Raw genomic sequence first — 121,896 nt, forward strand, 5'->3', positions numbered from 1 at the left:
AAAGAAATAGTTGAGAACCACTGTACTAGACAGAACACTGTGCAAAATGGTTCTTTTACACTCTATTACGCAAATTAATTACATCTCAGTATAATTAATCACTTGAGCCTAGACACCGTAACGTTTGTCAATACAATCGACTTTGCCAAATAATTATGTCAAATAAAAATGATGTATGGTCTATTATTGATCGATATATCTAATAAAGCCATAATTATCATTTACATAAGCGATTGCTGCAGATGGTGTAAACGCTTATCTAAGTCCATTTTTGATTATTTTTAGAAAAGAGGGGGTTCAAAATATATATCGTCATATCTGATTACGTCACTGGGCCATCATAAAATGTGCATATTCATATATTCAACCTAAATTACCGCGTTTTGCAGTGTAATAAAGCTGTCTTTTTAGCTTTAAAAGTAATAAAGTAACGTAATAAATTTAATCAAAGAGCTATAACGACAACAGACTACAGACAAATAATATTGAATTTCAACGTGGCTGTGCGTGCTCGTCATTTGTCTTTTTCAACCTCAAATCATTTATCGATCATAAATTTTAAGCCGAGTATTTGAATGTAATATTTTAGTCGGCAAGAATTATCTACTATTGAGGCTTTTAACACCTAGTTTGCTTTTCATTTAAAACACTAGTCTCACATTTCGTACTCTAATCTAACACTTGGCCCGAAGTTCTAAAATCATTCCAAATAAATGAACAGTATTAGTAAAACCACACTAAATATAAAGTAACTCTCCATAACAACAATCTCACTTGATATGCTTACCAGTATGCACTATATATCAACACACTAACCCGAAATCTTTAATTAAAGCAAATAAATATTCCAAAACATTTCATAAGACAAACGATTACATCGATTAAACTATGTTTAATCCCGAACAATTTGCCCTCAATATAATATCTGTCTCAATTTATATGCTTACACAAACCATTTGCCTAACATTTTATTTCCATCCTAACCCAGGACATATCATTAATTTCAATTTATATGCTTACTCTGACCATTCGCGTGAAGTTTTATATCTAACCTATAATATACCATGAATTCCACTTCATATGCTTACTTTAACCCTTTTTCCTAAAGTTTTATATCTATCACAACCAAGAACATACCACGAATCACGATCCATATGCTTACTCTAATGTTCCGACAAAGATTTATACGTATTCTAAACAAGAACATGCCATGAATTCAACTTTAAATGCTTACCAGTATGCACTATATACCAACGCACTAGGTACAAAGGTTGCTATGAATTAACTAATCCGAAATCTTTAAAGCGAATTAAAACGTCAACAAAAGACGTATATCATAAGACAAACGCTTACATCGACTGACCGATGTTTTATCCCGATAAATGTAATTACAATTGAAATCAATCTAATATGTTAAATGAATTGGATCTCAAATATTTTGAATTGATTTTTTTTATCTGGAAACACCAGATAAGGCTTAAATAAAAAAATTTCAAGCTTGGCCCTCGTCCCCGAAAGGGGGCACGGAACGGTTCTCTGTGGTCAAGATTTTATTTCAAGCTGGACACTCGGCTCCCAAAGGGGCCACGAAACAGATTTTTTTAAGCTGTGCCCTAGAACCTCAGAGGCCACGGAACAGTTATCTGTGGGTGAATATTTTTTCAAGCTGGGCCCAGGGGCCCAAAGAGGCCACGGAACGGTTCTCTGTGGGTCCCGATTATTTTCAAGCTGTGCCCTAGAACCCCAAACGGGCCACAGAACAGTTCTCTGTGGATGAATATGTTTTTCAAGCTGAACCCTCGGCCCCCAAAGGGGACACGAAACAATTCTCTGTGGGTCCCGATTATTTTCAAGCTGTGCCCTAGAACCTCAAAAGGACCGAGGTACGGTTCTCTGTGGGTTAAAAATTTTTTCAAGCTGGGCCCAGGGCCCCAAAGAGGCGCGGAAACCGTTTTCTGTTGGTCCCAATTGTTGTAAACTGCTTGCCTGAATCAGTCTAATTTTGATCAGTCGAACGATACAGAAATACACTTGTGTTAGTGTTCAGCAGGACACTAAATTGCATAGTATGGTATTTCCATTCCTACTACAGCAATACGACTGTAATTCGGTGCTTTGCCAACTGCTATAAATCATATTCTAACTATACATACCGCCTAAAGTTTTATATCTACCTATCTATATCTAATACTGAATATACCATGAATCGGCTTCCTTTGCTTTACCCAATAGTTTTGGATCTCTCCATTCTCGCTATGCATGAAGGTCTGTTTCCTTAGTATGTTCACTTTATGAAAGGTCATTTTTCCCTGGACTCGATGTCTATTTTAAATCTTAACAGGCCATGAGTCATCCCACTTTATATTCTAACTCTAACCATTTGCCTCACGTTTTATATCTACCCTAACCTAGAATATACCATGAATTCCACTTCATATGCTTACTTTAACACTTTTTCCTAAAGTTTTATATCTATCCCAACCAAGAACATACCACGAATCACAATTCATATGCTTACTCTAATGTTCCGACAAAGTTTTATATGTATCCTAACCCAGAACATGCCATGAATTCCACTTTGAATGCTTACCAGTATGCACTATATACCAACGAACTATGTACAAAGGTTGCTATAAATTGACTAATCCGAAATCTTTAAAGCGAATTAAAACGTCAAAACAAGACGTATATCATAAGACAAACGCTTACATCGACTGACCGATGTTTTATCCTGATAAATGTAATTACAATTGAAATCAATCTAATATGTTAAATGAATTGGATCTCAAATATTTTGAATTGATTTTTTCATCTGGAAACGCCAGATATGGCTTAAACAAAGTTTTCTCAAGCTGGGCCCTCGGCCCGAAAGGGACCACGGAACGGTTCTCTGTGGTCAAGATTTTATTTCATACTGTACACTCGGCTCCCAAAGGGGCCACAAAACAGATTTTTTTAAGCTGTGCCCTAGAACCTCAAAGAGGCCACGGAACAGTTATATGTGGGTGAATCTTTTTAATATGGGCCCAGAGTCCCAAAGGGGCCATGGAACGGTTCTCTGTGGGTGAATATTTTTTTAATCTGGGCCCAGAGTCCCAAAGGGGCCACAGAACAGTTCTCTGTGGGTGAATATTTTTTCAAGCTGGGCCCAAAGGGGCCACGGAACGGTTCTCTGTGGGTGAATATGTTTTTCAAGCTGAACCCTCGGCCCCCAAAGGGGACACGGAACAATTCTCTGTGGGTCCCGATTATTTTCAAGCTGTGCCCTAAAACCTCAATAGGACCATGGTACGGTTCTCTGTGGGTCAAGATTTTTTTCAAGCTGGGCCCAGGGCCCCAAAAGGACCACGGGACGGTTATCTTTGGGTGAAGATATTTTCAAATCGGGCCCAGGGGCCACGGAACGGTTCTCTGTGGGTTCAGAATTTTTCCAAGCTGTGCCCTAGCACCTCAAAGAGGCCATGGAACGGTTCTCTGTAGGTCAAGATTTTTTTCAAGCTGGGCCCAGGGCCCCAAAGGGGCGCCGAAACTGTTTACTCTGTAGGTCACGATTTTTTTTTTCTGGGTCCCAATTGCTTGCTTGAATCAGTCTGATTTTGATCAGTCAAACAATACAGAAATACATTTGTGTTAGTGTTCAGCAGGACACTGAATCGCTAAGTATGGTATTTTCATTCCTGCTACAGCATCCTTGCATTATACGCATGCGGATCCAATAGCACAAAGGCATTGAGGAAGGATTGGGAGTTGGTCTCGCGTAACCTCTACTGATAGTTATCTATTGTCGGCTTTTCACTTATAATCTATTCTTGTGTTTCATGAAATTAAAAAAATAGGTAACTTCAATACAGAACGCAAAACTTCCGAAATCTATAATTCATAATTTAATTAAGCGGAAACTTCGTTAACAAGCGCTCACAAAATATTTAATGAATTCACTCACGGTAACGCGATCCGGGTTTATACCGGTCGGGAATATTTACTGTGGTTTCGTACGAAACTTGCTTGATCTAGTTTCATTTTACCAAACGGTGGTAATTGTTAGACGTATGGACTTCGCCTTTAACCTGAAGCTACAACAAGGCAAAAAAAGTAGTTCGCAAAATTTAGCGATAACAAATGTTTAGCGGTTTCAGATTTATAAGCCTACTGTTTGGCCACAGCTAGGGTTGCCAACCGTCCTTTATTTCAAAGGACAATCTTTCAATTAAGCTTTTCGGTCCTTGTCCTTTATTCTTTCCAACGTCGTTTTGCCCGATATTTATATTACTGTGTTTGATATTGTTCCGTTCTTAAAAAATCGCATCCGTTTATGTATTTGCAAGCTTTTAATTACTTTTTTTTAGTTTCGCTTTGGTCAGGCTGAAATAGCCAAAGAAATAACAATTTCATTAACATTGTTTGGGTCAATGTTAAATGAACATTAAATGGCAAACACATAAAGATTGTTTTAATATATCTTTTTAGCTTGTATATAATTTTTATTTCATTGTTTTATATTGTTCTTTCCTGCAAGTTACAAAATAAATGATGACGGTAATCCATGTCCTTTATTGAAACTTTTCATAGTTGGCAACCCTAGCCACAGCACAACTTAGCATTTTTTGTGCGAAACTTGCTTGATCTAGTTTCATTTTGCCGAACGGTGGTACCTGTTAGACTTATAAGCTTTGTCTTTAAATCCGAAGTTAAAACACGGAAAACAAGTAGTTAACACTACGACACAAGTGGTTTTACATTATATATGAATATTATACTGTTGGGCCGCAACAGAAAATAGCATTTTTTATACTTATTGGACACGAAATAGACCTGTGAGTCGTTTTGTTATTATGTTGCTATTTTTCTTCTTGATATTTTCCTTCATGTCGTTATGAAAAAATCGCTCTTCTCTTTAACTACTGGACCAATTGTTTTGAAATTTTCAGTGTTTAAAATTGTAGTTTTCGCCAGAAGGCTATTTATTAGTTTTACATGTCCATAGCATAGACCGTGTTTCCCGGAAAATAGGACAGGTCTTATTTCAATTTTTGGTTTCGAAAAATAACACAAGGGCTTATTTTGGGGAGAGGGTGTCACTTACTTTCGTCATTCAGTCGTTTATTCTCTCACACGTTTTAGATAAATTCATCATTTAAAATCATTTTCAAAATTCAAGCTGGGTCTTATTTTCGGGGATACACGGTAATTGATCATAGCTCTCTTGTTTTATATGACGCTTACTTATGTCTTTTGCATTGATCAAGGCGCTGTAGAACAGCCACTATTAGTAATATTATTATGAAATAAATTTTGGTTTCGTGCGAACCTTGCTTGATCTAGTTCGGTTTTACCAAACGGCGGCGGTAGTTGTTAGACGCCAACTAATAGTCTTAGAGCAGCACAAACCAAAGAATGACTTTCAAATCACAAAACACCACGCTATTAAAGGACGAACAGTATACGTCAGCAAGGTCAAATGGCGTGACTGTTTAATTCATTTCTAGATTTTAAGACACAAATCACCACAAGTATCTCACACGAAAAGTCTTACAAGAATTAACAACAACAAAAGCTTAGCGGTTTTAAATTATAAACATACCGATACTAAAGGACGAACAGTATACGTCAGCAGGGTCAAATGACGTGACTGTTTAATTCATTTCTAGATTTTAGAACACAAATCACCACAAGTATCTCACACGAAAAGTCTTACAAGAATTAACAACAACAAAAGAGTAGCGGTTTTAACTTATAAACATGCCGATGGGCCACACCACAAAATACATACGAACCACGCAGAAAGCTTGACCTCCCGTGCTTACTCTAAAGCAGTGGTTCTCAAACTTTTTAAGCCGCGTCCCCTTTTTAGTATTTCCTAAGTCTCGCGCCCCACCTCAAAAATAACTAGCTAACAATGAGCTACAAATAACAGATAGTAAGACGAAAGTATGTCTCATTCAAAAAAAAATACGTGGATGAAACGTAAATATCCAAAATAAGGCGGGCAAGATCAAATCCAACAAATGTTTTTATGTTAAATTAGCTTACCGTCCCTCAAAAAATTAACTACACCCCCCCTTGTGGATCGCGCCCCGCCGTTTGAGAACCACTGCTCTAAACTTCCCAGAAGTTTCACGTTATTTCAACCCAGAACATACGAAAAATCTCATTCCTGGACATCTGTGTCTGTAATCAGCTATTGATATAATATGTATTTACTGCGACGCTTATTCACGTCGTTCGCTCTGAACTAAGCTCTATACAACCAGCCACAAGCATCTCAGCCGATGTAAATATGAAAGACATTGTCCTCATGACTATTATAACTTTATGCCTGAATAACGCGACCAACAAGCTGAAAATTGCAGTACAAAAAGCCATACTGGCGAGAAAGTAATACAAATAACTTTAACAATGGTCGACACATGAGCTTCACTAACACACAGGGGGGCTAGCTTATTGTTAGCTAATTATTTATGAAATGGAGCGCGAGACTTGGGCCCGGTTTGAAAAGTTTGAGAACCACTGTTTCAAGCAAGAGTACCTTACATCCCATAATGCGAACTTCTAAATTTACTGAAAATTAATATATCTCCTCTCAAATTTTCACTCATTTCTGATTAGCTATGCAATCTACATGTACAGTAACTTGCTTTGAGCAAAACTGACGCATAAAGAAAAACAACATGGTTGCTTGCTGTACATTTGTACCTAAAAACCAGCAGTTTCATATAAAATCTTTGTTTGAATTTATAACAATAGTACGGACGCCTGGGGGCATCGTCACGAATATACCAAATAAGCTATTGTCAGAATTTCTAAAAATATTCCGATACGCAGAAAATCTTAAAATACAAGGGGGAAATATTTTGTCTGTCAAATCTTGTCATGTGTGATAAATCAACCTAGCTTCTATATGTTTGATTCTAATCGCTCAATTCTTGAACGCGATGGTTAAGTGGTTAAACATGAATTCCGGCAACTGTCAAATCTATGTGATAAATCAACATGCGCGCCAATATGCTCAATTCGTGGGATTAGTGGTTACACCGTTAGTCCTGACTAACATTAACCTACCCCCCCCCCCCACCCCTCTCCCCTAATCAAGCAATCAAGCCCACACCTAACACATGGTGTATTAAATTAGGAGCACATATCGCGTACACATATATGATTTAACCCCCTCCTGCCCAGACCCCACCCCCCTAACTATGCCCCCACCTAACCCAGGTTGTATTAAATTGGGTAGCACATATCGGGTACTCATATTGGGTTCAAATCCCCTCTAATTAAGCCCCCACCTTATCAAGGGTGTTATAAATTGGATAGTACATATCGGGTTTAAATAACTTCATGGACATCCTGTATTCACTCTTTTATTTATTCAATTGCCGTCTAACCATATGCGTGACATCAAATGATTGACGTACACTTGGTAAAAAACTGTAAATTTGATACAGATTGGATGATAATAAACCTTATCATACCAGCTCGTCCAAAAATATATCGCACAACCGACCAATTGACCAGATACTTTTTCGATGCAAAGGTGAAGGAAAAACGAACGAAAAGCACTGTTTTCATAGCTTGTACTTTCAACTTATACTCGCAATCTATCTAGTCTGTGAAATGGGACCTCCTGAAGTATGCGCATCATGATGGCGCACAACCTGAACTCAGGTTATGTACCGTGTTAGGGTTCAGGTTATGCGACATCTTGGTGCGCATACTTCAGGAGCTTTAATCCGTCTATTTGGCTTCGTTTCGCGTACGATAAACACAGTGTTTTTAAATACAACCTTTTTTGTTTATTACGACTTTTACAAAGTATGAACTTACAGCCTTCGTTACACAAAGGCACGCCTAAAGCAATTACCAACATTTTACGATTATTGTTCCGATTTATACTCGGTACTACAATTCTGGAAGAAATTGTATGAATATACAGGGTGTCCATAAAGTCCCTTTACAATTTCAATTTTGTTATAAAGTCAGTACTCAATATATCTTAACTAGATTTGTTGTTTTCCAATCAGTAATTGTCTAAGTGTTTTTACTTCATTTCATCCATGTGTGAGGGCACAGGAGTGATGTAGGAGCTAACAAACAATATATGTATCAATAAATTACCTATGCAATTTTAAATTTTTCCGGGACTTTGTGGACACCCTTTATTATTATATATCTTCGATAAATAACGGGTAAACATAATATTTCGAAACTTAAAATAAAATGAAAAACACTCTGAATTTCGCACCACCAGCAAATCTCGCCTCTCAGTAACCATTTCTGTTTCTATTCTCAGAAAACGCGAAATAGCTAGCAAGCTCATATACAAATAGCAGTCTAACCATAAATTGTCAAAAATTTCAATTGAACAACCATTATAGCGGAAACGATGTGGCTTTACAACGCTATGTCTGTTGTCAACGTAATTGATCATCGAGTGAGACAGAGCACGTTGCTAAGCGTTAATGCTCTACTATTCTGATAAATTTAACGAAGGCTATTAGTGCTAACACGAAATCTGTTTGTCTGTGGGATTGCTGATGTCATAACACGCACTCTTATATTGGCGGTGGGAATTTACCATGAGTTTGTGTCAGTATGTTCCCCAGCATTTTATTTTAGGTGGGGGAATTTCCAAATTTAGAGGGAGGCAGATATTTTGATATTAGTGATAAAACTATTTGCACTTTGAAAAAATGTCTTATGTATTTGACTTGATCATCTTCACTGACATATGAGCCACTTTCTGAATATTCAAACACATTAAAGCCATGGTGTCACACCTGCAAAATAGGGGACATTTTTTAGGGGTGTAGGGAATCACTGGTTTGTGTGTTGCAACTAAAGCGATTTTACGTGGATCTTAAACAAATAAGCGCAATAAATTAATAATATAAAGGAAATAACAAATAAATGAATGAAATAATAAATAAATAAAAATAACGAATAAATATCTAACGCAACACCATAAATCTATATAGTTTTAGTATCTCTCCAGTAGTCACTCGTATCTTTGCTCGGGAATGAGTTTACTTCTGAGCTCTCAGTACTTTTGAAAGAGGAGGATATTTAATATTTTGGATCGAGACGGTGTTCATAATACATGTAATCTAATTTGTAAGCGCCAAATAAAAAAAAAACATACTCAAAATATGCACGAAAAAGGTTGCAATGGTATAGTAAGGGGGAATTTTTTTTGGTTCCAAGGGTCGGGAAAAAAAAACTTATCTGCACAAATATGACTGAAACAACCCTATCTGCTGAAATAGTACGTCGTCGTGCGGATGAATATTTGTATTGTTCATTAAAACAGACAGTTCCCACACGTCTAAAATCGTAACGTCTTTTTCATTCAGAAATTCATGTTTTAAAATTTGTTCCATGCGGTAAAATAGCCATCGGGCCGAAACACCTCCAATTGTGTGAATACCTTTCATAAAAACTCTAGATTTCGGGGATCTAGCAAGCAATCGCCGTATTGCTTTTTTAATAACAAGTATTCGTTCTAAAAATATGTCGGCACTTGTGGAAAAAAAATGTGCTCCGAGAGAAATAATGACCACAGATTTCTCTTTTTCCGATATCGCATCTAAAGAGTCAGAAATGTAAGGTCTTGCAGTTGGCGGTCCATCGCTGTGAAGTGGAGGTCCATGGCTCCTGTAATAAGAGATGTGATTCGGCGTTAGATTAATAACTTGCGTAACGATAAAATAAATCACAAATATATTAACGCCGCCAGTATTGGCCCCTGGTTCAAAAGCCTTGCCCACCCCTGCTCTACACTACTTACCTATAATGCAGTGAAACGTTGTAATGCTCTGATATCGCATCTCTTGATATAGACCAACTATTCTTAATTCCAAGATACTCTTTAAAATGGTGTTTTTTGAAGCATATATACCATTTACGTATGACTGAATCTCCAAAGAAATAAACATCGCATCCTTCCAGACATTTGAACAAGGCCTCTAGTTCAATGGGCATGTTTTCACAACGCATTGAATGCCAGTTTTTATTTTGTAACCATCCAGAAATAAGTGGATCGACTTGTTTCATAGTGTTCTTGAATGTATCGTAACAATTTTCTTTTGATAAAAAATTAATTTTCTTTTTCTTAATTTTTTTCAAAACTTTGAATTTTATTCCTGATAGAGATATTTCAGCTCCATATTGATTGGTTTCTTTATAATATTTTTTCATAAAATTCAATGGAATTTCTCCTTTTTTCATGTCTGTTCCCTTCAAATGAATCTTTTGCTGAGATATTATAGGATTGCATTCTCTTGATGGTGGCTTGATACAAAACCATGGCTCTCCGTTGGTAGGGTTTGTGTAATTGCATAGTTCGTTATCCCTGTAATATGAAATAAGTTTTAATATTTTAGTTTTGCGTCATTTGTGGCAAAATGGAGAGAGGGAGAGAGATTTATTTCCACAAAACAATGTTAAAAAAGAACAATAGTTCAGATTTTTATAGAAATACAGTGCAGTAAATATTTAAACATTGAATCGTGTTGGTCAGTATGCAAGACGTTTGCAGGTCACCGAGGACAATAAATATATTTCTTTCGTCAACCAATCATTGGGATGAATATATGGCAACAGTCATTCTTTGAATAGCCTTGTCGATAGAGAGCTCATTGGGCTGCCAGTTGGTAAGGATCGTCGCAATCGCTCAAGTTCTTCGATTTAGAATAGTAAGGATTAAGGAAGCCTCTTGTCGTAGTCGAATGCAGTGTTTTTCAACCTTTTTCGAGCCAAGGCACACTTTTTTCACTGAGAAAATCCCGCGGCACACCCCCAGCTCAAAATGTGGGGAAAAGACCTAATATTCACAATTTATTTTAGTGTTATATTGTTAATATAAGCTTTTTTAACTTTGAAGAAAGATGTTGGATTGGACATCTTGAATAGTAATCAAATAAAACAAGGAAAAAAAGGCAAATCGCCACCTACTGCTGCCACATTCTGCGCTACACCGCATAGACACACAACTTGGAGAATTTCCCACGGCACCCCTGACATTATTTTACGGCACACCGGTGTGCCGCGGCAACCCGGTTGAAAAACACGAGTCTAATGGTACCGAAATAGGATTTAGCTAATTTTGATAAAAAACCTATCTTGATAAAAAAAAACACTAATTTTGCTGTTTTATCAAAAAATATCGCATGAAATTTGTTGGGATTGCGATCAAGTTGAGTTTTACATCTACATTCTACATGGATGGCCCGCCAGTCTAGATGGGCAAAATTTTTGGCCCCCAGTCCAAAAACCTTGGCCACCTCTGGTTTAAAATTTAGACCCATTGATTGATATTGGTGGGGAAGTCGGTACAGTACCGGTACGGACAATTATATCACAAAAAGGCGGAATTTGATAATAATTTTGTTTACGAAAAAAGAGAAATCATATATTTTCAACTTTTTATCTCCATTAATCTCATTATATCTCGAGCGAGCTGAAAGTGATTCGCGGGAAGTCGGTACCGGCACAAAAGTAGGCTATTGCTGACTTCAGTAAGCCAACGGTGCGAATCGTTAATAAATGACAGGTCATAACAATCTCATTTCAAATACCGATGCTATTATTCCTTGTTTCTTTAGTTGTGGACTCATTGCTGATAACAGCATGGAGTAACTTTAGTACGCCGTTGATGCGAAGCATTGAGATATGATTGGGCCGCATATTTCTAATGACATGTGCCGCTTTTGGCATTTCTCTATTTTCGAGTTAAGCCGAGGGCTGATGCTGAACAGTTATTAGAAAGCTGATTACCGTTTGGCCTATATGTGGTCTGTGATTGACATCGTTCCGAGCACTTGTAGTAATAAGCTTGTCGTCGTACGTCGATAATTATGTGCGAGCGGATTCTGGGCTCCTCCACCATCAAGTCCATGCATATGAAACTTTTATAAACTCTTATTCATATGCCTGACATGAACTTACAATGGACGAGAGGCCGTAGTTCACCATCTGATTGAATTGTTTTCTTCGCCCGAGAAAAATTCTCATCCTATCCTGTAGTCCAGATTTAAATATAATAAAGAGTACTCACACAGGCTCATCAAATCCTACCGCGCATCTTGAATGCTCGGCTGGGGAGCTTGAATTCATATATTCGCTGGTCACGTATATATTAACTCCCATTTTAGTTTGATGATTTAACATAAATAAATATAAAAGTTCGCTAGAAAACCTCAGTTTTGCTTTCAGTTCGAAGTCACCTTCACTGACAAGTGGGCATGTTACGTCATAAAGTCCATTGTGATTGTCTGTTATTTTGCAGGGAATTAGGATATCATCAGCTGGCTTGCGATAAAGAATAACTTGAAAGAGGTCACCTCCGTACTGTTTTGTTTGATTCCAATAATTCTTTGACGTAATTACGGCTTCTAAGAGGTCACCGACGAAGTACGGCATCTTTTGTATCGTAATAAAAGAATTATTGGGTGATGTTGTCTCGTTCACGGCAGGGAAATATGGAATCTTGTCAATGGCTATCACGGCGGTTTGAAAATCTGGTAAGTAATTTAACCATTTTCCATAAGTATGATTCCATTTCTTTCTTGATTTTTCAATGCTATTTAAAGTTATTTTCCTGCTGCTAAAGTGTTGTATTTTCGGTACCGCGGCGGTGAAATTTGTCGTGTAAATATACAAAAAATATCCAAGTATCCCAACATTTAAAACCGAGACAACGACAAACTTTGAAGGATTCTGTTGTATCGTATCTTTCGCTAATCGCATCGTTTGTTTCACTGATTGTTCCATGCTGACCAGACTAGAATAATCCATAACTATTGAATTGATCTATATACTGGATGGTTATGTGAAGTTTAATTCGTAGCGGACACACACTCGAATTTTCAAGGTTATTGCCTGCTACACATGCCATTACCTCGTTCATTCACCACACCACTGAAGTTATAGATGAGCGTATCCTATTACTGTATTTTAACTGTAATAGCATTTATAAAACTTTAGATGAGAGTAAGCGTATAAACTAGGATTTATAGTATGTTCTTGGTTAGAATATACATAAAACTTTAGGAAAGAAGGTTAAAGTAAGCACATGAAATAGGATTCATAGTAGCCTATGTTCTGGGTATAAAACGTTAGACTAGTGGTTAGAGTAAGAAAGGACAAATGGGTAGAGTAAGCATATGAAATGGAATTCATGGTATGTTCTGGGTTATATAAAACTGAGTAAGCATATGAAGTGATTGGTATTCGTAGTATATTTCAGGTTAGGATATATTCAATACTTGAGGCAGATGGTTAGCGAAAACTTATGAAATAGTAGTCGTAGCATGTTCTTGGTTATAATATATATAAAATTTTAGCAAATGGTTAAACTAATCATATGAACTATGTTCAGGATATATAAAAGGAAAATATAAAGTGGTATTCATGGTATGTTCTGAGTTAGGATAGATATAAAACTTTGGGCAAATGGTTCGAGTGAGCATATGAAGTGGGATTCATGGTATGTTCTGGGTTAGGATAGATACAAAAACTTGGGGCAATTAGTGAGAGTAAGCATAGGAAGTAGGATTCATAGTATGTCATGTGTGAGGATAGTTATAAATCTTCAGGCAAATGGTTAGAGTAAGCATATGAAGTGGGATTCATGGTATGTTCTAGGTTAGGATAGATATGAGTGTTGAGTCGAATGTTTAGACCAAGTTAGAAGTTTTCAACCTTCTTGTTGATGCAGAAGCCCAATGAGACATTTTGTAGGCTCAAGGAAACCCGTGCAATATTTTAATCGCCATTAACTTGTCTGAATTGTATTAACTATAAATATATATTAAAGCAAACGCAATACTGGTGAAACAAAATTTACTTTAAAGTGTAGCAAGTTTAATAATACTGGCAAACCTAATAAGTATTTGGGTATATCAAAACACTATATACATATCGATATAAACTCTTATATTATTTGAATGGAACTCCACATAGCACCGGAGTGTACTGCCAAAACCTTACGGTGCTGCGGAATCCCGGTTGCAAAGAACGGGACTAGGCATATGGGCAAGGTCGTTCTTAGACCAGGGCTACTCAACTGGCGGACCGCGGTCCGAATCCGGACATTTCGGGTATTCGACTCGGACCGCGCATAATTCTTTATTTTGGATCATTAGCCCAACTTTTGGAGTTTCCTTTTATCATATCACTTTTATAGATTTAAAATATATATGAAAAGAACTATAACGCCATAACAAACAATCTTGATTAGCTAATAATCCTTAGTCGGCCAAGGAATTGCGTGTTTGAGGATGCCAAAATGTAATGTCTGGAGAGTCCGGACCCAAATATTTTTGAAGTTTTGTATGCGGACCTTCGGTAAAAATAGTTAAGTAGCCCTGCCTTAGATCACTGCAACATATGCGACAGCAGCTGGACCAGACTTCGATAGGCCGGGCACTGATTGTAGTTATATGAATGGCTTGAGTAAGCAATTCAGATAAAACTGACAGATCGTGCAAATAAATTTCTTAAAGCTCACATCAATCTGGAAGCTATGACTTGTCACAAATACACTTCCTTCTGTCTTAGAAACAATATTAATCTTGCTGAAATTGTTCTCAAAACTCGACACGTTTAGCTTCTATGGTTTCTAACCGATCACGTACTAAGCATTGAAGTATGAATTGCCTTGGGTGTATTACTATGTCCTGGGGCATTTAGTCGTTCATCTTCGACATATAGTTGATCGCAGATAAAAAATTATCATTGCTATATTTGTTAGACTTAGTATTTGGTTGAATTTCGGTTAGTATTTCTACCGAGACTGGGCGTCGAGCAATCTGCCACACATATCGCTGTGCTATAGTCAAGGCCGGTCATTTCATTATTGGGTCATATTACGTATTGCCTGGAGAAGAGTGGATGCTTTCATGGGCGTCTGTAAATCGGCTACTTGCAGGTCGGTTGGCAAACGGCTTGATGATTGGAGCCTTGTGGCATCTTGTACTACGGTGATCATCCTTTCAGTAAGTGACTAAACAAGGTGTTCGAGCGTTGTATGTTGTGTTGCGTACTTTATACCAGGGCTACTCAATTATTTTTACCGAAGATCCGCATTCAAAACTTCACAATTATTTGGGTCCGGTGTTTCCAGAAATTATATTTCGGCATCCTTAAACACGCACTTCCCCGACCGGCTAATGATTATATCAGCTAATCGAAATTGTATATTATGGTGTTATAGTTCTTTTGATATATATTCAAAACAATTAAAGTTATTTTATAAAATGAAACTTTAACTGTGAGGCTAATGATCCAAAATAAAGAATTAGGTGCGATCCGAATCTAATACTCGAAAGATCCGGATTCGGACCGCGGTCCGCCAGTTTAGTAGCCCTGCTTTATACTATCTATTGAGTCGTAAGACATTCCACACTTGCCACACGATTTATTCGCCATTTTATGCTCCGGTACATAATTATCTTCCCTACGGGATCCGAACCAGCTTACTAATTCTGTAGATCAGCAAAATATGTTGCTGCGCTCGCCACCGCATCTCTGATTACCCTTCGTGGAATCGCAGGTTCGAATCCCATGCGGGGATGATCATGTGCGAGAGGATTGCTGGACTCGTCGCTGCCGTAGGTTGGTTCACGTAACCGCTGGTCGGTTACGGCTTCCTCCACCACCATGCTTCTGAAAACAAATACCTGGCTAACTAATCCCATACCCGACCTGGACTGGTAACCGGACGAGAGGCCGTGGTTCGCCATATGATTAAGCCGTCTCATCGGCTTTCTTCTCCCCTGGGGTAAATATGTAAATCGTATCCTATCCTTATTTCTATGTGGCCAATGTCCGCATTTGTTCATGCACCTTCTTGCTTGCAAAATTATCCTACGATGCAGGTCAAAGACTGAAATTCGCCAATAACGCGTGTTTTCGGGGCTGATTGTTTTTGTCATCATGTATTATAATGTAATAACGAAACAAAATAAATATCATCTAGACTAGAATCTAGATCAGCTTCACGTTGCATTAAACAAACTTGTATGCGTAAAATTGCAATTTCACCGCTTGGTGTCGTAGTTAAACCAAAAAATGAACACAATTTTGGTGCCGCCAACTTTGAAATTTGAAAGACATTTTTTTATATTAAAAGCATTAGTATATTCTGCCATTTAAAATTCAATGATTTAAAATAGATGGAGCCCTTGAAAGGTCACTCATAATCGATGACAGGAACTGCTCTGAGTCATCTCAGTCCACCATGCCTATCTTTTTCGAAATCATCACTTTTGAGACCTACGCGAAAACAGCTGATTTGAAGGACAACGCACATAGGTAGTTGGAATTGAATGATATGCTCTGTGTTGGTTCGATTCATGGCCAAATTTGCTGATTTGTGAATGAGGTTTTCTCACTAAAGCTACAAAAAGTCCGCGTCTTCTCCCGGGATTTCAAATAAAAAAACTCATCTTATTCGGAGGTGATATCAAATCTCGTTTGTTTCTCAAATCAAGTTTTGTCAACGTTCCTGAATTTCCGCCCCGTGTGTTGTCTTGCGTTTGGACCTTTCCCCGACCTTTGATCCCCGAAAAATTCTTCCTATACTTTACCATTGCATTACTAACTCCTAAAAATACAGAGTGATCATTGAATTATCTGATTTATATTCAAATTTCCAAAACACAACTGAAAACTAACGAACAGAGTTTAAAAACGCGAAAACGAGGTAATGATTACGACCACGCCTGGAAATCTGTCTGAGTGGAAAAAGGGTCTGAGCGGATGCGAAAAGGGAGCATTGTTACTTCACTTTTTGCATCTTGCTGATTGGCCAATGTCACGAAGTAAACCAGGAAGTCGATGCTCGGGGAAAGGTCTATTGTAATTTGTTAATACCATGAGTCCATGACGAAATTCAAACAAAATATCCACCTATTTTCAATTACACTAATTTGCCAGTAAAATTTCCGATTTTTCACTGACCTTAAGTAATCAATAATGGTTTCCTGGTGGGAAATAAAAACATTTAATCGTGACCTTCTAAGACAATCAATGATTCTAGCCTGCCCATCAAATTTTGACCGCAAAAAGGACGCCTTTAAGTGAGATTATCAACGCCATGTCTAGACTTACGCTCACATCTGAAAATTGTCTCAGTCCAATATCTGACCAAATGTAGTGAATCGTACTTATTGCTAAAATAAACTGTAACAAGATTTATACATTTCATAAATATTAATCAAACCTTTATGGGTGGCAGAATTCCGCACGGTATGACGCGCTAAGTTTTGATTATAAGTTAAGTTTTTTTGCTTGGCATCTTTCGACTGTGTACTTCACATAATTAAAAACCGAAACGGGCTTTTCGGCCCGATTTGTGCATGAGTTACGAATACAGACCCCGGTTCCAGTTGGACAAATTAAATATTCCAACATTGGGAAAAAATTAAAATGCTCAATTAATTATATATGTTGGTATTTAAATCATCAATAATAGAAGTCCCGTAAAGTTTAGCACGATATGACACACATTTTAATGATGAATCAAGACGCCCTTTTCGATGTATTTTTGCTGGATTTATGATTTCGGCTATACATATAAAAAAAAATATATAGACATCGGTTTGAATTGAAAAAAAATTAAATATTCCAGCATTGGGAAAAAGTTAAAAATGCTTAATTAATTATTTATGTTTTATAACATCAATGATGCCTCGTTAGATTTATTATAAAAACCTGGAAAAACGCTCGGTGAAGTTTTGTTGTTCCTCATAAGCCAGATGTCGATTGGATATCTACTTACTTGTGAGTTTCCTTCACTTCTGAATTGGGATATTTTGGCCTACTTCAAAAAATATTTTCATAAGTATGCAAAAAAAGCAAAGTCCTCAACTATTCATATCGCCTTTACGAAAGATTATCTACGCCATGTCTAGACTTCTATTTTGGAGAATTTATCAAAGTTCAATATCTGACCAAATGGTAAATCGAAAATATAAATTTTAGTTGAGCTGTGTGACATAGGGATAAGATTTACATTTTATAAACAAACTATTATAAAAGCCTTTATGGGTGGTAAAATTTAGCACGGTATGACACACCTTTTATTATTAAACCAAAACACGCTTTTTGATCGGTTTTGTGCACGGTTTACATCGACAATGAAATGGAAACTTCACTTTGAGTTGGGTAAATGAATGTTTACTAAAAATGTCAGATTTAGATAAATATTTCCCTTTATCAAATTGATTCAAAAAGTATATAAAACAGAATGATAAACCTCTCGTTGGATTCGTTGATGTCAGAGTCACACTCCTAAATTCAAATGTATAATAGACTTACGGGCTGCAGCTGAAATGTCAGATACCCAGTGGTAAGCTTCGGAGGAATTTGAGGGCCGCCCCCCCCCCCCCCTCCAATTTTTTGAAATGAAAAAATAAAATCTTTTTCTGTATCATAAATAGCAATTTTTCGTAGCTTGAAACGCCTTTTAGGCCCTTAGGACGTGAAAACCCTCCGACCGGACGCGCCAGCTGATACGGTTTAATACTTGGCAATTAGAACCCCCCACCCTCCGTTTGAAAGTTTCTGACTGTGATGATAAGCGAACCTTTGTTCTTGTTTTATTTCGTTTCGGACGTTTGAATACTGCAGTAAATGGATAATGTGTATCGCAGCTGACGATTGCCCTTATATTTTGTGTTTCGAACGTTGTTTATTCGATTTATATAAAGTTTGGTATGTTAGAGTAGCTTACGGAGTTACTGCTGTGTCCCTGACACTGACTAATGAACTATACAAGAATCCAACTTGATAGAAACATCAGTTAAATGAAAACAAACAATAACACCGCTTAGCAAGCAATCTTATAACAGTGTACCGAATCACTAATATCACACGAGGCTCTACAAGAATGATGTAATAGGGAAGCACTTAACGCCAAGTAGTGGAAACATAAAATATATGAAAAGTCAATACACAACAGTTACATACATACATTTCCTGAACTGAGGGAACCCGTTGTTAGTAAGTTATAAAAAAGAGAACCCGTTCCTAAATCGTTGAATCTCATCGTTGATATTACGGGGTGTTTATATACTTAATCTCTTTATAATTTCAATGGTGCTCCCGAAGTATGCGAACCAAGATGGCGGACATCGGAACGTAACATGGGTAACAGGTTAGGGTCAGGCGATAATTTTTTTCCAATTTTCCTTATTTTAGTCCTATTATCAGTTCGAAGACTAGCCAAGAGCCTCCCGTAGTATTTATACCTAAAATTATGGCCTAACCCTAACCTAGTACACATATTACATTCCGATGTCCGCCATCTTGGTTCGCATACTTCGGGAGCCCCATTTCAATTTTGTTATGAAATCAGTTCCCAATATATATTAACCAGGTTTGTTGTTTTAGAATCAGTAACTGTCTAGCTATTTTTACTTCACTTAATACCTCTGCGAGGGCCAAAACAATATATGGTATCGATAAATTCTCTTTGCAATTTTAAAAAAATTTAAGATTCAATGGACACCCTATATAATGAATCGAAAAAGACTACAGATTTTGAATTTCGATCACAGTTTCTAAAAGCTATTTGATTGGTGGGATTTTGTTTACTACAAATAATGTTTCGTCATGCTCTCTTGATACTGTAAACATATTAAGCTTTGGTGTGAAAGTTTAAAACATCGATGTTAAAGCGCGAGTAATGGCGGACTTGGCGGTGGAACGAATCTCAAGACGAATAGATTTTGAATGGTTTTATAAAATGGATTATTATGGTGGAATCAATTTGTTTGTGTGTTGCGAGTTTTTATGCGGAACAACGGTCTAAACTTTTAAACAACAATCGAGTGCATTTGTACGTGACGAATGAGCGCTGGAATCTATGTATAGGTTGTTTTGGCGGCAGAGATGTCAGCACGCAGAGGTTTACGTGAGAATTGAAAAATCCAAACGCTACAGCGGTGGTTCTTAAACTGTGGGTCGTCTGAAGATTTTCCGGGGTCGCCTAATTTCTTTCAAACTTGTGCACACAATTGACTATAATTTGAAAGTTGGAAAGTAAAATTTTCGATTTTCAGCAATAACTCGACCATTTATTGTCCAAACGTCGCCAAAATTGCTCCGTAAAACTTTCATGCGGTACCTTCCCAGCTGGTCGGAAGGTACTGTTATTAGTAAATGTGATTGATTTACAGTGGTACGAGCGCCAATAATATTTCCCTTTTTCTAACTTTTTTGATCATGTTACATCCGAATGAGTAGTTGATAGGATTTTTTGCCAGGCTGCGAAAAAGTATGTTGGTTCGTTAATTGGTACCAGTGTAGACGCTTGGTTATCGAATATACAAAGTAAAGTTGCTTTATTTGGCGATTGGCTTTTAATCATGTGTTCTATGAATATGGTATTGATTGCCAGGCGGTGTCTTGGCAGACTACTCACACTATAGGTATTGATCAGTTGCGAAAGCGCTTTATTAATTCGCGCACGTGTCTAAAATCTACGAGCAGACTACGTGTTTTGTCCACATCGCCTCGTCATTAAAGTAAACATTTTGGTATTGCAATATTACGTATTTGTACATTTCATATATAATTTCAAAGCGTTCCGAGCAGTCAAACACAAAACCACAACAAGTTCTAGCTTAATAAAAAGCACTTGAAAGATGGGATTCCGTACACTTTTTTTTCCTATTTTACTTTCATGCTCTGTTTTAATAATTAATAATAATTATGGAGCAATCTGTAATATGTTAATATTGAACTGCAAATAATAAAGACACTGTTAGAATATACTAAATAGGATTTTGAATTTATGTATATTTAGAGGCAATCTTACTATTTCCGAAGTATCGTACGCGTCCTTACAATATACCACATTTTATCAACTCCGTGTGTTTCGTCAAAGAACCGTTATAATTCTGATCTAAGAGATTTTTGCACCGTAGTTTTCATACGATGCCATGTGTTATCAAATCTTAGGTTTCCCCGTTTTCCTGGCGCATTGCCGGACTCGTTCATAAATTTTTTGGGCCAATGTTCACCGTCAACTTGCAGTCAATATACAGGTACATTGTAAATAAACTTATAAATAATTTGGGAACCACTGCTCAACAGGAATAAATTGTGATTTATTGGTAATAAAGTCAAGTTATTTCAATGCGTCGTGATTTACATCGGAGAAAGTGAGTGTGACACCAGCTCGAAAAGTTTAGGTAGCTCTGCATTTTATTGGTAATAAAGTCAAGTTGTTTTCAATGCGTCGTGATTTACATTGGAGAAAGTAAATGTGACACCAGCTCGAAAAGTTTAGGAAGCTCTGCCTACCCTATCAGATCCCGGCAAAGTCTCATAAAAATACGGAGCGACTGCTAAACCTAGAAAACTTGATTTAGTCGGAAAGTAAATAGTTTAGGAAAAAACAAATACGCAATTGCAAACTAAAAATCTCACGAATCGTACAAACGGAAACCATTATCGCATTAAACAGAAAGTTGGATACAGTTACTAATAAGAATTGGCTGAATAAATTTCACCGAACCAGCATGATTTGTGTTTAAATCATAGATAAAAGCATAGATTATCTTTGGCACACGTATGATAAATCGTCAATTGAAAATCTTTGAATTGTAAGGGTGTATCATGTCGTAACCTTTGAACTTTAACCCCGCAGATTACAGGTTGGTTGAGCACCAGGAATGTGCAATTGAAATGTAAAAAGGAAAAGCATAGCCCTCGAACTTCAATTCCACTGTCTACTGGTTGGTTATGTACATGAAAAAATAGCTGAAATGTTGTTCTAACTGTTAAATCCCATCCATTTTCAGCGTCAAAAGAAATCTTTAGCAAAATTTGGAGTAATATAAAATATATATATTTTTTAATGTAAATCAAGAGTTTCAATGACTAAACTAATCTTCGTGTCTATTTATGAGCTTGTCAAGTTGGTCCCAAATCTATGTTCAATTTAAACCGTACAATATTTTTTACTATAGCGACCCCCCCTAGGAACACTGTTGTAAACGATCATACAGAACTTGAACTACAAGTGTATTGACCATCAACATCACTTCGGCTAATTTTACTGATTTCTGTGTACATAACTTAAGTGACTTTTACTCGATACTTTGTCAAAGATTTGCTGCGGCAAAAATAATCCAGTGAAAACCAATTATTGACGGAGAAGAGAGGGCGACTAGGGTGTGTTCCGTCTGTGCAATATCGAATTCGTATTCCAAGTTTTTGTTTAAATATTTACCGATGTTGGTTGCAAGTCTCTAAACCCCGAGTCGGCTGTCAATTTCAAGTCCGAAATGGACCCTTATGTATCTTTTTCAGTATGTCAAGTTGAACTTTCAATCATTGGTTCAACTCCACCCACACATTTTCTCTGAGAGCTACTCAGTGATGGGATGCGCGGAGTTCTCAAGAGTCCATGCGAACCCGTTTTTTAAATACCAGGATATTAGCGACCGTTTCTGTTTTTACTCCAGTCGGATGTTGAACGGCCGCAGATGAATAAAAAAGCATTATATTATTTGACATTTTGAAAGTTTCGCATTAGATTAGATTTTATGTAAAGCGTGTCGCAAATTACTGTAGCTGATATACATATATACATACTTTCTGAAATGAGGGAACTGTTCTTAAAGTTTTGAATTCTGCCACTGCTTGTAACTCTTAAATCCCTCATGACCCTTGACCCCTGCTAAAGGATCATCCAACATTTAAACTGCAAGGTTTTGACCACCAACAAACACCACTTCGGTTAATTTTACTGACTTACATAACTTTTACTCGGTTCCATTACATTTGAACCCACGTACATTTGAACCCATGGCAATTGCACCTGTATGCTATTGCACCTATGGCATTTTTTTTGTTTTTCGGATAGTTGAACCCACACTAACCCTAACCCATGGGTTTTAGCACCCGCATATAGATTGAACCCGTGGATATACACATGGGTTCAAATGTACGTGGGTTCAAATGTACGGTCACCCTTTTACTCGAAACTTAGTCGAATACCTGCTTAGGCGAAAATTATTCATTAGCAAACAAGAAACAGCGGAGAGAAGATGATATCTGCGATTCGTCCGTGTTTTTAATTTAAAAACCGACACCTTCCTTTCAAACGAACTCTGGCTTACACCCCCAACAACAGACTATATCTAATTTGTGTCAGCGTTGTTTGCAAAATGAAACACAAATGTTGAAATGGATCCGACACTTTAATAAATGTTTTATAACTATGCAAACCCAGGGCATGTTACAAAATCCGATTTACCTACGGAAAGAGTCTTGAGCAACGGTGGGGAAGGTTTTCGGATCTGGGACCAGAAATTTGCCCATCTAGACTGGCGGGCCATGTAATTGTGACGCCTGAGTTACATTTTATGAACAACATTTACGGTGCAAATGCAATTTACAGTTGCAGTTACAAGCAAAAGTGGAAAACAAAAAGCCTCGTGACGAAACTAAATTAAATCACAATTAAATTTCAACAAATCATTTTTAACTAAAACATCAAAATTTGGCTTTAGTTTGATTGTGGCAGCATCAGGCGGGCCAGATTGAATTACCCAACTGACCGGATTTTGCCCGCGGGTCTAGTCAGCGTTAAATAAACTTTTCCGTCGTTCGCAGTGATTACCGCAACCGCCTATTCACCATTTTTCACTTTCATCGACTCGTGCGTTTAAGTGCTACTTCCGACATTATGTTGGTAATGTTGACACAGTGCGGTGGGCTGATGCCCCCCATTACATATGTAATTACTCAAGATAAATTGTGAGGTGTCCCCATACTTAGTCAAAACTTGAAAAAGATTTTTTGCCAGACGTTTTCATATAGAAAAACAAGATTCTGTAGACACTGGTAAACCACTATTTTTGATAGCATAGAAATATTTTTCGTTTGACACTCGGTGGTTGAAGTTTTTGAATTTACAAAGTATTTCAGAAAGAGCGGAATCGCCTCATTGTTCACAAAGGTGGGCTGGTTCGCCTCATTTACTTCTGAAGTTTGTGTAAAGATTTCAATGCTATTATAGTTCAACTAATTACCTTAAATAATTTTCTCAAGCATCAACTAACAGATTAACTAATCTATTCTTATACTCGACTGGTATCTTGATGAGAGACTGTGATATGACATGCAGGTGTCGGCAACTATTTGTCGCTCGCGGGCCAAAATTAAAGGTTGCCAATCTTGGCGGGCCGCACATATTTTTAGAAAGTTAAAAACCGAACAGATGGCCGATGAATCACATTTTTTTCGTATATAGATCAGATGTCGAAATTTGGAAGACTGCGACAACTCAACTTCAGTCGTCTTACTGAAAGAATTTGGGCCGCGGCCCGTAGGTTGCCGATCCCTGACATAACGGGTGACCACCAAAAAACGGAACTTATACAATATGTTCCAAATGACATGGGTTCCGTTTGTTATGGGTCGCCCTGCATGATCAATTCGTCCTATCAACTTTCATTTCCCCCCGAGACTAATATGAATATCTTATTCTATCATTTAATAATACCTAGGTCAAACAAGGCAGATCAGACATCTTTCTGAACGGCAGAATAATCGTCTCAAACGGAAAACTATAAAGCAATCGGAAACCGCCGACTTATCGTTTCGATTCCTTCGCTCTGAATCAATAGCGACACCGCGTGTCTCGTCACTAATTTTCTAATACCTCGCTAATTATACGACATAATTCATCCAAAATCAATAGGCTTCTGGTCCGGGATATGATGACTGCCTATGCAAAATTAACATACGAAGTTAATACGCGTAACATACGAAGGTCAAACAAACAGACAAATACCTATCAACATACTTATCGATCGAGATCGATAAGTAATTATCATTTTTTGTTGGTTTACCGAATCCGTGTCGTTTCCTATTGCAATCAACCTTCCCCGTCACTTATATCATGAATTTGATCAAAGTATTTTCCTAGTTTCAATTTCGTATTTTTAGGAAATTGTAGGGCGGGGATTCAAATATTACGTCATTGCGACGTCATATAACAAGCCACATCGAGCAAGCATCGCATTCCTGGTTTTTCCTAATGTGTTTTTCCACACACATATAGATCATTCGATAACGATATAAGTGTTCGGAAGTTTATTTCTCTGTCTGGATTTCCTGTGGATTACCACAGAATTTTCAAACCAAAAATGTTAATTTTTATTGATCGCGCGTATATTCGTTGAATCTTATTATTACCCTGTTGCAAATTACTTCCTAAAGGGATTGTGGCATGGGTTGTTATTTTATGCTTAAGATAACATTTTTTGATTTTTAAAGTAGACCTCACACAGAAAAACCGCTTGTCAACGAAAAACGTATAGCGAAGTTCTATCTAAATTAATTATACACGATAGTACCAAGTTATAAACAAAATTCTAACCCATGGGTTTTGGAGCAGTGGGGCACAAAAACATTTCCAGCTAAGCCGCAAACATAATGAAAATTACTGGAGTTATTGGGAAATTTAGCCAATTTGTGTCACTGTAGTTAAATTTTGATTGTAGGATAGCAATGAATGATGATCTTTTCGTTACTGAGTGAGTGGTAATTTTCATTCTAATTCCTAAAGTGCAAGTGTCTATTTATTAGAGAGTTTCTTGTAGTTTTTCCCTGGAATGAAAAATGTTAATGGGCCACCACATTTCTTCTGCAAAGAAAATGGGCCGCGAAAGAAAAAAGATTGAGGACCGCTGCTCTAGTCTCATATGAACAAAGTTTCAATCTGAAAATTTTTCTTGTACGGTGCCTCCGTTTTTAAAAAAGTCCTGTAGAATCAGCTACTGATATCTCGCGATATCTAATAGCTACTGTATTTGGAAAGACCGGGCCAACAAGTTAATTAATTATCGATTTTAATCAGTGAGTATGTTGTTAGGTATTTGTCTGTCTGTTTGTTTGTCTGTTAGATGCACGCGATATCTCACGAAAGCGAGATTGAATCTGCTCCAGATTATACATGTGCATTCATCATATATCATATACCAAAAACCTATTGATTTTGTATGAATTATGTCGTATAATTAGCGAGTTATTAATTAATTAGTGATGGGTCCATGATTAGTCACTATGGAGTAAGAGCGCTGTCCCTAACTTTCGATCGATAATTCTTCGGTCTCTGACCGATATTCTAGTTGCACCCTTGTACAAAAAGTGGGAATGTAATTTGTATAGGGTTCTGCTATGCGGAAACGAGTCACCAGAACTTCATAATTAGCTTCCCAGTCTTTATAGTTGTCCTAAATATTTTTTTCATATTGAAATACAATTATGCGCACATTTTATCGATAATTTTCCAGAAGTGGAACCGATGGAGGTTTAAAATTATCAATTTTTTCCGTACAGCGTGTCAGCTGGACAGTTGGTCGTATTCCTATAATTCTAAATCCAACGATCCACTCCTTCGTTAATATACTCACCTTTATTTGAATTTGGCATTCACTGCTATGAGCAATCAAAACAAACTAATTTGACAGAGTTATTTAGATTCAAATCTCTGGAGTTGTATAATAATAAGGCTGTCAAAAGTTTACCTTTTCCAAAGAAGTGTGCGTTGACAATTAGTTTCAATCACAAAAGGTACAGGCAATATAACGTTTTGGTATTATATTTGTATATTATCATTCGGAGGCCAATTTTAAAATTCTTTTCATTTTAATTAGGCATTTACCGCAATTGGGCAATCAAAACAAACCAATTCAACAAAAATTTTTAGATTAGGTGCTCTGAAGTTGTTTGAGGCTATCAAAAAATTTCACTTTCCCAAATAAGTTTTTGAAGTATGTGGCCCCAAGATAATCAAGTATAAATGTTGATCCTCACACTCGGACTATGCTAAGCTTTCCATGAATAGCAGTTGGATAACCATCAAATACGCAAATTTAGTTTCAATCGCAAAACGGGCAGCAGGCGAGTGCCTTCTTAAGGGGTGGAACGTAGGTGTGTCTAGAGATTAGAGTCATTTGGTGTGAATATTTTCAGCTCACAATATTCTGTCAGATATAGGAGAAGCAAGGGCAGAAGTATGTGTATCAATATGGAGGTAACTAATTTTGTTCGCCTATTTTACATCAAGTTGTGTAAAGGGACTGAAACCTACGGGCAGGGAGTATATTTACTTGGCTAACACAGATAAATGTTGATATACTATGCTAAGCTTTCCATAAATAAGTTTGCCATTTAGAATCCCATCAAATACGCAAATTTAGTTTCAATCACAAAAGGGACAGGCGATATAACGTTCTCCTAATATATTCGTATATTATAGATTGAGGAAGTTAAAACGGTACCAAAGAGGACCAAGCATAAGTGTTGATATCCATAATAGGACCATGCTGAACAATGAATAATTAAGGTCGCTGATTGAAACACCATCCAAACACGCAGTAAAGAATCAAAACCAAATAATTTACCGAACCCTCCAGATTCAAATCGCCAAAGTTGTTTCCCAATTAGGCCACACAGTACTGGTGCTCGAACATTTACACATATATTTAGAAATTGTGTTTCGCTTCGAATCGGTCAGGAGCAGAAATGCTCACAATCGGACATGTCCTTGAATCAATATCTAACAAAACACGCAAATTTAGTTTTGATCGCAATACAGTTTCGACAATAACCAGCCTAGGTGGAAATACAGGATGGCCGCTAGAAAAACAGTAAAGTTATCAAACATTTTGTCAGTCCTCAAGTCGGACTTTCACTTTTGAAAAGATATTCACTCTCCTTTCAAAGTCTGAAAGCTGTTTCCTGCCTTCGCCCATGACATGGGTGTCAAAATAGAACCTAAAAGGTATCAGCCCAAAACGACCAAGAACTTAAAAGAAATAAAAACGTAACGAAAAAAAATGAATAAGCACTCATTTTATTCGTGATCTCATCCAACCATCAAATTTTCTGCTTTTCTAGCGACCACCATGCAGTGATGGGCCACTAGTGTTAACCATAATTCGTGTTTTAGTGACGTTACTCTCCACTGGACTATGCCAATCCGTGAATAAAAGAGATTACCAATTGCAAATGCCCATATAGTATGCGATATTATTGTTTTCACATAAGAAGGCCGTTAATAAATTTGTTGAAGCATCGAAACAGCGCTGAAGATAATAATCTTTTAACCTGAAACGTCACGGCCTTGAAAACTCAGGCCATGCCATACCAGTGATAAACTATTGTCGACATCAGTTCTGAAACTTACGCAAATCGCTATTCCCAAATAAGTGAGCAATCAGTGTTTCCACAAATACGTTAATTGCTTTTGTACGTTTCCTTTTTCGCCTCGACTGCGTAATTAGTCTCGGATTACTGACTTAATTTGTTGACCTCAAGATTCCAAAATTGAATATCCTTTTATGTAGTAATGGGAGTTCAAATTTTTCACTATTCTCCTTATACTATACTATTGCAAAATTTTCAACGCTTATTTAAGAGTATTTTGGAGAGTTGGCACTTACAAACTGGCTCACATGTTCAAAACTATATTTTTCATTCGCAACATTAAACCACGTGCTGATTACAGGTATTAATAGATAATATCAGGCTAGTCTATCGCAGCTTTTCCAGTATCAATTTTTAATTATTGCAACCAAACTGAAGATCCTCAGAAGACATTATGGCAATTAGGTTATTTGATTCACAACTATTTCATCGAACACAACTGAAAACTTACAAATAACGCGCAAAACCACGTAAACAAGGCAATGTTTACAACCGTGCTTGAATATCTGTCTGATCGACCGCACTGATTGTAATTGTTATGTTGTTGTTGACTTATTGCTGATCATTTTTACAGAAATAAACAATAAAATCGATTCTCGGGGAAACATCCATTGATACGTGCTTCAGTTCAGAGAAGCTGCGGCTGAAATATCAGGATCTTTGCGATTAATCTCGTCCTCGCGATCGTTGACTGCCGCGAACAAGGCTTACGACAAGATGTCACTGAGACCAAAGATCGTTGTAAACAGTCACGATTGAATTAAATGATTTGTTGGTCGCCTTGCCATTCGTTTTCAAGTCCTTGCAAATATCCATGAGCGACCAGGCATGGTTCGAAATATAACTCATGCTTAACAACTGATTTTGGTCAGTATCACCTCCTTATGAGTTCATTGACCAAAGTTCATAAAATCTAACGACTACAAATTAATTTACTTGTTCTACACTAGCACCAGCATGGCGTATTGGTGAATAGAACTATAGTATACAAAGATGCAATAAGTTGATGTTGTTCTAATCGGTTTCTAAGAGCGAAGCTGCTTTGTTGCTCGCTTGTCCAGGGCTGGAGAGTGCGAGTTCGAGTAACTTATCTGTGAAATACGAATAGAAATATAATGACCAATTTCAATATTAATAGCACGTTGGAGATTGGGGGTTGATTCTCGGATCGTTCGATAAGTTTAGAGAAGGAAATTTTCAGATTATGCGAGTGTCAATCTATCTTCATTTAGTGAGAGAGAGTGACAGGGCCCGCTACAAGTTACAAAATCCCAAAGTCTTTGCAATAGCAAATGGCCTTGATAAAAGTGGAAGTAGTAGCGCTAGGAATAGTTAACCGATTTCAGGTAATTGAAGTGCAGATAAAACGTTTCGTTCTTTCACCACGTAAAGGTAAATCTGGTAATTGTGTGCGTTATTGTTTATAATGCGAATCTTCGCTGTAATTAAGTACAAAATGTGGCTCTTGGTCTCTGACTGGTTGGCCACCCCTGTAGTAGAGCAACCATGGAACTATCTCGATACGTGAATAATTTCGAGTGACACCAAGATAAGATCACGCATAATTACTCTGGAACATTCGGGACGTAAGAAACTTAAAGTTGTGACTTATTACGCCAAACGTCACACTACGGTTTAGCGGTTAATTTCGCCCGGTTAACGCTTAAAGTGTTTTCCCTTAAATTCCCGGCCCTGGAAAATAGCTTATTTGGACAACAGAGCTCTTTACTTTATAAAAAGTACAACCTTGACAAAAGAACTCAATTATAACTATTCCCACATTAAAGTGTAACTAAGCCCATTGAGAGAGTTTCTTTAATATTTACATTTTTCCGATTTTATTTGATATTTCATGAATATAATTCCAACTCAAATAATATGAATTTGTATAACTGATAATATCTAGACGTATAGCGTTTCATTATTGATAACACTTTCTTAATACGCGATTCACACATGGCCGACACACACATTCGATACTTCCATACTTTGGACAAAAAACTTTGTATTTAATCATTTTCGAATTAGTTTTTGGTTACATATCCAATTCCTAATATTTACTATGTGGGCTGAACTGGCACTGGCAATACCGATATCGAGGTTCCGGAATTTCTAATTGCCAAGTTTGACCGAAACAGCTAGCGTGTCCGCGATATGTGTGTTTTCAACCGTCTTGACTCTTGAGGGTCTGAAAAGCGTTCCAAGATACGAAAAAATGCTCGGTATAATACATAAAAAAGGTGCTCCCGAAGTATGCGAACCAAGATGGCGGACATCGGAACGTAACATGGGTAACAGGTTAGGATTAGGCGATAATTTTTTTCCAATTTTCCTTATTTTAGTCCTATTATCAGTTCGAAGACTATCCAAGAGTCTCCCGTAGTATTTATACCTAAAATTATGGCCTAACCCTAACCTAGTACACATATTACATTCCGATGTCCGCCATCTTGGTTCGCATACTTCGGGAGCCCCCAGAAAAATCGTCCGAATCGTAATTGTGAAAAAAAAAATTGATAGGGGATTTTACCACAAAAGATTGGGAACCACTGTGTTAACCTATATACATAGATTGGGAGGATCAAATTTTTCATGTCTCTGAGGTAGGCCGGATAATACCCGCTTGAAATCACTAAGATTTTGTTAGTCCTCTAATTCCTTATTTTGAAATAGCCTTTCCTCGTTCGACGTTTCGTTTTTTACGTTATATAAGGCAATTTATGCTAAAAGATTATTAAAACTATTCTTAGACATTGCTACTGTTTCGGCACCTTAATAATCACCCATGATAAATGTTCTTTTAATGTGTACACTCTGACAACCCCTTCTTTTGTGACGTTACATCAATGCCGTCATAGGTGTCACCCACAAAACCAAAAAGATTAGGTAATATATGATTAGGGTTTATTACACTTTTGTACCTCAACAAAAACACACATATATACTGAAATTGGCCATCTAAATGATATGAGTAATAATGACGGTATTACCCCGCCCTTAACCCAATGTCAACACTAGCTCGTTTCTAATCCTGTCCGCATCGCTCTCGGTAGCGCATTGATAGGGTAATAATATGTTCGCTCTGTAAATGAAAAACTATTGTTTGGTACAGCTGAAAGCCATTCGTAACCGCGGGTCATTAAGTCTCGAGTTCACTAAATCAGTGTTTCCCAACCTTTGAGTCGCCCGAAAATTTTTCCGGGTTCCTTTGCTTTTTCAACATAAAACTAAAGGTTGTATAAGAATACCTGAGTTACTAGTTTTATCTTATGTGGAAATTATTACAGGATAAAACGCAGCTTTCTTACTTTGAGTTAATTCCTATAGGTAAATACATGTTATACAAAAATGATTGTTTCATATTAGTCATTCAATTACTCTTGGGTCGCGAATTTTTATAAACCTAATTTTTTAAGAAAAATTTGGGTCTCTCGGAAAAAGCTTGTGAGCCACAGCACTAAATCACCGAATCTAAGTCACGCGTGAGGTTAGTTGATGACGACTCGAAATTGGAAATAATCGAGAGTGTGGAGGAAATTCGAGTTTCTAAAAAACGGTAACTGGAGTACGTCGAACCTTTTCAAGTTACCCCCTCCCTGACTAATATGTGAACACTCTCTAATAAAAATATATAGTTCAGGCCCAGGGATAACCTGTGTAGAGGTCCCTCTTGTCAATTCCCACAACCCACAATTGTTTCAGGTTTATAACTCAGTTACTGGGGTAGTTGGGGAGGAGGGGGGGGATAACTAAAAAAGGTCTCTCGAGCATTCCCGAAACTTGTTATTGTTGTTTGCATGTATCGTTAGATTTATGTAAAGCGTGTCATGTTAATATAGCTTACGTACATTTCCTAAAAGTAGAGAATATTCTCGATACAAAAGAGAACTAGCTTCACACATTTCGAATCCCAGCACCGCTCCCTACCCTTTATATTGTAGAGCAGGGTTCACCAAACTACACTCGCTGGCCTGATCCGGCCCTTGGCGACCTTTCATTTGGCCCGCAATAACACGAAAAAATGGATAAAATTTCTATATCTGTTTTGCTATGATGTTCTTGATCTATATTCTGCGACATTGAATTCAATATTCAAGTCTCCAGAAATGTAGAATTTATATTGTTGAATAAATTGAATGGATTTCCCAACTTTTGTGAATTTATTGCATTGCATTGACAAAAAAATTTGTCCGGCCCGTATTCAACACAGTTTGAGTCATACGTGGCCCGCGGTCAAAAAGTTTGGTAACCCCTGTGTAGTGAAACCGCACAAGAGGAATGCGCATATGTGGCGCGTAAATTCCTGAGACTAGATTGATTGCCCGTTCCTAATTTGTCCTTGAGACTACCAGACGGATGAATTATAGGCTTTGGACAAAAATAGCGCAAAAGGGTACTATAAGAAATAAAAGTAAAATCACCTATATTTACGTGTTATTGACTTTAAATTGTGGTATAAAAGTAACGGTCTGTTCTTATATAGCTCTTAAATCGTCGATTATAAAGCTTGTGTATTAACACTGGAATTATTAGAAGTTTTTCTGTGGATTTTTTATAGTGTTAGTCAATGGCAAAATATCCATTTTGAGAGAAAAAAATGACGCTGATCGGGATAAGTCTTTAAATGGAAACGATTCATCGTATAAAAGCGGAGAAATGGCATTTAATAAAGCAGTAATGAAATGGCTAGGAATATGGATGGATATATGGTCCCGATTGTAACTTGAATGACCTTATCTGTAGAGCGTTATATTGGGTTGGTATATAGATGGCAGATTTGTTCATCACTCGAAACATTCTCCATCAGAAGTTTTAAAATGTTTTAGATTCATAAATCATTTTAGCCAATGGTTGAGTACTTAGTGTATTCATGATGTATGGTTTAAGATTCCAGACAGAAGGAATTCTATTGTTTGGTGAGGTCGGGCAAACGTTAGTAGCGACGCGGGGATAGCGGATAAATATTCAGGCAATTATCGAAAACTTTTCCGGCGTTAGTCTAGAAAGTTGACGAGTGTATGTAATGGTAACGAGGAATGGTTTAAAACGAGCGTCGCTGCGTTGAATCTTTTGCCGTTTTTCCCGGTGCTTTTATTACTGTAACTGCTTTTATTACAGGGTGGGCTATCATAAGCTTTACATATTTGCATACAATTTGATAAAAAACACAATAACAAAGTTGTCCTCGTGAACTATATTTCTACGAACATCAGAACGTAGGGAGTATGTTATTCGAGTCAAACATTTATTGCTTTGTCTGATTAGACCGCAAATATACTTCTGTTTGTTGTTTTGATTGTAATCGATGTTTGGTTGCTGTGTAGCGGATACCGCTATCGTTCAGCTGTAGATATCATGTGAGCTTATAGATTAGAACAGTTAAATAGATTTTGCGAGAAGGGCCACATTACGTAGGTCACTCATTAGTCGTCTAACCCAAACTAGGGGTCACGAGTCCGCTGGGTGTCACGAACAGAACTTTAGGGGTCGCAAAGTGTATACCAATTTTACATAAAGTAGTATATCTATTTTACTCTCAATTTTGAGACCAATTATTGAAATTAGTGCAAAGCATAAATCTCACGATCTCGAGAGAATACATAGGATCAGAAAAGCGGGGCGATTGCACAACAACGCCGACGTAACAGGGGTCGCAGAAAATATTTAAATATTGGGAGGGGTCGCAAGCTTAGAAGTTTTGAAAGACCTGGTCCAACACGTCATGTCAGTTTATGAATATGAATGTTCATCTATTGTCGACACACATTGCAGAACACTCGACAGAACAGGACGGGTGACCATAAGCTCTATATATTTGCATATAATTCATTAACGACAAACGCAATAAGAAAGTTGTCCCGGTGAACTATTTTTCCACGAACGTAGGGAGTATGTTATTCGAGTTAAATATTCATTGCTTTGTCTACTTTGACCACAAATATACTTCAGTTTGTTGTTTTGATTGTAATCGATGTTTGGTTGCTGTGTAGCGGATGTCGCTGTCGTTCAAGTGTACATATCATGTGATCTTATTGGTTAGATCGGTTAAAAAGGTTTTGCGAGTCGGGCCGCATCTCATAGGTCAGAGGTGTGCAACCTGCGGCCAGCGGGTCAAATGCAGCCCACAAGGAAACTTACGCACAATAAATATTCACTGTGTTTTTCACTGTATCTTAACTTTAGCCATAAACTCTAGCACTGAATGTTGGAGAAATACAAAGTACTCGGTGAAATGGATTTATTCTCATGGATACTTTGGATTACAATAACTGGACTGAAGACTTCCCGGGCGCAAATGTGTAAGTAGATTACAGATTGATGGTCATATATTGCTTTTTACCGTGTATAAGCAAACTGAAAAGTCACTGTGAGTAGAGCAGGGTGGGCACGTTTTTTGGACCAGGGGTCATAAATTTTGGGCCACGTGAGTATGACAAAAGAGTTATATTTTGAGAACAATATTCACACTTTTAGAAAAAACAAAAGTGGAAACAATGAGTCTCGCGTAAAATCTAAATTTGGTTGTGGCTAGGGCTGGGCATTTCGAATCGAATATTCGAATCGAATCGAATAGTAAATTATTCGAATTGGTTCAGAGCTAAATTTCGAATCGCCGCCATCTTGTTTTCTTCTTTTCGCCAATGGTCGAGGTGAATTCCCCAATTTTTTTTTCATTGAAGTCAAATTTTTTCAACGCAATTCTGAAGTATGACTTTTTTCTGTAGTGAGTTATTGATAAAACGTGTTTTTTAATATGTGTGAACGCTCAGTACTCTATCTGTGTGATGTATTCTATGTCTTCAGTAATTCATTTGTCAAGAGGACCAATTACTATAAGAAGTCGTCTACAATTATATATTTCCAAGTATCCGAGATTCGATTCGAAAAAATTATTCGATTCGATTCTGAAATCACAAGGTATTCGAAAATGCCCAGCCCTAGTTGTGGCAGCATCAGGGGGGCCAGATTGAACTACGCAACGGGTCGTAGTTGGCCCGCGGGCCATAGTTTGCTCATGTCAGTTATAGAGACATCAGAGGTGGGGCCGCAAACGTATTTCCGAACCTAAACGGTGTATCCATGCACCCCGACCACACTAATTTCGCTGCCAAATCTGAAGAAAGTCGACCGGGATCTTCTGCACAAAGTACACGCTTTTAAACAACAAATCAGTAATTTTTTAATTAGGGTTAAGAATGCTAGAACTAACCCGAACTAGATAACTACTAATTTTGAGCATTAGTGGGGGCGTTTCATTTAGTTGGAACTTTGTACAAAAGATACGCCGATTCAACTACAGAATTTGATATTTCAGTTTCACCTAATCCGTACATGGAGTTTACAAATTATAAATCAATACACAGTGTGTTATTTGTGATCCCAATAAACCTCGTGAGCAAACATAATGTCTTACGAGGAATCGTGAAAACTTTTAGGCGCCGTATGCTATGTTGACTTCATATTTGAATACATGGTATAATCAGTATTATTAAGTATTGTTTACCTTTCGCCGACGCGGGAATGACCATACACGGCTAGTTGTCATTTAATAATTAAACTTTCAAATTATTTTCGATTTCAAATAAACTGAGACTCTTTCTGATGTATTTCACTTGTGCAACAAAACCTCACGCTAGTGGTTCCCAACTATTAAGGGGCCAATGGTCCCCCAAGAGGGCCACAGGGCAGTTGGAGGGAACACAATGCTAGGCACAAAACAGATTTTGCTTTTTCTCGTACACGAAAACTCCGCGTTCACATTCCTTGATAAGGTTATTTCACAGGGTGTTTTCACTTTCTTGAGCATAAATTGTTTGAACATAATAGGATTTGAAATCTACCAAACAGTATAACGCTATAAATACTACTGTTATGACAAACAGGGAAAAATGAGTGCTGAACGCCCCCGGACGGGAGCTACTAGCCATATAAGGTTAGGGACCATTGCCTCACGCAAACGACCAAGCCAATGATTCTCAACTCTTCTTCCGTCGCCTAATTTAGTTACACAAAAAAAAAATTTGTCTCATTATTTTTTTTCATGCAAGCGAAACACTATTTTTCCTGAAATATAGACACTTCCGCGTTAATATTTGGAATACATACCCTGGAAATACATAATTCAAATACGTTCATTTGAAGTTTGCGCTTGTGTGGTCGTCGATTCCAACTTCACCCGTTCGCATTCCATGGACCATATTTGATTGATGGTGGTATATTTAGTATTCTTACATATAGTCCGTACTGAAGCATATGTAAATACAAAGTAACCTTTTAACTTGAACCAATGTGATTATGTTTCATTATCGGAGAATTTATTTGCTCAATACACATTCGACGTCTCAATGCACTTAGGAGTATGAGTTGTTGAACTTTTGGAACCGACTGATTTGAGGTATATTTCTCATGAGTAAATAACGTTCAATGGTGCGCTGGTGGTTATGACGAATGGTTAGAGTAGGCAAAATGGAAACGTCAATAATTATCTACAACAGTGGTTCCCAAACTTTTTAGAGTTGCGACTCACTATTTATTACCACAGCTTAGGGCGACCAACTTATCTTTTTATGACATAACACAGATCACAGCAATGGCTAATCATCGCAAAAGTACCGTGTTTCCTCGGAAATAAGACCTAATTTGAATTTTAAAAATGATTTCAATTAATTAAACCCTACTTTAAAATAAATTTAAAATGTGTGGGAGAGGAAAGGTTCAATGACCTGAGGTAAGGTGAAGATCACTCCACTATTCAACATTGTGTGATGTCACAATCACAATTATGATATTTGTCACTTGATTTTTGTATAAAAAATACAAATAAAAACAATGGATGTCGGTTTTTATATAATAACTTTTAAAAAATATCGTGATTTTCTACAATGTAATTTTATTTTTGATAAATGAACCCAAAAGACTTTTTCCAAAAAATAAAACCATAGTGTTATTCTTCAAAAGAAAATAAATCTAAATCCTGTCTAAATTTCGGGGAAACACGGCAAGAAGTGCACAAAACTGCTATGCGTAAAAAAGCCACATGGTCATTCGTTGTGCAAATTTTTGTTCCTTTGAGAAGATCGTAAAAAGGAAACTTTCATAGATTAGAATTTAATTTCTTTAGTTTTTTGAAAATTTACGTATTTGAGTCGCCGCTGATCCTAATAACCAGTATAATTAATCAAAGCTTTCTGATCTTTTCACGACCCACCAAAATATTTTTTGCGACCCACCAGTGGGTCGCGACCCATAGTTTGGAAACTGCTGCAGTCTACAATATGTTTTCACGAAAATGGTCTCATCGCATTAGTTACTACATTTCCTCGCCTATTCGCCAGTTCAGATGTAAGAATAGTTTACCAGTTTATTGTCTGTGTCTATGTACCTTTCCCCGACCATTGATCTCTGAAAGATTTTCCCTATAATTTTCAACGATGAATTTGAAAGTGTTTTGGGGAGTTGGCGCTGAAAAACTGGCTCACATGTTAAAATCTTTGTTAACTTATTGCTGATTTGTAATTGTTACGAAAATAAACAAGGAAATCGATGCTCAGAGAAACATCCATGGAACTTGACGGTGCGGGTAACTATAATGTGAATCATCTTGAGATGCCAGAAAGTTAAATTCTCTCACACAACATTAACCACACGGACTAATCAGCCGCGCGGTGGCAAGCGTGTTTCTGACGCTCAGTGCGATGTGCTAACATGAGTACTGCTGTACGTACGTCGTACACAAATGTGGCATATGATTAGTTTATTTGATTGGAGGCGGTGCCGTGGAAACCGACCAAATGTTACATTATTCACCCTGAGAAGGCGAGAGGTCTAGTATAATTTCGCGAATAATTATCCACCACACGATTTTAACCACCCAGGCTAATCAGCGATGCGACGGCAAGCGTGTTTCTGTCGTTTTGTTTGCGCCTCCGATCACTCAAATGTATATTGCCAGCGATAGTGGAATCTCTCGCTCTTCAAGTACAAGCCGCAGAGCCTTTGGTACAGTTAAAGTTAGAAATAAACAAATATGGCCCCGACTGCTATTTGAATGGCCTCCGCCGCAGCGTATGACAGCTTATTGTGAGGTTAGTGGATTTCTATCATTCTGTTACACTGTATCGGATGATGTTTTATTTGTTTAAAGTATTGGCGACTTTGGCGCCGTGATATTGTTTGAAGATATTTTTATTAGTTACTCGTCTATTTCCGATAAGCATGCCTTCTCTAACCGTAATTCCGATTACGTAAACTATCGTAGCGGTACTATGAATGCGTGTTACTTGTCCTTGAAGAAACCAGCGGTTATTTTCAAAAAGGTAGACTACTACCGTACCGGTACTATGTCGTAATATTACAACAATCAGCCGTTATTTCCGAATAATTATATTCGCCGTACCGGTACTATGTGTGCGTATGTCTTTTCCTATCGACTATTTAACAGACTTCCTCCACAATCAAGTTCATGGTATCTGATACAAATAAATGACAAGTCAGTCCCATAACCGACATGGGAGGTAACCGGCTGAAACGCCATCGTGCGCCAAACTGCAGTACCAGCATGCAATCCATTTTTTGTCAGTTTAGCCGAGGATTGAGGTGTGAGCTACTGCCATACAGGTATGCGCCCTGAGACGAAGTGATCGTAACTCTGCTTAGTACTGCCGTGAGTGAAAATGCAAAATACCAAGACGAACGCACCCCGGATGGGACTCGAACCCACAATCCCTGGCTTAGGAGGCCAATGCCTTATCCATTAGGCCACCGGGGCCGGCGCTTAGCCCCTTACTGTAACCACTGAAAAACTAATTATGTCTAGTTATGGAAATAATAGCCTTATACTTAATCTGATGTACCTCTTGTGATGTCGAAATGTAGTCCAGTTTGGGAACCCCTGATTTATAAAATAATTTATTTTGAACTCCGTCGTGGTGTTTGTGTGCCGATTTGCACATCTTAACTCTACTCGAAGTTTTGTCACTTTCTGAATTCCCCTTTTGTTTGTAATGTTTTTATGGGAAATCGAAATAAACTTACTTACTAAACTTATACTTAAGCAACAGTCTAAATTAATTCTCCCAAGAGCGGAAACCGCTATGAATCAAATTCTGTCGTCTGCTTTAACACATTTCATTGTTTGCTCATAATTCGTCTATAATGCAATTTCAACATCGTTGGTATTTGCACTTTATGGAGTTTATAATGAGCGATAGTGCGCGATGGATAGATAAGCTTACGAGATCGCAGTTGTAAACTCTGTGTGAAATATGAATTATTTGTGGTCGCTGGATAAGGGTTTCGGGTTCAAATTGTTGGCACATCAGGCTTAGTGTTCAAAACTCTTTGGCCGTCGCACCTATGCGGTTCCGTAAAGCTTTTCGAACAAAGCAAATTCTGTAAAATTTCGCCACCCAAGGACATGCTGAAATACCAAACGGCTTTTTGCTTAATGGCGAATTAAAATAATCATTTTTACATAATATTCACTTCCTGTACATATAAAATACAAAAAAAATTATTTGAAAATAAAATTAGTAATTTTTAGGTTTTTGTTGAAAAAGCAAGCGACCCAAGAAAATTTTTGGGCTACGCAGTTTTGGGTCAGTTGGGTTGGGGAACACTGCCGTAAAGGATAATACGGTAGATGCGAGAGGGTTGCTAGGCTCGTCGCCGAGCTAGGGTGTAGCTCGCTTTACAAGGCTTTCCCCACTGTCAAAAACATTGTTTAATTCAAATAACTAATTGATTATGAACAAGAGAGCTACGCACAAATATATGGACACGTTAGACCAGAGCGAATCAGTCCTTACCGGTACCTTTGACGCTACCGGTACCCTCAAAAAGTTCTGAATTTCCAGTAGCAAGAATTTTGCAGAATCAAAACGTACAGCCAGTCACGACACTGACTAAAATCCGTGTTCCCATGGATAAAAAATAATACAGCAAAATTTTAAACGAAATATCAAATTTCATAGAATTCACGCAAAATTTTAAAATAAATAAAAGTAATAGCCTTCTAGCGAAAAAATTAATCTTTAACCACTGAAAATTTCAAAGCAATTGGTCCAGTATTCGATGAGAAAAGCGACTTTTTAAAAACTTGTCAAAGAACAAGAACAACAACAACAACATAATATAACATAATATTGAAACGATCGTTACTAAACTTGTCCAATAACTAATCGACATGCAAGGTGGATGAAGGTCGTGATTCGCTATACGATGAGGGCATTAGGCTACCTTACCTAACCCAGAACACACTATAAGGCACAATTTATATACCTACTCCACTCTAACCATTAGCATTAAGTTTCATATCTCACCCAGTCGAGAACATACATCACTTCACCACCGATACGTTACAAAACACCTGGTCGCCTTCAAATTTTATTCATTTCATCACAAAAATGTTTATGGTATAAATGCTTCTTACCAGCGGATATGGCCGAGGTTGCAACACCTGGCTACAAGGATTGGTGCAGAACACGCATCAAGTTAATACACATCTGTTGGATTAACCAAACGAAAAAAAAAAAAACTTTAGGGATTTGTGGTTTTGGATCGCTCAAACTGAAAAATGGTCTTGGGGTAAATATAAATTTGTGTAAATTTGTTTAAAGTAAGGCCAGTATACCTTATTCAAAACTGAGAAATTTTGTTCAGTGTTATGTTATTTGCATCAATAAATATTGATACGAATGTGTTGGTTGAATAACTTTCAAACTTGACTAATTGAAAAACGCGCACCAACCACCAGAAAACGTGCAGAAACAGTGAAAACCCGTCAAAAACCACTTAAAACCTTGCAAAAACAGCGAAAAACCGTGAAAACCCATCTAAAACCTCGTGCCCAGCATATCACTAAGATATAATATAGTAATAAATATATGCGAACCGGAATGATTCTGAATTTTCCAAAAAGTAGCTTCTTGGGCTTCATTGGTTGCTTGTTCGGAGTAAACGTATAAAAAAAACTTAAAAATATTTCTTTCATTTGTGAGCGTTACGACAAGATTAACTATGACGACTGTTAAATATTCAGTGTTACTAAAATTATTGGTTTCATTGAGTGTTTTCCTGAGTGAGTGCTTCTCGTATTAAAGTATTAAATCTTATTTGAGAGGATTGAACCACTTTTTCTGACATTTCCATTGTCAGAAAATATACCTTTATATATAAACATGCCAGAATGCGTTTTGGTAACTATCAGTTGTTGTTACGAAATATTATCTATCTTTATTGCCCAATGCCTTGATGGAAGTGAATTCGTATGCGTGTGACGCAACAATGCTGTGGCAAGAATTAAGATGACTATACTATTTGATTCAAGAGTCTTGCTGTATACTAACACAAATGTATTTTTGTAACGTTTTATCTGAGGAAGTCTGACCCCGGTCAGACGAAACGTTACAGAAATACATTTGTGTTAGTGTGCAGGAAGACGCTTGAATCAAATAGTATGCATTTGAAGATTGGCACTTGCAATTCTTCTGTCGATACTTTTCTCCAATTTATGTCGAAATCCCGGGCTTCGAGCAAACTTGTATGAGGATAAACGGCAAAACCGCCACAAATCGCAACATTCCACTGAACCACGTAATTCGGGAGGCACACGACCATAAATAGCAGATGACTGAAATGAATACTTTTTTGTTTTGTAAATAATGCTTCAAAAACCGCCTTTTATGATGCAATAATCGTCTATAAATCATAATTATTTACTCACTAAATATTCGCGCTTATCCCTTTATTAGCACATAATATGCTTGTGAATGATCGTTTCTACCAAACGGGAGAACAGGTTTTTGATTGATGGCATGTGCCGATATGAGTGCTACCGCCGAACGTTACATGGCGAAGATTTTTTCATATGTAAGCGTATTCATAATCTCGACTATCGTGTAGCAATTAATGAAAAAAAAATAGGCAAATAAAATGGCACGCCTTAGTGACAAAAATTTATGCGGAGTAAAGAAGGCACTTGTCTTTTAATATGAGATTTGTTGCGGTTTCATTGTATTAAAAATTTGGACCTTCAGAAGTATGCGCACCAAGATGGCGCACAACCTGAACATAGTAGTGTGTACCGGTTAGGATTCAGGCTGTGCGACATCTTGGTGCGCATACTTCTGCAGCACCAAAAATTTTGCTTTGTGAAAAAATTATTTTGTAATTATTGGCTCAATGTGTAATGTGACAAATACAAATCAGAAAGATTCAGTCATTTCATGTTCTGGGTTAAGACGCGAAAAACCTATTACACAAATCATTACCAAAAGCAGATTTTATTTGCTACCTTAATTATAAAGAACCTTAAAACTTCAATCAATATAACAAGAGAGCTATGCTCAAATATATGGACACGTAGCGCCACCCAATGGCAATAATTTTGATGACGTCATAGCGAAAAAAAAAGTAATAGCCTTCTGGAGAAAAATTTTATCTTTAACCACTGAAAATTTCAAAGCAATTGGTCCAGTATTCGAAGAGAAAAGCGATTTTTTAAAAATGGAGACGGAGACAAATAACAATAACAACAAAATTTTGAAACGATCGTTATGTCCACTTCGTGTCCAATTATAAAACATTAGGGCCAGAAGTGCAGAATCGGAAAGACCTGTCTTTTCAAAACACAGTTACAGTTGTCTTAGCTTCCTATAGTAGTAGTTGCCGCTTTTCAGAATCTTGTTCACAGGTGAACATATGAAAAACGCCGTATACAAAAACAGTTTTACGCCGACCAGCAAATGCTAAAAATATTTAATGAAACAACATTGTTGGCGCCTTGCTGTCCTTGACCATTTTGAACTGTTGCCCAACAGACAACTGACTAATTCAGGATGTTTTTCGCTCGAGTATTTTCATCATCGATTGGTTCCTAGTGTTTAGGAATGATACCATCTTTGGACACGTGGTTGGCGAAAATAGAAATAAACTTTTCTGTAAATAACTATTATAGAAATTATCGTTCCATTCGTTATGTGGTGTTTCCACACATTTACCGACTCAAGTATGATGTAGTAATACACCTGACATTGGCGAACTAGGGCCCACGGGTGGTCAAATCCGGGCCATTGGATGATTCAATCGGCCCCCCGTGATCAGGGGCGTAGCCAAAAAATTTCAAAGGGGGGGAGTTGAGGATCTGGATTTTTTTTGCCAAGTTAGATCGAAACGGCTAGCGGGTCCGATCGAACGCTGGAATACGCGTGTTTTTAGTAGTCTTAGGGGTCTAAAAAGCATTTCAAGCTACGGAAAATTGCCATCTATGATACAGAAAAATGATTTTATTTTTTTTACATTTCAAAAAGGGGGGGGGGGGGTCGACCCACAAAACCACCCCCCTGGCTACGCCACTGCCCCTGATGCTGCACGTGTTCTTGTAAATAATACGATATCCGTCACCACTCACCACTATAACACAAATCATTTACGTAACACTTACATGGCCCGCCAGTCTGAATGGGCAAAATTTTGACCCTACTTCGAAAATCTTGTCCATACTTTTATACACGTTACGAAGATAAATTGCCAATAAATTCATATGTGAGACGTTTATTTAAGTTAGAATAGCTATTTTATCAACTCGAATCCACAGATTTCGTTTCCGGTGATGCGAGCTTCTAGAGCAGTGCTCTTCAACAGGGGTTCCGCGGAACCCTAGGGTTCCGCAACACATGCAGTGGGGTTCCGTAAGTCTATAGGGTTCCTTAGGGGTTCCGCGTAAAGGAAGAATTGACTGCTGAGCCAGTAAAGTTGCAAAAAATGATTATTCTTTGTTTCCGTTTTTGGATGAATTTCTAAGTGCGCAACAGCAAGAAGGACTCTTAGATATCTGCAATGATATTAATTCGGAGAAAACCTTCGAAAAACATGGAAAGGAATATTTTTTGGGTACAACCGTTGCAAAATAAGCATTAAAACTTCTGTGTCAATTTCCCAATACCTATTTGTGTAAATTAGCATTTTCTGCATTAACAACTATTAAAAACAAAAAAGAAGTTTTAAAAGAGTGTAGACATGAGTATGAGAATTGCTTTGAGCGCCGTGGAGCCACGATTCAAGAAGATTGCAAAGGAAATGCAAGAACAACCTAGTCATTGGAGTTCACGCTTGTTACCTTTCTTTCTGTTTCGTTGTTGAAGTAGAGATATTTGAATTACAAATATTTCGTGTTACGAGTATTTCGTGTTAATTTTCATTTTTGTTATTTGGGGTTCCGTAAAAAATGATATCAGGGGTTCCGCAATAACAAAAAGGTTGAAGAGCACTGTTCTAGAGCCAACTCTTGAATACCCGCGTTTTCCGACCCGCTGGCTGTTCCGATGGCAATTAGATATTCCTTGCTACGTACCTATTTATGGGTATTACCAAAAGTGTTTTTTCGGTCCCAATACTGTTCTTTCGGACGACAATCCAATCACAGGGTCCGCACATTGTTAATTTCCCCGCGTCTGTGAAGAGACGTCTGATCGGAGTAATAATTATAAGAACACAAAAGAGAAATCAGACTTGAGTCAGCTCTAATTATTTCCTGCTTTTCATTTTCACACGATTCGTGATTTGAATGTGTCAACATTGGGGAATGGCAGTTGAAGTCAAAATTTACAATCAGTACTTCTAACTCCTGTTGAATCCAACCGATTGTGGTGAATATATGAGAACCTTTTCCAGTTATCCCCCCTAATATATAAATACTCACACTCACATCTCATCAATTTATTACCCATTTAGTGGGGGGAGGGGGGGGGTCTGATTATGGGGACATCATTTTGTTACTGTCAACCCCAATCCCCCCCCCCCTCCTCGATAACTTTCTGAGTAATTTTCTTCAAATTTGTTCTGATTCAATTAGTGTATCGTAAATCACAACCTAACTTATAATTAACGAACACAAATGGAAAAATTCTGTTGTAGCGGTGAAATCAAAAACGTTTATGCCTCAACATAATATATTTAGGGTGCAAAGTTCAAGTTGAATACGTAATTCTTAAAAATGTTTCCAAGGTCACAGTAACCGCTTACTTGTAATTATTATGGAACAATTCAGGTTGTTAAGCGAGTGGTTTTAGATTGTGGCGTCATAAAACGCAATTTGGACGTAGGCTATCTGTTCGTTGATCGATTGCACTCGTACTTTTGCGGTGTTTCGATTTTGGCGTAGTGCGTTGCGGCAGACCGCGTTTGAGACAGATTTTGTCCATTTCAAACGTGGACTGTGATTAAATATGCTCTTAGCGGGATAATCTTGCTTGGCTGTGTTGTTCAAAGTCTAGGCAAAGAGTTCACCGGTCGCGTGCGTGATTTTGTTGTTTTTCAAATTCTGATTTCTATCTATGAACTGTTATGTCATAGACTTGTTGTCATTCGCGTGATTGTTCACTGTATATTAGTCATTGTTTACAACAGTCGTCTGCCAACTACTGTCTGTGACGTAATACTGCTACATTTTCTCATGCCAATTGTGATGAGTCAATAACAAAAGCCATTCATCTGTTCTATGGTTTCCCGAGGTAGAATTGAACAAATTATTGTTTCAATATCAGGAGGAGTATAAACCAACCTTTTTCGCAGGCGGGCCAGATCTCCATAGGTTCTCAAATTACCCCATATGGTGCCCCCGGGCAGGGGCGTAGCCAAAAAGTTTCAGAAGGGGGGGTTCTGAATTTTTTTGCCAAGTTAGATCGAAACTGCTAGCGGGTCCGATCGAACGCTTGAATACGCGTGTTTTTATTAGTCTTGGGGTCTAAAAAGCATTTCAAGCTACGGAAAATTGCTATCTATGATACAGAAAAATAATTTCATTTTTTTACATTTAAAAAGGGGGGGGGGGGTCGACTCGCAAAACCACCCCCCTGGCTACGCCACTGCCCCTGGGCTACGTCAGGGGCTCCGCGAGCTATTCGTTCACTTGACAAAATACTAAATATATTTTGAATACAAAGCAGCTAATACATCAGAGTCATTGAAAAAAGGGACCTCCTGAAGTATGCGCACCAATATGGCGCACAACCTGAACTCAGGTTGTGTACCAGGTTAGGCTTCAGGTTATGCGACATCTTAGTGCGCATACTTCAGGAGTACCGAATAAAGTAATTTTAGATTATTCAGTGACATTAATCGGAATAACGATGTGTTATTTGTTCTAATTTTTGTAAATTGATTTGCGGGGCTCCGTGGATAATAGTCAATCTCTTCACGGGCTCCATAACACCAAAAGTTTGAGAAACTCTTGTTATTAACCACAGCACAACACGCCCAATTGGAAAACAGAAAACGATGATTTTTTTTCAAGATTTTCAATGACTTCAAGACACATTGTATCAAGAAAATGGAAATGTTGTAAAACAAAAGTCATAATGAGTTGGGTTGCGCGAGACTAACTCCCCATCCTTTCCTTATGCCTTTATGGTAGTGGATCCGTATGCGTATAATGTAGCAGGAATAAATATGACCATAGTACGCGAGTCCAGCTGCCCACGAACGCAAACGTATTTCTGTGTTTTACAGAATTGAGTAGTGAAAACAAAAGACGTTTGCTTTTAACTAAGTCACTGTCATTTATCACGTCTTACCAAAAATTAGCGGCCAAAGTCCGGGACATATACTTTTCTTCTGTCGGCGTTTTTATTTCTTTTGTAGCGTTTTAACGCGGAAAGCTATCGTGGCTAATATTTTAGGATGAATAGAAAAATATAAATAATTATCGATGACGACGCCTTACTTTAAGACAATAGAATGCGCGACTAATACTTTTATTTTGTAGGCGCCCAGCCTTTTATGCGGAGATTAAATTTTTCGGGATAATTGTGGTGCCGATTTAACAATCATCACTTTATCTAAAATGCCAGAAATATGGAACCCATTTAGTTTTTAATGTGATAAACGACACTATAACAGGCATTCTCATAGATAACACTTTCTGATATGAGACTTCGGGCTCCCGAAGTATGCGAACCAAGATGGCGGACATCGGAACGTAAAAAGTGTACTAGGTTAGGGTTAGGCCATAATTTTAGGTATAAATACTACGGGAGGCTCTTGGCTAGTCTTCGAACTGATAATAGGACTAAAATAAGGAAAATTGGAAAAAAAATTATCGCCTAACCCTAACCTGTTACCCATGTTACGTTCCGATGTCTGCCATCTTGGTTCGCATACTTCTTTGAACCCAGACATAACGACCTGCTTATTTGTATCGGCAGCGACAGGGTCGCAGTCATTAATTTTTAAAAAAATATATGCACATCAAGATGTCGCACAATCTTAACCCTAGCCTGGTACACATACACACTATGTTCAGGTTGTGCGACATCTTGGTGCGCATACTTCGGGAGGTCTAAAAAGTGTGTGTGTGTCTGGGGGGTTTTAACATTTGCTATTGTCAAGATAGACCGCAACAGTTAGCGAGTCCGTCCGGAAAACTTGACTTTTCGAGGAATCTTTAGGGTTTAAAAAGCGTTTCAAGCCACAGAAATTCCTATGTATGGTACAGATTAAAAAAAAAAATAAGGGAGGGGGGGGGGTGATCGTATTTTGATTAATGATTTATATTGCTTACGGCGAATTCTGGTCTGGACTCAAGTTGTCATCAAGAGAGATAATGTGAGAGAGCGATCAATCAACGAATATTGTACTTTTCGTTTACTTCAAAGGATGCCGCATACAATGTCATATATCATGATGGCTGACGATACAACACAGTATAATCTTGCCCTAAATATCTCACAGCTTTTTTCCATGTACGTGTACTATGTACGTATGACTATCAAGGAAAAACACGCCTGCTATCGATATTCTTTCTCCAAATGAACCAACCGAGATAGATGAAAATGCGCGATTGTATACCTTGGATAACTTCAACAGCGAAGTGAGTGTCTGGCTGTATTTATCTAGCATTCTTCAGTGCAAAAGGCACGAATGAGCGTCGTATTACGTCATTATGCAAAAAAAATGATTTCCCCACCCCACTATTTTAGGATGGCTACCTTTTTTACTTTGTTCTGGATATAATAAATACTGTATATGTCTTGGTTTGGAGATACATTTCGTAAAATGAAAATGGTCTGAAAGATTCAAATACCAGCGAACATGAAAACCCGAATTATAGACTATAGAGAAAAGGCCCAAAAGACTAAACATAATTGAATTCGCATTACACCATGAGAAGGCGTCATAATGACAGGAAATTATGTCCGTTAATGCGTTTAATACACAATTTTTATCCATTATCACTGATCAAAACGCTGATTACATTCCAAGATAATTTTTGTAAAAGATAATTTCTGTTATCAGACATCAAAGTGTAAGAACATCTGTTGTATTGTAGCTGTTTTTTGATCTTTCACGTATTTTCTAAAAAGTCCGACGTAATGCGTGAAACCGCCACCTTCTGGTCACTTTCGGCGTTGCCAGATAATAATAAGGCAAAATCAGTATTTTTAGTGGAATTTTATGGCTGGGCTACTCAAGCGGCGGTCCGAATCCGGACCTTACGAGTATTTGATTCGGACCGCATTCTTTATTTCGGATCATTTGCTCTACTTTGGATATGTGAAGGTTCCCTTTTATATTTTGCATGACTCCATTATTTTTAAAGGTTATTCTATAATTTTCTTATATTTGCACCTGACAACATATGAAAAGATCTGTAATGCTGAGGAAATGCGCGTTTAAAAATGTCAAAATATTATATCTGTAATGGCCGGACCCTAGTAATTTTTAAGTTTGTTTACGGATCTTTGGAAAAAATAGTTGATAATCTATGTTTTATGGGATCAAATCTCTATAATATCTACGCTGCTGTTTTTATTATATTTAAGGTATTTTCCGACGTAATGCGTGAAACCGCCACCTTCTGGTCATTTTCATGGTTGCCAGATAATAATAAGGAAAAATCAGTAAGTTTAGTGAAATTTTATGGGATCAAAATTCTATAATATCTACGCTGTTTTTCGATCTTTTGCGTATTTTAAAAAAATTCCGACGTAATGCGTGAAACCGCCAACTTCTGGTCACTTTCAGTGTTTCCAGATGATTAGAAAAAATTCGATATTTTTTAAAGCGTTTATGAGAACACAAACTCTCGTATGCCTCAATGAAACTGCCCTGATGAAGTTTGTTTATATAAAACAATAAAACCATTACACGATTTATTATTATTATCAATTTTATCTTCTAATTACTTAGTATTCCGCGAGGCGAGATAAAAAGCGTAAGTATTCCGGGGAAAAAAAAACTTGAGAAACCCTGGTATAGATAGAACATAGTTTATGAAACTTGGAGCCGTTTGCTGGGGGAGCAAGAACCTTCACTAAGTATCATCCGTCACGACGACATTATCTGAAGTAAATTGACAATGGTTCGGTCAATTCTTTGGCTTTAATTCATTTATACTTCACTTTCGTATTTGAAAAGCCTCCTTCAGAGTGAAGTCTGGGAAAATAATTAATAACTCGGCCAAGTCAATATAATACTAATAACTTTACCAATTTAAGAAAATCATTCATAATCAAATGACCTCTGACCCTTCTGAAACGGAAATACCTCACGAAACCCGGAATTTGCTAAACATATCCCAAGTACAAGGATTAATAGCACGGCCCATGTTAATATAATATTTTCACCAATTCAAGAAAATCATTACAACCAAATGACCTTTGACCCTTTTGAACGGAAACAACTCTCGAAACCGGAATTTGATAAACATATCCCAAAACAATTCAAAATATTCTCTTGTTCGCCTGGACAAATATTATCCCGTCTATCACGGAACATACTTTATATCATAACGGGCCTATACTACATCGATTACATATGGCCCATGCCTCTTCGATATTGTCTACGCATGGTCCAATTTTCTTACATTAAAAAAGATATTTCGCTTAAGTGCTTGAATGAATATGCTTTTAATAAGCCTTGATAAATATTGACGAACATGGGCGTGTCACAGGTTGTCTGGTAGAATCGTAATGAGCGGGAATATACTGATAAAATGTTTGATTAGCTGTCATTAGAATGTAGTGCTAACGTGACTTTGGTCTCGTTGGAATCTGAGCTCGATTTGTGATTAATGCGTTAATATATGCCACGGGTCGGCAACCTTTAGCTTTGAAAGAGCCATTCGCATCCTTCCCGTTAAACCTAGGATTCTAGTTATTACTAAGAAAGAGCCTAATAAATTACGAAAAGAAAAAGAAAAAGTTTGTTTTGACAGATCTGAATCGCCTTAATGCGACCTATTTTTACCGCTCCCGACTTATACCGGCTGTGATGTGTAATTAGTGAGTAGTAAACGACTTTATGCTCCCGACTTTCATTGAATCCCCACTGCTTTAAACGAAAGGCGCTCCCTAAGTATTTGTACCAAGATGGTGCACAACCTGAACATAGTATGTGTACCAAGTTAGAGTTGTTCAGGATGTGCGTCATGTCGCATGCGGTTCCGACTGTAGTTTTGAGCTTAACTGTGTTTGCATCCCGAATTAAAAGTGTCGAAAACAAATCCCATCCCCAGTGTCTCACCTAAGACGAAATGTAGCATTTCCGGATCAGAAAGAACCTGTTTTAGGTCTCATCGCGTACTCAATTTTGATCATTATTATTTTTCTTTCTAGGCGACGACCAATTAGGTGATGTTGACTTATCTCAGTCAGATAATTCTTGCTCTTTGTTAGATATTGATCTCTACCGTGAGCTCACTAACTCAAGGTTTTAGAACCCTCCATGTAAATTTCAAATATGGCATGTTAAAATCTTTAAATTATGCTCAATTTTGAACATTTCTCGATTACAGAACAATTTCAGATATTATGCTAAATTTCATTCATTTTCACTTTCTTTTCAGACGACGACCGATTTGCTGATGACATATCTGAATGTAGAACTGACAGTCATGAAGTCTTGCACGACCCAGCCAGACGCGTCCTGGAGACTGTACCACTCGGAGGACATACGGGAACTCTATGTGATTCGACCCTGACACCAGGATGGTACAGGTTTTCCCTCGATGGAAGAGCAGCCGATATGGCGGGCGAATGCATGCTGGTAGGTCAAATGATACAGGGTGTCAATAAAATCCCTTTACAATTTCAATTTTGTTATGAAGTCAGTTCTCAACATATCTTAACCAGGTTTGTTGTTTTTTAATCAGTAAGTATTCAAGTATTTTCACTTCATTTAGTACATCTATGAGGCCCAAAACAATATATGGTATCGATAAATTCCCTTTGCAATTTGAAACATTTTAAGACCTCTTGGGCACCCTATATATCTTTATATAAAGGTGGCTGGTTGTACAGCTCCCTTTGAAGTTAAAAGGCACGAAAAGATAGTGTGAAAATAGTGATAGTGATAGTGTGATAGTGTTTTGAGATTTTAATTTTCAATATGCTTCTTTTACTCGACATTCAAAGGTCTTCTTTGTAAAGGTCTTCTTCTTAAGTTCGATGTTATAAATCTTTGATTTTCGGGAAACTTTCAGCCTAACCAATGTGGGACATCGACCCCAATCTGGCTTCGCGCCAAAAAGAACGAATCAATCGAGACATATGACGACAGACCTGTGTTGCCAGGAAAACACCAATCAAAATCCATCATGGCTTGTGTATCTGTCCAATCAGATTGCTGCGCTCATCTTGTGCCAGTTCAAGTCCGGAACTGCGGGGAATACTTTGTTTATTTCCTGTGGATAACAAAACCTGTGAAGGAAGCTGTAGCTTGCCCTTCCTTCTGTGCGGAGAGCAAGGCTGCAACAACAAGAAAAGGTAAATTGTATCTTTTATATCTGACATGGGTACAGTACGGTCCGCGGCTCAATTCTGCATGCATCACATATAGCAATCTTTATGTTATTGAAATCTGTATGGAGCAATAGGCTTGTTAGATTGTGATTGCGGTCTGTGTAAGTTGGATTTTAGGTCGCCACAGTTACACACTTAAATCGCCAGCCATCCTATGTAGGCAAATTTTTTTGGCCTTGCCCACCCCTGAAAAAATTTTTTGTTTGTATTTTGCTCCCAATATGCCGTGATAATCTAATTAATCACAAATGATTTTAAATGCACCAGTACAATCAGAAATTAGGGTTAGAAGATGAATGCCAATCGCTGTTTCAATGGCGATTCTGAATTGAACATACGTCATCGTTCTGACGTCATCAGACTTCGATTTGAAAAAGAATGTTGTATTTCGTATGTGAGTTATTCCATATGTCCAATATTAAACAGTTATATTCCTCAAGTACTTCAAACTAATAGAATAAATATTTACATGTCTGTCGTATCAAAATATGCATACGTCATCACTCTGGCGTCATCTCCCTAAGTTTTCACAAAGAGATGTATTTCATATGTTTTCAAATGATATATCGACATCTTTGTATTATCGCCGACATCGAGTAATTTGTGATTAAACCTTGCAACGCAGCTGGCGAGAATCACCTGGTGTTGTCGAGCTAAGGCTACCTTATTGTTGATAACAAACTTTAAAGCTATTTGAGTTTTTCTCATAATGCGATTTCTCAGTATTATTTCCACTTATGGGCGTTGGAAGATATTATACATTTCGTGTGTCCAAGCTTGTCCGGATATCTGCCGGATTTATCGGATAATCCTAATTACGCTCCAACCACAATCGCATTATCACGATGAACTTTGGAGAAATTGTGTAAAATTTCGCTGCTATTGTTATCTGATCTCGACCGCCACTTGTAAACAAATAAGTTTTCATGTCTGTGGTTTGATAGGTGGTCTAAGTTAGATAGCTGTACCAGGAGATCGGCATTTTTATGGTTAAATGCTTCTTACGTTACCGATGGAAGATGTACAAACCTTGTACATATGTCCATACAAAATAGGGTTTTATTATTATTATTTAGTTTTCGTGGTTTCTCTGGTATACTATTATAAAATGACTTTTCATGTTAAAGGGGTGACATGTGAATTTAAAGGAGTTACCTGCGGCTTAAAGGAGGTGACTCGTGCTTTTTTTTACAACAGACAATATAAAATGCACAACGTACGATGTACAAGCCCTGTACGAATGTTATGAATAAATATTCTGAATTCGCGTTTTTCCGCGTTCTGGAAGATCGGCGCTTTTGCGGTAAAACGCTTCTTATGCGAACGATGGACGATGTACAAAGACTTGCACAAATAATATGGTCTTGAACACTCTCCATGATCTGTTTGTCTGGCATACTAATTGGAAAATGACTTTCAATGTTAAAGGGGACGACACGTGAATTAAAGGGAGTTACCTCTGGATTAAAGGAGGTGACTTGTGCTGTAATTTTGTAATGTAAAAACAGCCAATATAAAGTTCACAAAGTACGAATTAAAAAGCCTTGTACGAGAGAATAAATATTTTAAATTCGCGTTTTTCCGATTATATGAGTACAAAGGGAACACGCTTGCTTTCGCTTGGGCGATTACAATGTGTGAGCTTGAATTAGGTATGGGGGGGGGGGGGGGGGGGGTTACATGGCGACCCCCTGACTACGACTATGGCTCAAGTGTACACAATTTTTATACCACTGACTGCGAACTTTGTATATACGAATGGCCGCGTGTCTAGAAGCTTTCCTCGTAACAAACCCATTCAGGTCTTTTGTACATATAAAAACCTTGAGGTACATTATTTATATTTTTATCTGAAAAAACAAAGCACAAGTCACTCTCTTTATTTCACGCGTCGCCCCCTTTAATTAACAAGTCACTTCCTTTAATTCACGAGTCGCCCCCTTTAATTAACAAGTCACTTCCTTTAATTCACGAGTCACCCCCTTCAATTAACACGTCACCCCCTTTAATTCGCGTGTCTCCCTCTTTATCAATACCAACAATCTCTAATTAGTGTACCAGACGGAAAGTGGGAAGTGTGTATTTCGTGTTCAGACACCCAAACAGGCACGAAATAATGCTTTTGCTTTGTTGTTCCTATAGCTTGTTATTCATCAATGCACATAGTACGATGTACGAAACCTTGTACGAATGTTAAGGATAAATATTTTGAATTCGTGTTTTTCCGATTATATGGGTATAAGGGGGGCGCGTTTGCCTTGGTCTGAACTCTGGACGATTACAATAGTAAGATAGATAGTTTATTCGAAAACTCCATAACAAACATAAATTTAAAATGGAGAATTCTGGAGGGCAAGCAAAACCTATAAAAAAGTTTAAAACATGAGAAGTATCTCATGTTCCCGCCTTTGACAAATAAAACAAAAAACACGATAGTATTACACGATACACGATAAGTGGTGCTCCCGAAGTATGCGAACCAAGATGGCGGACATCGGAACGTAACATGGGTAACAGGTTAGGGTTAGGTGATAATTTCTTTCCAATTTTCCTTATTTTAGTCCTATTATCAGTTCGAAGACTAGCCAAGAGCATCCCGTAGTATTTATACATAAAATCATGGCCTAACCCTAACCTAGTACACATATTACATTCCGTTGTCCGCCATCTTGGTTCGCATACTTCGGGAGCCCCCGATAAGTATTAAACGTTCGGGCTGTTGTACTTTCAACAATTACGTTGATAATAACCAATACCTACAACCTCATGCAAAGATACTGTGGGGAGTGGAATGTAATAAATTTGCGGCGATAGTCATACTCAGGAAGCCATGAAAGATTCAAGAAAAACCAAGCCATGAAAAACTACACTGATTGCTAGATTGGGCATTGCGGAAAAGGTGATAAGTGGTTTAATATACAAACAAACGCAAAACCATGGAGGCAAATTCGGTGTGCGGACACTCATAAAAGCAATTATCAGGAAAAACACTAATCACACGTGAGCAGGTCTGTAGCCTAATTGATACATTGACGTGGCCAACACTGCGTGAGTTTGAATCCCATTGGGAAATATTTATCCGTGAGGGTTACTGCATTCCCTTACCGTGGTGAACCAATACTCCAGCCATTTCTGTGAAATAAATACGAGAATTCAATAAAATGGAATTCATGTTAAATTTAATGAGTCGCTTTCCCCGCAAAATGAAATTAACTTTTTGAAAACCAGAATTCATCCCATCGACCTGAGTCAACTGGGGTGAACAAGATAATTTTAAAGACAAAATCGTAATCCTAAAAACCTTGAGGTACATTGTTCATTGTCTTTTCTGAAAAACAAAAACAAAGCACGATTGCCCACGCGTCACCCCCTTTAAGAATACCAGCCACTCTCTAATTAGTATACTATACACATCATGCGAAGTGTTTATTGCCCGCTCAGACACCCAGCAGAGACGAAAAAATGTTTTTGCTTTGTTGTACTTATAGCTTGTTATTCATTAGGGATTATATCGGCAACTATAGACAATGACTAATTGTAATAATAAATTCGATGGCGGTTAAATGAAGCAGGTTTGTGCAACCTTGTTTCCACGGGTCAAATTTTGCCCACAAGGACAATTTGTGCGACCCGCGAGGAAGGGCCATTTTTTATTGGTGTGCGGCTCGCGAAATTGAACTTAGTTGAGTATGGTATCCTCGAGTAATTCCAATCTCTTTGCGTTGCAAAGCCTATATCAGAGCCCAATTTATTAGCTATGCATATGATTTTACAATGCTTATTTGTGCCTGCAACTACTAAAAAGATTATGCCAAATAAAGGTGCAGCCCGCAGTTTCACCCGTCATTTATATCTGGCCCTTCTTTATCAAAGGTTGCACACTGAAGCGTTGAACGTAATTGTGTTGTCTCGTGTTACCCCCAACTGTTAGACTGAATTTCTATAAAAGAAAAACTCTTTGCATAGAATTTTGGGAAACTTTGTTTCGTTTTATTCAGTATATTCTCATACTTACACTACACAAAATATTTACTCAAATTAGAACATTTCAAAAATAAGAATTCAACTTATCTCTGTTTGGAAAACAACTTTTGCGTCAGAATCTAAAAAATAATTGATTTACTCAGTATATTATCACGTATTCGAAAAAAAATATTCCAAAATTAGTTGAAATTCCCCTCGAAAAATACTTCACTTATCATGGCGAATAGGAAATACCGTCTAAACAAAGCACGATGCGATACTGAAGCTTCAAGTATCGAGCAAAGTTCAAAGCGAAAATTTGTTTCATTTTAGCTACCTGTTCCGCACAAATATTTTCTCAATAATAGTTAGAATTTCGATTGAAAAACAATAATTTCACTCAACATAGCGAATCAGAAATGTCACCTAAATTAAAGACGATACTCAAGTTTTCTTATTGATAGAAAAGTTCGAGGCAAAAATTTGTTTCATTTTTATCCACGTGTTCCACATGAATATTTTCCCCGAAATAGTTCAAATTTCGGTCGAAAAACAATAAATTTACGCAACATAGCTAATCGTAAATGCTTTCTGAAACACGATACGCTTCTCAAGATTTCAAAAATCACTCATAGAATAAAATCTACGTAACTATTGACACACTAACGGATTCACATATGGGTTTAACCTAGCAACAGAGATTGCAGCAATCAAGACAATATCGCCCTGTAGATAGTTGGATGAAAAAAAGGATTCCACAGACATAAATTTTTTAGAACGAGGATATTTTCCCCAAAATAGTTCAAATTTCGGTTGAAAAACAATTATTTCACTCCTCATAGCGAATCGGAAATGTTGTCTAATCTAAAATACGATACGATACTCAAGTTTTCCTATTAATAGGAAATTTCCAAGAAAAAATTTCTTACTCATTTTAGCCACGTGTTCCGCTGGAATATTTTCCTTAAAATAGTTCGAATTTCGGTTGAAAACAATTATTTCACTCATCATAACGAATCGGAAATACTTTCTGAAACTTTATACGCCAACTTAAACACTTAATCCTTTTTGATATGGAACGCTCTCAACAAAAACTGTTATCTAAGAGTTGTTTTGCTTACTGAAATAACAATCCTAATTGGGTCTAATCTTGTGGTTCTCTAACGATGCTTCGCGCTCCACAAGACGGACGTGGACAATCTTTGCGGGAAAACTAATGAAACTGTGACGTAGGTTGCTTCCATGGTAACCATTTGTAACTGTACAATGTACTGTACAACTGTACTGTGTGAATATTACTTGTTCTGCATGAAATGCATTCATTGCGAAGCGCTTATGATATATAACAATAAAAAAAATAAAAATAAAAACATTTGTTGAATTCGATCTTTTTCCGCCTTATTTTGGACATTTATATTTCTTTATTGTTTAGAGATTGCGTATTTTCAACGTGTTTTTTGAGTAAAGCATACTTTCGCCTTACTGTCTGTTATTTATAACTTATTGTTTGCTAATTACCACTAATCCAAGTGATACCCCTAACTAAGAGTGATCATAAATTCCTCATTAACTAGTTTCGTTACACCAGAAATAAGGTCAAAGCCGCTAGAAGTCAATTACTTTTATGTTTTATTTCAAATTTTCCTCGGGTCAAGTGGAAACCGCTTTACCACTCAAATATCATTGTTTTATTTCAATCCATCGGAATTTTTATATGTAATTGGAGAACACTTCATTCTCTTACGTTTGTCCGCCGATGTTTTGTTTTTGATTCAGACCCTTACCACAAATAATGAATATATACGAATAAATGATAGTATCTACATGTTTATCTCGATGAAGAGTAAAGCCAATAAGGTGGCTTAACCATATGGCGAACCACGGCCTCTTGTCTGGTTACCAGTTCATGTCGGTATGGGATTAGAAGTTATTTGTTTTCAGCTGGATCGACATAAAAAAGGGAACAGTAAATTTAGATATAAAGTATAGCAAATTCATCTCAGCTGCTAGCATACCGGTACAGATTCGTGGCCTGCGTGTCCATATTTTAAAGATTGCTTTGTCTTTCAATTTATATTTTCATTCTTAGGACGGAATGTTGGCCCCAGAAGCTTGCACGGATCATCACCCCGGGTATCATCAACAGATCAGCGGGTTCAGGGAGGGTTTCGACTCCGCTGTACGTACGATAAACCATCGAGGCCAGAAATTGCAAACCAAGCGTTGTATAGAATTACTTGGACAATCACGCAACATGGGACAAAGGTGACAATATTTATAAAAGGCTTTTAAGCCATATTCGTCTTGAATTTAAAATGACGTATCCAAAATATTATTCCAAACATACTGAATCATTATCTAAGGCTGGTGTAAAAAGTGTACTTACACGATAAAAAGCATTACTTTTACGCTTTTGTATTTTATTTTATTTTAAGTTATGCTCGCCTCCCAGGTATCTCTGCATTTTGTTTTTCTGTTTACTTTTTGTGTTTTGCTTATCACAATGATGGAGGATTTCCCGCCAGGGAGGAGTTTTTTTGTTTTTGTTGGGGGGTTGCGTGTAGGGAATAATACTATTTATATGGTGTGGTTTTTCTAATCTCGATTTGTATTATTGTAAAACATATTTATACTCGCAATATTATTGAACTATTCAAACTGCGCAAAAGTAACTTGCGCGACTTGCGTTAGTTGAGAGATTTCTTAAAGATTGAACAAATACCTGAAACACAGTTTCATGCATCTGTAAGGGCGGAGATCCAAAACAGACAACTAGAGGAATTTATCGAAACGGCAAAACACCGGTCTATGTGAACAAGCAACCCGGCGTTAGGTCGCGGTTCGTCACGTAATCAAGCCGTCTTATCGACTTTCCAAGGATAAACGAGAAAACCTTATTTCCCTTATATTTTATTTATAGGAATTATTCCACACTGACGAAACGACTGATACATTTTCTGAAGCAACTGTCGTCAGAATTGACGTCACGGTCACGTGTTCAGTGAGAATTGTCGACAGGAGAACCCCAACGTCTGAGCTGCAAGGCGTGGAAGAAAGCGCCGGATTCTATATTGGATTAAAGGTAGGGCGAATTAGGAATAAAGATAAATAAATTGTCATAATCGCTACTTAATTACCCATCCCGTTCAAGGTACTTATCCCCCGCGGGTTGGAATTATAGATGAATAAATGGTGTCAGATAAAAGAGTGGAGCGGAGGTTGAGCACGAAGATCGCATATCGGTAACGATATGGTCTCGGAAAGCCGAATTTGCTTGCTGGCAAGGCGGGCAAGTTTGGCAGAGGCGGTTAAGCGCGACAGATTGAAAAAAATGTTTCTATTTATTCAGAATAATATTGCAAAATTTTGAATAAATTGTAGAGTCCTACAGACGGGGAAAATTTGAATAAAAAAGAAAACGAGAATATCGCTCGGAGACCGAAGACTTATCGATCGAAACTGCGGTTTTGATTCATGACCCTATAGTGACACCGCGTGTCCCATCACTAATTAATTAATAACTCGCTAATTATACGTCATAATTCATCCAAAATCAATAGGCTTCTGGTCCGAGATATGATGAATGCACATGCAAAAATTGGGAGCCGATTCAACTATGCTTTCGTGAGATATCGCGTTCATCTAACAGACATACAGACAGACCCACAAATACCTATCAACCACAAATACCTCACCAACATACTTAAGATCGATAAGTAATAATTAACTTCCAGCCACTTTCTTATTTCATTTTTCAGATGCAACCACAGGTTATAAGTATACGAGAAGGTGAAACACAAACTGTAACAGTAACATCTTCAGTACCGTTTCCATGCCAACTGGAAGATCGAGGCAACTGTGTAATGAGGGTTTTCTTGGCTGCGAGAAACTTAGGTAAGAAAATGCGTCGGATTGTACCTTAATTATGAAGTATTCATAGGATTCTGCAAGTCCGCAAATCGAATTTCTCGGGTCTGTGTCGCCATGATGGAAATGCAAAAAAACATGTTCCTGACTATATTGCTTCAACTGTTGAACTATTTCTATATTCTAATGTATTTCTATATTTCTTCAAATATTTCTGATTAGACATTGCCTATCCATTTCATTACTTATCGATCTTGAACGGTAAGTATGTTGTTGATAGGTATTTGTCTGTTTGTTACTTATCGATCTCGATAAGTATGTTGATAGGTATTTGTCTGTATTTTTGTTTGTCTGTTAGACACTTTCGTATCTGACGCGATATCTCACGAAAGCGAGGTTGAATCTGCTCCAAATTTTATTTATCATATCTCGGGCCAAGCCCGATTTTGGATAAATTATGTCGTATAACTAGCGAGTTATTAATTAATTAGTGTTGGGACACGGTGTCGCTATTGAGCCGGACCGAAGGAATCGAAACGCAGTTTCTGTTTTGGGGGATCCCTTATCTTTCGTCGCTACGAACGATGGATAAGTCGGTGATCTCTGATTGCTATCTAGTTATACCCTTATTTGATGTGAGGGCATGGAATTTGAAGCCAAGATTGTAATCTGCGATTCTAACATAGTTAAGTCTAATGTTCCAACTACTAAGCACAAAATCGAACCTAACTGAAGCTTTTCATCTCACCCCTTTCAGATTCTAAGGACAATCTACCTCCAAATGTAATGATTACTGGATGCTCTGTTGCCATCTCGCGGATAAGCTGTCAGGAAGGAGTTTGTGGAAAAGGGAAATTTGAGGTGAGAGGATACGGATCCATTATTGTCAATGTAAAAAAACAGTGGCTGCCAATCTAATTGGGGCCACGGACCATTCTGATGGTTTGCTGTGATTTTGTGAACAATAATTTCAATATTGTTCAATATTTCAATTATGTATAAGTGGTACAAACAAAAACTTTGTCAAAAGTCTCTTTGATTTCTAAACGACTAGAACAATTCCTTCAAAAACAAACCTTTTGATTATGTGATTAAGATCTTCTGTTAAGCTGTCACGGATGGCCACAGACTCATCTTTCTCTTTAATTTTTAGCTTGAAGATCCCATAAACCCCTAAAATCCATCCGTATGTTTTAAGTTTCAAATAAACATGAGAAGTACGTTGATATAAGTAAGGTGGCTCTAGACCAGGGGTGCACAACACGGGGCACGCGTGCCAAATTTGGCACGTCATATGCTCAAACGTGGCACGTCATATGCTCAAACGTGGCACGCGAACGGTTTTGTAAAATAAAAATTGTATTCATGATATACATTAAATTATCACGTTTATATCAAAATCAGCTGTTGTTCAAGACATTAAACTGTTCCAATCAATAGATATTCGATATTAATATTAAAATTTGTCTGATGTGTGTTTTACGGGGGTTAATTTACAATACCAACGATTAGTGTGGCACGCAACAAGATTATTTAGAAAAATTTGGCACAAGTCCTCATTTGAGTTGTGCACCCCTGCTCTAGACGACGCCAGCATAGCTGTTTCCAACATTCTAACCTCTCAGGCACGCCCCCCCCCCCCCCCCCCCCAAAAAAAAAAAAAAAAACGTTTTCAAATAAATCAAATATTATTTAAATGTTAATCATTAGACTAAAATATTTGCGGTTACTCATTCTGTATCCAACATTTTAATATATATATCTTGTTTTCCATACAGATTTCCGGAGTCCAGGACTTTGCAAATGACGGGACACGAAAAACTCTGGTTGAAACTATCCCGATACTGGCCCACGATGCTGCTTGGGCTGGCTATGATGCCCCAGACGTCGAGGTATGTTCTGAAGATCTTCATTAAATAGAAGTGTTGGGAAGCAGTGGTTCCGAACTCTTTTTTCAAGCGATCCAAATTTCTTAAAAAACAAATTTTGTAAAATCTCGCAACCCAACAATATGTTCGAATACTAGGAGATATGCAAAGCTTATGCCTTCAATGGTGACAAAACTAACAGAGCGACTAATACCGATAGGGGCCAAGTTTTTGGGCTGTGATACTTCCTCACTTTTATACAAATATGAACAATAAAATTAATAATATTAGAAAATACTAGAAAAGCAGTAATTTTGAGGTTTTTGTCTACAAAACAAGCGACCCAATAAAATTGTCACACGACCCAATTTTGTGTCGCGACTCGCGACCCATAGGTTGGAAAACACTGTTGAAAAGGATACCAGGGTACTGATTTTAGGTTTATCAAGCCTATGACCACTATCAGTGGCGTAGCCAGGTGGGTGGCTTCGCGAGTCGAAAATTTTGGCTACGCCACTGAGCACTATTATCTCGTCAACAACTTAACAAACTGTAATCTGTCAGACAGTAGTTTATTTTTCGCATGTCTAAAGTACACATTGTACAAACTTGATTTAGAAAGAAGAAAAAAAAAAATTGCATTTCAGCGATTATTATCGAGCAGGTAACCTATAATGGAGTCTAACATTAAATCATACTATAAGGAAAAAAGAATATTTAACGCAGCAACAATAGCAAAAAACGAGAATATCGGTCAGAGACCGAAGACTTATCGATCGAAAGTTAGGGGATCCCAAACCAGCGCTCTTACTCTATAGGGGCACTTTGTGTCCCATCACTAATCAATTAATAACTTGCTAATTATACGACATAATTCATCCAAAATCAATAGGCTTCTGGTCCGAGATATGATAAATGGACATGCAAAATCTGCAGCAGATTCAATCTCGCTTTCGTGAGATATCGCGTGCATCTAACAGGCAGACAGACGAATACCTATCAACATACTTACCGATTGAAATCGATGAGTAACGATTAAAATCGATAAGTAATTAATAACATTATTTATTTTTATCTATGTGAACGCATTTTCGCACATAAACTTTCGGATTATAATTTTTTTGGGAAAAATCTGAGTGTTGACAAAAGGTCACATTGAATAGATTGACGGGTCGGGTTGTGGCCCGCGGGCAGCCTGTTGCACACCCCTGCTCTGATGCAGTGGTTCCCAAACTTTTCAGAGTTGGGACCCACTATTTATTACCACAGCTTATGTCGACTCATCTCGTGATTTTTTACAATGTAATTTTAGTTTCGATAAATGAACCTAAAAGACCTCTTCAGAAATAAACCATAGTGTTATTCTTCGAAAGAAAATATAAATCCTGTCTAAATTACGGGTAAACACTGTAAAAAGGGCTGTACAGTGTACAAAACTGCTATGCGTAAAAAAGCCACATGGTCATTCTTTGTGTAGCAAATTTTTGTTCCTTTGAGAAGATCGTAAAAAGGAAACTTTTATAGATTAGAATTTAAATTCTATTTAATTTATTTTGTTTTTTTGAAGCTTTACGTATTCGAGTCGCCACCGATCCTAATACCCAGTTTAATTAATCAAAGCTTTCTACAGCTTTTTCACGACCCACTAAGATTCCTTTTGCGACCCACCAGTGGGTCGCGACCCATAGTTTGGGGGCCGCTGCTCTAATGCATTTATTTCTTTGCTTCTGTTTATTGACTTTTTTATAATTCAAGTTCCAAAATGAGCACCAATAATTTTGCAGTTGCCACGAAATGTCGATAATGAACATAAAGCAATCTTTATCTATTCTATTCGTTTTGTTTAATTTAGGTCACAATCACCGATGTGGATACGTCACAATGTTATTCATATACTGACCCGCATATTGTGACACTAGATGGAGCTCTATACGACTTACACACGACAGGAACGTTTGTGATGTATGAGTCAACGGAACGTGACTTTAAGGTGATTACAAATATCTCTCTGAAAAGAGATTTTATTGTTTTTGGGGGAGATTTTTGCTTTTTGTTTCCATGTAGTATTACTATTAATATTTTATTTATTTAGTATTATTGGCGGACACCGGAAAGTATATATGTGTACCAGGTTAGGGTTAGGCCATAATTTCAGGTATAAATACTATGGGAGTCACTTGGCTAGTCTCCGAACTCGTAATAGAACAGAAATAAAGACAATCGGAATAAAATTATGGCCTAACCCTAACCTGGTACACATACTACGTTCCGGTGTCGGCCATCTTGGTTTACGTACTTCGGGACTACCGCATATTTATGCACACACATAATAAACTATTCAAACTGGAAAACTTCGATGTTTTTTCACTTTTAAGAATATTAAAATAAGGTTTATGATATCGCTATGCGTTTACTCAAAACTGCGTCTTTCAGTTTGACATTCATGGTTGTGCGACATTAAATGCCATTTCGGCGCTCAGAAGTATGTGTACCAATATGAAGGTAACTAATTTTGTTCGCCTACTTTACATCAAGTTCTGTAAAGGAACGGAAGCCTATGGGCAGGGGATATATACACTTGGCTAACACAAACAGTCCCCGAACTCGTAATAGAACTAAAACATGAGAGCTATGCTCAAATATATGGACACGTAGGAAATTTTGCCAATTTCCGAAAATCATACCACAGTCCAGTGTTCGGCATAAAAACTTCCCACTTTCGCTAAGCACTAGATCCATCGGCAAACGCCGAGCACGAAATCAACTGATGTGCTTACGCAGAACGTTCGGCCACGTCATAGCAAACAAAAAACGAATCTCACAGAGCCAACAGAAATATTTGAAATAAATAAAAATGATAGCCTTCTAGAAATAAATTCCATCTTTCACTACTGAAAATTTTGAAGAAATTGGTCCAGTAATCAAAGAGAAAAACGACTTTTTAGGTTATCCACTAGGTATCTAAAAACAATTCAAAACGATCGTTATGTCCACTAACGTGTCCAATAAAATTAGTTACCTCCATATTGGTACACATACTTCTGGAGCACCGATTTCTCTGTGGACGACATTTTTCGTTAGTTTCCTTGTATAATTCAACACTCTTACTTTTCACTGCAGGTGCACTCTAGGGTCTGGGACAAGTGGGACATCACTAACGGGACTACGTCATCTCACAATTCTTGGTGTCACTGCGGAGTAGCAGCTAGTGAAGGAGGTGACGTCATCGTTATCGACGGATGTGGACAAGATGTGACGTCATCAAATGACGTCACTGAACCTCTAATTGAAATCGTCAGTGAGTTACCAATGGACCCAGCTACTCGCATATTAACATCGAGAGAAGGGGAGAAAATAACGGTACGTCTAAAGACTAGAATTTTTTTTCTTCATTATGTTTTTTCACGCGGGTTTGCAATCTGTCATGAAGACTCGCTATTCATAACATTTTATTCTTTTATACAAGATACTCTTCCCTTCGGGAGCGAACTATGGTGTCTCGGGATACTAACGAGAATCTCTGATATAAATTTTTCATTTAAACTCTGTCAAAAATACACTGCTGGAAAACGGGGAGTTTTCTTGTGAAGTGAAAAGTGGAATCAGTTTTTCGACTAGCATTGTGGCCCCCTCCAACTGCTCTGCGACTCTCTTGAGGGGCCTAGGGCCCCCCGTTTGGGAGCCGCTGATTTAGAGCCTGATTCATAGCCAAAGTCAGTAAACCCTCATAAAAATCTATTTTTTCGTCAGATCTTCTTCCCGTCTGGGGCATTTGTTCGAGTGGACGTGGAACCATGGGGTCTCGGAATCACAGTGCAGGCACCTTCTGTTGATAATGGGAAGACTAAGGGTTTATGCGGAAATTTTGATGGAAATTCTATCAACGATGCAAGAAGACAAAACATTGAAAATTTTAGGTACGCGAGGAGTTGATTTGTCTGGGCTCCTGAAGTATGCGAACCAAGATGGCGGACATCGGAATGTAATATGTGTACAAGGTTAGGGTTAGGCCTTAATTTTAGGTACAAAGGTACTTGGTACAGAGGTACTTGGCTAGTCTTCGAACTCATAGTAGGACTAAAATAAGGGAAATTGGAATAAAATTATGGCTTAACCCTAATCTGTTACCCATGCTACGTTTCGATGTCCGCCATCTTGGTTTGCATACTTCAGGAGCACCGATTTCTCTGTGGACGACATTTTTCGTTAGTTTCCGTATTGTAACTTTTATAAAAAGCAAATTCAACGATTGATAACCATTATTTATGCACATGCTATCGCTTTTCTTGCCATAGTTGAGAAAAGCTTGTATGAAAAATGACTAGTTCCCGATTGGCGTCCATAATGCAGCTTTATCGATAAATCATCTTTGCGATTTAAATTGTTTTACTACTTTTTGGACACATGGTATACACATGCTAGGCCGACTTTAACTGCTGTGATAAATTGATTGTGTGGGGCCCATTCTGGCTGGGAATAAAAATGATAAATGTATGGAAAAGAAAATCGTCATTACATTTTATATTTCGTATAATTTATATAAAATCAAATACTTAATTTTAATGACTCTCACTAGTGCAAGTACCACGGTGGTTGTAAAGATTGCAATGGCCTAAGGCCGGCTCTGCACCTATATAGAATAGTTATTATGCTATTAATAAATTCAATTGAATTATTATAAAGTTGTGAATCCACTTTTAGCCCAACCCGTATAAATCTCAAACGTGTTAAGTGTCGCTTGCAACTCTTTTTCTATCACTTCTCTACATTTCGTTATGCCTCGGAATCTTGATTTTTCAATTCATTTATTATTCCAGCCATTTAAGTCCATATGAAAAACAAAGTATTGAAATCACTAACAGATAAAAACAGTAAAGCTAACTCAGGATGTAGCCGTAAGACAACATTTCTGCTGAATTAGTGGCCCATCGAATTGTTTGATCCGGTCCACTTATGTTTGCTGAAATAACGACTTTAGTTTTTATGGGTATAAATTTCCGTTGAAAATATCGTTGAAAATACTGAATCGTTGGGTGCTTCAGTCTCATTAATCATTGTCCACTTGATACACTGGCTATTTGTTGTACATCAGTTGTTACGTAAGTTATTTGTAAGTAAACTTTTTTTGGTGCTCCCGAAGTATGCGAACCAAGATGGCGGACATCGGAACGTAACATGGGTAACAGGTTAGGGTTAGGCGATAATTTTTTTCCAATTTTCCTTATTTTAGTCCTATTATCAGTTCGAAGACTAGCCAAGAGCCTCCCGTAGTATTTATACCTAAAATTATGGCCTAACCCTAACCTAGTACACATATTACATTCCGATGTCCGCCATCTTGGTTCGCATACTTCGGGAGCCCCTTTTTTTTTATTATTCATATTGAGTTTTGAGACCCGGAGTCTATTCTCCGTAACTGACTCAGGAAAGTAATTGTCCATTCCTGTGACTAATTATATGAAAATCCCATTTCAGACTCCCAGCCGGTTTCAGCTTGTTTGAACGAGTTCCTGTCAAAACGTCAAACTCCACAGTTTCCCCAAACTACTGTTTATGTGGCAAGTACGGCGAGGAATGTCAATTCCAAAACTCGATACATCGACCAAATCTGTTTGAGGGGAATGACATCACTGAGAAATATGTAGCGCTTGCAGAATCTAAGATGGTCCAACGCCAGGTTCGTATTAAATTGTAGTTTATTTATCACAATTATCCTCAATCCTCAAAAATATGAAAATGAAAGTCGCGCATCGTTAGCGTTACAGACATGTCTGCTAATCTAATTACTTCAATCGACATCGCAACATTACAGTAATTTTACGATTTAGCTATAAATACATTACATTTCCGAATTCTGGTTAATTTTGGGGAAAATAAATTGAATGTATAAATGGTTGTTTCATATTGTTCAGTTGATTTTGTGACCATATAAAAAGCATCCTTACATACCGCCTGGTATTTCTTGGGTCGCCCGATTTTAGGAAATTTATTTTTTAGAAAATTTAGTTGGTTGGAAAAAGTTGGGAATCACTGATCCAAGCTGCCTATCCCTGTAGCTAAAATAAACCTAGCAAGTTGATAATAATTTTTTTTGGTATTAAATAAATGATTTAATAAATCTGGTTCCCGTACATTTGAACCCACGACAATTGCACCTGCATACTATTACACCTATGGAATTTTTTTGTTCTGCCAATATTTGAACCCATACTAACCCTAACCCATGGGTTTTAGCATCCGCATATAGATTGAACCCGCGGATATACACATGGGTTCAAATGTACGTGGGTTCAAATGTACGATCACCGATAAATCTATGATTTTTATTTCTTTGCAACATTCCTTGCAGCCGAATAAAGTATTCCCTCGAGTTTGGGATGCGTCTTCTTCTCATCAAGAGATGAGGGGACAAGACTATTCAATCTGGCAACCCTCGTCTGGGAGGTATCGTAGTAGAAGCAAGAGATCTATCAAGCAAGGTACGACGCTACATTTTTTAAAAATTTTGTTAGAAATCAAGGAATCATTTATTCGAAGTATAAAAAATGTAATTTGCGAGTTGGGAGGAACCACGAGATGTTTAAGCGGTACTCCCATAGTGTGTGTACCAGGTTATGGTAAGGTCATAATTTTAATCCGATATTCCTTTTTTTAGTTCTATTACGAGTTTGGGACTATCTGTGATAGCCAAGTAAATATAACCTCTGCCCATAGGTTTCACACAAGTCCCTTCACACAACTTGTAAAGTAGGTGAACAAAATTAGTTACCTCCATATTGGTATGATCACTTCTGGAGCGTCTTTTAGGCACCTTGAGAGCATTTTATGCGGGACGGAACTCAAAATGTTCAAAATATCATATTATTATTCTGCACGATGAACCCAAACTGATTTCGCCTCTAAAATCTGCACATATTTTAGATTCACAGAATGGTGGAAAGCAAAAGCGATCGGTACAAGAAAGGAGATCTCATAGAAAACGCGGGAGGCGAAACAAACGACAATCTGTGGCTGAAATCCCAGGCGAAAATGACTATGGATATCACCAAGGAGTTGGGTTATATCAAGGCTATCAAACCATGCATGATGACCCTCGAACTTATGGCGGAAGTTATCAGGAAGTGAATACCATGTACGGAAATCAACGGTCACAAGGTGGCGCTGGAAACATTCCCGCCAACGAACAAGAAAATTGGCAAAGAGGAGCCTATTCCAACCAGCAAACTCAAAATGCATATAATCCAAGTGAGTCACATCTAGGAGCATATTCTGGACAAAACCCTAATTATCGAGATTTCCAACAAAATGTCCCGATCGGGGGATCGAACAATTTTTACAATCCATATGGGAATTATGGTCAATATCAATACAATCCCAATACCTATCTCCAGTCACCAGTGTCGGAAAATGGCTTCCAGAATTCACAGTTTACAAACCCTAGTTATGGATATGTACCGGATTATAGTTCCCAGCAAGGAGTCCCTGGTACCGGATATGTAAATCCGGTGCACCAATCCGGATATCATTCAAACGTCGGATCCGACGTTCAGTCTGATAGTGCACAAACTGAATATGCAACCGATCAGAATGTTAGAGGTCAACAGCTTCCAAATACGGAGTCAATATCCGGATATTCGGGTAATCCGGTAACGGGAAATACATACTCTAGTTACGGATATGTCCCAAAACCGGTAGGGGATTACGGAAATACACAACAGAATCAAAAACCAGAGCAGAGTCCGGAGTCAAGATCTGCCTATTCGGATACTACCGGATCCAACTTCGGATACTATCCGGATTATTATTCACAACAGAGAAATTTTATTCAGCAACCTAGATTTGGGGGCCAGTTTGGCAATATGGGTCAAGGGGTCCCTAACCATGCAAGCTATGGGTATGTCCCAGAATATAACCCATATCAAAACACCCATTCTGGTAATCCACGACATGCTCCGGATCCAATCCCCGGATATGGGACAGAATCCGGAGCTGGGGACTCCCAGTATAATATCCCTGGCGCCGGCAACAATTTTCACGGCGGCCATGTTGGTAATTCGCAAAGTATGAGTACACAAAATGCTCCGGATACGATCCCCGGATTTGGAGCAAAACCCGAAGTTGGGAACTCCCGGTATAATATCCCCGGCGCAACAAATAGTTTTCATGGCAACTTCGGGGCAGGTTATAATTCTCAATATTCAAACTACCAATCATCACAAGCTGGTGGTGCCGGATATGGAGTCGGAGTTCAACAAGCCGATTCTGGTAGTGCCGGATATGGATCCGAAGAAATTCGGCGATCGCAAACTCCGGTTACAAGAAGCGATTATATTTCTGGTATATCGTCGCGGAAGATTTCAAAACATAAACGAAGGGGTGTCGATACTGCTGCAAGTACCGGTCCGCGTACTGTGGAAACTGGAACAGGTATGTCAGTGGTTCCCAGCTTTGTTTCCGTATAAATAGCGCATGGAGTAGATTTGGACCTTCTGAAGTATGCGCACCAAGATGGCGCACAACCTGAACTAAGGTTGTGTACCAGGTCAGGGTTCAGGTTGTGCGACATCTTGGTGTGCATACTTCAGGAGTACCGTAGATTTTATGCCGTGATAACTTTTTCTTTCTCTTTTCTTTCTATATATTTACGGTAATGGGCTTTCCATATCAGGCTCTGACAAAGTTTTTCTGAATAGAAATTCGAAACGTAAAGTAAATCGTTTAGCTAACACCGGTTGTGCTTTATTTATCATCGATTTGTTCCCGCTTGTTGTTCAGTCCTTAATTTAATAGCGCATTTTTGTCGAATCTTCCCTCCTCCTATTTTGAAGCTCTCAATTCCTCCCTTGCCCTGTAGAAAAAAGTACTTTATTTGGTACTCCCGAAGTATGGGAAATAAGATAGCGGACGTAGTATGTGTACCAGGTTAGGGTTAGGCCATAATTTTAGGTACAAATACGACGGGAGTCACTTTGCTAGTTCCCGAACTCGTAATAGAACTAAAATAAGGAAAATTGGAATAAATTTTGGCCTAACCCGGTACACATACTACGTTCCGATGCCCGCCATCTTAGTTCACATACTTCGGGAGCACCCTTATATTTATTCAATCTTCAATGGATCGTTAGCTTATGTTATGCGCAAGTCTCCATCCCGCTTTTTTTAGAGTTTAGGTTAGTGGTTGCTAAATTTGATGGACCGGGGGCTAAAATTAGAAGCGGGAGAATATACGCGGGCCAGGAGAGGGATACACCAACAAGGGGCCAAAATCATCCGGTATAATTAAGATACCGAACTGAATTGTTACGATTAAACACGTGCTTTAACTGTGATAATGACGTAACTATTGTTGGTATCCAAAGTGAAAACACCTTGTGAAATAAAACTATCAAGCGAGTTTTCTTGTAAACGAAGAAGTAAAATCAGTTTTACACCCAGCGTTGTGGTCCTCTCCTCTCTGGATCTACACTGTGGATCCTCTAGGGTCACGGGCCCCCTGGTTGAGAACCGCTGGCCATTCAAATCAATCTTTTTCAGGTCGTCGTCAGTTCGGGGGTGGAGTTACACCAACGCATCAGATTTTGCCACCACAAACCCCAGATATGATTTCAATATATGGAGACCAGACGCCAGACCAGGGCAGGAACGAGGTACGTTATCTAAAGATTGAACCAGTACTGGAAACCGATATTCGAAAATATGAAAGTTCTCCCAGGGGCGTAGCCACAAATTTTCAAAGGGGGGGGGGGAAGAAATTTATATTTGCCAAGTTTGATCGAAACAGTTAGCGAATCCGGCCAAACACCGGATAACGTGTGTTTTCATGAGTCATGGGGGTCTAACAGGCATTTCAAGCTACGAAAATTTGCTATCTATGATACAGAAAGATGATTTTATTTTTTTACATTTTAAAAGGGGGGGTTCCAACCCCCAAAACCACCCCCTGGCTACGTCCCTGACTTTTCCGTCCATTAGCATTCCTCTAGTGATTTATGCCTCATGTCTAAAATTTTAAGGGCACAAAACACAGAAATCGGGCGACCTACGTATTCTTGGACGATCGCTTTCCAAAAACTAGCCTCAAAACAGACATGAGATGGCCAAATAGCAAAGGATGGTCGAAAAATTATGTGATTGCAAAATGTGGCTCAATCATACGGTAGGTGTAAAATGATAGTGCTATTATCGTATTAGCAATGACAATAACTCTATGTCAAATAGGTCAGTGAAATAACTTTATATATCATGTATTTGTCCTTATTCCTAATTCCTGCTCTGTTGTGTATATCGAGTCCAATGAAGGCCATTTAAATGTCGATCACGGCCATAAAACTGTCCCTATTCCTAAATTATATTCTTTGAGTCACTCAATAGGAGGGTGCTATTATAATAGGGATTGAGGACATATATCGATCCCAATTCTAAGCTGCCGTCTATATGTTTGCCCGATAGTACTTTGCGAAATAGGTACTAGTCCAATAGTACTATGTGAAGATCCAGAAATGGCGAAGATGCAAAGACTGCTGAGAGTGCCGGCATATTCCACGCCCACAAGTATAAAGTCCTAAATTGTGCGGTCGATTTGCCATCGTGTCATCAAATCACCGCAAATTCTATTTTAATTTATTTACTAGGAAACTGAGCATCGTTACAGCTTGTGGGACAATCTTAGGGGAAGATGCCATCCAGGTACGTATATTTGGTTATATTATACCTTCCAAATGCGAGAAATAGAGAGAGAGAAAGTGAGATATCTGATTGTTTATTCAACTCAAAAACGTACCAAACGTAGCGCAAAAATGCACACATTATGACTTTTTGTATCCGCTCCAAATTTATTACAAAAACCCAAAGTAATTTAAAAAGAAATGTTACATTTTATTCTTCTAGCGTCTCTTTGAACAAAGCTTAGGGCAAGGCATATAGGAAATTTTATACACGTTTGAATTAATTCAAAGACATGGCTTCATGGATGTTTCGCCGAGCATAGATTTCCTGGTTTATTTCCGTAACAATAACAAAGACAAAAAAGTCAATGATGACGTAACAATTGTATTAATATCACTTGTTAGCGGCGATCTATTTAATTATCAATAAAAAACTGTCTAGTTATGATATTGCGTGCGATTTTTTTTTATTTAGGTGAGAGTCATAATAATAAGTTGTATAAGATTTGGGCAATTAATTTTTATAGAATAATCTAGATAGCATTGGTCAAATTATTTCATTTAGACTGATTTGTGGACGACAGAATTTTCGCAAATTTTGGCAAAAAGGTAATATAAAAGCGAATTCATTAGCGCTGAAGGAATATATATATATATATATAATATGACTTACCTGTCAGCGGCAACCTATATAGATATATCAATTCAAACTGTCTGGATATGGTATTGTATGTGATTATTTCTATTTAAATTTATAATTTCAGCGTAATGTATCATAATTTGTGCCACAAACAAAAAGCCCCTAGTGAGATTCGAACTCACGACCGCTGGTTTACGAGACCAGTGCTCTAACCACTGAGCTATAGAGGCTACGTCGCGTATTTGTGTCGGCGTTCATATATAAAGACGTTCTCTCGAATTGACTCGCGAATTGGTCATACGCATTCCTTACCAAGCGTCGATCAAACATGACTTACTCCTTCCTCGCGGCTTTAGCATTGAAATATAATATACCCGCTATTGTAACTGTCTCAAAGTTAACAACACGGTGTGGCAGATAATCTTTTTTGTGTATATTTTTTTGGTTTTCTTTTGTTCACTAAGTAATTTATCTCGAATTACTCACGTTTTTTCTGTATATATTTGTGGTTGTATATGTGTGTGCGTCCGTGTGTGTATTAATATAATACTTTTAGGTGACTGAACACATGCCACTTCTTTTGGCAAGACACTGTTGTCATAATTATGACACATAAGTAAAACAAATAGACTGGACGGAAATTTAGGGAAGTTGTTAAAACTAGAAATGGGGCTGTTCAAACATTAGACATAAAACAAGAGAGCTATGCTCAAATATATGGACACGTAGAGTCACATAATTTTGATGACGTCATAGCGAAAAAAAAATGAATAGCCTTCTGGAGAAAATATTTATCTTTAACCACGGAAAATTTCAAAGCAATTGGTCCAGTATTCGAAGAGAAAAGCGACTTTTTAAAAACGTGTCAAAGAACAACAAGAACAAGAACAAGAACAACAACAACATAATATTGAAACGATCGTTATGTCCACTACGTGTCCAATTACTACTGTGAAAGTTGCTATTGTGATAGGCTTGACATTATGCGGCCGTGGGTACCATCGCGCTATTGCTGCACCACAATTTTTTGGGGTACTCCCGAAGTATGTGTACCAGGTAAGGGTTAGGCCATAATTTTATTTCGTTTTTCCTTATTTTAGTTCTATTACGAGCTCGGGGACTATCTGTTTTAGCCAAGTGAGCACAACTTGATGTTAAATAGGCGAACAAAATTTAGGTACCTCCATATCGGTACACATGACACTTCTTGGGCGCCCATTTTTGTCCGTTTTCTTCGATTCTGTTTATCTCAAAAAGGTTAAGATAACTCGAGTTAACTGTTCTATAGGCTTTGTCTGTTTGACTATACCAACAATAACCTGCTAAGACAGAGAACGACTGGACAATAGTCTACCATAAATTTACTTATCTTAGCCCAGATTTTTTTAAATGTACCTTCAGCACGGTGGCCCCCAGAGTGGCACCGTTGAAGGCTTCCAGAATTACAGATTTAATTCTTTGAATGTAATGTATTTAAATTATTTACTATCGTTTGTTTTATTATTATAATTAAACGCGACGTTTAAATAGCTGAATAAACCCCTAAAAACAAAGCTCGTATTTTATTGAAAAGAAGAGACCGCGAATAGTCTTTGAAAAGGAAACATAACAGTTAAACATGACAGTTTAAGAACTAATGTGCTTTCCTAACATTTAGTTGTGTTACAATAGGTTATCACCGTCCATAAATTTATTTTACAGATAGCCATCGACATATGCGTCCGAGATGTACATAATAAAGGCGACTGGATTTGGGCTGAGAGATCGTACTCTATGATTGAAAATATGTGTGAGGGAAGACTAATAAAGAATACAAACGTATGGAGAAAAGAAAGGTGAAAATTTCATAAAATTCGTTTATTTATAAAGGTGACAAAACTCGGGTTAGTTGGAACCTCTTCTAGAAAGCTCATAACTTTTGTGCGAAGCGTCCGAGATTTGGAATTTTTGGGTACATTTATACAGAAACGGAAGAAAAGTATTAATTTTTTTTTCGTTTACATTAAAGTAATAAAGAATTTTTATGAGTTCTGTCTTTAAAAGCGTTACAAGCTACGAAAATGTCTTGTACCCAGGGCGTAACCAGAAACATTTCAAAGGGGGGGGGGGGGGGGGGACCCCCAAAACCAGGGGGTCGACCCCCAACCTTTCGCTCCGAACCGTGCGCTGCACAAGCGTTTGCTGCTAGGTAAAATGCTACTATCCGGTTCTGCATTGTCTACCCACTTTATTACACTCGAGATAACCGTGATACTCAATTTAAAAAAATAATTTATTTGAAAATGAAAAGCAAGTAAAATAGCTTCGAAATAGTTAAAAACCCGGGATGCCCGGACGGAGCAAAACTTCTCTTTATGAACGATTGGCTAGTTCGGGCAACTATATTTCAAACATTTAATTTTGGAACCTGGGATTACCCAGGCGAGAAAAATTGTTGAAGACTCATTGAATGCTCCTCTCCACGGAAATCTTTAGTAAAAGGCGAAAGATTTATGCGTGTAATGAAGAGAAACCAGAGTGTTAACTTCCCGGTCCTAAAATAAAACCTCATACGATTCAAATAACCTAACGTTTGTGGTTAAAAGAGATTATAAAAAAACTTTTAAAATTCTTCTCTCGTTTGCCTTTTTTTTTTCTCACGCGAGGTCGTTTGCGTATTCGCCGCAATGAGTTCTCGACTTGCAGCTCCGTATGATTATATCGCTCGCCAAATATAGTAATACCACAGCTGTGCTCATGGATGTTTTCCCGAATTGATGATTGTTATATTAGTCATTTCGCGGCCATAAATCTCTACATACCATTCTGATTTTGAGCATTTTCTAAGGTCCGCGAGATTTTACCAATTTTGTTATTTTGGAAATTAGGGTCGCTTGAAAGGTTGGGAATCACTGCCTCAGCACAAAGAAAAAGCGCAAGGAAGGTCAGTTTCGCGTAAACCAAAGCCTAACGTATAGTTACCAAAACTGTGCATTTATAATATCGTCACAACATCGCCGATCTATTTTGCGCGAGTGGTAGAAATTGCAAGCGCGGTAGTGATGTAGGATATTCGGAGTATCTCGCTTAGTTTTTCTTATTCATGTTGGGGACCCGGGATTACCCAGGCAAGAAAAATTGTTGAAGACTCATTGAATGCTCCTCTCCACGGAAATCTTTAGTAAAAGGCGAAAGATTTATGCGTGTAATGAAGAGAAACCAGAGTATTGCCGATGACCGTTAAACAAAATGTGATGAGTGATTTCAATAACCTAACGCATGTGGTAGAAATAGATAATAATAAAACAATTAAAGCCCGTCTCGCGTTTGCTTTTTTCTTTATGTTGTTGTCTCACTCGTTGCTCAACGCACAAAGAGTGAGAGAAAGATTGAGAATAATAAAAGAGAGAGGAAATATTGCGCCGCGCAAAGTCCTCTCGAATGATAAAACCGATTCTCTCTCCTTTTCGCAAGCAATGTCGCGTCGCGTTAATCAAAGATACCGCGAGAATTTTCACTCAGTTCCAACTAGCTGAAACAGGGGTTTTAATTTCTAAAGTTTCAATGAGTTTAATACTACATTCACTTGCAATATTTCCCGTATCTTTTGTAGAGAGCCCCGCCCCAAAAACACCCCCAATTAGTAATTATTAAGTTAGCTGGAAATCAAATTCACATCATTCCTAATCGGAACTGAATATTAACTAATTTCTTTATTTTAAAACGTGGCGGAGTTGCTTTTTCAAATTTCATATTTTTGCACTAATGGAGTGGCCTTTATACAAAAGCTTTGATCTTCCAACTAGAACTAAAATCTATCTATGACTTCGTGTCCAATAACTTTTTCCATCGCTTTGAATTGTCATTGTGGCACCATTTTCGGTACTCCCGTAGTATATGTACCAGGTTAGGGTTGGGCCATTTTTTTTCCCGATTTTCTTCATTTTGTTCTATTACGAGTTCGGGGACTGTCTGTGTTAGCCAATTGAATATCCCCCTGCCCATAGGTTTCAGTCCCTTTACACAACTTGATGTAAAGTAGGCGAACAAAATTAGTTACCTTCATATTGCTACATACGATTCCGGATCGCCCAATTTTGAGTATTCTTGAACTTGAACACTTTTTCTTCGCAGGGACGGAAGTTTATCTCCACCAGACTCGGTGCTATCGGCTCTACGGTGCCCGCGTAATTGCAACAATCATGGCGAATGCTCTTCCCAAGGATGTGTCTGTCATGACGGTTATTTCGGAGTGGATTGTGGAGATATGCATTCACGAGGTGAGCTGGCAATAAATCAATGTTTTCAGCTTTTTTAAAGGAAGTGTAATTTCTTTGCCGCACCAGTATAAAGAGGGTTTGGGTTGAACAATCGTGCAAGAACTGCGAAAAGGGCATTGATTTCTAAAGTTTCTATGAGTATATATATGTATACATAAGTCCCTCTACAACAGGGGTCGGCAACCTACGGCCCGCGGTGCACTATAATCCGGCCCGCGACGCTTCACTAAATTATAGTAACAAAACATCCGTTTTGACGAATATATTCTTTAGACTAAATTATATTATAACTCAACAATTATATAATTCACAATTACTCGTTTAATGAGCATATAATTTAATTATAATTAGACAAATGTCAACAAAACGCAAAAAAGTTGATGCTAAGTGCAAAGGGTTCAATGGCGCTGAAAATATTCAAAGGAATTTTATGAGATGCAATGAGAAAATAAATCTATATTCTATTCGATAGATGTATCATTGCTTGATTTTTATTATAAAAAGTACCATCCGTTCGGTTTTTCAACTTTCTAAAAATATGTGCGGCGCGCCAATGACTTGCAACTTTTAATTTTGGCCCGCGAGCGATAAAAGGTTGCCGACCCCTGCTCTACAATATCAATTTTGTTATGTGTTATGAAGTTTTTTGATCAGTAATTGTTCAAGTATTTTTACTTCATTTAATACATATGTGAGGGCCAAAACAATATATGGTATCGTCGAACTCCCTTTGCAATGTTAAAAAATTCACCCTGTATATATATATAATTACCTACGCTAATTACCTATGCAACAGTCGCTCGCAAAATTCTCCGCCTTACTATTTTTATGTTTGTCGTATTATTTTTACGAATGAATAGAACTAAAATTGATCCATGTAAAACCGTTTAATAGCCCCAGATACGAAACAGGCCATTCAAATGCCATTAAAGATCTGCCAATTGAACAAGATGTCGGTATCTGAAGTTCACTGAAAGTTTCCCCTTACTTCCCAATAAATACTATAAATATGCACGAAATAGAGAAGATATAAAATGATCGGCCAAAATTTTTTTCTAAAGATATAGGGTGTCTTAACATTTTTTCAAAATTCATTGATACCATATATTGTTTTGGCCGTCACAGATGTATTAAATGAGGTAAAAATACTTAAATAATTACTGATTAAAAAACCAAACCTGGTTAAGATATATTGAGAACTAATTTCATAACAAAATTAAAACTGCAAAGGACTTTATGGACACCCTATGTTAGAGCTTGTCAAAAAGCATTTTATCTGAATCCGCAGTAATTCCGCAATATTTGGAATAGACGACTCTAAAATCGGCGCAGATTACTGGCAGTAATTAAATTGAAAAATTGAAAAATACATCTTTTTGTATCCATATCGGTGGCGATAACCCTAACCTTATATTTGTTTGTTTATTTCTACAGCAGAAGAGGACTCATCACCAATATCCGAATCATCTACAATGACTTCAACAACAAGCATAACCTTTGAACCCGTGACGTCATCTTCAACAACAAGATCATCTACTTCAACAACAACCCCAACACCTCCAACAACTACATCAACACCAATTACAGCATCCACATACCGTTTTACTACAACCTCATCAACTTCAAAACCTACTGTAGATGACGTCACAACCCCGATGACGTCACCAACTCCGAATATAATCGAAGAAACATCCCCCCATATTTCGTCTAATAATAAAATTCCAATTCCAACAAGAACTAATAATGATCATAATATGACGTCACAAACAAGAATCAGAGAATTTAACAATTTGGCGGGAAATATTAAATATATTCGTAAAAATAGGCAACCTGCTTCCACAACTCAGACGACAACAACGATAGGAATTCCCTCTCTTGTATTAACTGGAGTAGCGAATAGCGGAGAATGCCATGCAATGATGGGCGATTGTGATCGAATAGAGATATTTGGAACCGGCTTTGTTTCGAGTAATCACATGTCAAGTGACTCTGTTGCCGAACAATCTTCTCTAAACTGCATTATTACAAAACAAGATGTAAGTTTCAATTTTTTTCCAGTTGTTTGTTAAGAACTTTCTGACATAACAGTGACTGCTTATACATCCCCGTATTAGGAGATTAAGGCGGTTAAAAAGCGTCTTATAAGAAGGTTTATTATGATCTGAACTTGTGCAGACGCTATTACATTCCCTTGTTATCATACCTTTTACGCTACCAAGTCATTTAAACAAGGGGTGTGCAACCTGCTGTCCGCGGGTCAAATGCGGCCCACAAGGGAAAATTATGGGGCCTGCGGAGACGTGCCAATTTGAAGTCTTTAATTTAGCTCAATCTGGTGCGTGCAAGTAATCCCAATACCGTGTAATGCCCTGACAGCTAGTTTGTGCGAAGCAAACAACGCATGCCATAAGATCAATAACTAAAATTTTTGTGCTTGCCACTACTTAAAGCCTATGTTAAATAAAGAAGCGGCCCACGGTTTCTCCCAGTTATTCAAATGTGGCCCTCCCGTATTAAAGGTTGCACACCCATGATTTAAAGAATCGATTCATCAACGTCTATGTTAAAAGTCCCAATATCTACTGGCTCTTTCACATAAATGAATCTGTACAAACAAAAAGAGCAATGCTCAATATCGCGCTTCCGTGCCGGCATGACAGGACTTCAGTCGTGTATAGCCGAGCGCATGAGATATTGCAAAATATTCGCCCTCATAGCACTCATAAAAATGTATATTTCTTAAAATATTCGGAGCTCCAGAAGTATGTGCACCAAGATGGCGCACATCCTGAACATAGTATGTGTACCAGGTTAGGTTTCAGGTTGTGCACCATCTTGGTGCACATACTCCGGGAATGCCAAATATTCCAGCGACTTGCAGCTGCGGTACAAATTTCGCCACTTGCCAAATTCTATCAGCACTGCACTTTTAGCAACTTTGTACAAACTGTGTCAGTCAGTTGTTTCTAATGAACTAACAAATCGTTACAGGGTTTGTCTTCTAACGCCGTTTCGTTTCCCGCCATTTTTAATCCCGAAGAAGAGAATCACATGTTCTGTCCTCTTCCAGAGATCCAAACACTTCTTGTGACGTCACAACCGCAAGTTAATTACAAAATTAAGGTGAGTGAGACCATAATCGTTTTAAATATATTCATCTCCGTGAATATACTCTGGGGCAAATTTTTTTTCATTTTTAAAGTGTGATTATTTTCGCTTATGACTCCCGTAGATGCAAGATTGGGCCCAAATATTCCAGCCCGGCCCGACCCGGGCCCGCGGGTATTAAATCCGACCCGAGACCGACTGATTAATTGGATTTGCAGGCTCGAGCCCGAAGCAAACCTGAAATTTCATATTTTATTCAGGAGTTCTTTGAATTCCACACATAGTTTTAGTATATATCTTTAATAAACATATATTTATTTGGGGCTCCCGAAGTATGCGAACCAAGATGGCAGACATCGAAATGTAATATGTGTACTAGGATAGGGTTAGGCCATAATTTTAGGTATAAATACTACGGGAGGCTCTTGGCTAGTCTTCGAACTGATAATAAGACTAAAATAAGGAAAATTGGAAAAAAATTATCGCCTAACCCTAACCTGTTACCCATGTTACGTTCCGATGTCCGCCATCTTGGTTCGCATACTTCGGGAGCACCATTTATTTTTAAAAAAAGTCAGCGATAGAGAAGCCCGACCCGACCCGAACGTAATGATTGACATTTCAGGCCCGAATTTTGGGTCGGTCTCGGGCTTGAGATCTTAGCTCTACCTCTGAGGCAATATCGAAGCCTAATAATTCTTCTTGTCTTAGGTCACCGATGGCACCAGGGAATCAAATGAAGTTGACGTCACAATACATCTCGGATATGGATCATTGAATCCGTGCGCACGTGAGTGCTTAGGTTATCTTCAAGTAAATGTGATAAGCATTACGCTTGATCGGTAGTGCACATCAGATGTAGCCACCAAAAAAAAAATCGGCGCTCCCGAAGTATGTGCACCAAGATGGCGCACAACCTTAACCTGGTACGCATACTATGTTCAGGTTCCACTATCTATATTACAGCCTGATTTATAACCTGGTGCATGGCAGCCCTCTTAATGGAAAATGATACTCAAATGGCGATTGGAACGATATATCCCTAAACGTAACCTAATTATTGTGGCAGCACAATGAACCCTCCCCAACGGAGGCCATTTCAATATCCATGCTCGGACCATATATCCATCCCTGCTGTCTAGTGGCAGCCCAAGAGCACCCTATAAAGAGGGCCATTTAAATGTCGATTGGGGTCATCTCTAGCGACCCAATAGCCCTCTGCGGATTATGCCATTCAAATAACGATTGGAGCCATATATACCTATTTTTATCACTAACAACTATAGCGAAATGACCATAACGTATATGGTTCATGAAAACATTTTCAAAAATATTAAAAGACAAGTATGTGATATAACTATTGAAATCATAACGAAATTTATAATGTATTTACTTATAGTAACAGGCTAGCTGTTGTATTATTGCATTGTAGTAACCTTCGAAAGAGAAACCAAAGTCGCTTGTATCTATAAAATAGGGCTCGTCCGGGAGTTGAACCCGGGACCTCTCGCACCCGAAGCGAGAATCATACCCCTAGACCAACGAGCCGCGCCAAGTTGCTCCAAATATCCCGAATCTAATGCTTTCAAGTACTAATCACAATCCTGTTAATTGGTGCGTTCATGATTTTGTTAATTAGGTAGCTGCAGATACAATACAATTACACTCGCAGGTTAGCACAAGCTCGTTCTAGTTGGCGACTGATTGGGATGAGTCTGATAGCAATGCTTATGTGCGAAAATTTTATGCGCCAATGTCGCGTGTAAAATACTGCTATTTAAGTGATTCAAGAGTCTTGCTGCACACAAATGTATTTCTGCTGAAAGTCTGACTTTGAACAGCCGGAACGTTGAATAAATATATTTGTGTTGGTGACCGTACATTTGAGCCCACGTACATTTGAACCCATGCGTATATCCGCGGGTTCAATCTATAAGCGGTTGCTAAAACCCATGGGTTAGGGTTAGTATGGGTTCAAATATCCGTAAAACAAAAAAATTTCCATAGGTGCAATAGTCATGGGTTCAAATGTTCGTGGGTTCAAATGTAATGGAACCATTTGTGTTGTATGCAGCAAGTCTCTTGAATCACTTAGGATAGTTAAATTCTCCTATGCTTACAGCATCATTGCATTACATACATACGGATCCACTGACGCAAAGAATAGAAAAAGGATAAGTAGTTAGTTTCGCAGAAACTAAATGAAATACTGCTAAAATATAAAAATTGGGTTTGGTTGTATGTCTTGGTCTGGGTGATATAAAACTTTAGATAAATAGTCAGAGTATGCTCCGAAGGCTAAAGTTTACTCCCACCTTACATTGGCTACTTTTGGCAGCATCCTTCTTGTTTCTCAATTACATCCCGGCAAAATATGGGCTCGTCCGGGATTTGAACCCGGGACCTCTCGCACCCAAAGCGAGAATCATACCCCTAGACCAACGAGCCGCACGAACAGCTTATATTAATTTGTAATTATACCTTTGGATAATTAATGTAATGAACTCATTCGATCATACTTTCCACTTGTGCGCAAATCAATAACAACGAAGGCACGAAAGGGAATGTTCGACGGAAAGTATAAGTTCAATTCGACTCCATAATCAGAATAACAGACAATAAACTAGTTGATAAGAATAAATAAATAAAAAACTAATAATAGAATCACGAGAGCAAACAAAATCTTAATTGAGGTTTATAGCGTGAAGAATTTAACTCGGAAGGTTTTGCCAGAAGAAGTGGTACGCGTTCACTCACCTAAAAAGTATTAAATTAATTCACACTCACACAACAACAGATATATGAGTGAGTAAGAAAAACGCGAGAAACGTGAGATAAATAACATAGTAAGTCAAAGAAAAAATAAATGCAAAAAAAAAATATGGAAAAATTGTTTGCCACTCCATAATAATAATTAATTATACAACAATCGCCAATTGAGATTTTGAAAAAATGAGTGAACCAGAGATAAAATATTAATTGAAAACGATATTGTCAAGCTGCTTATAGTTGAAGTAAAATGCCGAATCGCCCAAGCAAAGTTGTCAAATGTATTAAAATTCATACAATGACAGATTTTTTAATATAAGTCGCTCATTCTGGCTACAGGGGTGGTGACTCCTCTACGGCTCATGAGCCAGAGCCACGGCCCATCTGATTGGGCCACATGGGCCATGCCCCATCAAGCTATGGGCCGCGGTCCCATCAGGAAAAATACAATTATCTTATCAAAATTTTCAATTTTTACAAAATTGTCAATATTCGAATAAAAAAAAAATCGCCGTATGCCACCATTTTTTTTTACGATAAGCATTTATATAAAAATAAAGAAAAATACCAAGCTACAGAAAAGGATACGCCTGTAGTATGTGTACCAGGTTAGGGTTAGGACAAAATTTTGTTCAGATTTTTCACATTATAGTTCTATTATGAGTTTGGGGACTGTCTGCGTTAGCCAAGTGAATTGTCCCTTTGCACAACTTGTTGGGCCGCGGCCCATAGCCTGATGGGTCGTGGCCCGGCCCATGGGCCGTAGAAGAGTCACCACTTCTACTCCATTCTGGAGGTGTCGTCGGCTCGTTTGTGAAATCAAAACACTTGTCAAAAATCTGAGATGCAACTCGAAGGAATGGTGATCTATTCTATTAGACGTAGGACAGACAATTCACGAAGACACTTTCATATGATATTTCGCGAACTATCTTTTTCTAGATTTTGCTGACATTGCGGTGGCTATTTTAGCCGTTTATTACACGATATTCGGGCAAATTAAATGATAATATAAACGAAAACAGGGCTCGTCCGGGATTTGAACCCGGGACCTCTCGCACCCTAAGCGAGAATCATACCCCTAGACCAACGAGCCACGGGCCCTTTAGGGACTTATATGCAAACTATAATTTCCAAACTACGCACACAAAGACACGCACCACGACTTTTTTGTGACGCCTTTGTTATTTTGTTTGCTTTAGCTATGTGCGTAACGCCTCAGGCATTTCCCGCAGACATCGACCGTTCAATTCGAGAGTCCTCGAATATAGTATGTATTCGCGCTCCTGAGTGTCGACTGGCTCGTTGGTCTAGGGGTATGATTCTCGCTTTGGGTGCGAGAGGTCCCGGGTTCAAATCCCGGACGAGCCCGCTTTTTCTCTCACCAATTTTGTACAATAGAAGTACCATACGTGTGCTTATACATCATAAATTTCTTTAATGACCTCATTTTTCAAGTTGGTATCGTTCAGGTCGTTCCCATAAGTTCTTATTGTTACCCGTTGACGTGAAGAATGGCTAGTCTAGTCGTAATAACCTTGTCCTATGCAAAGAATTTTAATATTGTTATAGTTCAGAATATGGGTGGGTGTATGATTATTAGGATAGAAAGAATAATTTTTATTAATGTTGAAGAGGTCATCACAAAAAAATTCGAAGTGAAATCAAATCACACAGAACCCACAGAAAGTTTTGGAATAAATTTAAAAAATATCCTTCCAGCGAAAAATACAATCTGAATATGTTAAAGCAATTGGTCCAGTAGTAAGAAAAGCGGGATATAAATAATACCTTGGTTTTGTTCTTCACCAATTAGGATCTCGTAATGCCTCGACACAAAGTTTAAACTAAAATATTCAGCTGGCGACGCGATAACCAGTCCCAAAAATAGCTGTGTACCCCAAATTGTTTACTAATCATCGGTGCTCCAGAAGTGTGTACTGTGTACCAATATGGAAGTAACTAATTTTGTTCGCCTACTTTACATCATGTTGTGTAAAGGGATTGAAGCCTATGGGCAGGGGGTATATTCACTTGTCTAACACAGAAAGTCCCCCAACTCGTAATAGAACTAAAAAGGGGCTCTTGAAGTATGCGAACCAAGATGGCGGACATCGGAACGTAACATGGGTAACAAGGTTAGGGTTAGGCGATAATTTTTTTCCAATTTGCCTTATTTTAGCCCTATTATCAGTTCGAAGACTAGCCAAGAGCCTCCCGTAGTATTTATACCTAAAATTATGGCCTAACCCTAACCTAGTACACATATTACATTCCGATGTCCGCCATCTTGGTTCGCATACTTCGGGAGCCTCACTAAAAAAAATAAGGAAAAACTGAATAAAATTATGGCCTACCCCTAACCTAGTAAACACACTACGGGAGTACCCATTATTCAACGGTTGTTTGTTTACTTCTATGCACGGTCCACTTTTACTATGGTTGTGAAATCTGATTACCTATAGCCGTTTTTCGCTGAATGAGGTTTTCTTAGGTATAAATCGTTTAAATTCACTGTCGTACGTTTTTGTGTAACAGTTTTGAGTCTAGTTAATATAAGAAATCAGAAATCAGAAAATCATTTGTACAAAGCCTCGCCACTAATGTAAAAATGTGAGATTTGAGAAAAACGCCCCTGGTATGTTTTAAAATACCAAATTAGTAATTATCCAGCTGGGGTTCGGGTAGGGTCAGGAATGGTTTGAGTTTTCAACGCCATCTGCGGGGGCTTTGCACGGAAGATCCCAGAGAACTATTGTTCCACTAATTTTCTGACTTATTTTCTTTGTATCTGATTATCTTAATTAAATTAGGTAGAGGAAGAACTTAAATAAATTAAGTTATCCTAACCCAGCCTATAAAAATTCGGAAATTGTATTCGGTCGATGACAGAATAGTACCAACTATTTCCGGGTTCAAATATTATGTTAACACCTATTTCTTCCTTTATAATGTTTATGTAATAATAAAAAGCATTTAAATTTTACAGTTTTCTCAGAAGTATTTTTTATATATAATATTCAATATATTGACAGAAAACCGGCCACCAGTTTTGAACGAAGAGAAAGATAAACTCAAGGCGTTCGAAGGAGAAATATTCATCTATCAATTGAATGCAACTGATCCAGGAGGTTAGTATGGGCTAGATCAGGCCCGCGGGCCACAACTCCGGCCTGTCAAGCCATATAGCGTGTGACCTTGTCAACACTCCGTTTTTCCCCATCAAGCATACAATCCGAATTGGACAGTTTATGTTTATTAAGTCGCTCACGTTGGTAAAAAATACATAGTGTTTTCTCCTCTTGTAGCTGCATTAAATCTCTCACCGTTTTGCCCGATGCCTTTATTACTTCAAGGAAAAGCAATTGCCACATTCTCTACTCCCGTATTGAAAAGCTGTATATTCGGTGTGTGTAGCCCGACTAGATGTCTGTCTGAAGTTTGTTTTATGGCCCACCGATAAAAAAAAATGTTGCACATCTCTGGACATGATTCATTACAAATTTACCTTATATGAAGTTTTTGATGGTATTTGAATTATGGACGAGAGGGCAGCCGAGCTATTCGCTGTTGGAGAATATTCCACGTGACCGCCGGCCAGTTATGGCTTCCTCCAGCACCAAAGATCTTGCATGTGGAGTAATTATTTGGACAACTTTTTCTATACACGACCCCATATATTTGTATGCCGTGGTTGGTCATATGCTCGATTATTGGCCCTGCTTCACCTCTATCTATATATATATATATATATATATATATATATATGGAAATATTATCCTAAATGTTTACAATCACGACTACTGCATACTAAATAGCTGTAACATGTGCAGTTTCATTAAATTAACAACACTTTACAACACTTAAAAACACTTTACATTAAATTGTTTCAACTTCAGACCCGTTCATATACTTCGACATCGACAAATCAAAAACGACGGACATGTACGTGTCAGTGAATGGACTACTTGAATGGACGGTGCCTCTTGAATCCTCAGCCAAGACCAAGAATGTTACTATTATCATAAAGGACCAGTGTGGACTGAATACAACAGAGACTATCCAGGTATTAGATTAGATAAACTGGTACAAATGATAAGATAAAATGGTGACTTCACCATGGTAAAAATCACGGTACTCCCGTAGTATGCGAACCAAGACGGCGGACACCGGAACGTAGTATGTGTACCAGGTTAGGGTAAATTCATAATTTTATTCAAGTTTTCCTTATTTTGGTTCTATTACGAATTCGGGGCTTAGTCAAGTGACTCCAGTAGTATTTGTACCTGAAATTATTGACCCAACCCTGCCTGCTGGTACACATACTACGTTCCGGTGTTTGCTATTTTGGATCACATACTACGGGAGTACCAAAAGCACAATTACGAACGCGCGGGACGGAAATTATAGAAAGTTGCCAAAACCATATATGACTTTCAAATCACGAGACAAAGAAGTTCTACATGAACATTCTCATTTCGTATCATAAAATATAGGTGAAAAGACAATTACACAGTATGTTCCCCAGGTTTTCGTTGCGAGGGGGGAGGGATTGTATTTTCTAGTAGTTTTGTGTAACCTTCCATGTTGTCAAGTTTTACGACTTGCTCTGTGGCACTTTTACTCTGTAGCTACAGCGTTTTTCTCCACAACAAATGGGATAATGTAGCGCTTACATATTTGAGCATTGCTCTCTTGTCCTTGCTACATTTCGTACTGTATTTTCCAAATATGGGGATGCGTGTTTGTTTGTTGGTGACGTTCGGATGAATTGATTATGATTGTATGTGCCATGTGGGGTTGTTTGGTTTGAGTGTAAAGGATTTTGGAACGGCAAAGGTTGGGAGCTGGAAACAATGAAGCGAGTTGAAAACAACGGAAAGCAGCGCAGAATACATGGTGAGTTTATTTGTATTGGGTATGCTTAAAATATTTCCTTTTTCTTCATAATATGCAAAATATTTTTATCTTTTTGAAAATGTCTCCTTTACTTCTAAGTGAGTGCGTATAACTTTTCCTAGAAATGAATCTTCTGAGTGACCTAGCATTGCGTATTTTCTTTATAAATGCGTGCTTTTCTTACTCAATAATTTTCGTTGTTCCTAATGGCCAGTACATGATAGGGGAATGTTTATACTATATTCCACCAAATGTATGTTGAAGGCATGTACAATATTTCTAGTAGACTGCAGAGTTTTCTGAAACGGTAAGTACCAAACACTCGTCTTGGTTGAAGATGGCGTGCACTGGGCTTCTGATTAAACAGCAATAAAATTGAAAGACGCCTTACGTTTCATGCATGTGTTCGTCACTATTTCCCAAAGTTGGCCATTATGGGTTTTCACCTTATCCAAATACGTCAAATCCCCACGCTCTTATTTGCGTAGTAAAACTAGAGTGACGTGCGCAACCTGGCGTATTTGCCGATTGCAACACGGTCATAAACATTTTCCCACCGCTCAACTGCCAATTAACGTGTGCCCGAAAGAGAGAGAGAAAACTCATCGTTTATTTCGTCACTATGGTCTTTGTTACGCAATAATACCGTTCATGCAATATATAAAGAAGATTTGGAGTCGAATTTCCGTCAAAAGTACATTTTTTAAGCATGATAATACATTTACGGTTAGAAATAATTGAATCAAATTATACTGATCGTATTATCCAACCAATATTTTGGAAAAACAATTATTTTTTCACTATATTTGCCGAAAATCGCGACCCATTTGTGGAGGCAAAAGAGAGAGAGACATCTGGCTTTCAACGTGGGAATTTGTAGGTATCACGTAGAAGGGTTTCTTGATTTGAGAGATTTCCAATAAAGTTGCGTTGATTTTCAATCACGTTTACGTCGGTAGTACTGTTAGTTTAATGATTTTTATTACATTTCAAAGGGGGGGGGGGGGCATATACACAAATATTCTTCAGAATGAGGTAGGTATAAACCACGTGACTTTGTGCTATCCTATTACCCCAGCTTTTCTGGACTTTGGTTAGGTTTGGATAATAACTAGTAAGGTGCTACAATAATCTAACTTGGTTAGTTGGCTAGGACGAACAGATTTAAAAATACAGATCGTATTCATCCGCATCATGTGCTATTTTCTCACTCCAGTGTAACTTTCTTGCATTCGCTGCTGGTGGATACATGCGGGACACGTCTATGTTGTCATCATTCGTAAATGTGATGTCAAATGTGGCTGTTCTGTCGTCAGTTATTGTCTCGAAAAATGGATTCGGGTTGAGTCGTTGGCCTGGAAGTAAAAGTATTTAGGTATAAAATGAGGAAGGATAGGATTTGCATTAATACGGAAGGCGGGAGAAAGCCGACAGCGTGGCTAAGTTATACAGCAAACCAAATCACAGAATCTCCCGGTCACAAGTCCATGTTGGATACGGGATTAGTTAACCAGTTATTTGTTTCAGATGCATGAACTTTAGTGCTGGAAAAATTCCGGGTGCTCCCGAAGTATGTGAACCAAGATGGCGGACACCGGAACGTAGTATGTGCACCAGGTTAGGGTTTTATTCTAATTTTCCTTATTCTAGCACATAACGAGTTCGGGGACTAGCCAAGAGACTCCCGTAGTATTTTTAGCGGAAATTATGGCCTATCCCTAACCTGGTACACATACTCCGTTCCGGTGTCCACCATCTTGGATCACATACTTCAGGAGTACCTAAATATGTACTACAATAATACAAATACTAAACAATAATTGCAAGAACTAGATCACATGCAAATAATATTTCCGCTAAAAAACGATACAAATTCTTTAACGTGAAGGAATACCTCCTACCCACACTATATACTCCCACAGGGTGGCCCAAACCCAGGCCCGCGGGTCACATGCGGCCCGCCGCTTCATTATCTGTGGCCCGCGTCACATTTGGAGAGTAATCAAAAAATCGCATTTCGTGTTGTTTCGTAATCCAATTAATCAGAAAAATCTTTTGGCATATTGCTGCATCACTAATATCACTGAATTTACTAATGTTGTGGCTAGCTGAGGCATATAGCGATGTTGAAGGATGTGCTTGGAGTCTAAAATATTATCTGGCTTTCTATCTTTTTGGTCGGGAATATATGCTAACAATATAGGCATCATAGATAACTAAAAATCGAATGCGGATTCTATTAGCCTGGAATGGCTATGTCTGATAACTATGCGTTTGTACAATGAAAGCGTTTGTTTTGTATTACACTGTTTACCTATTCCTGGCACTATTGTGGCCCGCGAATAATGCAGAAATAATTTTGTGGCCCGCGGAGCCAACAACCTTGGACCCTCCTGTCTAACATATAACCGTGGAAATCGTGACGTTTTATCATTTGATATTCATCATTTACAAAATCTAATACATAAAAGTGAAACAATAAAATATTTACCTCTCTGAAGAGTCGTCGATCTACGTTTTCTTTGATTGAATCTTGTGCCGACGTGAAAACGAATTTCCGACGAATTTTTTGGTATAATTTCCCGCAAAAATGCTTTCTTATTTCCGACGGGATTTGCATGTAGGTCTTTGTAAAAGGCAATAAATAAAATTTTAATTGCCTTTTCTGACAGCAATGGATATTTGTCCGCGACGCTCAACCAAAAATATGCAAAGGATTTTTTTTTGATTGAAATCAATTATTAAATATTGATCAGACTTTTTTTTCATATTTTTGCTGACCCACGGCCCCCCGCAACCCCAGTTTGGGAAACCCTGCTTTAACTCATAAGTAATTCCTTTCAATGCCTGAGTTGCCAATGTTTTTTAGCATTTTTAATTTTTAGTTTAAATCAATTATTTTATCTTTTACAAATAAGGATTGTTGCGGCTGAACATCCGTCAACTCAAATATCTCACGGAATCTTTAGATCGAGGGGATATGACGGCAACCTTTCATGCATATCTCTTAATCTGTCTTTGCATAACGGTCTTGACGTTCAAATGCGGGAAACAACGGCTCTCCAGAAGTGTATGTATCAATATGGAGTTAACTAATTTTGTTCGCCTACTTTACATCAAGTTGTGTAAAAGGACTGAAACCTATGGGCAGGGGGTATATTCACTTGGCTAACACAGACATAGGCTTCTGTCCCTTTACACAACTTGATGCAAAGTATGCAAACAAAATCAATTACCTCCATGTTGGTACACATACTTCTGAAGCGCCGAATCTTTAACACAAGCCCTCAGTTTTCCACTTTTTATCAACTATTTGTGCAAACGACTCCTCTCCTCTGTTTATATACCAAACACCCTCAGACAATAGGTTGCAGGTAGACATTAGGTAGGAAACATCCCGTCACCCCTAATAAGGTATTTCACATGCGTACTGCGCTTAGAAATACCCAGTTATATTCAAATATTTAATTTTACCGACCGACCATGTCAAAAATTGAATTTCGGGCATTGAATTTTTTGACTTTTTTTCCGTTACGCAGTATTGGAAGTTCACATCGTTAAAATCAGAGTTCCTCATTTCTAATATTCATATTGAAGACAGTGACGTATATGTCTAAGAATGGCTGTTTTTTAAAAGTGATGTTGCTATTCTAAGAAAATAATGGGGATCTCTTTTCGTCTGAGCAATTGTAGTTATGAAATTGGGGAAATGGGATTTGCCTCCTAGTTACTGCGTGAACAACACGCTTCTTGTTCGTCCGTGTTCGCCTTACGCATCACGCCTAATCATACTTAATCGACCTCGTCACATCCACGGACCATTTTTAGTTTGAGGTTAATTGTTACTGAATGAATTGGGCTGCAGTGTTTTAAATCAGCGTAAAATTTTCGAGGAAACTTGACATTAAATTTTCAAACTTTTCTTGGTTACGCAATATGGTATCCGGTTGACATCGTTAAAATCAGAGTTTCTCATTTCTAATATTCAAATTGATAACAGTGACTTATATGTCTGAGAATGGCTGTTCTGGAAAAGGGTACTCCCGAAGTATGTGAACCAAGATGGCAGATACCGGAACGTAGTATGTGTAGCATGTTAGGGTTAGGCCATAATTTTATTTCAATTTTTCTTATTTTAGTTCTATTACGATTTCGGGGACTAGCCAAGTGACCCCCGTAATATTTGTGCCTGAAATTATGGCCTAACCCTAACCTGGTAGACCTATTAAGTTCCGGTGTCGGCCATCTTGGTTCACATACCTCGTGATTACCCGGCTATTTGCCGTCACGCCTAAATATACTTAAATGTACCATTTCTAGCTAGGAGTTAACTATTACTGATGAAATTGGGCTACAATTTTTTGAACCAGCGTAGTTTCTCCGAGTAAACTTGACATGGAATTTGTAAATTTTTTTGTTACGCAATATTGTGTAAAGTTCACATATTGGGAAGAATTTCTCGTTTCTGGCGCCTACATAACGAAACTGTGACGTATTGGATTTTATTGGGCTGTGTTTTGAAGGTTATGTCACCATATTTGGAAAATTAATTTGAATCATTTTCTACGAATCCTAAAAGAGTCCCTCAGCAAATTATTTCGTTAAAATGTTGTTGAGAAATTGAGAAAAATGGAACGTGGTATGTGTACCAGGTTAGGCCATAATTTCAGGTACAATCACTACGGGAGTCACTTGGCTAGTCCCCGAACTCTACATAGAACTAAAATAAGGAAACTTGGAATAAAATTATGGCCTAACCCTAACCTGGTACACATACTACACTCCGGTGTCCGCCATCTTGGTTCACATACTTCGGGAGTACCGGAACAAGTTATTTTATCGCTAAGATGTACAATGGAGACTATCTACATTCCTAAAGTTTTTTTGTCAAAATGTCAAAAATCACGAACGTGTGGTCATTTTTATGCGGCGGTGTGGCTCATCGCCACCGCATCTCTGAGTTACTCTACATGGGTTCGCATGTTCGAATCCCATGCAGGGATGGTTATGTGCGAGAGGATTGCTGGATTCCTCGCCGCCGTAGGGTGGTTCACGTAATCGCTGTTCGGTTACGACTCTCTCCTCCATCAAGTCCATGCTTCCGAAAAAACAAATAACTAACTAACCCCATATCACTACCATATGGTTATGCCGTCTTATCGGCTTTCCTCTCCCATCCTATCCTTTCGCAGTGTTATTTGACGTAAACGTATTCTTCCACTGCGCCACTCTATTGGAAATCTCTCAATTCTCGACAATCTTCTACGCATATTCCCACGTCGAAAGCCAAGAAAGTTTCTCTCACATCACCGTATTTCTAGATCAGTGATTTTCAAATTTTTCAAGTTGCTTTTTTCCTTTTTGAAGGTCAGTTTGACCTTGAGAATTGGAAATGAACCTGCTGAAACTTCTTTCGACTCAAAAGCAGTGATTCTCAAACTTGTTAAGCCATTCCCCCTTTTTAGAATTTGTCAAGTCTCGCGCCCCATCTCAAAAATAACTAGCTAACAATAAGCTATGATGGTAAACATGCATGAAGTTGAACTCTTGAACATGCTCCACGCTAAGGATAATAAAGATACTAGCACAACAGCTCTCTGCAATCTGTAAACAATAAAGAAACGTGAAATATCCTTAATACAGCGCACAAGATGTTCGTACAATTTTATATCTCCCAAGTATTCAAGATTCGATTCGAACCAAATATTCGATTCAATTCTGAAATCACCAGGTATTCGAAAACGTATTCGTTTTTTCTCTCTCCTACAATATCTCGTGTATACGTAAATTGGCAGTTGCACCCGATTCCAGCTCCGGATAGCAAAGTTGGGCGATGGGAAAATGTTTGTGACGGTATTGTAATCGGCGAATGCGTCACGTTTTGCACGTAAGTCTAGTTTTACGACGCAGATAAGAGCGTGAGGATTTGACGTAACAGAAAAGATTTTCTAAATTCATTGCGGAGTTTCCCTGAACAATTACTCTGATTTATATATTTGTGAGCCAATTCACAGTAATAAATAACCCCCTAACAAAAGTTGGTTATGGACATGGCGCCGTCGGTCCCGTGTAAGTAGATATTGTTACGAATCCGGCCATAGTCGGTGTAATGCAAAGTATGGACATACAAGAATCGTGTTGTTCACCCAATAAAAATTATACAAATCCCATTTTTCTCAATTTTTCAACAAAATTTCAACGAATCAATTTGCTGTGGGACTTCTTAGGAATCGTAGAAAACGATTTCCATTAATTATCTCAATATGGCAACATAACCTTCAAAATACACCCCAGTAATATACGTCACAGTTTTGATATGTTTGCGCTAGAAACGGGAAAATCAAGTTCTCACGATGTGAACTTGGCAATATCACGAAACCAAAAAAGTTTAAAAATCCAATGCCAAAAACTATTCAAAACGTTGTAGCCCAATTTCATCAGTTACCCCCGGCTAGAAATGGGCCATAGATATGGCGTCGTCTGTCATGTGTGAGTAGATATCTTATTTCAAACTTGGGATTGTAAATTAATTGAGAATGAAATTGTTACGAATCCGGCCATCCGGCCACAGTCGTGTTGTCCACACATTAAAAATGACGCAAGTCACATTTTTCTCAATTTCTTAACAACATTTCAACCAAGTAATTTGCTGAGGGACTCTCGTGAGAATCTAAGAAGACGATTTTAATTTATTTTCCCAATATGACAACATCACCCATTTAATTCAATACGTCACAGTGTTTCGATATGCATGCATTAGTAACGAGAAAATCTAATTTTAACGATGTGAATTTGATACCATATTACGTAATGATAAAAATTTGAAAATCAAATGTCAAGTTTCCCCGAAAAAATTACGCTGATTCCTCCCTAACTAGAAATGGGGCGGTCATATATATTTTCAAAAAGAGGATTGTAAATGAATTGTGAAAGGAGTTGTTACGGGTTTGCCCATATTCTGAGTGATGCAAAGAGGCGAGTACGGACGAACATGCGGCGCGTTGTTCAACCAGTGAAAATTATACAAATCTCATTTTTTTTTCAATTTTTCAACAACATTTCGACGAATTAATTTGCTGAGAGACTTCTTTAGGAATCGTAGAAAACGATTTCCAATAATTAAATATCCCAATATGACAACATAACCTTCAAAATACACCCATGCAAAATCAAATACGTCACAGTTTCGATATGTTTGCGCTAGAAATGAGAAAATATAGTTTTTACAATGTGAACTTAATATCATATTACGTAATGATAAAAAGTTGAACAATCCAATGTCAGGTTTCCCCGAAAATTTTACGCTGAATCAAAACAATGTGGAATAGCCCAATTCAAACAGAAATAATCAACCGCTAACTAGAAATGGGCCATGGATATTGCATATTGCGGCAATATTTAATTTTAAACTTGGATTGGTAAACACAATACACATGTGAACTATCGTAGGTATGTTGAATTGTTTCCTATTGGAACATACTGTCTGGGCGTATCGCGAAACACGGGTATGTATATAAATAAAGGAGGAGTCGTTTTTACAAATAGTTGGTCGAAAATGGAAACAAAGCTTGTGTTTAGGCAGTGTTTAACCTGGGTTTGATCGAACCCCTGGGGTTCGGTGGATTCGCCCCACGGGTTCGACAAAAGTCCTCTGAAACATTTGTGTATCATAAAGTTTCACGGTGGTTGCTAGTTTTCCCGAAAGACTCCGTGCAAATGCATTCCAAGTAGATTTTTGAGAAATTTATTAAGCAAAAAAGCCTTTTACTTTTAGTTGGGTGACTATGTGAACTTAATAGTTCGCTTGTTGCAATTTATGTTTTCCTTTGTGAAGATTCGGCTGCGACCCTGGTTTTAACTGTTCAAAACGCCGTCGGGGTTCGACGGAAGCTTGCAGAATAACGTAGGGGGTTCGACACGTTTGCAAAAGTTAATGTGCGTTGTAAGTTAATAAGATAATTTAGTTCCAACGATGTGAATTTGACAATAACACGAAACCAAATGAGTTCAAAAATTCATTGCCAAGTTTTCCTGACAAACTTACAAAAATACGCCGACTCGAACCTTTTAGCCCAATTCAATCAGCAATAATTATTTGAACATTCTAGAATGGACCATGGGTATTCCATAGTCGTCCATGCTTAACTAGTGATAGGAGAAACAATACGCATGTAAACTACCTTAGGGGTGTCAAATTGTTTCCTAATAAAACAGATTATCTGTGGGTATCGCAAAATACGGTGTGTGTATTTATAAAAAAGAGAAGTGTGTTCGTTTCAGTAATATTTAATTGAATTTTGAAGAGAGGTGTCGAGTTGATTGGGATATATGGGTTGATTGGGTGTTGCAAGTTAATTAGATAAAACACCAATCTTGGGATCGTATAATACCGCGTTTATATAGTTTGTAGCAGTGTTAAATGGAAAGCTAAATTTGCACAGGCGGACAGGTTATGTTATGGTTTCTTGGAATTTTATTGCGTGTTGTGAGTTGATTAGAAAAAAAAATTATTTGTGTAATCGTAGAAGTGCGCGTACGGGTGCTCCCGTAGTATTCGTACCAGATGTCGCACAACCTGAACATAGTATGTGTACCAGGTTAGGGTTAGCAGGTTGTGCGCCATCTTGGTACGAATATCATGGGAGCGCCCGCGTACGTAATCAGTAATTTACTTTTGCGCATACCGAAAATACGAAAGTATACAAACAAGGTAAAACATAAAATAATTTTTTTCGGAATGAGACGCGATAAACCAGTATATAAACGTATATAAGAGTAGTGGTGAATAGAAAATAGAAAGTTGAATTTGCATGATGATGAAGATGGACAGATTATGTTATAAATTCTTAGGCTGATAAGTTCTTAGGTTGAGCGTGTGTGTTGTAAGTTAGTCACAATGACATTAACTGGTTAAATTAAACTTATTTTAGGAGGCATTTTTGCAATTTAACCCCGAAAAAGTTTCTGTACATGTGTATACTATTTTGTGAAAACCCAATATCTTTTTGTTTATTAAATTGAGCTTATGAAGAGGTGTCCGTGGTATAATTAATGTAATTGTGTTGAAAAACCTTTAGTCGACTCAAACACTTTAAAAATAGATTTTATAGATCTCTATATGTTTTAGGACAGGGTTCAACAGCAAGATTTACAGCCCAGTATTCAAAATGTTAAAAAAAAAAAAAAAATTGCGGTAATTATAGAATGCATTAAATTCAGGAAGTACTTTTTAGGGTTCCAAAAATAACTGTGTTTTGAGTTAAAATATGGACTTTATAGATTTCTAGATGTGTTAGGACAGGGTTCAGAAGCAAAATTCAGAGACCAGTATTCAAAATGCCAAAAAAATAAAAAAAAATTCGGTAATTATAGAATGCACAAAATTCAGGAAGTACTTTTTAGGGTTCCAAAAATAACTGAGTTGAGTTCTATTCGACACTATTAACACAATTTTGCATTCTTTCTATTACAAGTCTGTATATTTACGCCTATATCCTCACAAATAATTGACATACACTAACTCTTAAAACGTGCCATAGATATGTCGGTTAATTAAATCTATATTGACATAACTTCATAAATTGTTTTGACGGAACTAATAACTTCTCCCTACGACCTCCCAAGTTCGTCTAAAAGATTACTGGCCTGCTTTCTTTCAAATTTGTTAAAAAAATGATTGATGTCCCGATTAAGTTTTAGAACAGTTCTTCTAAACTGATAAATTCTGGGCGCAAGTTTTACATAGAATGTACTTAGTTCCACAATGGAATTTGGGCGCTCCCGTAGTATGTGAACCAAGATGGCGGACACCGGAACGTAGTATGTTTGCCAGGTTAAGGTTAGGCCATAATTTTATTCTAATTTTCCTTAATTTAGTTATATTACGAGTTCGGGGACTAGCCAAGTGACTCCCGTAGTATTTATACCTGAAATTATGACCTAAACCTAACCTGGTACACATACTACGTTCCGGTGTCCGCCATCTTGGTTCACATACTACGGGAGTACCGATATTTGTACAAAACTCGCGTTATTTTAATAAACACTATTGTTTCAAAACTTTTAGCCCCATATGTGCATACAGAGTTTTTAGATCATTACTTTAAGGCGTAGAAGGGTTCCTTGTTAACTACAGATTTTTTATAATTCCTTCATATCGAAATAAATCTTTTTAAATTCTGGCCATTTATGGCGGAGAATAGTCAGTTTCTCTACAGGTAGGGATTTGTAAAGTACACCTAGACTCGGCGTTGTGGCACATGGACTGGTAACCGGACGAGAGGCCGTGGTTCGCAATATGATTGAGTCATCTTATCGGCCATTCTCTCCCCCGGAATAAATATATAAATTCAATCCTAAATATGTAAATCCTATCCTACCTCGATTTGGACACAGGGAGAAGAAGGTCCCTTTCATCTAAAGATCAATCGTAGCTGCTTTCGCGATCGAGATACATTTCTCCCTTTCATTCATTGCTAAGACCATGCTATCTATGATACAAAGGATATCTTTAGTGCAGGCAGTGGCTTAACTCAACAACATAAACACTTGAATATGCCAGTTTTATCAAGCCCAGGCTGAGTGTCCGTGTTTATCATTTGCACACTTTGAAGATTAATTAGCGGATGCAAAAGATATTGCTAAGTAATGACTCGAAGTATAGAGCATTCGATCAGCAAGACCATTATGCAAAGACAGATATGCAGAAAAGAAGGCCGTCATGTTCCCTCGATCGGAAGATTATATTTTTTTGAGAGTCTGGCTCAGTTAGATAAGCTTACTATTCCTATATATTGACGTGTTATATTTTTTATTGTTCAATTCAAATTTATTAAGGTTAAAATTGTATTTATTTTATAAATACCGTTTTTGCTCCCATGCGCGGGGGAGGCCAGGGTTACTGGCGAATGTACCATTGATAATTCAAATGCAAGTATATGAAAGCAAAGATTCCGTAAGGGAGTTAAGTTGACTGAGGTTCAGTTGCAACAATCCTTATACGTGAAGGATATTGTATTAGAATTGTACATGATTATAACACAATTTGTTGTCGTGATAATTTTTTCAAAGCAGGACCACGCGCACTCGTTCAAAGAAAAACGGCACTAATCTCTGAGCAAAGTTAAAACTGAAACACCGAAAACTACTTAGACTATATAATTTTATTTTGCTAGATTATACGCCAAGAAATGTAGGTTGGCGCGAGATTTGAGGCGTATTAAGATAGATAAATCAATAAAAATGAAAACAAAAGGGGGCTCCCGAAGTATGCGAACCAAGATGGCGGACATCGGAACGTAACATGGGTAACAGGTTAGGGTTAGGCGATAATTTTTTTCCAATTTTTCTTATTTTAGTCCTATTATCAGTTCGAAGACTAGCCAAGAGCCTCCCGTAGTATTCATACCTAAAATTATGGCCTAACCCTAACCTAGTACACATATTACATTCCGATGTCCGCCATCTTGGTTCGCATACTTCGGGAGCCCCAACAAAAGATCTAAATATTTGTCGAAGCTGCTATCTAATATTGATTGGGGCGAGTCTTGAAGAAGGTTGCGTCAATCAGACCGGGTGGTAATATCGCTGGTTGAGAATTGTTTTTCGGAAATTGTTTTTGAATGACTTGAAAATGAAACAAGTAAAATAGAGGATGTACATGAAGTTTGGAATTGCAAAGGGAATTTATCGAAACCATATATTGGTTTGGCCCTCACAGATGTATTGAATGAAATAAAAATACTTGAACAATTACTTATTAAAAACGAAACCTGGTTTAGAAATATGAAGAACTGACTTCATAACAAAATTGAAATTGTAAAGGGACTTTATGGACACCTTGTATGTGAGAAATAAAATCGATTACTAGAGGAAAACATTCCACAGACTGCATTTGTTCCTTAAAACACTCATTACATAATTTCAATATACTAATAATTGTTCAGTAATTATAATTGTTACTTTACTTTGGCGTCACAGTTATAATGACGTCACAAACAAGGATTCTGCTGTTATTGTTGGTAATATATACATGGAGTGCATCGGCGAACATTGCAAATTACGTCGGAAATAAGAAAGCATTTTTGCGGGAAATTATACCAGAAAATTCGGTGGAAATTCGTTTTCACGTCGGCACAAGATTTATTCAAAGGAAACGTAGATCTACGACTCTTCTTCAGAGAGGTAAATTGTTTTCACTTTTTTGTATTAGATTCCGTAGAATGCTAAATATAAAACTTCTCGATTACTATAAAACTCTCTGTTACTCTGTTAGGCCTACATATTTACAAACTTTAAGATGCGTAAAGTACACAGTAACGATCACAAAATTGAGTTTTATTTGAAGAATTTTTTTTATTGTTAAGTGCGCCCTGTTTTTTTCCTGATAATTTGGCGCTGCACAAAGAAATAGTTTGGGTACCGCTGTGTTACTAGATGGTGTAGGTAGGAGGTATTTCTTCACGTTAAAGAAGGTTGTTTTGTTTTTATTGGGGGAAATATGACTTGCATGTGGTCTAGTTTTGGTATTATTGCTTAGTTTTTCATATTATTGCTAAAGTATTTCATCCGGCCCACTTATGCCGGCGCTCCCGAAGTATGTGCACCAAGATGGCGCACAATCTGAAACGTAATCTGGTACACATACTATGTTCAGGCTGTGCACCATCTTGGTGCACATACTTCTGGAGGTCTCTTATGCCTGCTGAAATTACGACGATGGTTTTTATGGATATAAAACTTATGTTGACGATATCGAGGAAATCTATGTCTCTAAACAAATCGATTTGTTTTATACATCGTTTCATATTGAGCCTCCGGTTCATTAACCCAGTCTATTTTCTGTAACTGGCCCAATCAGAAAAGTAATTGCCCATCCCCACTCTAACTCGTCATCAACTCGCGAGTGATACTTAGTTCAGTGCTTAAACTCGACTTCGGATGACCTTTGACCCGCGACTCGGGTTTTAGGGATTTCTACCCCATACATTTATGTATACAAAAATCTGAATGGTATTACCTTTTTACTTAACATATTTCACAGGTAGAGCGGGTCTCAAACCACGACACAAAGTGCCAGTACTGACGTCAGAAGAGATTGACGTCATCGTCCGTACGCACAATGTTTTGAGGAAGCATGTCGTACCACCTGCATCGAATATGAGACGAATGCACTGGAACTCTCGACTTGCCCATACGGCGCAATTGTACGCATCGAAATGTATTTATGAACATAGTCCTTCTGCGAAAATTGGAAATAAAGAATTCGGAACTCAACTTGGAGAAAACATCTATATCATTTCTGGAGGTATCTTGAGTTTTCTCATACTACGGGAGTCACTTGGCTAGTCCCTAAAACTAAAATAAAGAAAATTGGAATAAAATTATAGCCTAACACTAAACTGGTACACATACTACGCTCCGGTGTCCGCCATCTTGGTTGACATACTACGGGAGCTACTAAATATATTTATTTATACAGGCGAAATGAATCTAATGCACGCCATAAGACAATGGTACAACGAGGTGAAGGATTACGACTACAATACAAGGAATTGCAGGACGATGTGTGGACATTACACTCAAGTTGTTTGGGCAAATACGGACCAAGTTGGGTGCGCGTATGTTAACTGCAAGGGACAAGTTCAGGTTCGTATAACGAGCGCCAATTAATTTGATCTTGTTCGAGAACAAAATCGAACAATAAATGAACATTCAAAAATTCGCACAGCGAGTTTTATATTTATTAGATGAAGGGTCGTAGCGAGGGGGTCCTCCTCCCCTCCCCCCCCCACCCTTCGCCATCTTGGTTCACATACTTCGGGAGTACCCAAAATTTGACTTCCATAATTCGGTGGTCGAAAATCTTCGACAGAAACTAAATACAGCACGCAAACACAATTTTTTTCATTAAGGTACTCTGTACTGGTAGAGAAACCAAACAGGTACAAGCGTAGCCGGTAACATAGGTTACCGTTTCCGTTTACTGACAATGTTCAGCGTAAAAGACAGTAGATTCCAAACTCTAAAATTACAATTTTTCCTAAATTACATATTTGAACCTTGGGTGTCGCTGCTCGATAACTAGCTTTAGTTTCCAGTGACTTCCCTTTTCCCAGTAAAACTGTATCTAATTATCATTTTTTTGTAATTTGTAATCGATTGTTGTTGATTTTACTGGTTGGAAAAAAAAAACTTGACTTGACTTGACATAAATTTGGTTTTCCCGCATCGCAGTCGCCTTTTTCTAATACCTCTAGTCATGCGCACATTCTTCTTTAAGCCGTATTCATAGAAACCACGCCTGATAAAACTTTTTTATGTTGCAGGTTCGTGATTCGTATTGGACTAATCCCAACATGCTGGTATGCAACTACCTTACGCCTGGGAATGTCAAGCGAAGATACCGTGGCAGAGTAGATTTCCCATATCAGACTGGCAAAGCTTGCTCACGGTGCCAAAATAAAGATGACGTTTGCTTTGATGGATTATGCGACGTGGGTTCGAATCTCGACCCATCCGCGAATAAAACTTCAAACTCCCACCAGCATATCTCTGATGCTAATACATTGAATATGCCTTTGGTTACAACTGATGAACCTAAGAAAATTTCGTCTCAATTTATCATACCTGATCAGAATGTCGCTGGTTCGAGTCCCGTTCAAATTGTCAATAGAGATCCGTACGATTCCATAGCGAGCCGCTCATGGAATAGAAAACTGAAACCGGATGGCCATATTGTTGAAGAAGATGGACCATTTCAGGTTGAGAGGATAACATTTCCCAAACCCGAGGGACGGGGGTTAATTTCTGCTGGTGCCGTAGAACCAAGTTCGGTTTTTACAATACAAAATACCCCAGAGTCGGGAGGGTCAATACCAATTGAAATCATGCGAGAAATACAAAGATTAGATGACCGAGGTTCGAATCCCGGTTCATTCGTTGTAGAAAATTCTAAAATTTTTAACGATTTGTCTTTTCAAAGTTTATTTCCCGACATTGGCGATCAGTCGTACGAATGGATTGAACTGGGCAACCCAAGTGTACCAGAGGACCCGGGTTCAAGTTCCTCCCCATCCACCGGCCAAAACTTCCAGAATTTCAATAATGGTCCTATAATTCCACATAAAACTCATCAAGTCGTCATTGAAGTTAGACAACAGACTCAGGGTTTGAATCCCAGTGGTTCCATCGGAACTGAAAGTTTTCCGCGGGATAGTGATTCTTTCGTAAAAGTCGTCTCGTTACCAGAAAACGAGAGAATGAACGAAAAGGCACTTCTAGATAAAATTTTGCCCCATCTTTTTGGAGATTTCAGAAAATTTCAAAATAACTACTATGATATTGGCGCGTCTCGACTCCAACCAGAATCAAAGGCAGAAACCTCGCCACATCGATCATTTGTTGACGAAGATTTTCGAATATACCCAGTCGATTCGAATCGATCTAGAAACATTTCGACACCACAGAACATCTCGTTCAATGACCGGGATGGTTCGTACCAAATAGAAGATGATTCGTCTCAGACATTCCTGACCGATACCGAAAATGTGCCGAATGTTATTAGAGATGAACACGGTGAAATTGAAACACACATCATACGGGATGTACCAGCAGGGCAAATGATTCGAGGTATGTAATTTTATATTAATATGATAATATATTATCGTAAAGCGTACGCTTCAGTTTTTTGTTTAATATTTTATACAAGATTTTCAACCCAACTCCGAATCAACATCGCAATTCTAATTGTCTTGAAGTCGGAATTCCAGACCTCAATGTCGATAAATTCAAAAAATTTCAATAGAAACTCAAACCTACCAAGATCTCACTACAACATGCAAAAACCTACTCAAACCGTTAAGCAGCAGCATGTTTTCTAAGCGTACGGCGGCCTGCATACGGCGTTTTTGTTATCATAATCAAAATCTGATTTTCTTGGAGTTATGAGCTGGGGCCGAATATTTTACAACTCCGATTTGGAGTAAATAGTTTTGTTTCCCGATCCTGCAGCTCCGGTAGGGTGGTTCACGTAACTGATGAGGTACGGAGTTTTTCCAGCACTAAAGTCCATGCATCTGAAACAAATAACTGGTTAACTAATCTCGTACCCAACATGGACTGGTAACCGGGAGATTCTGTGATTTCGTTTGCTGTATTATTTAGCCGCGTTGTCGGCTTTCTCCCGCCTCACGTATTAATACAAACCCTATCCTTTCTTATTTTATACCTAAATACTCTTACTTCAAGGCCAACGACTCAATGCGAATCCATTTTTCGAGAGAATAACTGACGAGAGAACAACCACATTTGACGTCACATTGACGAATGATGACGTCATAGAAATCGTCACAATGCATGACGCATTCCGCATGAGTTTGTATCCACCAGCTGCAAATGCAAGAAAGTTACACTGGAGTGAGAAAATAGCACATGATGCGGATGAATATATACAACAGTGTATTAATTCTGGATTTGACGATCTGACGGACAACGTAAAGATTACAGAAAGTAAGGCCTCCGCTTGTTTTAAATATGATTTCTGGGAATGCTCTATTCTTATGGCCTTATACGACGAGAGAGCAATGTTTTAATACAGTTATTCCCAACCTATTGATCAGGTTTTCTAGTAGATTTTATTGTTTATTTTTCATTTGTTATTGGAGTGTTGCTCAATAGCAAGTGTAAATATGGGAAGTATCAAAGCGTACAAACTTGTCAACATCTATTAAAGTAAAGCCACAGCACGATTTTAAAACTCATTGATGGAAAACAAGCGTGTTCTCCCTTTGAAGGTTTCCCAACCTATGGGTCGCGATCCAAAACTGGGTCGTATGAAAATCTTCCTGCGTGGCTTGATTTTTCGGCGCTCCAGAAGCATGTGTACCAATATGGAGGTGACCAATTTTGTTCACCTACTTTACATCAAGTTGTGTAAGCGAACAGAAACTTATGGGCTGGGGTATATTCACTTGTCTAACACAGACAGTCCCCGAACTCGTAATAGAACTAAAATAAGGAAAATCGGAATAAAATTATGGCCTAACCTCAACCTGGTACACATATTACAGGAGTACTGATTTTTCGGTGCTCCCGAAGTATGTGTACCAAGGTGGCGCACAACCAGATTACAATATGTGTAACCGGTTAAGATTATCAGGTTGTGCGCCATCTTGATACTTATATTTCTGGAGCGCCGAATTTTCAACATGAACTTAAAGTTACTGATTTTATTTTCTAGTATTGCTTATTTCATATTTGGTATTGCGTATATGACGGAAGTAATACAGCATAAATACCTGGCAGCTTCTATTTTGCAAGTTTTTAGAGGTTTTAAAAACTCGCTGACGTCAAACAATCGCAGCTATCGCACTTTAGGTGATTTATGAGGAAACATGTTATCTGAAAATAATTATTGTTAAAGGTGTCCATGAAGTCTTGAATTTTTTTAAATTGCAAAGGGAATTTATCGATACCATATATTGTTTTGCCTCCCATATATATATATATAAAATGAAGTGAAAATACTTAAACAATTACTGATTAAAAAACAGCAAACCTGGTTGAGATATATGGAGAACGGACTTCATAACAAAATTGAAATTTTAGGGACTTTAAAGACACCCGTATATTATTAGTTTAATTTCGCGGTCTTAAAAGCACTACATGCCGTTTGGGACGCGAGATTTTACAAAATTTGTTTTTAAAAATTTTGGTTGGTCGAAAAAAAGGTCGAGAACCACTGCTCTACTATAGGGACACAAAGTCCAAATAATGGTCATCACAATGTCGATTTCACAACCATAGTTTGAAAAGAATTTAGTGAATGGTAGATGAATTTATAGACGTGAATTTAAGAAAAAAAAGCGGAACTTAAACCCCCAAAAAAAATTTGATGTAAAAAAAAATAATGGCTTTCTTCTTTCATCTTAGCACTATTGAGTACTGTAAATCAGAAATATTCTGGGTATTATACGGGTGTCCATAAAGTCCATTTACAATTTCAATTCAGTTATGAAGTCAGTTCCTTAGATATCTTAACCAGGTTTGTTGTTTTTTAATCAATAATTGTTCAGTAAGTATTTTTATCTCATTAAATACATCTGTGATGGCCAAACAATATGAGGTGCTCCCGAAGTATGCAAACCAAGATGGCGGACATCGGAACGTAACATGGGTAACAGGTTAGGGTTAGGCGATAATTTTTTTCCAATTTTCCTTATTTTAGTCCTATTATCAGTTCGAAGACTAGCCAAGAGCCTCCCGTAGTATTTATACCTAAAATTATGGCCTAACCCTAACCTAGTACACATATTACATTCCGATGTCCGCCATCTTGGTTCGCATACTTCGGGAGCCCTCATATGAAGTATCAATAAAACTCCTCTGCAATTTTAAAATATGTTATGACTTTGTGGACACTCTATCTTACATCCATTAAGTTACGAATAAAAGTATTTTTTTTTACTTTAACAAAAAGAAAATTGACTTACAACCTATTGCTTTACATATTATGATGTGCATATAATCAGCTATTACGTGGGTCGCCAAAATATTTTGCTCAATATTGACAAATGAATATGAAATACTTTTTTGTTTCAGATGACGTCAGTAGCAGTGACGTCATCACTGAATGGTCTGATGAGCAATACAATTATGACTGGGACTTGGGAAAATGTATGTTCGGGATTTGCGATCATTATTTAAAACTAGCAACACAGGATTTTGATGAAGTTGGATGCTCAAAGACTAGATGCAGCGGCAGATTGGAGGTAAGGATATACAGAAATATTTGAGACTTCCCCCAAAGAAGTTTCTCAGGTGCTGCCGAAATATGTGCACCAAGATGGCGCACAACCTGAACATAGTATGTGTACCAAGTTAGGATTATCAGGTTGTGCTTCTTGGTGCACATACTTCTGGAGCGACCAGAAATTTTATTTGCAAATGTATTTGGAAATTATCTTTTCCCTTGAACGCCTCAAATTTTAATTCAAGGCATGGTTTTAAACCATTCTTCTTTAGATAAAAGGAGCTATCCCATGGCGATGACGCCCATTTACTGTATAATTATGTGTCATTACGAGGCTAATTTGTATGTCTATTACATAGCAGCGCATCGTATTTCTAGCGCTCTTTGGTACACATTTAAAGGAAGGTCACGCGCACACGTAAAGGCAAAATGTTATGATTGCTAGCAACCATATAGACTTCTGTTCCCTAATACAGGTCGCTAGAAAAACAGAAAATTTGTCAAACGTCTATTTATTGTTATAAAGAATGAATTTTACAAAGTTTTTTTTTTTATAAAAGGTATATGTATATTACACCCATAGAAGCTCAAAATGTCGTTCGTGTACTTCAGAGCAGTGTCTTAACATAGAGTGCAAGCTTGTGTAGTGTTTTGAAAGTTACCTTGTGGGATATCGTTTCAATTCAACCTATACCTACGCGCATTTTATTCGTGATCTCATCTGATTTTCAAATTTTCTACTCTTCGAGTGACCATCCTGTATCATCTAGTTTTCCAAACGCCATAGAAAAATTTACTTTAAGTGGCGCACGTTTTTTGATATGACAATATATCATTATCTTTCAGATAAACGGAGATATACTACACCGTCCATATATATTCATGTGCCGTTATGGAAGTTACCTCCCTAACCCAAGCAGCAATAAACCTCCAATATCGCCATTGTCCAACAGTCGGAGACCATATATAGCTGGAAGCCCTTGCAGCGAATGTAGACATGGTGACGTATGCGTTAATGGAATGTGCGATTTTCCTCGACCAGTTGACGGACTTAGTGACATAAACACTACGATGACGTCATATATTGATGACGTCACAAATATACCACCTCGTGATGTAGCAGAAACTAGCGTAAGTGCAATATTATTTTTTTAAATTTACCGTGGAAAATAGAAAAGTGCGATTTTTTCGTAAATATGTTTTTAAATATTATATTGCTTCTGTTTTTCAGATTATTGCCGAAAATATCAGAAGTGTGTGATATGTGTGCTTGTGTATGTAGTTCCTTGAGTGTGGCGAGGCATGTTTGTTATGACATAGCGCGTATTTCGTGTCAATAAATTTGTGCTTGTATGTTGACCATCCCCTAAAATACAAATTTGACCTATTATTAGCCCAGACTCCACTGTAACAAGTCAAGCAGGTTATCGAACATCGATCCATGGATGCGGGTGATGATCCCAATCCAACCGCCATCCTTATCCTGGGTATAAGGCCACCCTGGTTATAGGGACACACAGGATATATAGCCACTCTGGTTATACGTGGCTTTCTTTTCTATTTAATCTCAGTATTATGTGTCGTCTGTGCTATTCGCTGATTTTTCATTTCATTTCCCCGAATTCCCTTTGCTTCATACTTGTTCACCAATCTTCCCCGCTTCCGTCGTGCCACCCGGCGCGCTTTTTCAACATAAGAAACTAACATGAACCTTATTATAATCGATTCTTAAATATTTCCAGATCACCATACTTCCATGCTTGTGTGAGAATGGCGGACGTTGCATTCCAGATATTTCCAAAGAAGTTGGACTCGGAGCTTATGAGTGTCAGGTATATTGAATTTTGGGAACTTCAATATTCTTGTTCAAGATTTTGTGTTTTTCCTCAATTCCACGCACCTAAAATATCTGCTTTTTTGGTCAGCAAAATAATAATCTTCCCCTCTCCGCTAAATTCAGTGAAATATTCATAGATAATTTCGTGTATCTAAAGAGTTAGAGCAGTGGTTCTCAACGTTTAAGCCACGCACCGTTTTCAGAATTCGTCACGTCTCGCGCCCCACCTCAAAAATAACTAGCTAACAATAAGCTACAAATAACAGATAGTAAGACCAAATCCTATCTGTTTCAGTGCCTGGTTGGTTTCGGTGGAAAATTTTGCAACGAAACGTGGAATGAATGTCCTTTGGGATTTACTGGTGAGTTATTTTGTGCCACGATTTCTAATCTTAGGAACAGAATGGCCTACACAATATATTATTTATCAGAGATGGTATTTGAACCCTAAATTTTTGACATGTTATTGACGATGTTGCACGGTTTCTACTTGTACTATAAGGAGAGAAATGAAAAAAGAGAATGATATGAAAGCCCGACATGAGTAAAGTATTGAAAGTATAAAAAGAATTATCGTCGGGCGCTCGTGACCGAAAAGATTAGGTCCTTTCAAAAATATCATGTCTCTAGTATCACAAAGTGCTTTGTTTGGAGTCACGTTGTGAAGACGCTCAAAGAATTTTATTCATAAAATAAAAATAAAAATCTTGTTTTCCAGGAGCGAACTGCATGACAGACATTGATGAGTGCCTTGTTAATCCGACACCGTGCTTCGAAGGAGTGGAATGCTTCAACTACATGGGTTCATATTATTGTGGGCAATGTCCGGATGGATATCTGGGAAATGGCTTAACTTGTATAAAAGGTATGTGCGATGAATATATTTACGAAGTCTAATGAGGAGAATACTCGTCTTTGTACAGTCGCTATTTTTTTTAATTGTGAAAAATCGTTTCATTCTACAATTGCTAAATTGAGCGTAGCGTAGATTCAATAAAAAATATAATTACTATTATTGAGGCGTTCAGGCTTTCACTCTGAATAGGTCTCTGTCTGAGCAGCCGCTCATGTGTAAAAGGTTATGTAAAATTAGCTGAAGTATAAATAATTTTCAGTAACAGTTGGTTTCATAATATATATGAAAATATACAAAGTTGTCTAAAGTTTTATTCTGAGGAAACAACGCTTAAACAGACTTTTTAAATTTTTAGTTGATTATTCGTTATCTGATGACACAATCGCTGTTGAAAACGAGACATCAGTGCTGTGGGATGATGATGATTCACTCATTGTTCCTGATATTCGTGATTTGGCTCACGAAGTTCACAAATCCCGTGAATTGATTCGTGAATTAGCTAATGAAGATGATTCACCAATTCACGACTATGATGATATCATTGGCTCGCTTGGTGATTTTGGAAATTTAGAAACTGCTCAATCAAATGAATTAACTACTGATAATGAAATGGTTCGTGAGATGGTGAACACTGATGAATCTGAATCACGAATTCATGAGCTACAATTAGTTCAAGGTACCCGCCCGTCCTCGGAAGTACGAGTTTTCACTACAATACCTAGTGTTGCCGAAGGAGAATCTACTGAACAGCGGGAAGACGAAATACATGCTACTAGAGCAGTTTTTATCCCAGATATAGTTAGTGTGCGTCCAATCGAGTCCGAAACGACAACCAAACCAGCGACCACAACCATTGGAAGCCATCAAGATGAAATTATTACGGAAAAAGTGTTTGAAAAAACGACGGAACCCCTCCTTCCACCTACGGAAGCTAGTACTAATGCTATGAATGGAACAACGAGCGGTATCCAGCAGTTATACACAGAAAAAATCAATATAACTCAATTGTCTTCAACAGAATCACAGGGCGAACATAGGACCGTGTCGTCTAATGCCCCTCCAATGGAGTCAAATGTGAAATCCACAGTGCCTTCATTTTCTGTTCACAAAAAAGCAGAAACAACAAACGCAAGATTGAGTAAACTTGGTACCGATTTAGATGAGCCATCGACTATCAGCAACAATATGTTTAAAACGCTTCTTTCTACCCCCAGTAGAACCACGTTTGCCACGAATACTGCTGCAATGGAGAAACAAAGTGAGGCGCTAACTAATCAGAATACAGAGACTGCTACAACAACTTTAACATCGACTGAAGATGCATCTACGGTCACCCAAAAGGGTATCAATGAAGGCACACGAGAGAAGAAAATTTTAAGCCAAACTGATACCACTACAGCCTCTTCTACTACCAAATTATATGTTGATAGTTCGGATGAAAGCGGAGTCATAATGCCTTCGTTAAGAGATGTTATTCACGACACTATTCCTCGCAGCAAAACGAATTTGTCTGCGATATTGGAACAATTCCATAAACACTTTGGTGATCGTCTTCTCGTAATTCAGAAAAAGACCAGTGAATCAACGACAACCAGTCAGCCAACAACGACCAGTCAGCCAACAACAACTACAAGTCAGCCGACAACAACGACGACCAGTCAGCCAACAACGACGGCAAGTCAGCCAACAACGACGACTAGTCGGACAACAACGACGACCAATAAACCAATGATGACGACCATGGGGGGAAAAACAACAACTAGTCAGCCAACAACAACGACCAGTCGGCCAATAACGACGACCAGTCAGTCAACTACAACGGCCAGTCAGCCAACTACAACGACCAGTCAGCCAACTACAACGACCAGTCAGCCTACAACAACGACCAGTCGGGTGACAACAAAAGCCAGTCAGCCAACAACGAGGGCCAGTCAGTCTACAACAACGACCAGTCAGGCAACAACAACGACCAGTCAGCCAACAACAACGACCAGTCAAGCAACAACAACGACCACCCAGCCAACAACGACGACCACTCAGGCAAAAACAATGACAAGTTTGCCAACTGCAACGACCAGTCAGCCTACAACAACGACCAGTAAGCCAACAACAACGACTAGTCAGCCAACAACTAAGACCAGACAGACGACCAGTCAGCCAAATACAACAAACAGTCATCTAACGACGACGATCAGTCAGCCAACAACAATGACCAGCCAGTCAATAACGACGACCAGTCAGTCAACTACAACGACCAGTCAGATAACTACAACGACCAGTCGGGTGACAACAAAAGCCAGTCAGCCAACAACGAGGGCCAGTCAGTCTACAACAACGACCAGTCAGGCAACAACGACGACCAGTCATCCTACAACAACGACCAGTCAAGCAACAACAACGACCAGCCAGCCAACAACAACGACTAGTCAGCCAACAACCAAGACCAGACAGACGACCAGTCAGCCAAATACAACAACCAGTCATCCAACGACGACGACCAGTCAGGCAACAACAACGACCACCCAACCAACAACGACGACCAGTCAGCCAACAACAACGACCAGTCAGCCAACAACAACGACTAGTCAGCTAACAACTAAGACCAGACAGACGACCAGTCAGCCAAATACAACAACCAGTCATCCAACAACGACGACCAGTCAGGCAACAACGACGACCACCCAGCCAACAACGACGACCAGTCAGCCAACTACAATGGCCAGTCAGCCTACAGCAACGACTAGCCAGCCAACAACAACGACCAGTCAGCCAACAAATAAGACCAGACAGACGACCACTCAGCCAAATACAACAACCAGTCAGTCAAAAATAACGACCAGACAGTTGACCACTCAGCCAAATACAACAACCAGTCAGTCAAAAATAACGACCAGACAGTTGACCACTCAGCCAAATACAACAACCAGTCAGTCAAAAATAACGACCAGTCAGACAAATACAACAACAAGTCAGCCGACAACGACGACCAGTCAGACAACATCAACGACTATTCAGTTAACTGCGACGACCAGTCAGGCAACAACAAATACAACCAGTCGGGCTTCAACAACGACCAGTCAGCCAATAACAACGACTAGTCAGACGACCAGACAGCCATCGAAGACTACCAGTCAGTCAACAACGACGACCAGTCAACCGACAACGGCGACCAGTCAACCAAACACAACAACTAGTCAGTCTTCAACAACGACCAATCAGCCAACTACAACGACTAGTCAGGCAACAACGACTACCAGACAGCCAACTACGACGACCAGTCAGCCAACAACTAGGACCAGACAGACGACCAGTCAGCCAACGACAACGACCAGTCCGCCAGATACAACAACCAGTCAGCCAACTACAACGACCATTCAGCCAACAACTACTAGTCAGGCGACCAGCCAGTCATCAACGTCGACCAGTCAGCCTACAATGACGACCAGTCAGCCAACAACAACGACCACTGCAAATTTAACGCCAAGACGCTCTTTCATATCAGTAAGTACATCAGACTCAATTTTTAATCATTTGTTATTTTTATAAAGGTGACAGTAAACGGGTTTTTCCAAGTTCCAAGCCAAACTTGACCAGTAAAATGTAATTCGAATTGTAATGGTGTAGTGTAGACGTAGAGGTTATGTTCAAATTTATCATTATAAAAATGACCAGTAATGTCTCACATATTGTTTACAAGTCTGTTTAAATAACTGGTGAACTATTCCCATACTTGACATGTACTGGTAACGAGTCGAAAGGCCGCAGTTTGAAATATCACTGAGCCGCCGTATCGGCTTCTCTCTCTCCGGGATAATTATGCAAATCCTATCCTATGTGCTCATTTGTTATAGGGAATGCGTAAAGTAGTAAAATGCCGAAAGACAAAGTCAGGAAGAAAAGTCTGCATTCCAGTTCTCAGAAGAATGAAATGGAGAAAAAATAAAGAACAAATAACCATAGGAGGAAGACCAATGAAATATTACGTTTCAAGAAAACTATCAAGAACAAAATTCTCACAAAAAGGTTTTTTCATTTTCAATGTGGTTATTTTGGTGCTTCCGAAGTATGTGTACCGAGATGGCGCACAACCTGAACCTTAAGCTGGTACAAATGCTATGTTCAGGTTGTGCGTCATCTTGGTACACAGGTTCACATACATCAGGTTCTCCGTTATTTTAAGCGATCTGCACAACAAAAATACTTTCTCCTTACCTATCAGGGGATGCCATGCAGAGCCTTGTTCAGAGCAACAGGGTAGGATGTATCCCTGACATGGGCAAACTACTGCCCGCAGGCCCGAATCCGACTCGTCGGGTAATTCAAAATGGTCCGCATGATGCTGCCACAATCAAACCAATTTTTAGCTAAGAATAGCTCAAGGAATTTGTTGAGATTCCGTTTAAATTTAGTTTGGGCAGCAGGCTTATTGTTTTCCACTTTTGATTTTTGTAACACTGTAAATATTGTTCATTAAATGTAACTTTTTACGTCACAATTACGCCAGTCTAAATGCGCAAAATTGTTGCCCCCTGCTCAGAAGACCTTGCCCACGCCTGATTTATATACTATATTCGAATCAGACTGGTTACTGATTGAGGGGTGGATCTTGCCAAAATGAACATGAAATTCTATCGTACTCACAGGTCTATACCACAATAGAACAAATTTTGGTTGAGACAGTTTATTTACTTCGAGTCATATTTTCAATTTCCGTTCATTTTCAGAATGTCAGAAACGATGCGGATTACGAGGCAAATGTACAACTTACGGAATGTGCAAATGTGAACCTGAATACGCGGGTGAGTAATCTGATCGTTGAAACGTCTTGAAACGTTTTCCTAACTTAATGTTGTTAATAGTTGAATGAGATTACCTAAGAATAACAATTGTTTTGAGAATCGCCTTAAAAATGAGCGCACACGTTTCATATTACTCGTTGAAATCGCCTCTCTCTTTTTTATCTTAAAACCATTCGTTTTTATGGAGCGGGATTTTGCTCCGGCTCAATTATTGCGAAACAATTCACATGATCAAAATCAATTTAAAACAAGATAAATCATGTATATATCGCTAATAATCACATGCAAATTATGCAATTTAGTTACGGCTGATAGTGAACGACAATAGTCGAATGTTATCAAATTGCCAATATCTATGAATTCGAAAACTTTTTTAATTATTGATGTCAAGGACTCAAAATTATTGATCAATTAGTTACAGTCCATGCTAGTTATAAATACCAGACGCGGCGAATTTGTAGCACTGTTTTACCGATAATCGTTATAGGTGCTTATTGAGAAGTTACCTGATCCAGTGGTTCCAAACGTTTTTCGTTGAATTGTGGTAATTTAATTTGTTTTTCGGACCATTATTGTAAAAAATGACCAATCAGTAACAAGTTAACAGTGACATCACAGTTGCAATTTAACCAGCCACCAAGACGGACATAGACTAGTATTCGTAATTGTTTGTTTTTTCCAAATTTAGTCATCAATCAAATCATGTTTTCGGAAGTGACCCAAAAATCCTTTCTCCTAACCTACAGCTATTGTCATTAACGCCTTGATTTTAAAATTTCGTGCTATTATTGCAGGACAATTTTGTGAACGGTCATCTTGTGACGTCATGTGTAAGAACAATGGTGTCTGTATTTCAAGAAACACCTGTAAATGTGTTAATGGATATTTTGGGCCAACATGTGGCGAATGTGAGTAATGAATTAAAATTATTTGGGTTATGTTGGATTCGTTTACCTGATGTCTGTTTCCTAATAGTAATAACTTGAATTACTTCAGCATTCATCGGCGCGTAATGCACATATTTCTTATGGTTTTGGTATCTTTTCAGGGCTGCCTATAGCTCTGTACAGAGATGAATATCTTCAACTTCAGAATGAGTGTAACAATAGTACAATTGTTTTTTTTATTTGAATTCGGAATAAATAAACACTGGCACGAATATGAGCATTTTCAGCGTAACTTCAAACGACTGCAGGGTGACTCATTGCATATTTTTATATATATCCCGAGAGTGGAAAGGCAATAAGATATCTTAATCATATGACGGTTTACTGCCTCTCACTCGTCTGGTGTGATTAACTAGTCAGTTTGGCAAACCAGTAATGAGTTAATCCAGATAGGCGCTGGTTAGTTACGGCTTCCTCCACCATCAATTCCATGCATCTGAGACAAATAACTGGCTAACTAATCCATTACCCGACATGGCCTGGTAACCGGAAGAGAGGCCGTGGTTCACCGTATGATAATGTTGTCTTTCGGCTTCCCTCTCGCATGGAATATGTTATGTATGGAAATCCTATCCTATTCCAGAAATATGGACTTCGACAGGGAAGCAGAAACTGCTTTTTATGATCTCATAAACTCTCCATTTTCCTTAACTTCAACTGAATTTATTTCCACACAGTCAGATGTGAAGACCCATGCCAAAATGGAGGCACATGTATACGGCCCAACACCTGCAACTGTGCAAAAGGATTTGAAGGCAATCTGTGTGAAAATCCGGTTTGCGATCCTGGCTGTGTGAACGGAGGAAAATGTGAATCTGGCAACGTGTGTTTGTGTCCTCAAGGTTACGAGGGAGACAGATGCCAGAAAGGTGAGCGTAGTGTGTTCGTAGGAATTGTATCACGAATCATGATGTGTCGCCAACTAACATAAGTATATAAGACTCGATGGAAGTCTGCCAGGAAGATTTACGCAGTTCAAATCTTATAAAATCGTGGAAAGTATCATTTGGAATATTTTTTTATTATTTTTTATCGCAAATTAAAGTACAAAGTTCAAATTCTTCACCTATAAAAAAAAAACGGGGCCTGAAGCGGGTGACGTTGCCAAACTATGCTCTGTGGCGGAATTTTAAAATTGGTGCGGTAGATCTCGTCCATTGGGAAGTCGGTGAGCCAGTACAAAAGTTCTCGAAAGAACTGGAATATTGTTATTCACTTTAAAATATCAGGCACAATGGGAAATTTTTTTCGTGAGATTTTGCTTATCGCATTCAATCCATTACAACTTGAATATCTTGATAATATTTTTATAAAATCAAGCGTAAATAGTCGCGAGAAATTAAATATTGCGCTGATTTATCAATTGTATTTCTCTTTCAGCCGTCTGCAATCCTGAGTGTCAAAATGGCGGCCATTGCATCAGGAAGAATGTGTGCACATGCGCGAGATTGTTCCTGGGTGACAGATGCCAGATAAGTAAGCGGCTTTCATAATTTCAAGATTATCATCTGCAGCAGAGTAGCCATAGTTATGTTACAAATGTAATAAAATGTAAAATAACTGAAAGTGCACAGTAAACAGTAAGAAGTTCAACAAAACATATAATGTAGTTTAAAACGAGTTTGATAAAATTCCTAAATATAGATACAAGGAAGGCGACATACGTTTATCCAACTTCAACTATTGGCGCATTGGCTAAAATTTATTTAAACATGGAATCTTAGGAATTATTCACACACGGCGAATTTAAAAGCTAACATTATGAGCCCAAACTGACTTGAACCTCAAATATAATTTCATCCAAATGCTCACCTACTCAGCTAGGCGCGATCTACAAGCTTTGATAAAAGCTGTCTAACTAGCCATTTATCTGGAGTTTTATACTTTAATATTTAATATGTATAAATATGTTGATTTTATTTACTGTCAGGCAGTAGACTCAAAATACCAGTACGAGCCCTCTTTTCACTAAGATGACTAGTTTTCTCTCTCTCAACCAGGTGTCTGTTCCCCAGGATGTGGTCACGGCGGTCGTTGTATGAAAAATAATAAATGTTTTTGTAAGACCGGGTGGACTGGGAACCATTGCAATACACGTAAGTATTTCGTAAATTTAAATGGTTCTATACGATTTCCTAAACAATCTAAAGTTTAGAGAAACACATAAAAAAGGAACTAAAACTCGTTTTCTCCTTTTTGATGTTTTCACTCAGCTTAAGGAAGGTTCCTTGTTCTGTTAACTTTTTTTGGTTGAACAATAAAATTTTATTATTGTAATACCTTTATTCTTCGTTTAGAATCTTGTATAATAAATATATTGCAATACAACAAAAATCAGTTTTTGCATCAAAATGTCATTTTGTAAATGTTCAAATAGAATTTGTCGCAGATACAAATTTTGTATTTGTAATGTATGTATGTATGGATTCGCACTTCATTCCAAATGAGTCATTTAATTGGCTGGACATTTTCCCACGCCTCCAGTCCGAGCGAAATTCTGTAAAAATATCCATTGTTGCCATGGCCTCTTTACCAGTACATGTCGGATATTGGCTTAGTGAGCCGGTTATTTGTTTCGTGCCCATGGACTTGATAGTGGAGGATGACGTAAACGACAGCAGTTACGTGAACCATCCTACAACGACAACGAGTCCAGCAATTCATCCTGAGGTCTCTTACTGCGTCGCCAACTTGGTCTAGTTCAATGCTAAATTGGTAATAATATTCTGAAATATCACATCCTTCTCAAACTCTGTTTTCTGTTACAGCAATATGCATTGACAAATGTGCGAACGGTGGTGTCTGTGTTTCTCCTAACAAATGTAAATGTAAGGCAGGATGGTCTGGATCTTCATGCAGGACAGGTAAAACTCTTTTATCATCTTCATCATTTTGCTGACTTCTAAGAATCATCAAACGATATGATATAAATTTGGCGCTAAAATCATTCGGAAAACCTGTATATCATTTGATTCCTACTGTCTATATAATATACTTCATTTTCAAAACTTATTTTACTACAGGTCATTGCAGAAGATGTCGGTTCGGTTCGCGCTGCGTACGACCAAATACTTGTCGATGTCCGTACGGTCCACGAGGAAAGGGCTGTAGGCTGGTAAGACGTCTTTTCATTTAATTACGCTCACCCGAGCATGGCCTAAAGAATTTATACTGGGTTTTTTATTGTAACATTTCATCTCACTGCGCGATAAAATTTGCTTTCGTTTGAGATGTCCCTCAATTCGCTACCTATAACTTTTAAACAGTCATAAACGTTCGAATTAACCAATATTTTGAATTTTTTATTGTCCTACTGATGCGGCGCCGCGAACCTTCAGGGTGAAAGAGTAACTTCGCCCAGAGACGTTATACGGTTCGAAGAGTTTTTACGCTCAATTGAGCATGGCGTCGGGACGCTAAACTGAGTGTTTCAATCACTTCTCTTCCGATTGCGCTCAAGTTAATTTGTATTTTAAAAGTTTGAATCAATCAGCACGTCATGTTAAAAAAATCTAATTTTTATTCTTGTCGTTTGTTTGACGTCAATTGCTTCTCAACTCGGCAAACACACATTGTCTCTGACACGATGACTTGATAGTCCCCCTTGTCAATGTCTGTTTGACTCAATTAATTTTTTGAAATTACATTGAAGAATAAAAGGCGACTGGCTATATCGGACATTTGTCACGCTATGGTCGTTTGTTTGGCTTTACTGTATGCATAGCATTCGTTAAATTAAATTTCAATGTCACAATTTGTCAAGTCTCGCGTGCCCCATCTTAAAAATCAATAGCAAACAATAAGGTACAAATAACAGATAGTAAGGTGAAAGTAGGTTTTATTCAAAAAATACGTTGAAGTTGGAACGTAAATATTCAAATAAAGAAATGTAAATATCCAAAACAGGGCGCGCAAGATCTTTATTTGTAATTAGTTTCACGAAAAAAATTGTATACGTCCCACTTGTGGGATGCGCCTTGCCGTTGAAGAACCACTGTTATAAAACATTTTCTCCGTCGTAAATAAAAGTTAATAACTTCGAAATTTATTTCCAACGCGTCGTGGGGGCTCCTGAAGTATGCGAACCAAGATGGCGGACATCAGAATGTAATATGTGTACTAGGTTAGGGTTAGGCCATAATTTTAGGTACAAATACTGCGAGAGGCACTGGGCTAGTCTTCGAACTGATAATAGGTATAAAATAAGGAAAATTGGAATAAAATTATGGCCCAACCCTAACCTGTTACCCATGCTACGTTTCGATGTCCGCCATCTTGGTTCGCATACTTCAGGAGCACCGCGTCGTGAGTATGACAAGTTTGGTAATCTCCGATTTACAGCGTTTTATAAATGAACAAAATTGGGACCTCCTGAAGTATGCGCACCAAGATGGCGCACAACCTGAACATAGTATGTATGTGTACCGGTTAGGATTCAGGTTGTGCGATATCTTGGTGCGCATACTTCTGGAGCACCCAAAATTGAGTCAGCTTTGCATTTTTTTGAAAACCTTTCTAATTGTGCGCCATCATGATTGTACCTAGCTTCAGCAGCTCTTAGCTATTTATTAGTTGCCGGTAACGTTTCTCAGATCAGTAATTAGTTTTCTTTACTTGTGAGTGCGCGTGACTTTTTTTTGAGAAAATGTTTCCTAAAAATATTGCCTTTTTTCAGAGGTTACTTCTCAGCAGAAGATCTTCAATACGGCGATTTTGAAACTGGATCTACCTTTCTAATCAGCATCTCCATTGGCCGAACAAAGGGACGTCGATTCAGAAGTAGAGAACGAGCATAAACTCTCGTTCGTCATAAACTTCATCCGCTATAGTCAAGGTTCTAAAATGTACCTATGTCATCATAGTGTTTTGAACTTTGCTTGTGTGTCGTCAGAATGTTAAATCTACTTTTTACTTATGACGTAATACGCCGTTTGAATACTATTTATTGAGCTATTTATTGTATTAACTTCGCTTTTTTAAAAACTGAACAATGATAAAAATGATTGCAGTGCTTCTGGCATTGTAAAAAAGTATTTGTTCTCGCGCTATTTGAGTAGATCTCTGCCGTTTTACCTGAAAATGAGGTCCTTTCGAATAAAACCAGGTTATGTATATGTGATTACTGCCAGAAGCAATGCATTAAACCAGGGATGTGCAACCTGCGGCTCACAAGGAAAATTTGTGCGGCCTGCAGAGAAGTGCCAATTTTGAATCATGTGCGGCTTGCGAGTTTTTAATTAATTTAGTTTTATCTGGTAATTCCAATCCCCTTGCGTTGCAATCCTATACATTACCAATCAAATTTATTATCTATGCCTATGACGTTATAATGCCCTAACAGCGAAAAACACATGTCATAAAATTAATAACCAAAACTAAAAGGCCTATGTTTAATGAAGGTGCGGCCGCAGGTTCACCCATTTTTTTGTATATCTGGCCCACTGGTATTAAAGGTCGCACACCCTTAATTCAAAATACGCACAGAAACTGCTTAAAATTGAATTCTAAAAGATGTAGGCATACTCTGCCTGGATCTATTTCCACGTTGAGTCGACGAATTGACATGAAAACTGCGGCACCTGAGTTGTTTATGATTTCAAAACTTTGCGGAATTTATCATGCAGATCTGGCTGGCCTCCTGGCAGTAGACTTTCAAATCGTGTACCAACTGGTATCACTAACTTTCCTGATGAATCCTAAACTCTCGGATCGTGTTAGTTTACAACTTTACTATCAGTGTTCTTTCTATTTTTGATTGACGGATTGAAATCTTGCATTGAGCAAAAAGATTTTCCATTTATTAGTTCTAAGGCAGCATAGTGGATTAGGAAAATAAGTATGACTCTTTGTATCTTGTATTTTACGCCATTCTTACTAGTTCTATGTCTTTAACCAATAACACAATGGCGCATGCTGCTGGTCTTCTTGGTATTTATGAAATTTCTGATGAGTTCCATTTCAAATAAATTTGATCAAATACATGTTTATGAGTGATTTAGATAGAACAAGTGTATAAACAAACTGTAGTCATGCATGGATATTAAAGCAAAAATAATTTTCGGTCCTCCCGAAGTATGTGAACCAAGATGGCGGACACCGGAACGCAGTTAGGAAGGAAGGATTTACATATTTATCCCGCGGGAGAGGAAAGCCGATAAGACGGCTTAACCATATGGCGAACCACGGCCTCTCGTCCGGTTACCGGTCGAGTATGGGATTAGTTAGCCAGTTATTTGTTTTCGGAAGCATGGACTTGATGGTGGAGGAAGCTGTAACCGACCAGCGGTTACTTGAACCACCCTACAGCGGTGAGGAGTCCAGCAATCCTCTCGCACTCGCCTGCGAACCCACGAAGGGTAGGATAGGATTTACATATTTATCCCGGGGGAGAGGAAAGCCGATAAGACGGCTTATTCATATGGCGAACCACGGCCTCTTGTCCGGTTACCATTCCAAGTCGGGTATGGGATTAGATTTACTGTATTGTTTGTTTTCGGAAGCATGGACTTGGTGGTGGAGGAAGCCGTAACCGACCAGCGGTTACGTGAACCACCCAACGACGGCGAGGAGTCCAGCAATCCTCTCGCACATAACCACCCCTGCATGGGATTCGAACCTGCGAACCCACGCAGAGTAGTTAG

General features: G+C 38.1%; 3 protein-coding genes and 8 non-coding genes across 11 annotated transcripts; 2 read left to right on the forward strand and 9 right to left on the reverse strand.

Moving 5' to 3' along the window:
• Positions 1-7,849: 7,849 nt before the first annotated feature.
• On the reverse strand, positions 7,850-12,938 carry LOC120348680 (NXPE family member 4-like). Its single transcript, XM_039418880.2, has 3 exons — positions 12,050-12,938; positions 9,782-10,345; positions 7,850-9,648 (listed from the first exon to the last, which is right to left on the reverse strand). Exons 1-3 carry the CDS (start codon positions 12,787-12,789, stop codon positions 9,216-9,218), a joined length of 1,737 nt encoding a protein of 578 aa, XP_039274814.2. The 5' UTR covers positions 12,790-12,938; the 3' UTR covers positions 7,850-9,215.
• Positions 12,418-121,387, forward strand: LOC120336192 (uncharacterized). The gene is made up of 38 exons (XM_078116246.1): positions 12,418-12,515; positions 34,414-34,529; positions 51,074-51,273; positions 51,710-51,992; positions 58,081-58,256; positions 58,912-59,073; positions 59,750-59,885; positions 60,616-60,719; positions 61,637-61,750; positions 63,579-63,716; positions 64,847-65,086; positions 65,477-65,643; positions 67,202-67,403; positions 68,076-68,205; positions 68,648-70,153; positions 71,261-71,373; positions 71,740-71,882; positions 72,358-72,412; positions 74,732-74,865; positions 77,144-77,289; positions 78,724-79,325; positions 80,281-80,412; positions 81,109-81,187; positions 86,202-86,297; positions 87,066-87,232; positions 108,559-108,648; positions 108,949-109,015; positions 109,372-109,518; positions 109,865-113,010; positions 113,361-113,532; positions 114,234-114,308; positions 115,103-115,216; positions 115,933-116,124; positions 116,636-116,731; positions 117,256-117,351; positions 118,024-118,119; positions 118,279-118,370; positions 119,931-121,387. The coding sequence occupies exons 2-38, from the start codon at positions 34,433-34,435 to the stop codon at positions 119,970-119,972; spliced, it is 9,747 nt and encodes a 3,248-aa protein (XP_077972372.1). The 5' UTR covers positions 12,418-12,515; positions 34,414-34,432; the 3' UTR covers positions 119,973-121,387.
• On the reverse strand, positions 38,926-38,998 carry Trnar-ccu (transfer RNA arginine (anticodon CCU)). Its single transcript has one exon. It is a non-coding gene; the product is annotated as a tRNA-Arg (tRNA).
• Trnat-cgu (transfer RNA threonine (anticodon CGU)) lies at positions 73,188-73,260 on the reverse strand. Its single transcript has one exon. It is a non-coding gene; the product is annotated as a tRNA-Thr (tRNA).
• On the reverse strand, positions 75,436-75,551 carry LOC120338822 (U5 spliceosomal RNA). The gene has a single exon (XR_005569146.2). It is a non-coding gene; the product is annotated as a U5 spliceosomal RNA (small nuclear RNA).
• Positions 76,122-76,237, reverse strand: LOC120338762 (U5 spliceosomal RNA). The gene has a single exon (XR_005569143.1). It is a non-coding gene; the product is annotated as a U5 spliceosomal RNA (small nuclear RNA).
• Trnap-cgg (transfer RNA proline (anticodon CGG)) lies at positions 81,874-81,945 on the reverse strand. Its single transcript has one exon. It is a non-coding gene; the product is annotated as a tRNA-Pro (tRNA).
• On the reverse strand, positions 82,774-82,845 carry Trnap-ugg (transfer RNA proline (anticodon UGG)). The gene has a single exon. It is a non-coding gene; the product is annotated as a tRNA-Pro (tRNA).
• Positions 84,191-84,262, reverse strand: Trnap-agg (transfer RNA proline (anticodon AGG)). The gene has a single exon. It is a non-coding gene; the product is annotated as a tRNA-Pro (tRNA).
• Positions 84,466-84,537, forward strand: Trnap-ugg (transfer RNA proline (anticodon UGG)). Its single transcript has one exon. It is a non-coding gene; the product is annotated as a tRNA-Pro (tRNA).
• On the reverse strand, positions 89,121-92,041 carry LOC144424591 (uncharacterized). The gene is made up of 3 exons (XM_078114020.1): positions 91,984-92,041; positions 90,557-90,691; positions 89,121-89,420 (listed from the first exon to the last, which is right to left on the reverse strand). The coding sequence occupies exons 1-3, from the start codon at positions 92,039-92,041 to the stop codon at positions 89,230-89,232; spliced, it is 384 nt and encodes a 127-aa protein (XP_077970146.1). The 3' UTR covers positions 89,121-89,229.
• Positions 121,388-121,896: the final 509 nt, after the last annotated feature.

Source organism: Styela clava, chromosome 1, assembly GCF_964204865.1.
Source record: "Styela clava chromosome 1, kaStyClav1.hap1.2, whole genome shotgun sequence".
Taxonomy (NCBI): domain Eukaryota; kingdom Metazoa; phylum Chordata; class Ascidiacea; order Stolidobranchia; family Styelidae; genus Styela; species Styela clava.

Excerpts from the sequence above, each read along its gene's own strand:
- LOC120348680 (XM_039418880.2), bottom strand. The coding sequence starts at position 12,789 with ATGGATTATTCTAGTCTGGTCAGCATGGAACAATCAGTGAAACAAACG. Across the intron at positions 10,346-12,049 it reads GTAGGATTTGATGAGCCTGT|GGATAACGAACTATGCAATT; the intron begins GTGAGTACTCTT and ends TTCATATTACAG. Across the intron at positions 9,649-9,781 it reads AACGTTTCACTGCATTATAG|GAGCCATGGACCTCCACTTC; the intron begins GTAAGTAGTGTA and ends CTCTTATTACAG.
- LOC120336192 (XM_078116246.1), top strand. The coding sequence starts at position 34,433 with ATGTTGGAGAAATACAAAGTACTCGGTGAAATGGATTTATTCTCATGG. Across the intron at positions 51,274-51,709 it reads TGGCGGGCGAATGCATGCTG|CCTAACCAATGTGGGACATC; the intron begins GTAGGTCAAATG and ends GGAAACTTTCAG. Across the intron at positions 61,751-63,578 it reads ATGATGCCCCAGACGTCGAG|GTCACAATCACCGATGTGGA; the intron begins GTATGTTCTGAA and ends TGTTTAATTTAG.
- LOC144424591 (XM_078114020.1), bottom strand. The coding sequence starts at position 92,041 with ATGAGAAACTCTGATTTTAACGATGTCAACCGGATACCATATTGCGTA. Across the intron at positions 90,692-91,983 it reads ATATTGCGTAACCAAGAAAA|ACCTACATGCAAATCCCGTC; the intron begins GTTTGAAAATTT and ends CCTTTTACAAAG. Across the intron at positions 89,421-90,556 it reads ATCGACGACTCTTCAGAGAG|GCCAACGACTCAACCCGAAT; the intron begins GTAAATATTTTA and ends TTTTACTTCCAG.